Source organism: Fringilla coelebs (genome assembly GCF_963513975.1).
Source record: "Fringilla coelebs genome assembly, chromosome: 4".
Taxonomy (NCBI): Eukaryota; Metazoa; Chordata; class Aves; order Passeriformes; family Fringillidae; genus Fringilla; species Fringilla coelebs.
Window position 1 is genome coordinate 43,408,780 of NC_140032.1, and position 144,179 is coordinate 43,552,958.

The following is a 144,179-nucleotide window of genomic DNA, read 5'->3' on the forward strand; positions in this document are numbered from 1 at the left end:
GCAATTGTGTCACCTCAATGAAACATTTATAGGCGCTTGCAATAGAAATATTGCAGATAGGATGAAGAAATTACCTCAGACAGGATCAAATATGCAAAGCTAACTGTAGATGTGGACTTCTCCCACAAGATAAACAAGTGGCTAAGGCCTCGAGGGAAATAGCAGGAAGGGGAATCCCAGCAAGCTATTCTTGTGCCAGGTATTTTTTTGCAGGGCTTTAGTAGGAACTGTGTCTGGGAGTCCCAGGATGGCATTGCCCCTGCCTGCCTGCAGGAGCCCTGCCTGAGGACAATGCTGCTGGATCCCCACTTCCCCAGAGCCCCTCTCCCCAAGCCCTGCACACCACAGGCAGAGCAGGATTGCACTTTGTGTCAGCAGTTGTTTGGAAACTGGACAGGATGCAAATATAGGCACAGGTTTTGAAAGGAGAAAGGGAATGTTTACAAGAGCCCAACACTTAGGATGACTTCCTCTTGCTCCTGAGATGCAAAGATGATTCCAGTATTCCATCCTCTCCAAGACAACCACAAGGAAGAAAGACAAAATGTGGGGCAGAGAAAAAGCTATGATTCAAAGCGCTATGCACACTTCTTTGCATCTCTTGGGATAACAACCCACCAACCACTTCTCCAGGCACTACAACTCCCAGGGGGCTGCAGTGGGCCAGCTCAGAGATTATCTTTGCATCTCTTGGCATTTTACTGGCTCAGTGTATAATCCATTTTTCTTTAAGTACTCTGTTTTTCTTAAACAGCGTTGCTATTCCCTTCAAAACATAACTCTGTTTATCCAAAACAAACAAGGGCTGGTATCACACCCTGCCAAATGGCAACCGTGTTGCTGCTGGGTGGCGCTTGACAGCACTGCGCTACAGGTGACAACTCCTTTTTCCACTCACTGAAACAGGCAAGGATATGCCCACAATGAACCACCACTTATCTGTTGAGGCAGAGATTTTTTTCCTCTGGTTGCCAACTTGGATTACAGTCCGAATCTTCCTTTTCTTTATCAAAAAGCATTTACAGACATTTTCACCATTCCTTCTCTGAAGTTATTCTGCAAAAGATGAGCAAAACAATTAAATCGTTGGCTTAACAGGAGAGAGACAGCTCTTCTTTTAAACAGGGGATTTTGATTGCACCCTGTTACTTCATCTCTTTAGAATATTCACTAGACAGAGTAATTTTCCTGTCTCTGAACAGTGCTAAGCTGTCAGACTCCTTTTCTCTGAGCAAAAGGTAGTGCAGCTTCTTCTCCCCACATGAGTGCTTTTTTTGGAGAACAGAAAAGAAAAGGAGAAAGAAAAACACCCCCACCTCCCCAGTGGTCACTTTGAGGCAAGAAGAAACCATGTCTGATCATGTAAATCCCCAGCATCCAGGAATCCCTCCTAGCAGAATTGCCACCCCAAGAGAGTCAGCCCCACCTGCGAGCATCATATCGGGAGGCTCATTTAGCAGCTAAGATAACCCACCCCACAAACATTCTTCCATTTAGTTTTAAACAGCAGTGGGGGCTGAAATTCAGCCTCAAACAGGATGGGGGCATGTGCAGGGTGAGGGATTGGAGCAGGGCAAAAAGAGATTACCCAGAGACCTCCCTTGCAACCAGCACAGACACTGCCCATGTTGTTTGGTTATTTGGGGAAACAATGTCCTCTTTCAGGGGCTGCAGGTGGCTTGGGGCATTGCAGAAAAGGGACATTATAGCTTTCTATCATAGCGTGGTTGAAAGGTTTGGAGCCTATGTACAAAAAAGCCTTTGCTGAGGGTATTGCTGCTGCATCAAGTATCAATGAAAGCTGCATCTCTGCTGTTATGAATCCAATGACCACAGCAAATGAATGGGAAGCATTACAAGTAGCAAAATAGTATTTCAAGCTGCAATGAACAGCACCCAATTCATCAGTGAATAGCAAGCTTGGGTCAGTGAAAGAATAGCTCTGATTGAAAGAAATATGGAAGAGCCTTGAGCGGTCTGCAGGAGCAGATGTGTGAAAGAAGTACTAAAACTGCAGACGCTTCTGAGGTCTCATGTATAGCCAGCTCCAAGCCAGGCAGTCTGGTTGGGCGTAGGGTCTGCAGCTCCCCACGTGAACCAGTTTACAGGGCCTTTAACATCACCACTCCCTTGTCTTTGGAAATAAGCTTCTCTAGAGAAGAAAAACAACCTGCATGTGCAACAGCATTTTATCCCATGCAGTTTACCTCCAAATGCCAATCTTTCAGAAGCCAAACTGGCGTGAAAAACATGAAGGCATTATGAACATTTTCACAGTTAGGCAAAGTAAGGGCATGTAGTAAAGCCAGAAGGAGAACTTGGATGTCCCAATTTCCCATCCCTAATCCTGACCATGCTGCTCCACCAGCCCTTGCTCATTTCTAGGATGCTGCAGTGATGAGGGCTCCAAAACCCAAATGCAACCCCTGCTTTTTTCCCACCACTGCAGCAAGAGAGCCCAGCCTCAGGCTGTTATTGGTGGGTGCCAGGGACTTGTAGGACTGAACATCTGCTTGCCAGCAGCCTCAGCCCAACTTTCCCCCTTGCCAGGGCTCAGCAGGCCCTGTGCAGTCTTTTCCTAGGTGAGTGGCATAAACCTGATGCTGGTGAGACCCTGCTGAGGGTATCCTGCCTACATCTACTGCAAACTAAAGGGAGGCCTGAAAGGCCATGTTCTTGGCAGGGAGTTAACAGGGACTTGGGCTCCTGGCCCAATGGCTGCTAGTCCCTGACCTGCTGGGATGCCATGGGGCTAAACTAATGCCAGGGCATGTCCCTCCAGTTTTGTATTGCTTTGGTGTGCACGCTGGACTTTTACCCAGAGATTGCTCTGGCTGACCTCTCTGTGGCAGATGCTGTCTTCAAAGAGCAGTGACACAGGCATAGCAAGACAGCTGATAAGGTTTGATGGCTCTTTATTTAGGGGAAATCCTCCTAATGGTTGCCCAGGGCAAATAAGGCTCAGAGGCTTGAATTCCCAGAGGAGGCATTGATGCACCAGATCAAAGCCTACTTCCCAGCTGTCACCACAGAGGCATCACCTCCAGCCATAACAGGAGGTTATAAAAACAAGGTCTCTCCCTGACACATCCCAGGCTGCTCAAAGAAACCACCTCCAAAGAGAGGAAGGTGAGAGAGACCCATCTGCAAGTGCTCTGTGGACTTTGAGAGCAAGGGGCAGGCTCCCAGAAATGCTGTGATGGGGTTTCCAGCCCCAGGGATGCGCCAGGGCCATGCAGGAGCTGGGGCAGGGCAGTGTGTGTTGCTGGGCTCTGCCTGTTTCTTGCCTTACCTCCTGTAGGTAGTCTGTTTGCTTTCATTGGTGCACTCTCATATAAGGGAACTTAAATCCAGAGCACTGGGAGAGTCTTTTTGAGTTTTCCGGGAGATAGTTTTTAAACCCATGGGGGCATGGATGATTTCTCTCAGGTGGAGGCTTTCTAAAAAGCCTTGTCACTGCTGATACCTCATAAGGAGCCTGACTCCAAGCGGGCACAGGCTACATCATCCCACTTGTTGTAACAGACTTCCAGGGCACTGTGTGTTCTCACAATGGTGGCTGCCTCTTGGGGATGGGCTGCCGGTGCTGCTGGCACAAATCATGCCAGCCTGGTGTCAGGAACAGCTGGCAGCCCCGTGGAAAACTTGCCTAGTGCAGAAAAGACCAAAGAGTTGTGTTAGTTGACATTGCTTTAACAATTTATATCACGTTTTATAGCTGTTGAAGTTACAACTCCTTCAAGGTACTTCAACATGAAAGACAGCAAGGTCCCTGCCTGGGAGACCTTACAGTCTAGTACAGACAGGTAAACATAACAAGTAGAAACATTAAACTCGAGGTAGGGAGTGGGGACAGGTTGAGGGAGTATGTACAGAAATTATCTTTGGCACATCAAAGAGCTGGAAGAAGTCCATCAGAGGAACCTTTAGGCTATTTATGTATTTCAGGTAGCAAGATAAAATCATGAATAATTAGTTCCTGCAACCTCTTTGCAGAACCAGGACTGTAGCAAGGCTTACAGAGACACTTCCCTGCAAGTGTATGGCTTATGGAAGGGGAACGCTGAATCTTCCCCAGTTTTATTTTACCTTGCTCTCTTTTAACCAGTAACGAGAAAAGAAGTAACAGGCAGCACAAGCACACCAGCATCCTTCCAGGTGTTGGTCTCTGTCTGTGGCTATATGGTCACATTGTTTATTAGCCCAGCAACATTCTTAGCATCTTTCATTTTTTCTTTCTTTTCACCACAAACTGCATTTTCTGAACTTCCAAGGTACCTACCTCTCCAAAACACCCTATTTTGAAGCCAAAGTTCCCGCTCTTTAATCCTGCCCTCCCTCACCATACCCAACCCACACTGTCTTCACTGAATCATTGCTGAAAGAAGGAAGTTACACATTAAAGAGTGGAACAAATAGACCCAGCTTCAGCAGAGCTCACTGTCACCTCAGCTCCTGCAGCCTGACAGTCAACATAGGGACCATCCCACCTGTGCCTCCCTGCTCAACTTCTCTGGACAGGGCAAAGGACTCAGATCCTTCCCTTACAGGCTTTCAAAATTCAAAAATATTTCAGAAACCAGGTTTTCCTGTCTGGAACACAAAGGCAAATAACCCATTCATTCTACACTGTCAGGCAGTGGGAGACTCAGGCCTCCAAGCCCCAGAGACAGCTTGAGCATAGACCAGGAGGTGTTTCTAGATTTATTCTCACTTGTGTGGGCTCCCTTGAGCAGACACAGGACATGAACTCTTTCAGCGCAAAAATGTATCACCCAAAAACCTACAAACATGTCTAGCAGCACTGTAGCTGTCCCACTGCCAAACAGATCCAGCCAAAACATTTGTTCAAATCAGAGAGGAAACCTGTGGGTCCAGAGCTGGAGACCCTTGTCATCAGGCTGATGCAGGTCTGCCAGCCAAAGCCCTATAGCCATGGTGTGGAGTGCAGGAACAGAAAAAAAACAGCTCCTGCCCACCCTGCAGGTCCCAATTCCTGCGCTGTCTCTCTCTCCCTGCCAGCACCAGCACCACAGCAAAGAGCTAAGTGAAAAAAGTGTTCACTGTTCCTTTTAGAAGTGTTTTTTAAAAAAGTGTTAAAAAAGAGAGTGTTTTTAAAAAGTGTTAATCAACTGAAAAACGACCTGGTGAAAAGCATTGTTTCTTAGACAGATAAATCCAGTTCATCCCATAGCAACTCCTGTGAGCAACTTGTCAGGTTCCATTCTTAATCAGCCCCTGGACAGCTAAGTTAGGACTCTTCTACTTGGTGGCAAATAATTGCAAGTGATTGCCACTGTTTGGGTTTTTTTCTCTTCTTGTTTGTTTTCTCTTGCCCAGTTTATTTATAGCCATCCCAGTTGTGGTCACCATGAGTCAAGGAGCTTGGTGGCATTATGGTATTTTTGGCTGGAGAAGGCTCTTCCCAGATAACTCTGCTTCCCCACAGCCTGACCTCAGGGCACACAGAGACACGTAGGCAGAGCCATGCAAGCCAACAGAATCCAGCCACAACAAGGCTGGGGTGGTGAAGGGCCAGACAGGGCATTTGCCTTTGCCTGGCTGGGGGCACAAAGGGCTATTGGGAAGCTGCCTCTGCTTTAGCTGCCTGATAAACTCTGAGATAACAATCAAATTTCTTTTTCCCTCCTTTCTCTGCTTGTGCTCCCTCCAGTCAGGACTGTCAGAGACCTGCTCTCCTGAACCAGCTAGGTAGCACCTCCCTGTCCTTGCAGCTGTCCTGACACCTCTCCCCACCGTGGTACCACCCTCTGGTTACACAAGCCAGGATACCTCTCCCCCACCATTCCTTCCCTTCACCTACAGCAAACACCCCCCTGTTTCCCTTCTGTTGTGATGACTTATCAAACTGCTGTGGCAAAGCAGAGGCAGATCTCCAACACCTCCTCCTCAGGCATGTGGATAACAGAGACAGCAGCAGGGACAGGGCACAGCCTCCTCAGCCCCTGCAAGCAGCTGCTGCTGTCTACAGAGGGCATACAGATTACCAGACACAAAGTACTCCACAGTATATCTCACAAGGAGTTACAAAAGGCTTTTAAGTTACCAAATGTTCTCTTTCCCACTTATTGGGCAGTGGACACTATAAATCCGTGGTACACTGTAGACTGAAGCTCTCTGAGGGTGGGGTCATCTACTTGCCCTGCTGGGCACAGAGCCCAGTGCTTTACGCACAGCCATCCCCATCCCTTCCAGGCTCCTCTGATAATTAAAAAAAGAATTAAAAAGCACCATGTAAGTGAGAGGAATCACCAGCCTCTTAAAGGCAAAGTAAACAATCAGAGAGAGAAAAAGGTTTGTAAGTGGGTTGGCCAAGAGAAAAGGGTGTTTGCTGCACAAATAAAGTGAGTGGGAGCAAGACTTTCCAGCCTGACTGGTGAAGAGATCTGTAAATCAAGACTGGAGCTCCTAGCCATGTGTATGAATCAATTAAAGCACTCAATGAATCATTTCTTTTCGACATAGGCAATCAGAAACAATGGTTTGAGGTTCAATTGATTTCTCATTTGTCTTGCTCCCCTGAGTAATGATGAACAACTCACCACTTACACGGTGCATGCCTCAACCCGACTGCTCCTGGAGCAGCTTCTTCTTCAAGGAATCACACTGGGCACCTGCTCCTACCTGCTGACATTTCACACCTCTTGGTCACTACCTGCAGATGCCTTTGGCTCCGCTTGTCTCTCTCATCTCATCCCCTATGCTCTTCCCACCATGTTCCTCCTTCTTTTTCTCTTAAAAAAAAAAAAATTAGCAAAGCTTTGTTTCCAAAATGTGGCAGTAGAGCCAGATTCTTCACTGGAAGCATCAGGATTCTACTTCTCAAAAGCCCAGAATATCAAAAACTGCCAGAGAAGCAGCATAGGTCTGTGATGTAAAAAACAGTCTAAAGAAAGGAGGGAGTCTTGAGTGTATTTTCTATTACATGCCATATCCATACACACTTCCTTCATCCAAAGTGCCTTTAGATAAAGTACTTTGTATAGACCTCTGCCTTGTATTCTGGATGCCTCGTGGTACATTTCACTAGTTAGGTGCAGCTGCATGCCAAAAGGAAGCCCTCAGTTCCCAATCTGGGCTATGCTGCAATCTCAAGCAATTAAGACATCATCTGGCAGTGAGGAGTCCTGCAGTCACACAGTTGACTGTAGGGTGTGCCATTCACACAGCCCCAGCTGGCCATCCTGAAACAAGACAGCTTGGCTGTGGCTGCTGCCTACTGCTAGCGGATGCAAGGCACCTCTGGGACTGGGCCAAGAGGAATACAAGCATAATCCTATTATGACGAATAAACTGATAAAAGACAGGGGAGAAAAGAAATATTTGGGGCACACCAAGCTCTCATCCATGAAAACAAGGTGCCTGCATCCAGCTTGCAGAGCTGAGCACAAGGATTGATTTGGGGGCACTGGGAATAAGTTTCCTGGAGTTCCAAGGCCCCCACTGTGCTCACCCATGTGCTTCTCTGTGGGGAGCGTGGAAGGCAGAGGTGGGAGCTACACTCCTCCCTACAACTGGCAGGACTGTGGCCTTGACATGGTCACTGCTGAGTATCAGGGCTATACACAGTGTGCTTCACCTCTGTCTGCCTACACTCATCCTGGAGCATCCCCTCCCCAAGGGATTTGCTCCCTGGCATGAGGCTCTGGGGCTCCTTTTCCCCTCCAGCAATCCAGGCAACCAACCAAGAGATCTTGCTTCTTTGTCTTTCCCCAGCCCTGTGTAGCTCTTCAAAAATCATTTTTGGCCATATTTGTGCATAAAGCAGGCCTGAGAGAGCTGCGGGATCATAAACAATTTGTTTCCTCTGTACTCAGAACATTTCCAAACACTTCAGCTTTTCAGCCACTTCAGTGGAGAACATCTCAAACCAACCCCCCAGCCATTTATAGCCACAATTCAAAGATTTTAGCTCCTTTGCCCACCTCCTCATCTCTAAAGCTTTCAGAGAGCAGGGGCCACCTCGGGGAGCCAGCTGCCAGTGTCGCCCTTCCAGCCCCCATAGGGATGAGATGTGGAAGGCAGCAACTACCCTACACCTCTTCTCATGCACACACACTCTGACTTTTTAAAGAAAAATATGAGCATTTTCAAGATTACCCAACATGCTGCAGGGAAAGCTGTTGAGACACCTCTTCCAAAGTGTGAGCCTCGTGTCATTTGCTGCACTTGGGCAGCACCACGCACGCTGCGGTTATGACTCAAAAGAGCGAGCACAGCAGCTAAGGAAAGCCCTTTCAAAAGGCTCCAGATGCACCTCCATGGAGCAGGCACGTTCAGAGTTCACCAAGCCTGAATTTGATCTTAGCTGCCTGATGTCATCACAATTGCAGCTCACTTCCTTAAAACCCTGCAAGCCAGAACAGAGAGCTGGTATTCAAAGAGGCTGTGCAAATCGTGCCCTTGGTGCTCCAGCTCTGGCTTGGGCCATGCTCACTTGCACCCTTCCCCAGCAAAGTAGCTCTCCAGGGAAAGGTAAAGACCCTTTTACTTAGTAGCTTCCATCTTGCCTACAAAATCATTAGAGAGCTTCCCAGGTCATGCAGTGCATCCCCCGGGCTTCTTTGTTCTCATATAGCAGCTCATCCCTTTTACCAGCTAAGCAATCAGGCTGCTGTGAGGTCAACAAATGTTGAAACCAGAAGCTGAACAGAAGAGGAAAACATAGCAGGCCAATTTTCACAAGTATTTCAGCTGTGGTGCTTGATACCATTGGACCAACCTGCTGCTGAGAACCACCACATTTATCCTCAGTTGAGATTTTCACAAAGCTTTTCCGTGACATAAGACAACATCAGGCCTGGGGAAGGGAAAATTAATGGAAGTGAGCTGGGTGGTGCTGTTTGATGGTCGACACCGAGGGAGTCCCTTCTGGGATCATTTTCTTCAGTCCTATCAGTGCTTACCCCAATGATTTCATTATCTAACCCATGCTCTTACATGTGGTTAGCCACCAACATACACCTAACAGAGTCAAGGAATGGAAAGCAGCTGCCAAAATATTACTTTGGGGATTGTCAGCACTATCCAATTAGCACCAACACGTGGGCATGCCTTGCCCAGGAAGAGGGATGATGGCCAACACTCACAGTTCAAGGAGCAAATATGCGCAGGAGTTGAGCCCTTCTGACTGCTCCTTGCTGGCTTCCCATGCATGCTTTGGAGCCGGCAGATGTGGCACCTTGAAACCCCAGGGATCTCTGGGAATAAATTTCCTCCACTTTCTCCTGAAATCTGAACTCCAGCTGACAGCAACAGAGGCAAGAAGCAGCTTTGAGCTGCCTCATTGTCATAGATGCAAATTGCAACTTCATCAAATCCACCCCCCCAACCTTTCTTAACCAAAAAAAAGAGTTGATTTTAAATTTTTGTAAAATTATCAGCCTTTTACAATTTCAAGATGATTTTAAAAAGCTTACCAATTTTCTGCATTGGTTTTGATTTTAGAAGTCCGTGCATTTAAAATAACTAGCACTTTTCATAGCATTTAAAGATTTGCAAATCCTTTCCCTTTGCAAGGAGGAGCAAAGGGTTATTATCATTTATATTTGAAATCAGTAAAGATCACTTGATTCCTGCTCAGAAATCAGCAATTTCTAAGAAATAAGTCAAATTGAAATGGAAAACTGCCACAAATTAATTTTTTAGAAGAGGCAAAAGCACTTATTTCAGCAAGAAAAAAGCTTGACTAAATCCTTCTGGGTTTGGCAAGTGAGTTTGAAGCAGTAACTCAGTTTCATGGGCTGGACACAGTATGCAAACATTACATCATCAGACTTCACGTTGTGATCACTCAGAATAGTCAATACCACTTGGAGAATCAAAAAAGGTGACAAAAACAGTCAATGCAAAGAGAATTGCTTAAAGTCAAGTCCTCTGTAGACCCTGTGCCATATCATTCCTTCTTGCCTTATAAGTTTTGTTATGAAAGTCACCTCAAATGAATTCTTTGTATATTGCAGTACCTTCCTTCCTTCCTTCCCTATGAGAGGGATCTTTGCCCTGTTTGGTCCTGTAACACTGAATCACATGCCCGATTAGGTCACCTGAAAGCTCTTTGCTGGGATGCCATGTTCCTGGCTCCGGGAGCAGAGTTCCACGTGACTTTATCCTTATTCCACTCAGCAGGCAATGAGATCATCCTTCTGGTGGCCCAGGAATTGTTGCAAGTCCTCTCAGGCTGCAGTGATTCATGGGGAGGCTGCTGGAGGTGGCTTTGGTGGAGCATGGCACCCGTGACTCACCGCAGTGCTGGATAAACACCCGCTCTGGCAGGGCGCCGGCTGCAGCAGGGCTGGTCCCTAACAGCAGCCGCAGAGTCCTTTGTCCCTCCGCCCTACTCCAGCTCCAGAGGGTGCAACTCCTTTGGTTGCCATAGCACAGGATTCTGCAATAACATCAATAAAGGAGAACGACCCGAGAACAGGCCACCTGTTTTACAGTCACCTTGAGGCACACCGCAAATGTGATGTGCTCAACCGAGAGACGTTTCATTTCCATAGCACGGGGAACAGGAGCGATCAGGGAGCAGCACAGCACAGGTCTGCTCAAAAAAAAATGGTAAAAAGACTGGGGGGAAAAGGAAAAAAAAGGGGCAAAAGAGTCCTCTCTTCTTAAATTCACCCTTAAAATAAAGAAAATAGTCAACGTTCAAAAAATGGTCAGTTGAGAAGGAAGTGGCATAGCTGCCATTTAATCTGTAGGATAGTTCAAGGTTTCTCATCAACTTTAGTGGAAGGGAAGGAGAGAAGGAAACCCAGGAGAAGAGGGGACAGAGTCAGAGTTCCCTTTTTAAAGGATGTCAGTAAATGAGTCATTAGACGTTATCACTGTCGCCTTAATTACAGAATGCTCAACACAGTCTCAAGGGGAAGGGAGAGAGGTTTACTGAAAAATACTTATTCCTCACTTAGGGACAGGAGAATCAGGCCAAAGAGCTGCAGGCCAGCTGCAGAAGACAACAGAGGGGAAAGTCATAGGGTTTATCGGCATCCACATTGTCCCCATCACGGAGAAAGGAAATGCAAGTACAGCAGGGCCAGCCAAAGACAGCCCTGGTGATTTCCAGAAGCATGAGGACTCTAACTGGCCAGATAGTGGATGCCTGGTTAAATAACCTTTTAAACACAACCATCATGTATTTCTGAAACAAGTCCCTTTTGCTAGGCACATTTGTAGTGTAACAGAGACTGAGCTTGGGTTACCTAGAGTGGTTTTGGGAAACCACTGCAGGAAACACAAATCCAACCTCCCAGAGCTTCCACTTTGCTGTCGAACTTAACTCTGCTAGACAGGTTTCTAAGTTGTTCCTGTGGGTCTCCTCGAGGCCAGCAGGCAGGCAGCACCCTGGCAGCCAGAGCCGCTATCCCATGGCAGCCTCTGTGGAGCTGAGGGGGACCAGCCAAGGCCAAGAGCCAGCAGCAATGCCCCCAGTGCCAAAAGCCACCACAGCCTGCTGAGAACAAGGCTCCCCCATCCCAGCTTGGCAGCAGAAGCACACTGGGACTCCATCTCCCAAGTGTTTCCACAACCCACACTGTCCCTAGAGCACGGGCTGGCCCCAGAGCTGCTGTGGACCCTCAGTGGGGAAAATCACAAGTCCTTTCCTGCAAAGGCTTAATCAAGCAGAAATATGATAATAAGAGCTTGCCAGTTTGGCACACAACATTGTAACAGATCCAGTTACCAGCAATTAGACACTCCACCCCGATTAATTTGTGCTAGAAATTCTATGACAGTTTTAAACAGAGAGCGTGATTATGTGTTCAAACTATTTACCAAAGGTTGGGGTGATTTCTCTGTCATTTAAAATGTTGTATATTAAGGCTGGACATTTTATTCAGAGATATTTACTGTACTTTCAATGAGACTTATTCAGAGAAGTACTTTCATTAAACAAGAATTTAAACTCAATCATACAATGGACCTCTGTGATTAGTCACGGACCCCACTGCCAATTCATGCTGAATTTTTAAGCTACACATTCTTGCAAATCTCTGCTTCATGGTCTTTTTTAATATTGTTGGTTGCCTCTACAATTAGAAAATGTCTCCTGCTCTATTTCCATATACCCTTCACCCATGGGTTGCTTATGCCACGTTTCACATTATTTCAGACACTGTCTTTGTGCAGGGTTGGGGACACCACAAACTCTGGGAACACAGGGCTGTGTCCAGGGGCCTTGCTTCTCTGCTTGTTGCACAGATGAGGAACAGAGCAAGATTTCATGGGTATTCCTCACAACTGTTTAAAGAGTGCCCCTTTTAACACCCCACCCACAACCTCTGTGCCATCTGTGCCTCTTCAGTTGACAACTCACCTGTAAATTGTCTTGCAGGGTCTGATATTGTTTAGCAGATCCAAGTAGTCAGTGAAAATTGGTTACATTCCTACTGCAAGGTACACACAGAGAGGGCAGGGGTCAAGATTTGGCTTGTGTGATTCATATTCTCCCTACTGCCATTTCATTTGCTGCCTAACTCAGTATGAGGTCCTTCAGAGCGTGAATTCTGATCTGGGACCATCTCCACTGGGGTATGAACCAGTCTCTTATTTTGCAGAGGCCACTAAAAGCAGGAGCTGCTAGATGATCCAGCCCATGCTCCATCCAGTTGAGTTTCAAGTCTCTGTAACAGATTGCACCAAATCCCTCACAGTAATTCGGGCAGTACTATAAAAATACTTCCTAGATTTCTAGGCTTCCTGGTTAGCTGCTGTTTTGCACACTCCATATGAGTATTTGTACTACTTGGGATGACCACAGCAGCTCTACTATAAGTGTGAGGGTGCTGGTTTCCTTCATAAAGACACACTGCAAGAAAAAATAAGCACTAGAAGCATCATGTTTGTCAGGAACCTTGCTGCTTAACAGTGCATGCATAAAGAGGAATCCCATCCTACAGGACACAAGTTAGTGGTTGGGAACACTTACTGTAACTTACTATTCTATTTGGTCCTTAATTCCTTTAAGAAGAGGGTAAGCAAACCTCTGCCAGGAAAGGTTGAGCTGTTCAGCTCACAAGGGTCATTCCTCAGTTTCCCACAGATTGATTTTGGAGCTGCCAGCACCTGTCCACATTCATCTGTGCTCAGGTTAACACTGCTGGACCAATCCTCAGCCTGGCTAGTGAGCATCTCTCACCTCTCCTGCTCTTTCTTCATCCAAACTGCAAATGTCCACTGTTCCCACAAGCCTTTGCAATTTCCAGTGTTCTTTTTTTACCTCTGGTGTCCCTTAAGCCACAAACTTCTTTCTTTCTTGCATTCAGTAGATTGTCTGCTGCCTTTGAGTTTTCTCTCGCATTTCTTGCCAAGCTCCCGTCTTTTACTTGCTTTACTGACTTCACATCACCATCAGCCACCTCAGACTGGCTGGCATAAAAAATTGTAATCTATTCCTAGCTTTCAAGCCATAGCCTACAGAAGACCAGCATTTTTCTTAGGGTTTTCCCATCTTCAGAACCCTTTTTCCGTAGCAAAATCCTATTCCTCCCTCTTACAGCTACTTTGTGCTAAGAACAATGCCCTGTGGCCCTCAGGAGAGTGATCTATGTGTGAAGTTAGCTCTTCTTGGAGCAGAAGGCTGGGCTGGGTGACCTCTGCAGATGCCTTCTCAGCTCAATTATTCAATTGCTTAGGCTATAACCTCCTGGGAGGAAAGACTATCTAAACAGGATTCTGTTCTTTTTAGAAAGAACACATGTGAGCACCAAGTACTTGCAGCAATAAGCAGTGCTTATGGTATGAATATATTGTGTATGTGTTCCAAGTGCTCTCCCTTTCCTGTAGTGATTACTTACTTTCAGCAGAAGGAAAATTGAGTATACGTTCTTCAAGAGCTATCTTTGGCCTTTCATGTGCTCTTATGAAAAGGTTGTTACCCTTACCCTATCAGAGAAACTCAAAATATCCTGGAGCCTCAGTCCATACCATGAAAAGCTACGTGCAAATTTAAGAAACAGTAATGCAATTATTTTGCTCTGGTGCACAGGGAAGCAGCACCAAACTGACAGCACAAATGTATTTGCTTTTGGTACCAAGACTATGGGTGGGGTTGGAAATCACTTCACCAAATGGCTTTTGAAGCTGTCGTCGACAGTCTTTCATTAGGGCTTTTTAGACACCGCAGAGCTAAATTAGTCACACCTTTATTTGAACAGACTTTCCTCACCCACCTCTGCAAAATCAGCCCATGTGCTCAGATTCTCAGCTCCCTCATAAGCTGCTCGGCGTAGGGGGTGAGCCACGTTCGCACGGAAAAGAGGCAAAGATGCACTTCTCAGTAATGGCCACCCCCGGCCACTCGCTTGCAGTAACAAGGCAAAGCTGCAAAATACAGACATGCAAGCCTTAAAAGCCTGAGTTCATTTTGTTCCTCTATTCCCACACCTTACTGGAAGCTGGCAGCAAAAGGTCTCAGTTTGCAGATTTTTCAGACAGACGTTTGAGAAGGACTCACATTGGCAGAAAGAAGAAAGGGATGGAGCAAAACAGCCACTGGAATCAAGAAATGGAGAAAAGCAGGATGAAGCAAATGGAAGAGTACAGAAAGCCTGCCACGTGAAAATAAGATTAAGAGAGGGATGAGTTATTAACGATGATGGAAAATTTAAGAAGAAGATGGAAGATTATAACAGAGGAAACAGAAGTGGGAGGAAGCAGTCATGGGACATATAGGGGTAAATACAGCTGTAAAAGGGTGGGGAAAAAATCAAAACCACATTTACACCCATTTTTCTTCCTAACAACAGGGATTAAAGATTAGCATAGGGAATACGTCTGAATCAGTTTAAAATGCTGCGTGAGAAACACCAGAAACCAAAACATAAAGTGAGCAACGTGTCCTATTTTCAGCCCCAGAACTCAAGTGACTCCAGCAGTTCTCAGACAATTACTTTCTGCAGCAATTCAGTGGAGTCAGGCACAGGGAAGTCCTGGTTTCTCCTGGACACTGTGGCTTAAACCTAGAGTTGCCAGAAACAGCAGACAGAAAGGGACCTGTAAGGGTTCTGAACACTTGTCTCCACTTGTGCCTATCTGTTGTTGTCACTTTCTTCCTTGTGCACTTTTCCCTACAAAGCATACCACTTACTGGGCTTCAGTGATTCCTTACACCAACTGAGCACATATCCACCTTAGATATCTATTTAGTTCCTTCCCACAACTTGTGCTAGCCCACCTGAAAGATGAAAAATCTTACTCTTTTGAAGAAACTACCAAAACTGCACACAGAGAGTCAATGAATCTGTTTCCCCAAACCTACAGAAAAGGACCATGAGGAGCAAGCACCAGAGAAGTGAAGGTGATAGTAGCTGTGTATCCCTCAGCCCTGCTTTACTGCTCTCTCTTGAAGGTCACCTTTTTACTTCTAATGACAAAGAAATAGAAAAATAAAGGGAAATAAAATTAATTGTAAACAATTCTTTAGAAGTGGAATCAAGTATTTTCTAGCCAGCTCCTCTTAGGTACCCAAATGAACATTGTCTGGGTTCAGTTGCTAGGGTTTGTTTTCAGAGAAGAGGAAGAATCACTGGGATGTACTCTGGAGATAAACAGAGTTCTTGCTTTTATATTCATTTTGCTGCTGGATCACTGCACCCACTGAAAATATCTGCTGCCCCTGTGCAGCAGAGAGTTATTTGAAACCAACAGCTCTATTTATGAGTCAAAGTCCTATTGTCTAAAAAAGACAAAAACCAAAGTAGGTAGAGTTTATATCTTTGCTCCAGTTGACCCAGGAGGAGGCATCAAAGTTTCTTGCTTTTTTCCGCTCCTCTTCCCAACAAGTAAGGATAGAATAGGACAAACAAGGAGCTATTGTTCAGACCTGATCAAAAGCAGAAGAGGCACATCTCTGTTCAAAGGGAGTCTGTCTGCTTCAGATGGTGAGAACAGTCTCAGAAACTCATGTAACTCTCTCCCCTCCACGCACACAAGGCCACCCTTGCTGAGCATTCGGTCAGCCACTGCCAACCTCACCCTGAATAACACTACTAAAGTCAACCTGCTCGGATCTCCAGTGCTTCCATGCTGAAAGTCAGGACATCAGCAGCTGCAGATTGAGAATTTTTGTTTTCATTTTTTTAAATCAGAGCAAGCTGCCAGCTGAGGCAACCAATGCCTATCCTGCAACTTCAACCTTCAGGATGAAAAGGCATGGAAACCAATTATATGGCAAGGAACAACCACTGGCTTGAAACAATTTTCTCTGAGTGGAAGTATTTGATGCTGATCACACACCCTGCAGCAAGTACCTTCACATGTCCTTCGCCCCAGTGTCACCTTCTTTTAGGCTTGCACAGATACTTCTTCAGCTGCCAGCTTTAAGAGCAGACAAGATTTCCAGAATGCATCTTTCAGCCAGGGGAACACAACAGAGTTTTTAATATCAGCTTGCAAGTAATAAAAAAGTAACGTATTTTTGGCTATTTAGATAGTGACGTGGCTAGAACAAACTCCTTTGTTTCCAGCAGCTGTTAACAATACCTGTAGGGAGCTGTTCCCAAGGTAGTTATCTCTGGCACTAGCAGCAGGAGGATGTAAACAGCATGTATCAAGTTAATGGAAAACATTGTGCAGCCAAATCTGAAAGGAGCAGTGTTTAGCTGGGCCTCTCTCACAGGGATTACGTTCTCACATGCAGCAGCAGGCAGGCCTTGCCGGGGCCGGGCAGCCGGGGCTCTGGGCTGGCCGAGCTGGAGGCGCTGAGCTGGGAGGATGGGCAGCGACAGCCCCGGGCTGGGAGCTCGGGGTCAGCGCCCAGGGAACACCTCCAGCACGGAGCTGGCTCGGAAAGGGTTAGGCAGGAGCCAGAGTGTGGCTGTCTGCATCCATCCACACAGACGGACCCTAAGATTAGAAAGATACTGACGGGTTATTTTGAATGACATAGTCCAGGCTTGTACACTGTGGGAGGTGTGATGGGAACCCTTTCTGTCTTTCTTGATAATTTAATGAGCTGTTGTAATGAGGGATCCACTGAGCCCCTCATTTGTATGCAGTTCCCACATGAGATGTGAATATTAAATTCCTCCAAGTATGAATCAGCACCTCTTACTCCCACAGCTTCCCTCTATCTCTCAATCTTCACCAGCTCCACAGCTCCAGATTACCCTCATGGTCCCCTGGGCTCTCTCCCTTCACTGCCACCTCAGTAGGGACCAGAGGAGATTGATGGACCCAGGTCACAGTCAGAAGCATCAGCCACTCAGCAGAACCAAGTAGGAGACAAGGTCTCGGTCCTCTCCTGAAAGCCAACTGCAACCAGGCGAGTGCCGTGCCCTGCTAGCCTTTGGGAAAATTGTATGGCATGGGAAATACAACCTACAGGGCACCGCTGTCTCTGACACCTGGTAGTTTAAATAATGAATTGGTAATTATAAACCCTTTTGACATAAAAATGAAGTTTAAAAAAACAAACTTTTGAGACACACCTTTTGATGGTAAAGGGCTTTCCCACCAGCAGCCGTCACTCAGCACTGGCAGACAGCAGGTGCTTGCCACTCCAAACGGGGAGAGACACTCACCAAACTAGAAAAGTCAGGGGCTAAACAAGTTTGCAAAAAGCAGCAATTCCAGTCCAGAAATGATTTCCATAGCAGAGAAGAGGAAGTGTTCCCTGAGGACAAGGAGGCTGGCTGGATTTAGCTTTTTTTCTGCTGAATAGATGTTCTTTCGTATGCAATAAAGAAGGAAAAATAATGGGAGAATGGGACAAAACTGAAAAATTCACAATTGCAGTGCAAAAGTCACCACATGCTCCTGCAAAACAGGCTGTTCTGTATTTCCACAGTCCTGGGAGTTGTAGACCAGAATTTCTCAATAAAGTGTGCTAAGCTCAAAGGCATGAAGATAGCGACAGATCCAGACTTGTCAGTGCCATGAACATTTGTCTTGGCCACAACATACAGCGTGTACACTAAGTGCTGCATCTACCATCTAATGCCTTCTATGTTATACCCAAACCTGCGCAGAAAGTCCCAGCCCAGAAATGTTCAGAAACTGCAGTTCAACTGCATGTCTCAATACAAAACCCAGGATTTCAAACACCACGATTTCTGCTGTAGAGTCCTTCCCACAGTCACCCACCCAGACTCAGTTGCTTGAGATGAGTTGCCTGGACCGAAGCCAAGAGTATAATAGGAAGGAGAAAGTACAAACCTCATACCCAGTAAATGGGAACTTTATTAAACTACCGAGTTACTCCGAAATGTATAAATGTTCCATTAAATACAGTTGGTTTTCTTTTACATAGATTTATAGAAATTTATTTACATGTTCCAAACACATTTAAATTATTTTTCAAGCTTGCTACCAATAAAATTTGTTGCTTTCTTTAAAAAAAAAAGGAGAAACGTCAATCATCTGCTCTTGCAGATGTGCATACATCCACACAGATACAAATAAGAAGGGAGATGCTTTTGTATCTAACCCACAATGGAGGCAGTATCCAAAAAGCTTATCCAAAAAGCAAAATATTTGCCCTTGCAGAAAAGTGGGCTCTATAAATTCTCCCTGTGGGACAGACTCAAACAAGAGGCCCTGTGCAATACTTTATGGTGTTTGGGTATGATGTCTGCATCAAGATTGGCTGGTATGTGGGAGGAGCCAAAGGCCCCTTGCCAGATTCAAACCTCCAGAGTTAGCTGTCCCTGATACCAGCCCGTGAGAAGCATGTGACCTCATTCTCATTGAATTACACTCTCCCAGCACGAAGGGATAGAGCAGACAAACAGATCTAGCACTACTATGTCAATGCCACTTGTCCAAAGAGATTTCCCTTTTGGTTTTTATTTTATTCTTAAATGAGGCTTCATTTGTAAGTGAATAAAAGGCAATTCTTTAAATAAAATGCCTAGGAGAACAGTACTTTCCCCACCTAAATACATTTCTCTTGGGAAGATGCACAGCATGCTGAATGAGTTTTCCCCCATTCTCTGTATCTTAGTCTGACAGAAGTTAAAATTTGTATCTGCAGGTAAAAAGGGGTATTTTTACTTTGCAAAAAGCTTATCAAATGCTAGTTGAATTCCTTTAGAGTCTTTAAACATTAAAAACCACATTTGAAGCAACCAAAGAACTCTACAAAAACATTGTCATGCGTAAGCTCTGTGTTTCATGCTAAATATTCTTGTTGACAAGGAGAAGGAGTGGAGGAGGAGGAGGCAGGGAAACTAATGGCTCAATCAGAACCATTGCAACATTCAAGTAGTTTGGTAGCATACAAACCAGTGGAAACATGGAATGGTAAGAAAGTGCTCGGCACTACATTGCAGCCTCCAAGAGCTGAACTGCAAACATCCTGATATGTATCATAAATATATGGCACTTCTGTATGACCAAAAGCTGGCAAGTTTGCTTGTGATCAAAACAAGTCAGGAGTAGTCGTCATGCCAAGGGCCCTTCCAACAGGCACAGCCTCCAGCTGTGCTATCCAATGCAGCACCAGCCATACCCACTTGTGCATGCAAGACAATGCTGCCACATTCTTGGAGAACCAGCCTCCTGCCCAGCAGAAAGCCTTCCCCAGACACACATACACATTCATAAAACATGCTATAAATTCTTCAGGGAGGTTAAAGACAGCCATAAACAGCAAACATCTTGTTTTACAGTTTTTTGGCCAGCAGCTCCCAGTCTGTCCAATTGCCAGCAATGGACTTTGCAACAGGCAAAAAGAGCTCCCGAATCCAAGGAATTGAAAGCAATTGAAAGCACAATCACCTACGTTCATTTCAGTACTGTTCCACAGGATTCATTTTGACATCAAATAAGAAACCAACAAGCACAAAGGCTTGAGTCCTAGGAAGAAACCTATATACACAAAAAAACTGGCCTTAATCCACGTTTTCTGTCACAAAGTGTTTCATCTCATAGTTAAAACTTCTTAAAACTTTTTGGCTTTTGGTAACTTTTTTTATCACAAATGCGAAGATTTGCTGTTCTGCTCACATTCCATCACAGTAGCTTTAAATACATTCAAATTCATAAAAAAGGATTTAGACCAGAACACAGCTACTTGCCCTTTTCCAACAGTGCGCCGTACTTCAATAAGCACATGATGCCATGTATTGGCAAGGTTAGTGTTTTAAGGAATTTCACTACACAGACTTCCAGTGCTTGGACAAGAGTTCACATTCCAAGGTTATAAAACCCCTCTTCCTTATTTCAATAATGGCTTCAGGATTTTACCAATTGTGGTTCGGTTTGCATCTTTCAGTTTAAGAGATGCCTTTTCCACTGTTCCCTGTTCCTTTGGTGCAGGCTCTGCTTTCGTGCTGACAGCTTCTCCCTGCAGGATGCTTCTGCCAACCACTCTGGCACTACTTGCTCTCTTTAAAGTACTCACACTGTTCTCCTTTGGATTTGGATCATCAGAGGTCGCTGCTGGCTTCACTTTAGGCAGCCTTTGGGACACAGACCTTGTGATGGGTGGAGGTCTGGATGAGCTGGATAGATCCACTTTTGCACGCTTTGAAGAAGAGGCCACTGTATTCCTTGCAAAGTTTGGGACAGCAGGCGGTGCTTTGGGAATACTGACTGTGGCAACCTTGGCGTCATCTGCAGGGGTCTGGGGTTTTACACTGGAGCGACACATCTTTGTTTCATCTGTCTTTGATTTGACATTACTCCTAACGGGTTTAGAGACCGGCTTCTTGAGAGCAACCCTGTCCCTCTCGAAATGAGCACTGCTTGAGGTGACAGTGCCCCTTCGTAACTTTGGCTCTTCTAGTGACATGCTGTGCCTGTAGGGACTTCTCGGCAGTGTGTCTGTTGTGCCTCGGACAGAGCTGCGGTGAGACAGCCGACTCTCCACAGTGCTGCTTTCACGAAGGGCTGGCTTGGCTTCTGGCTTTTTCACACTGCTGGGTGCCCTGTTTGACCGAGAAATAGGCACCACTTTCCTCATACTTTCATTCTCAGAGGCATTCAAAGTTCTGACAGGTCTGGAAGGAGCTGTGTGGCTAGGGCGAGTACCACTGGATTTTGTGGAGCTTGGAGATCGATCTTTTAGAGAGTTTGTCTTTGGTCCAACTAGATCTTTATTTTTTATGGGTTTTTCTTTAGGAAGGGTGTGCTTGCTATCAGCATCATCCTTATTGGCAGAAGTGTGAAGAGACAGGTCCTTGTCAGAGGTGGAATTCAGGTTTGAGAAGAAAGATCTAGCCTTGTGTTGAGCATCATTGCCAGAAGAGCCTGCTTTGCCAGCCTCACTCCTTATTTCGTTGCCTGGTGATTTAAAATCGTTTCCTTCTTCAGAGTCCAGTGTCAAAGAACAATCGGTGGTGGTATCTGACATGTAGCACACTGGCCCATCTTCCCTACTTCCTGAAACACTTGTATCCATAGACATAGGGCTGCTGCTGCTGGGCTCTAAAGCTTCATTCTTGCAACCCACTGCCTTGGCTTGATGGTCACGGGCCTCTCTGGAACTCCTGCAAGCTGGAGGCAGCTCATCATCGGCAGTGCTCAGGGAATGGAAACTCAGATCATCCAGAGTCTCCAGGTCTGTCCCACCAGCATCCTCTAAATATATTAAAGGTGCATCTTCTGCAGGCTTTGCTCCTTGAATATCGAACTTTCGTAACCCTTTAACAAGTTCACGCTCCTCAATTGCAAGGGCCAGAGCATTTATATCTGTGGACTCCTCGCAGGACACGTTGGAAGTGTGCAAGTTGTAGTCGGTGCTCCTCTGGGAGTAATGGGCACCAGGACTGGCTGAGCCGCTGGGGTGACTGGGCTGAGCTGGAGGCACCTGCACAGGGCCACCACTTTTCACTTCCATTTCAGACTGTTGGTGTAAGTGCAAGGTATTTAAGTTGAGATCTTTTGTTTCTTTGGATTCCGTCCAGGCTACGTTAGGTTTTGTTTGTCGGGTGTTTGCACGGGGAAGGCTGTTAAACTTGTTTGGATCCTCGTCTTTGGAGATTTCCAGGAAACTCTGCAACTCCCTGTCTGCAGTCACCCCCAAAGAAAGTCGAGAGCGTCTGGAATTTGTGTTTCTGTACAAAGGGCTTTGAGGCCTCTGCTGCAAGAAGGGAAGAAATTCTCCAAGTCCATTTTTAGCCAACATCTCTACATCATTTTCACTGCTGCTCCGCCCAAAGCTCCCAAGCTCTCCAGCTGCCCAGGATCGACGCTTCTCCTCCAGCTCCTTTCGCCTTTGCAGACTATGGAGCTCCTGGATCTCTCGTTCCCTATTCTCCTGAAGGAGGAAAATCACAAATACACGTCTCAGAGGACAGCGTCCTATGCATAAGAACAAGACACACTCCTTCCTCTCTCCCTTTGTTTCTTCCCATCGGAGTTAGCTCCTACTGCTATCACTCACTCCCAACCTCCAATACATACACACACATCAAATCACCGTGGCAACCACAGCCTGCAACCATTAACCCTAAGGAGAGCAGCTCCCTGCACAACTAATGGGATGACACATCCATCTGGTCAGCATGTGCAAAAAAAATGCACCAGATTTTGCAAAGACCAACAAATTGACCCATCAAACCCAAGCAGGTATCTTAGAATTATAGAATATGCTGAGCTGGAAGGGACCACAGGGATCACTGAATTCAACCCCTGACCCTGGACAGGACCATCTCCAAGAGTCACACCATGTGCCTGAGAGCATTGTCCAAACACTTGAATTCTGTCAGGCTTGGCATCATGACCTCTTCCCTGGGCAGCCTGTTCCAGTGCCCAACCACTCTTTGGTTGAGCCAAAGAGCTCCAGATAAAAGATGGAGCACACCAAGTCCTCACTAAGTTTAAAGGTGGCAGTCTTACCAGGTGAGTAAACCTCTATCTAATCTTTACATCCCTATTTTAAGACAAAGTTGTCTGACCAGCACACAACCAACACTGTTTTTCCAACCTACCTTGCTAAAACTGCAATTGTTCCTCAGCAAGTCCAATTTCTGCACAGTGATACTTTCCTCTACCATTACAGACTGAAAATTTTGTGAAAAGGCATTGCTTAATTGCATATGAAAGCAAATAGAAAAGTTAACACAATGCCTCACAATAGTTAGACATCAACTGACACCACTCAAGGACCATCAATCAATGCCTCACTTCAATTTTGGATCTCATAATCACTGTTCGTTTCAAAAACTGCCAACTGTAATATAGAGATTGCCCACTGTAGGATGGAGATTTTGGCAGCAAAACTGAGGGATTTTGGTTCAGGAAGCCATAGAAGAGGTAGTTTGAATTTGAAAGACAACACAGTAAACATCTTTTTACTAAAATAATTAGCAGTGATTTGCTGTGAATATCAGCATTTTAACTGTTACCTCTAGGCTTCAGATTTAATCTAACTGCACCTTTGGTTGAACTTTCTGGGTTACTTTCTGATGAAGAACTTGGCTTGCTGCAGCCAGCACAGCTGTAGCAAAAGAAAGAAGGAAGAGGCTAGTCTTGACAGAGGATTCAAAAATTACATGATTTTCCAGCATGTTGTTAAATCTGTTCTAATCAATGACACACTGTTTAAAAAAATCACACCTTTATTTGTCTAACGCTTTGTGTAGTTTAATCTTCCCATTGTTGTGACAACAGAAGAGCTGCACCACTAGGAAAAGTCACCTGAAAGCTTTCAGTAAACAAAACCTTAATGCTTTGGGATGAATGGATTAATCTACACCTCTTAAAGTGGATTTGAGACTACATTGGGCTCTGAAAGATAGGATGCATTAGAGACCTAAGAAACCTGAACATCTAAGAAAGGAAAAAGAAAAAACTCGCATTTCAGGAAAAATGTTTGGCAGGAAGCTTTCTTTCACAGGTATGGAATTACAGAATGAATTCTTGCCAAATGCTAAAGTTCAACTTTAAATACACCATTGTCACGAGAAATGGTTAAAAATAGCTGCAGATACTAATACTATATTCCATATTAGAAAAAGAATATTTTAACCTCACCCAGAACATGTTTTAGGAGATTTTATTCAGATGAAAAACCTATTTTAAGCAGATAGTTAGACATGCCAAAAAATTGCAAAAAATGTTTAAGCATCTGAAATATGTGCACATGGCCATGGTGGTACAAGCCATCTTTTTAGACTGTTGGACGTGCTGTCTACACATCACATTCTTTTGTCACAACTGCCATTTTTATTCTAAATTTTTCTGGAAATGTTGTAGGAACAATGGTCAATCCACAGTTAGCAAGCAAATCTTCTCAAAATTTGCAAGCAAGAGTCTAATTTGTCATTTTTAAGAGTGTAGCTGCTTACTACAAAGAGGGGACCTCAAAAGTCATAGCTATCCATCCACCACTTGTAATATGTGACTATGAATGAAATCCTCAATCCCCAATAATTGAACACATCTGGATGAAGTCACCTCTTACTAAACTGACTGCAACAGCTCTCACCGTTTGGTTTTAGACATTTGTGCAATGTTCACCCTCCTGTAACCACATGCTGTCTTGGGTGGTAAAGGTTAGGTAAACTAATGGTACAATAGGCATATTAGCTGAACATCCTGTCAGCTCGCTCCGAGTCGACACTGTTCTCTTCTTTCTGAACCAAAGCTTTTATCTAAAGTGCTGCCAACTGCAGATTGCAAAAGGGCACTGATCCAACTAATTAATTCTATTTATAAAGACTTAAGAAATATCTGTAACAATAGACAGACTTTGCTGAACCAAAACTAACTAACGCCAATTCTGCTCCTCCATCTTAGTACATTTCCTGAATTATTTAGGACCAATTCGGGGTTCTCAGTGAATAAATGCTCACACTGGGGATAAGGTATCTTGCCACCATAGGCTTGTTTCAAGTTTTCACCCACAAAAATCCTTTGAAAGGACAAAGTAGAATACACAGCCCTTACTTTACTTGGTGAAGTGCCTCCAGCCATGTAAAGGAAGGCAGTGGAGAGCCCAAGCTAGTGTGGATTCAGGCAGGTACATCCAAGGAATGGCATGCCACTCCTCAAGGCCCTTCCAACGATCCAACACTACCAGGCCAACACTTGAACAGTGACCCATGGTCAGGAAATCTGTGTTATCTGTCTCACGGCTCAGTTTAGCAGTCACCAGCCTCCTCAGCAAAGCAGAAGGGAGATGCCCACTTACAAGTAGGCCAATGAAAAACCCTGACATATCATCCCAGTGGTCCTGCCTGCCTGAAACAGAAGATGCAAAGCAGCAGGGCTGCTCACAATGGCCATTTCCCACTGGCTTCTGGCAAGGAATGCTTCCAGGAGCGCAGTTTTCTGCAGCTATTTGAGCAAATAGATCAAATACTACAAGATACAAAATGCCCCTTAAGCAGAAAAACCAACTTTATTCATGTGAGCCAATGCCCATTTCAAAAGTGTGAGAATCTCGTTCAGCACTCTTACCTTAACAGATGTGTTGAATCTTATACAGAAGTCCCTAAATATCTGGAAACATTCATCCAACTTCATAGTTTCTTTGTCTTCACAGAAAAAGTCAATGAGAGCATTTCCCTCCTTTTGCAGTTCTCGTTTCTGGTGTTCAAGCTCCTTTAGATGCCTCACAGCAAACTGTAGCAAAAACCATACACACATGAACCAGACAGAAAAATTAAAGTCACAACAGGTCATGCATATATTAGGAACTTATGAAATTCATGTTCCAAGCTAGAAGCTGTTACAGAGCCCAGGAAATTAAAATTTTGATGGAGATCTTGTACTAACAGAAGGACACATGCCATTTCAGCAAACTGAGTAAAGAAGGTCAGAAAAACTGGATCAATCAAAATGTACATTCTAGTGACTAGGATGGAAACCAGGAAAAAGCTCAAAAGCCCTTGAACAAACTTACTGCTTTAAGTTTTAGATGAGTAAAATCAGACTGTACTAGAACACTGACAGACCTCTTGGAAGCTCCTTAAAAGCTCCTCATTCCTTATTTTCCCATTTCCCCTTCAACCTTCAACTAAGCATGAAGGATTAATTCCTCTTCCCCACTTTTCCAAAAACACACATTAACTGATTCATGGATATATACCACAAAATCAATTCCTTCCTAAGGTGACCCTAGACCACAATAAAAAAGGTTTTCATACTTGAAAGATAAGGAGCCACTGAAAATACATATATTTTAAGACATCCAGAAAATGTTCCCCTAAAGCAGCACTTTGAATCATAAGTATAGAGCAATACAGACAGGATGGGAGCAGTTTAGTGGAAGAAGATTCAGGAGGAAAAGAATAAGGCTGTGATTAGACTTTGAGCAGCAGAACTCCTTAAAATACTTTGATCAGGTGCCCTGTCTCCTCTATCTGCATCACTAGCTATCCACTTCTATGCTTGCACAATCCCTCATCTGACACCACCTGTAGCTCAAAGTAACCTGAGAAGAAAAAGCTAATTTTTCAGACAAATCTCTTCTCTAACTCATAGCCACCTAAATATTTTTCATAATGCAGCACTGGGGTGGGAAAATGCAGCTGGAGGCACCAATGACCACTTAATCCAAACCCGCTTTCAGGAATTCCTTGGAAAATTATACCACGAGGATAGGAACAAATATGACTTGCTAGTCTTAAGAAAAAAAAGAAAAAAGAGGGAAAAAAAGCCCACAATAAAACCTGAAGATAAACTGGACAACTGATAAAAGCATACATCAAAAAACAGTTCCTCCCACATATTTCAGGAATCTATTCACAAGGGTGAAATAATCAAAGCTGACTTTTAGATCAGCTTGGTTATCACCTGTAATTTAGAAACAAAATCCGGAAGTGTTTATGCAAGGTATGCATTTGTAAAATTATTTTTTCCCCAACATTTCTTTTGGAATGTGGCCTAAACAAGGTTGCAGTGTTACATAAAACCACCTATTAAATTTTTAAAAATCCCAAACATGTTAAAACATAACATTAAAGAGTCTGGGTGCAATGGATAAAAGCCAACAATTCAGAGTGAATGAGGACAGGTATTTCAATCTTAACCTGCCCCTTTCTTCATCAGCTTTTCATCTCCTGAAAAACTACAGGGACGATTCACTACATTTGCAAGTTGAAAACCAGGGCGGGTTAAGTTCCAGATCAACACCTGCCTTCTTACTTTTAGTAATTACCTGTAGTGTGAAACAGAAAAAATCATTTAATTGAAGTATAATATGTATTTCTTGAGGCATCACCACATACTCAGAAAATACCAAGAACTCTGCTTCCAAGGTAAGGGCTATATCCATCCAGGCCTGTAAAGTCACTGCAGTACTCAATAAAATAAAAAAAAGGAGAACCCACATGGACATAATGGTATGGCTCTGAATAAGAGACTCTGTGTTAAAGGTAAATTAGTAGAGAAAAGAGTCCCTTAAGCTTCCAGCAATGCCTCTTCAGTCACCCAGCCATCAAGGTTTGTCCCTCAGCTAAAACTGATGTGGTCCAGAATAACATAACATGCAGACATGTCTTTTGGGCAGCTGCAAAGTACAAAACTGGAGACCACCCCAAATAGCCTTATATTTTAACTACTGATCTTCATCAGTAACTTTGCACACACTAAACACGCTTGCCTAACAAGCCTTGGGCAATGTACACTCAATATCCCTCCCTGTAAAAACACAGCCCTTCCAACAATCTTACTTGACAAACAGCATGAGGCTGGAACACCTTTGTACAACTGACAGGCTAGGCATATTAAAACAGTGCTTCTGTTTATTGACAGGTCCACACAAATTAACATTCAGCTGAGGAATGCTGCAGTATTCAGGCAACAGTAACACATTAACACAGATATCCTACAAACCTGGAGAAAGCTTTCCATCTGGTGAAAGAGTTTTGGGTCTCGTCGGATGCTGTCTTTAACAGATCTTGTCTTGACAGACAGCGAGTGCAGCTCTGCTTCTACACTATCAATGGATAACCTAAAAATAGCACGTACAGAGAACATTTACCAAGAGAGAAGGAGTGGCCCACAGGTTAGCCACAACTGCAAAAGTGGATGCTTTACATGAGGTGCAAACAGGCTATCAAACAAGACCTGCCTGTTCAGGAAATCTCTCCAGAGTAGACACTGAAAATTAGGAGAGAGATAAGCACATTTCTTCTTATTTGCAACCTGAAAAGATTCCCATGGGGTGTGGTTTCATGATTAACTCCAGCCAGTCCTACCCACCTAACCTTAAAAAGGTTACTGCTGCCCTGCCCCTGTCCAGGTGTTTCTTTTCTCTCCCGGTGCCTAGCACTCATTTTCAAGATGGCCAGCCATCTCTGTGGACTGAAAATTAACCTAGGAAAAGGAAAAACCTGGATGGATCCTTTGCTTGGTCCAACTGACTACATGACTGTTTGAGTGCAGGAGCTACCACAAAAAGGGGGCCACAAGAGACCATCAGCCAGGACTCTGATTTTGGCAGCAGCATCTGGCACCATGAAATTGCACATCACACTCTTCTAAGCAGCTACAGCAATGCAACCCACACAGCCTCAATCCCACAGTTAGAATATTTCATCCTTCTCCAAAACACCAGCAGTAAAGCTGCTGCTGTGAAAAGGGAACTCAGAAGCTGAAGCCCACAGGAAAGACCTCTGATCTGGTGTAATCTAAGTGTTCTCCTGGGAGACCCACAGTCCATACAACAGGAGCTCCCACCTAAACCTCCCAGTCACTTCCAAGGGTAAATGCTTCTAAACCTATGGCATCTCCTTCACAAGAGAACTAACTTTTGCCTAGGAATTGAAGCAGTATAGTTAGCCAAGTGAAAAGAAAAACAACTGTACACATGCTCCTCCTAAGGCTGTCTCACCAGCAGCGTGACTTTCAAACACTAAAACTGAAGAACCTGTGGCAGCCTGACTGAAATGCACACAGCAGCAGATGCTGACACGTGTAAGTTTGTCAGTACACACACAAATTAATATCATGTACGTTGGTTTTTCTCTGTGTATCTCATCTGCAAAGTTTAGTTCCCTGTTTTGGGAAAACACGGTGGTTTTGCAACTAAGAAAAGCTGTAGAAAATACAGGCTACATTTTTCTGCCCGTGGAAGAGGAAGAGGATGGCCTACAAGTAAAGAAGGAAAGACAACAAAAAAAAAATAACATAATGGTAGCTGTTTTAACATGCTCTAGCTGGGTGGATTTATGAGCAACTTGTACATGACAATTCTCTCTAAAGACCTTCCTCATGCCCAGTGGTGAGGTACATATTTAATTTTGTTTCATTTTCATGTACAAAGTGCACTCCCTGAATAGACTTCAGCATGAGTTACAACAGAAGATTTTCAGTGTTAACAAATATGATCAAAGAACAAAGTGGTTAGAAAATAAATATCACCAAATTTGGGACTCTGCCTGTTTCTCTCCTGTTTGCCAGGGGGCTTGGATGCTGAGGAAAGCTACATTCCCCAGCAGGCCACATGGCACACTGCCAAAAAGGTGTGTGGGTTGGATGGCAGAGAGCCACACAGGTGGTCCCTCAAAAATTTTCTGATTAACTCCGTGGCCACTCCTTTCCTCAGAAGATTTCAGTATTCTGCAGACATTACTTAACCCTCCATCAGATCTAAGAAACTGGATCTATTTTGCAGCTGGGAAAAGAATGTAAATAGATTGCCCTAAGCTCAAGAGTAAGGAAGTAGCAAAACTGGGAACAGCATTGCTAGCTTCCAGGTTTCAGATTCAGATCACACTGTCTCACTAAAGTAAGCACAGTTACTGAGGTACGAATCAGCTTCGGTTTAAAATTATGCAGCTTCAGACTTTAAGCTGAAAAAATGCAGAGCCACAAACCCTTCAGATTTTCCAACCAAGAAAGCAAATGAAACCTCAAAAAGCATCTAAGTGAAGCCAGGGCCAGCACTTGCCCCTGGTACCAGATTTGCAAAAGTATTGTAGCCTGCTCAGAAACTGATGGAAATTGGTTTAAGGAAAAAGAATATCGTGCTTTTAGCTCAATCCTTGAAAGTAATGAACAGGCACACGTATTTGACAGAGACAGAATTACCAAAAACCTATGGAGATCATGTAATAAAAAAACCTCATACCTAAAGGCACATTGCAGGCATACTTCTGCTAGTAAATGGAAATGAAGACCTCAAAGCTACAGTAAACATTTGTAAAGATCTGTTTTTGTGCCAAGACTTTCCTGAATAAGCCTCATTGCTTCACAAATGAGAAAATTCCCATTTCACCCTAACCATAAGTTTTCAGTTTTCTTTTAACTCACCTGGCGGCATCATGAACACTCCTAATTTTTTCTGAAAAGTTGAGAAGAGCAGCATCTTTCTTTTGGGCTTCCTGAAACAAACAGAACAAAACCAAAACACACACAATCCATTAACATTCCACCACCATGCCAAAATCCCTACGTCTGGCAGTTCTAAAGCTTCTGGGAGGGCACTTAAAGGTTTCTCTCCTGCGCTGTTTTTCTTCCCATTCAATCCCAAGACAACTGAGTGGAGGACATCCCTTAAAGAAAGGCAGGGATCAGAACTGGAGAGTTTAAACAACAGCTTTCATTTTGCAATGTAAAAGAATAGCTGCTTCTGCCAGTGAACACAAGGCAGATGTATTAATAAGGAATGTCAGGGAAAGAACAATTTACTGATGCCATTGTTGGAGCAGATACGATGCTTCCTGCACAAACATCAATTTATACCCTATTAAATCTCTTAAGCCAGTTTGTACACAGATAACCAAAATCAAATAGATGCATTTAAATTCTCTCCCTTTTAAAATCAAAAAGTTTGAAAGGAAGGAAAAATAGCTCGAAAGTGTCTGCAGCAGCTTTAAAAAACACACATCAGTCATTGAGGGAGGAAGAAAAAGCTATCAAGAAGGCTGCTCAAAAGATTCAATGGGAAGATTGAGAGAATTTTTATCAAAATAAACCACTTCCACAGTGTAAGAATTTGGAACAATAAGACAAAGTCTACAGTGAAGAAGTTTGATGAAGGCAAGTTTCTACATGATATAAAAACTTAAGCTGTCCATGGGATTCCCAACAGGATGACCGGGTAGAGGTAATTTTTGGTGAATTTTATGGCAGGAGAAAAAAGGTGAATGTTAGATCAAAGCTGTGAGACAGTTGCTTTTTTTGGAGGCACATGGCCCCTTATATTGTGTATCAATTAATAGACCTATATTGGTAGAATTTGCTTATACCAGCAAAACAGATTTTCTATACCAGAGCAACAAAATGCAGCAGACTCATCCCAGGTTTGTTTGCTTTCGTGTCTGCCAGCTTGAGCAGCGACGACAGCTTGAATCCAACAGCATTGCCAGCATAACCTCCCTAAAAAGAAACAATTTGCAGAAGGGCAAGTGAGAAGCTGAGGCATGACATCAGAGCACTGCAGCGCTAACAAGGAAGCACAGCCCACCAGCCATCTCCCTTGGGAATGTCACTTACCGCATTCATAATATTGCCAGCCTGAAGGACCAAGTGCAATATGGAATGCAGCTCCTCACAAGTCATTAACTCTGTAAAGAACAAGGAAATTGCTGTCTAACAAGCGTTTGTTTAGAAATATAGTCAGTCACCAGGCTCCTCTTCATCTCAAGCTTTTTTTTTAAATTCAACAAGAAACTCCAATAAACTGAAGAGGTCATGGGAAAGATAATGGTACTATATAATTCCAATTCACAAGCACAACTGACAAACCTCAAGTGTATTTTCAGACTTTAACTTAGCAAGTGTAGTATTTCCAAGGCAACCTCCAGCAGCTAAGGAAACATTTGGGGCCTAATCCTGCAATGTGCAAAGTGTCTCATGCAAGTGGTTAAGTATCCTCACCACCTACTAATTATTCCAGTGTGAGGCAAGTGTTCTGCACCCTGCAGGATCCATTTGCCATCTGCCAGGATTGGGCTTTTGAACAACTACTCTTATTTTAGGAGACTTGGCCATAAGGCCTGAAAAGATAACTGGCAATGTTTAAATTATCCTTGCTTATCCCACTCCCAATATGAATCATCATTTTATTTCTGTATGATCACCAACTCAGAGCAGGATTTGTTTTACTTGTCATATCAAAGATGATTTAGCACAAAGTTATATTCAGTGTGACAAGGAGCCACATGGAATAACACAGCCTTTTAAAGTTTTCTGATCACACAAGCCTGGTTTGTATGTATGTATGTTCATTTCTTTGCAAAATGCACAGTAATGTTCTATCTGAATTCATACTCACTCAGCCACATACAAGCAAAAAACAACATATGTACAAAAAACAATATATGTGCACCAGAGGGATTGCCTTAAAAATAAGATGTGGAAATTCAAAACTGTAAAGAGTTAATAAATGTGGCACAGCAAACCAAGCAACTCCAAATTTGCAATTACCCATACGGCAAGAAAATCACTATGAGCTGGTTGTAATGTGAGGTACTATATTTTATACTAATGAAGAAAATAAAAGGTGGAATCCTTTTGATTGTAGTGTAAATACTTTTAAAAACTACTTTGATTCCAAGTCCACATTCTATAATTTATCCTGCATTCAGCTGCTCAACACAATACAGTAATGAATCATTTTGGAAGCCTATAGACCTTACACGTTTGTATTTCAATACTGGCAACCTAAAAACATAGGAATAGTTAAATAACATGTGATCTAACAAGATAGATCCAAGGTGAGGACACAAGGAGGAAGAAAGAGGAGAGAATAAATATGAGAATAGCAAATTTCACAAGGCCAAGAGGAAAAGGCAACTCCTAAAGACTTCACACAGTAAGAGCCTGCTGTGTGTCACTGTGACATGCATCCATCTGCAGGCTAGACGAGAATCCACCAGGCTGTTTAGCCCATCCTAACCCTTAGTGATTATCAGCATTAAAACTGAAGTAGATATTCTCTCCATTTAATTACAGGAAAGAAACCTAGGAGACAGCAATAGAAAAGGAGACGTAATTCCTAAACAACTGCAGGCTATCAACAAACCCTGAAGTGAGAAGACCAAAAGGAGAAGAGCACATGACAAAGTGGACTGAACACAGGGAAGGCCCAGTCAGTGATTTGCATGACTGGCCTGATGCAGGAGCTGGAGACCAAAGTGTCTCCTCTCTGGAGGGAATTAATTCATCAGTTTACATATGTCTTGGGTGAAGGACACAAAGGACATTAAAGCGTGGCTACTTTTACACATAACATATTCCCTCACATATGTCTGTTGCTCAAAACACAAGGAACAATGATTTAAAAGAGATCCTAATAAAAGGCCAAACTCAGACCTAATCCTAAGTACTGTACACTTTCCTGAGCCAACGAGAAGTTTAATCCCCACTGGTGGGAAAATGCTTTTTTTCCCTTTGCTTTCACTTGAAAGGACTATTCTAATCAAAAGTGCTCATAATTGAATATTTTAATTAGTGCACCATTTTATACCACTACAAGCAGACTAAGCAATCATCTAGTAGCCTGTGAAAAAATTTCCAACATGAAATACAAATTTCATATTGAGGAACAGGACAAAGAAGCACTCAAGATACTGTAAAGGGTCAGCCTTAATGTTTACCTGGAACCAGGAAATCAACTGTTTTCCTGCAGAGTAGAAGACACTACATTACCCAACGAATAGCCATCTGCAGCAGTTCAAAACTTGAGAAATGTAAAGAGCAGAACAGGTATGTAGAGGAACAGAGAAAAAAACAGAAAACCAAGGAATAGCAAAGGTATTCTTTACAATAAAGATTTTAACCTATCAATACTGCCACCTCAAAAGGAAGCAGCCTATAGAGAAATTTAGAAAATAGTAATTTCTTTCTATGGATCTCTGAAAGAATAAGCAGGGAGGTGTAACAATCACATTCCATCAGAGGGAGAGCAGTGCAGGAATGAGCAAACTGTACTCAAAAGATGACATCCTAATTTGGTCAAAGACACTTTTGCTTCTGTCAGTTTAGGATATATTACTTTGAGGCTTTGAACATGAATTTGTTGCTAGTGTACCCAAAGTCTCCAGATTTTTGATTTTGGAAGCAAAGATCCACCAGGCACGCCCTGATGGCATTTGTCAGAGGGGAGTTAGCCTCCTTTTAATAGCCAAGGTACCTGAAATTCAAGCTCTGGTCTTCGTAATGCAGACTAATTAACATGCTAACAAAAACAAGAGTATTAGGCATGTCCCAACATATTTAATTACCTTTTGTTGCCCGTCTTATAATTTTCATGTCATCCTGTAGAGAAGCACAGGAGGGTGAGAACTCCCTCTCCAACACCATGGCTTCAATCCTAAGAGCATAGCTGGAGTACACGAACAGGTTTAGAACTGACAGCCAAAAAAGAACACTTATCATAAACAGAACAAACCAACTATCTCCTTACTTTGGCACCTGGATTAGTAAGTACATGAAGGAATCAGCTTGAGACAGTTTTGATACATCTCCATCAAAGGCTTTTAATTTCTTTACCTAGAAAAGAGAAAAAAACACTAGCAAAGAATTTCATGAAAGATCAAGACTACCCTGACTTCGGAAGGCAACACCTTGAAAAGCAGTAAATTTAATGAAGGCATTGGAAAATCCACCCAGCAACTGAACGGCTTCACTGTCCCAAGATCCTGTAATTTGCACACACCCCAACCAGAAAAAAAATTTAAAAAATAGCATCACTCTTCTCCCAGAAAACTAGCTACACAGTCCAGCAGCAGAAACCATGCTGATGGCTCTGACTGCTGATTTTGATTTCTGATGGCTGATTTTGATTTCTGATCAATGACTGCTTTCATCACTATGTTTAGGATACTGATGATGACCTGAAAAATGACCCTCAACTCTTCAACAACTGTGATGTACACTTGGGCATAGCATAACTGTGTTCAGAATATCCAGCATAGGACTGCCAAGATCTTATTGGCACAATGCAACTAAACTTTAAGTTACAGGGTTTTTTCAAGATACTTGCTTCAACTATTTCCCCTAAATTGCTCTTGAGGGGTAAACTTCATGATCATGAGTTTGTATTTTTTTCGTTAATATGAAATATTTTAAAGATAAATGCAATCTTGCATTTTAAGTAATTTGTTGTCAGTACTCTCAGTACTCTGAGGACACCATTTACATGCAAAGGAAATACCACTGCATTAATTCTGTCGATCTTCCTTCCCAGCTCCACCAAAATCCATATATTTGCATGATCTGGAAGCCACTGATCCACCCACATACTCACTATTTGTTTATATAGAAGAACTGAAAAATACATGCACATATGTTTAAGCGTAACTGGAATTTCTTCCACATCTTCCAACACAGCAACTGTGTCCAAAAGCAGAGCTCACCTCAGTTACACTATTTCTTTATCCAACCAACAAGTTCTCACCCAGCAGCAGCTGCATGTTTCCAATGATTTACACACCAGCCCATCATCCTTCCTTTGTGTAACATCACACTTAAAGCCCATTCACAACCACATTTACATAGATGGTCTTGAGTTTTAGAAAGCATATTAAGCTTTTGGAGAGAAGGACACTACATCAGGGCCTCAACAGTTACCCCACTGCCATGATTTAGCAAGATATCCACAGGTTTTGTTAAAGAATCAGCCTATAAATTATTTATTTCAGTTACTTTTCTGCTTTGACAGTAAAAAAGTAGCTGATCTGTAGTGGAAGACAAATATGCTATGCTAAATCAGTGTTCTGAACTAACTGAAGGAAAGGATTCTTTGAACAGTTTTTTTTCTGCTTTATTCCCATTTTTTTCCAACCAGAAAAAATAGAAATGTTGTGAACACATTAAGAAAGATAAAAATAAAAGTTAAACACAGAATGGAAAATAATTTATTTTCAAATTGAAAACCCCATAAACACACAAATGAACAGGGAAAAAACTTAACAAAAACTTATGACCAAGAAAGAGACCTCTAATCAGAGAGCAATTTTTATTCAGGCTATCTAGCTTCATTTCCTAACACCACCCCCACCCCCCATTTAACTCAAGACACTCAGACAACAGCTCCCCTTCTAAAGATAAACAGCAAACCCATTTTTTTAGGCCTGAGAAAACTCCTAATTTACTGAGTAATTTAAGAAGTCTGCCAACAAAAAAACAGGAAAGACCAGACTTGACATTCCTGATAATTCTAAGGTGTTAAATGAGCAAGAAACAAACCCAAAATAAACATTTTTTCTACATCATTAAGTGGGGAGGGAGAGATAGTATACTATCTCAGTCTTTAAAGGTGTTCTTTAACCTAGCTTCCCAAAACCAGTGGACTGCAACCTTAAAAAAAGATCTGCAGATTCTCCAACCTCATTTTAGTATCTTGCAAATATCAGTGTTTGCCTGAAAAAGATACAGGCATTCAGATATGGGAGAGAGGGAGGAAAGCCCACCAAAAAACCCCACACCACCTCACCAAAATCAGATCATATAAGCCACAGGTTAATTATAGGAAGATGTGATTTGAAGACTTAAAAAATGCACAAAAAGTGAACAACAAGAGATCCTGAGACAAGAATATTAACTTATTCATGCTACTAGTACTATATTTAAATACACTTTCAACAGTAAGTAGAAATCAATGTTTTTTATGTGGAATTTTAGTTTTACATGCACTGGATGAAATCCTCTTCTATCCTACTAGGAAAAATGCCTGGAGTCATATGAGTGAGTATTAAATCCCAGAATTAATTCAGAGGAGGAACACTCCTAAACATGCACAACAGAAGATATTGACATGTCTGATGGGTAGGATGGGGTGTGAATGCCACCATGCAAAAAGCTTTGGGCAATGGTCAGCCCAGAAGAAAGTCTGTGAAATCAGACTTGAAACAAAGGTGTGCTCATTACCCCACTTTTCCCAGACTACATCAATCACCTTAACCTCCACTGCCTTCTCCTTAGATATCCCAAGCCACCTTTGTAAGAAGCATCAAGGCAGCTCACCCAAGAAACCCAAAACCCAAATATGGTGGAGAACAGTGACCCATTCCACAAACAGACAAAACAGGAACACGACAGAGTTATAAGGTCCTTTTCACCCCAGAATTCAGCAAACACAGCCTGGTCCCCCATACATGTCTGAATTTGTTTACAGAGAAGACTAAATCATCTGTTAACTTGGCCTTAAAATAGTAAATAGTCTGGGAAATAGCTAGGGTAAAAATAGGACAGCAATTATTCTGTGTTCCCTTTTTTATTAATAATTTCATAATTTAAAAATAATTCTCACCATGAAGGAAAAAAAAAGTTATCTGACTTTATCAACACTACCAATAAACCAAAAAAAACAGATTCTGAATGCCAAAGCTAAAAAATTACTGGAACACATTTTGGATGTCTGTCATTACACATTCCAAGGGAGACTATTCAAAATCCCATGGAACTGCCTCTACTCTCTGCTGCCATATTGTCCAAGTATTCTGAAAGAAAACTGAGATTCTGTGATGGCTCCCAGAAGTGGGGGTAAAATTCAAATACCAACTGCAGCCAGGAGCTGCCAAGAAACCATGGGGCTTGACAACAATGTTCACTATTAATCATGTTAACAGATATAGTAGATGGTTTCAGAACACAAGAGAGCTAAAAATGTAGCTTATTATAAAGTCATGATGAATAACCCTATCAGTTCTGGCCTTGACCTCCTCTCTTGAAGCACAACAAAACTTTTCCACAAGATAGGCAGCCATGTACTGAGATATGTCAGTGTAATGTGCACATGCCAGAGAGCCTAATTACACTGTATGCTCACTTCTGTATTACTCAAATTGGGTGCCGAGCTACTAATTTAATTTTTCATTATATTTGTATATGGAATATGCATTTGCACTGTCCATGCATGCCCATGCACACTCCATCTGATTTTAGATACACAAGGTTCTCACATACATAATTTGCTTCATTTTAAGAACAGTATGAAACATAGAAAGCCTGATCTTTGATTTGATTTGTGAACAACTGCAGTAGAGATGCCCATTGCAAGTATGCCATTATACCTGGCAGACACGAAAGCTACTGTATTTAAGTTCTTGGTAATTTTTAAGCTACCAGCAGCACTTCTAGAGGGATTTTATTTTATGGCATAAAACAGGCACCCTGCAGGATCTTATAGTTATGCAGGATCTTTGAAGAAGAGGAATAAACATTTTCTTGTGCAGTGAGGCACGATGTGGCACAAGCTGGGGCAGTGGCAAACCACTACCAGCAGATGATAAAGGGAGAAAAACCTGCAGGTAACCATAAAGGGCAAAAAAGGAAAAGGAGATGTATGCTCTGAAGGATGGTCAACCCTATAAAGCACTGGCTGAGGAAAGGAGGGGGAATTTAACTACAGACATGGTTTGAAAAGGGTAGAGCTGACAGAAACAGTTCCAATAAAGCAGGTGACGGATGGCCAGGGTTTGAAATCAGAGTACACGAGCAAAGGACAGGCTTGAGACATTATAAAGGAAGCTAAGACACTGTGTTGATAACCTGGGAGTGCATGTGTGTGGGTGAGCTGATTACCAGTGTGATATGCTCTCTTCTGTATGTATTTAAAGTACAAATTCTGGCTATTCTAGCTCGTTAAACACTGGACTCTCTCAACGTTTGCCAGTCTGGGCCTGTTGAAGAGTGCAATAATATGCACATAAAAGCAGCTAAAAGCTTCTTCTCTGCTCTAGTCAGGATGCCAGTAAATAAAAGCTGTCAGCCATTTCAACAGGGTATCATTCAGAAACAACTAGGAATCTTTTCAGAAGAGATATAGCAGAGAAGACCACTGCTTCAGTCAAGGCTCCCTTGGAAAAAAAAACTGAAGGGATGAATCAGAGGAGATTCCAAATTGGTGTTTCTGTCTCCTTACAAAACTGCTTAGCACACTATGGTACAAACAGCAGGACTTCTAAGAAGGCTTAAACAAAATCAGTGATCTTATCCTAGTTGTTAATGTACTGACAATTTTTGTAAATTTGCTTGGCCTTTTTTCTAACCACTGTACAGTGGCCAGGCCACACACCCAGACCAGCCCTGGACAAAACACTGAGTGGAGCCTTGCAGCAAGCTCCACCATGGCCAGCTTCAAATATTTGTCAAGTTTTTCAAATTAAACATTTGAAAATACCCAAACATTTTATGTTGTAGAAAAGACTTCATAGCAGTGCTAATAGTTCAAGAATAGTCTTATTAGTAAATAGCCTTAATAGTTTGAGAAAAACATTCAGTAAGGAGCCTGTATTTGTCATTTACATGCAAAAATCTCCACAACTTTGATAGCTGTTGGGATGTTTCATAGAAAACAGCTAGAAAATTAGTAGTACTGGCACCTATTTCTGCATGCAAATAGAGTTGCCACATTACAACAGTACAAATAGAATAATTTTAAAGACAACTGATGTTAAATGTATTTGTTAGCCCAAGGACCTAGCCTCCATTGTCAAAAAGCTGGAACACCATCAGGTGCTTAAGATACAATGAACTGAAACGATCTGAAATATGTCACAAAAGTCAAACAAGAGACATGGAGCACATTCAGGCAATGTGACTGGATATCACAACACTTCTAGATAAGATACAACTGGAGTACAAAGCTGGTGCTTATTTACACCAGGTAAACTGTAAACTTAAACTTCTTGGTAAAAAAGAAGAAACAAAATAGGCCAGAGCTGCCCTTTCTACAGCTATGAGGAGGAAAGGCACTCCCCTCCCTCCTTTCACTTTTACAGACTAAGGATTTATGGCAAAATAGAAAAGAAAAAGCAGAAGGCATCTCAAAGCACAGTGAGCAGTGCAGAGCCTACAGAAGGCACCTGGCCCTCACTGCAGCTTGCAAGAAACCTGTGCATGGAGGGAAATGGGTCTGCAAATACCTGAGCTGCTGGGAAGAGCACACAAAGAGGAAGTGCAGAAGCCCACCCATGGTTGCAGCAAGAGTCTGCCCTGGTGACTGAATAGCTGCTAACCTTTCAGGACCTGAGCGCTCAAATCTCTGCTCAGAGCAATTCTCAACCCTTACAATAACAAAGCAGGTCCTTAGGAGAACAGGAAGTATGGAAAGGGCAATCCCAGGGAATCCCTGCTGAGGATGGGTGCAACACTGTGCAAGAACAGGACAGTTTGCTAAAGCTATCTCATGTGATATGACAAAGAAGGAATTAGGGAGTATTAAACAGAAGAGGCAACAGCAGAACAAATAACACCACTTCACCTGGTATCTCTAGTGGTTCTGGATTATTTGGATGTGGGGCTGTAAGCTTCTGATGCCTTTCCCTTAGCAAATGGTGAATCACTGCTCTAGGAGACAGGTATTCAGTCTAGGAGGCAAAACTAAGAAAAACTAAACTAAACTATAAACTAAGAAAAAGTAAGAGGATATAGCAGAAGAATAATGAACATACATTTAGAGAAAAAAATGGTGAAAAATAAAAAGCTCTGAGGCTCCTAAAAAGAACCAATTTTTAAACTGCCTACACTAAAATTTTAGAAGCATCTGTAGTAAATGAGTTACTGGACCTATCTATTCTTAGACCACACCAGGCATGATGACATGATGGCATGGAAACATTTTTCCATACCAGCAGAAGCATCAGGCCCTTACACTCAGGATTTTCTCCCTGTCTTGCTTGCCACCATCCATCCAGCTCTCAAGGGGAAAAACCCAAAACAGTTTGACAATTATGAGAAGAGTAACAGAGAGTCTTTCCTGTTTCTGATACATGCAATTAATTAAATACATACAAACACCTGCACACTGGAAAGCAGCCTCTTTCCAGCCTTCCCTTGGGAATAGCAACAAATCTCATGTCTAATGCCCCTTTATTTCTAATACCCTCCTGTATCACAGAATATCTTCTATTAAATTCTCAAGTGACTCCTTAAAAGCACTTCTTAAATCCTCTGGCCCCACTATCTTGAGTGACAGGCCTGTTGTCAAGTCTGTTGTCAACAAAATAAACATATTTTTTTCACTCTTAGCAGTACCTACTGGATACCTAATGCATCTAGTTGAACACTGCAGACAAAACTGATAAAATTCAACAACTTACAATTCTAGCTGAATGACAACACTTACATTACATAAACTACACTAGCTTATTTTCTACTTGTCATAAAATAACAAGCAAGATCTAAGCCAGAAAGAGGAAAAGAAGAAAAAGTACTTTCTTTCAGTTTAATTTTCTGACTATACACAAAGTTAACTAGGAGTCACTCTCTTTCAAGTTAGTACTCCACTGTTCTCCTCTGTCTGACTTTCAGAGGAAGGAGATAAATTCTGTTTATATAATGGAATATGTACTAAAATGCAAACAAAGAGGGAAGAGGGAATGGTTTTGAGGTCCCAGAACTACTGTCACCTAATTTTTTTTTTGATTGATTACATTTCAACTTGTTGATATCCTCACACCTCTAAGAGATATATTAATCAAGTATACTAACATAACACAATAACAATTTTTACAATTTTTAACATAACAATTTTTACAAGATTGTAGGCAAAGGCAGCTCAATTTAGGGTCATAAATTTGAGAGCAAAAGACTGTAACATGTTCTACTGATGACTGGATCCGATTTGCTGCTGCACAAAGGAAACAAAGTGCTTTGACAGTATGACCTTGAAGTGGTAAAGCATGTGAGTTGAGGTTGATCTGTACGTGGACCTTAACTTAGCAATTTCCCAAGTTTCAGCCACTCCCTTTGATGTCAAGCACCCAAGCAATTCTAATGCTAATTTTGTCAGGTTTGTGGTTTACATTTCTCTCAAGTACATACAAATGGGTCAGTGCCAACAGTGAGCAGGCAAGGAACTGTACATCATTAAGCAGGGCTCCCAGGTCAGTTGATTGAGCTTCACCTCTTTAATCATGTGAACAGACTTGAAGTTTGGGACTAGGAGGGGAGAAGGCTGCGCTTGGATGTTGGGCATATGGTGATCACAGGAACGTGGAGAAGGAACTGCTGGCAATGCTGTGCCTTCTAACACGTCTCCTTTGAGCACTAAGCCATGTTAGCAAATTCCATGTGTTCTGAACACTGGAGCTGCCTTTCTGCCCTATTGAAACCCAGTGACAGGCCCAGGAACAGACCCAGGTGAACCAAGCAGGCAGTGAACCAGAAGGCAAAAAGGCAGCAAGCAGCACAGGGCTACCCATATTCATCTCACAGACACTGCAACGGGAAGGCATGAAGCAGGTGCCAAACAAGTGAAATCTGAACTTCAATTCTGAATTTTCTAACTCCCTAGAGCAGTTATCTACACACAGGAAGGCTCCAGGTCTTGCTGCTTATGGGACAAAAGGGACATCACAAAAACAAAAGATGTCATATCGACTCCTTACAAGCAGGTGAAATTACTTGAAGGGAATGACTATCCTGTAACCTCAATACCACAAGTCAAATGAAGATTAAACTTTTGCACTCAGTGGTTCCCTGTTCCCTCTTCCCTAACCTCAGGAAGGTGTTGAGAATCCTCTTTTACAGAACTTAATGTTGGAATCCCAGTCAGCACAACTCTACAAAAAATAAGTTCCACGTAAAACCATTATTTACCTCCTCTGCTTCTGGTAATAATTTAAGAAATTCATGTAGCAGTTCAGAACCATAGGGCTGACTTCTTCCATGATAAATATCTTCAATGATGGATTCGGCAGACCTTGAAAAAACAATTAAGCACACATATTTCCAACACTTGCAGGGCAAACAGTTACACAGATTGAAAAAACCATGCCTGGGCTACTCAACAGAGTTATAAAGAGGCTGTGGGTGCATCAGTGTTCACAGCAGCACTGCTCTGACACCATTTTCAGTGATGCCTTTACCAAAGGGCAGTGTTGTCAGTGAATACAGACAGCAATGGAACAGCTCGCTCTTGAAAACGTTGCCTCCTATTGCCCCTTTCTAATTGTTTGCAAAGAGAGGAAAGCAGCAAAAGGCATCTCACAGGCACTGTTACATGAGGTAAAACCATCAACCATACCTAAAAACTCACCTCACTGCTTAACATCAGCAAACTCTGATGCTAAGTCATAAATGCACTCACAACTGAACATATTAAAAAAAAAATTATGCCAAATTACTTTTGAGAAAACTGCATAAAAATGCAACTCCACAAGGAACAGGGCACAATATATATATTTTATGAGAACTACAAAGAATTCTTACTTTTTGAATTGTTTGAGAAATATCCCAATGTTCATACTTCGTTTTGCATCCAAAATGGAAACCTGAGAGAGAAAGCAAGAGATTAATCCAACAATACCTAAGAAAATAGCATATAATGCAGATATAATTTCTTAAATTGCTACAGATAACTGTTTGCACCAAATCCCAGGCCAAATAAATAGAGTCACTTCTTATCAACAAAGCTCATATACTACAGAACTAGTTTTTACCAGGGAAATATAGAGCACACTCACATCACCTTTCTCCAAGTGAAGCAAAAAATTCCATAGCAATATATTATGAAGGAAAGAATCAATATTTCTATTTCATTACAAAGTAAAAACAATCTTCTTGCTTGTAACATAACCCTGCATCTGCAAAATGTTGCTTATTGGGTAATACACTATATTGCATTTGAAGGCCCCAAGGGTAGCGCACAGCACGCTTCAAAACCCATGTAAATTCAGAGGTTTTGTGACAAATGTGAGGATGGGATTTCTAAGCAGAGGTCAGGTGCATTACTGATTTAATTCATGCCAACTAACAGCCACACTGACTCAGGAGAAGATAAGTAAGCCGATCTTGAATCAAACCCTGAAACACGCAATGCTCAAATCTGTTTGCTTACCTAGAAGCAACAGAAACAGAAAGCAACAGAAATCCATAATAAAATAAGCTCTCACAGCTTTGTATTTCAAAGTTGGTTTGCTGTATTATCTTACATATATAATTCTGAAGATCAGGCAGGCAGAAAAAAAAAACCAAACCCACCCCACAATATTTCCCCTAATTTTGTAAAAAATTTTGAAATCAAAGTGCCTCTTTTATGTTTCTTCCTGTAACAGCATACAAGTTTAAACCTGAGAGGTTTGCCCTGTTTTAGCAAATTGTGTCCTTAAGGTTAAAATTTTACCACAGCTATTTTGGTGATAACAGCTACAGAAGTCATGAGATTTACAAGGACAAGAGAATTGTTTCACCTTAACAGTTCCACCTGACGGCTACAATAAAAGAGCTCAGTACACATAGATGTTCAAGACTACTGTTGGACTTGTGTGTGTTTGTGGTTTTGACAACTGGAAAGGCATTTTGACCTTTGTGACAGTGCTCAGATTAGAAGCAGATATATAAATGCAACATTGGCATTATAACGAAATTGAATTAGCCTGCAGTCAGCTGGTGACAGTGAAAACACAGGGATGATTAATGGGCTATCCTCAACATACACCCAGGAGACAGCCTCCTCGTCTGCTGAAAATAGTGAGTCATATTGAAAAGTTTTCTGAAATTCTGGAATTTCCTCTCTTCTGAAAACAGTGAAGACTAGGGAACACAGGAAATATCAGCATATTAGTTTTAATTAGATGATTGGTAGCCCAAAGCCCTTCAGTTTTAGCATATGCAGTGATAAGGGGACAGATTGTGGTTTATTCTCCTGTTATCTTAAGAGTTGAGAGGCCTCCAACAGATCATTAAGGAAAAGCCCCTTAACGCAGGACAGGTTCAACTATCTCTCCCCCTGCAGTATCTAATCTTTTTCAAATGTTTTACTGCAGGGACCTCTCACTGACCTCTCTAACTGCAGCTCCAGTCTCCAATTGCTCCGGTCACCCCTAGTTCTCTGGTTTCTCTGTACTAGTTTAAGCCTATAAGCTTTACCATCATTTGGCTTTTGGTTTGTTTGGGGTTTTTAAAGCATATTCAGAGTTAATCTTGTGTACATTTTTTAAATCACAGTCAGTAACTGTTACAAGGAGACTGATCATCAGATGAGTAAACCTTTGTTTTCCATGGCACAACTCAGATTTACACTACAACCGCAAACAAATTACATAATTTTTAAAAAATATTTTCCCTCGAAGAAAAACAACAAAGGGGAACATATACAGCTGCATTTGTCTTATCAGCACAACAAAAAAAGTCACAGCTGTTCTTAAGCACCAGGACTTTACATACACTTCTTGCTCTGTGTATGGCTGTACTCTGTTTTTTCTCTGATTTCTTGTTTAACCACACAATCAGAACAAGTGTCACTTTGCTTGGTGTCTACTCCACGCTTATCAAAAGTGTTTGAAACTGCTGTCATTATGTAACTACCTTCAAGGAGTTTCCAGATGAAAGCACAAGGAAGAGAAAAGGGGAACCTGGCAGATATTCCATAAATACAAGTTCCCACTCCTAGCACACAAATGCACTATCTTCCATCCCACATTCAGTTGCATATTAGATTCATAACCTTAGCCTGAACATCTGTTCACAATGTCTACTCTTCTCCACTGAGATTTCACTCCATTTTGCTCATGCAGAGCACTGTCTGCTGTTGCTCTTTACCCTTTGAACATTACCACAGCTTTTTCTAATTTCTGCTCAGTCTGCTCCTGTCTTCTGCTCACACACACCATCAGTGCTGCTGCCGGCACAGCATGTTTCAGGTCTTGCCACCCAAAGAGGTTCTGAAGCGCTGTCCACCAGCAATACCCCTGGGCTTCTTGACTCAAAAAGTTACACTGGACTGTAATTGAGAATTGGCAACAGGCATTCCTAGTCCCACTGGGATTCTCCATAGCAAAAAAAACCACCTCTCATATGGTTTCTTATGATCTAATTTGGATAAATTCAGGAGAGGTCTCTCCATTCTCATCCTCTACTCTCTGAAACTGGAAATACTACAATTCTCTCAGGTGCTTTCCACCATCTCCACACCTGCACTTTGCAAGCCCATGTAAAGCATCACAGGTCACTTGCCACACTTGCCACATCTAGTTTATAAACAGTGCAATCTCTGAACCAAGGACAGCAATTCACTCACTACTCTTACTTTTCATCTCCAGATTATTCAACCCAGCATATTTCCAAAATCTGAAGCAGGCACAGATCACACAGTAACAGGTCTCAGTTTGACAAATGTTAATCCACCACAGAAATACTCAGTTATCAAGGTACTGTGAGAAGGGGAAAATTAGCCTGAGTACCACAGTGAAGCTGTGTTGATGGTAAGAGGATATCTACTCCAGGACCCCAACACAAATTTGCAATCAATACGAAAGATTCAGAGGAGTGTTCTGGGATACACAAAAAGACCCACATCAAACCTGACTTTGTAGTGACTGGAGAGATGCAACAGGAGTTTCTTGCCATGAAATCATCAATGAGGAAGAGAAACACAACAAAGTGGATTTATAACAGATCAGTAAAACAAAACATGGTAGGTTTTCTTATTCTAAGAATAATGCGGTTTCACATGGTAGGACACAGTTTACAAATCAGAGCAAGCATGGAACAGCCTGGTGGCTCAGGCTGGGTGCTGAAGGTTAGGAAGGATATAAATAACTTCCTGTTGCAGCTTCTACTTCTCATTACAACACAGTAACCATCACTCCATGCCTCCGGTCACGGTGCAGCAGAGTGAACCCAGCAGCTTACTAAAGGGCTGTCCCCACTCTGTGTCATCCTCCCATGTCACGTTCCTAGCCTGCTTTTTCCCTTAGGCAGGCACTGGTACTCATCTCATTTGGTTCTTGCTGATAGCTCTTCCCTGGATTAACAGGTTGAATCAGCTCTCAAGAAGGTGGAATAAGCATCAGAGCCAGCACAGGGAAAACAGAGAAGACACGTCTAGGAGAGGGGGCAAGAGACATCCTGTTCACTCCTTCCATTTTCCTTCTCTCTCCTCCTCTCACTGTCCCTTTGCAGGGAATTCACTGCATCCTTCCTCAAAGCCATCAAACCTCACTCAAACAGCAGAAACTGCTCCAGGAGAAAACAAACAAAGAGCCCCACAGCACCCTGCAGAGCTGCTTACTTAAACATGTTTACAGAGGGTGTAATATGTGTATTACATGATCCAATATCTGTCCAGAGGCAGCGGACAGCTGGGGTGAGGTGAGAGACAGGAGCAGAGGCGCGGTTTGAAGGAGAAAGCCAGACCAGTTCCTCCTCTGCCTGCCAAGAAGCTGTTCTGCCCACTCCGCTGCCAGGCTAACTACAGCCTGGCTGAGTGCCTGCTGCGCCACACTGGGACACCACTGAAGGATGGGGAAAGTAAATTGGCGTGTAAACTTCACCTTGCACCCCCTATTTTTCAGAGCCTCAAATTACATGGAACCATAGGGCAAATTAAGCCTTTAGTCAAGGAAACATGTTAATTAATCTCCTAAGGGTTTGGTGAGGGCTTGTTTACAAAAAGGAAAGCATTTGCTGTAGGAGTTTGACTCAAGCCTCAAAAGGGACTTCTGTTATAATGATGATGCTACATATAAATTCTCTGTATAAATCACTGTCGAGTGAGGAATTCAAAGGACATGCAGCGTTGTAAGCTCCTACACACGTACAACTTTTACCAAAATTGCTCATCATTTCATAATCAACAGTGATCTCCAGCAAAGGTATGAAACCCCAAATCTCCTCCACAGTCTGTAGGGCAGTGCCCTCAACACTGGCTGAAGAGTAACTCTTCACTGCTTCCACTGAAGCTACACCACTGTACCGAGAGGGAGGCCATAGGACAGCACAGCACTCTCCGGCCCTGCCCTTCTCTACAGCACTTTGGACACGTGCTGCTTTCTTCAGATTAGGATCGAAGCAAAAGTTGAGTTTATGCACTTGAAGTTGTCTTGAAAATCCACTGCTGATATACGATGCCAACTAGGCTAATTCCACTACGTAAACTTCTAAGAACATTTTCTTTGCTGGACCATAAAGCGCTGTCTAAAATCAACCGTGCTGTACACAAAAGGAACAGAGGTACTGAAACACAAAATGTCTGGTCCACTTGGCCTTGCTGGTTTATGAAACAGCCACAAGCAGAACTAGAGCCCTCTCAGCCCTCTCTCCACCAGGTCACACAGACTCTGCACACCTCAGCCTGCCCCCAGCTCCTGTCAGCCTCCGCAGGTTTTACCGGAGCGAGCTGAGGGTAGCCATGCACACTGAAAGGATGGATGGCAGCTGACAATCGATGGAGTCACAAGCCAGACCTGTGCTCCCATCTCCGGCCTGCAGCAGGGTGAAGCACGTGAGCTGCTGCCCATCTGTACTCCCAATAACACACGGCTCCTCAGGATTATCTCCTTCCCTCCTTGCTAAGCAGATAGGACCGCAAAGTCCATTAACACATGAGGAATTGCTCACCACTGACACACTGCCACAGCATGCTTGACAAAGCTTAGCGAGCGAGGGGAACATTTTGTCACTTAAGTGGCATCACTCAGAGGCCAGTCCTGCTGCCTCACCACCTGCCACGTGCAAAGTCACCACGGGAGCCCTGAAGCAGGGTGCACAGGCACCAAGCAGCGCAAATGCACCGCGCCACCGTATCGGCTTCAGACAGACGCGCGAAAACCATAACTTTCAGCAAGGCAGGGTTTTGTTTCCAAGGCATTGCATCTTGGAGAATCCCTGGTTTTGCAGGCCTCTGATTTTAATCTCTACCACTGCATAAGTTCTAGAGCACACCGGGCCTTTCTCTGACCTACCTATTGCGCACTATGGGCCACATTCAGTTTATGAAACTTATTGTAATATTTACTAGAACTAGATCTTTATCACACAGCAGTCCTGAAAGGGGGAGCCTCTGAGGAAACACAGGCGGCCAGAGCCCTGTACATCCTTTCTCAGCACAGGAAGTGCACTCACTACACTCCTGATTCAAAGATGAACATAGCCCGAAAACAGCACACAGGTTAATGACTGCCTCTGAGGACGGCCCCAATTACTACCTCCCGACGTCAGGGTTCCAGAGCCTGCGATACACATGCCCTCTCACACCTTAAATTTCAATATGTACAACATGCATACTATCAGTGCATTGGTTTCTCATCTTGTCCCTTCTGATCTCTTTTTGACATGTCCTGAATCCTGCAAGGTATCAGCAACTTCATGTCCCTGGTTTTTCACTAAAAATGATGCATTGTAACATCTCTTAACCCCATGCCCTCTGTATTTTGTTTACAAGCTAACATGCATGTAGACACACACTAGTGATTAAATCTGCATTTCAGCCCTTCAATTACTTCAGAGAAAGATCACTTGAGACAATTCAGTTCAGGCTTCACAAAGAGGCTGTCTATAAATGAGGACTTAAGAACTAGAAAAGCTACTTATCACTTCCCTGGAGACTGTCTGAACCTGAGAGTACTCGGTAGAGAGTACTCCTCGCCACCAGAACAGAAATCAGCTGCAATCTTGGGACCTTCTTGGAAGGTTATCTTCATGTCCAGAAAAAGCAGGGAAGATGAAGTAAAGTTTTTCGTAGCAGGAAAATCACATTTATGAAAGTGGAAACTTTAAATTTATCAAATAACAAATACCCTTAATCACTATATTATGTTCTATATGCTTGCTGCCATACTGGCACTTCCCTTCCTGATGTCTCTGGGATACTGTGGGCAAATAAGCATTAACCCTTGCAAATAGGACCCTCTTCTCTCCTGCCCAGTACATGTTTGCATGTGCAACACCTTGCTTGCATCACAGACACAGAGCAGGAGCTGAAGAGACAATACAACTGTGTTCCACACTGGAAACTCAAGGGCTATCCAACATGAGTAAATAGAGATGCTTTCAGCTCCCTCCACTTATTCATATTTATTTTAACAGGTGATCAAATCACAGCACTTAGCAAGTAAAAATAATAAAACACAGTTAGCTCTTTGAAAAACAAATATGTGCCACTAAGAACAAAGAGTTTATGTTTCCCATCATTCCCCTCTCCTTTGAATCAGGACAAATTTGCCGTAAGGACGAAACATGACAGAGAAAGAGAAAAAGGCGAGGCAGAATTCACATCAACTCCTACAGCATTATGTAAAAAAAGAGGTTTTACTTTAATTCTTACCTCCTCTTTAGTCTCTTTAAACGAAGACTTTAAAGATCGGCTCCGGGAGTCCTGGGGTTTGGCTTCCTCCTGCTGCCCAAAAAGTTCCTCAATTGTCTTCGTATCAATTTGATACTGTGGTCTCGCCGCAATTGTCCAGATATTGTTTTTACCACGGACTTGTTCTTCGGGGATGGTTTTCCAGAAAAAGCTCCGCATTCGTTTTTTTTTGCCGTGGCTGTCGTGCCCGTTTACCAGCTGTGGAGGCAGAGGTATGTTGGGGCCAGGCAGCGGAGGAGGGGGTGGCGGTGGGGGCGGCATTCCCGGGGGGAGCGGAGGGGCTGGGGGAGCCCCGGTGAGGGGACATGGCGCGGGGGGCGGCGATGCTGCAGGCTGAGAAAGGTGAGGCGCCGTGGCTGTATCCTCGCTCATTAATCCCGTCGCAACTGGAATTGCCCCATTTTCTTTATCATTGACCAAGGAGAGACAATTCATAACATGCATTTTACAGCCTCCCCGAAGGGGAGAGTGTTACTTCCTTGGATGGGTTTGGAACATTGAACAGTCAGCGCGGCAGCCGCTGGGATCACGCCCTCTCAGACCCTATCTGCCAGCAGCGGCAGCACGAGAGGGGACTGCACCATCTCCACAACCTGTGACAAAGGACAACAGGGACACTCAGATCACAGACATTGGACACTGTCCCTCGCACTGAAAAGACACCAAAACCAAGGCACAACAGTTATCAAGTTTTCAACCCAGAAGGGAAATTTAGCGAATCAAAAGCCTTTCACAGGGCAATTGTTTAACATTTATCCACACCAAGATTTCAAACAGCTCCAGGTGCCTAGATTTCAGGAACATATATAAACACAAGAATACCTCTAAACAACCCACAGTGGGTATCGAAACTACCTATTAATCTCCATTCAGTGCAATTTTGTAAAAGAATATAGTTATCTCAAATTATTAAAACAAATATTATTCCCCTGCTAATTTCAGGTATGCTTTTGAAGCTGACTGCACACAGTACTAACTATGGTACTGGATTAACTGCATCAAACAGACCCCGTTTGAATCTTCTAAACTCATGGTTCAAACCCAAACTGCGAAAAAATAGCTAAAAATTTGCTGATGATTTAACAGTCTAGCCTAGTGTACTACTTTCTCTTGCCTTTGTATTTTTCACACAAATGTCAATAAGGGCAAAAATAGTGTACAGCCCCTAAAGTCTCTGTGTTCACTGAGCATGAACTTAAAAGTGTGACTGGTCTGGCTGCACTACCTCCCAAAATACACTCACAGAAGAAAGACCACCGTTTGATCAAGCTGTCCTTGATAATTTGCTTCAGCATCCAGGTTAACAGTGCCAGCTCAATAACACAGAGAAAGAAAGGACAGAGAAGCTGGCAGGTGGAACAGGACCCAACACATCCTAAGCATTGCACATATGCAAAGCTTTAAATACTTTAGGAAGTTTTAACCTCTGGATTATCTCATAAAACAACAGGAATCACAATGGGTTTTAGCACTTTTCTTATACTGTTACCTTCTAAATAAAAATGCTGCTATTAGCAGCAAACCTTCAGGTAAGAGCATGACTTCCACAAACCCCACACTTTTAATAAGCCAAATCTATTGAAACAGATTTAATTCATAAGTCTCAGAGAAAATTTAAAGTGTTTCAAATACATACCAATGAGGAATCTCATGATTTTATGGAAATTTGGAAGCTATCTCAAAAAAAAAAAAGATTTGGGAATTTAAGGAAAAAAATTTAAAAATTCAAAGATGCCACACAATACAAACTTAGGTAGGAGACAGAGAGCCTCTGAGGAAAACTCAGTCTCAGCAAAACTCACCAGAAAAAGCTCAAGTAATGCACTGGCACAAGAACAACATCAAATCAGAAATTTGGCACTGACTTAGTGGTATGCCTCCTCAGCAGGGTTCACACGGAGCTAATAGCAACCCAGAGCCATTTGACATTGTATAATAGTGATGAAAAAACTTCACTATTTTTGCCAGAGATCCATCACTACACCGTACATGAACAAACAGACCCAAGTCACAGAAACAAGCCTTAGGGCAAATTCTCTCTTGGTCTGCAAGGACTCAGCCACTCACAGCTTCACTGAAATCAATGGAAAACAACACAAAATCATCCACTGTACCTTTTCTTCTCAAAACCTTGCTCAGGGAGCAATGAACTCCTCTCTCCTGCTTCAGATTTTCCGATCTCATACCTTACGTTATCCGGGCGTTTGCAAGAATAGAAAACATATATAAAAAACCTGTATGAGGCTTAAATCACAGGCATGGTGGAAAATATTTTAATGGCATGGTAAAAAGGAGAGAAGCTACAAAGAAAGTGGATCAGGATAGAGTGTTTCAAATTTAAGTCAGCATTAATACCAGCTGCTATTACAGGGCTCTGCATGTTCACGCCTCTCCTCCTAAATTCACGATCATAGAAGCAGAGAGGCATAAAAAAGCAGGTGCAAGGTGGTGGAAGGAGATTAACCACTCAAAGCAATTAAGTGTTGCATTAATTTAAAGAAATACTCAACTAGGAAAAACACTTTTCCTCCCTACTACTTATTTAAAAATGAAAAATGTATTAGCTAGTTTTCCACCATCATACAAAGCAGTATTCAACATTATTATTTTCTAACTTGGGTTCCCACACATTCACCAAAAAAAAAATTTAAAAAAGACATAGACAGACTGACCAACCATGCCCCAGGCAACATTCAAGAACCTCATTTTGAGACTTTCAATAAATCCATATGCTTTAGGAAAAACAGGATCAAATCCTAATGGAACAGAGTTGTAGGAGATGAATCATCAGAGTCCCAGCACTAACACACAGGAGTGGAAAACGACTGATCCCAGACCTGAGCGCTCCTGCGCCAGACAAGGGACACTCCTAGTGAAAGGAGTGGAGAAGGCACGGGGAAGAAAACATCCCAACCTAGATGTAAAGATAGATAGAACAGGAAAAACTGTTTTCAATCCAACGAGCCCTGTACTGCTTTAGATGAGGTAACAGCCAGAACCAGGAAAGGGAAGGAATCAGCAATTGGAAGGAAGGCACGAAAGGAAAGGCACAGCATAAAGGCTGGCATTCAGCTTTGTTTTCTGACAGATAAGCACGATCCAGGTGACAGAGGTCACCTGCTTGTAAGAGGATGGCGGTCTCGAGTTACCAGATACCAGGAGACTGGTCAAAATTCCCTTCTCATGCTGCCTCTCCGGAGGAGCAGCTCAAAGCTCTTCCCAGAGGAGGCTCCCACCACTACCGTGGGTGGGAGAGGAGAGAAGCTGGCAGCCAGGACAGGTTCTGGGCTGCTTGCTGGTATCAGCAGGTGCCTCTGAGCAGGAAGTACACCAAGAGGAGGTGGGGAACAGCGCAGCCGTTCCAACTGTGAGCTACAGATTACCAAGACACGCTGGGACCGGGATGCGTAATAGAAGCCAAGCAAAATTTTAACTCCTAAGGAGCCTCTCCACACTTCTCAAAGGATTAAAGGGGGAAAAAAAAATGAACCAAAGAACAAACGTTTAAGACGTTGCAATTATACCTCATTGTTGCGTGTTTGTTATCCAAAACAGCCGGAGAAGCGCCAAAGCTCTAAAGTAACATCTTTACTGCACGTTTTAATTGTGTCCATATTTGGCATAAAAGAAATATTTTGTTTCTTTGTCTCATTCATTGTTTTAGCCAAGCTAATCTAACTGGGAAATGTAATTTAAAAGTTAGAGGGTGTGGACAACTTTCTCTCCAGGTAGGAGAAGCACTCTAAAGTAATTTGTTTCTTGCAAAAAAGGCAGTTGCCACTGAGAAGGACACAGATTGTGTTTGCATACACAAATTAACAGGTGAGGTGTACGACGCACTGAAGGGCATTTCATAATTCATACTGCAAGACGTGACTGACTCCCTTTAACTCACACCTTATGCTCTCCCCTGCCCACGTTTCTGTATCAGGCGCCCTCCAAGTTCTCATGAGAACAACACCGAGCCCAACCACAGCATTTGGGTGTCTGTGTCTCAACAACAACCCTACAAAAGGCAAAGCGAGCAACTAGTTGCTGACTGCAGACAGAGAAGCTGCAAACGCCAATAACCATCCCCCGATCCTGCCAAAATCTGCGGGTTACAAAGAACACGCAGCTCACGCTATTCAGCGACTTCGCACTTCCCCGCTCAGCGCATCCCACAAAACCGCCGTGCGCACCCTGTCCCTGCCAGCCGGCCCGGGACCTGGCGGGGCTTGGCCGGGGGGCTCGACTCCGGCTATTTTTTGTTCGGGCTCCCAGGTGCCGCGCTCGCCCCGCCGCAGGGAAAGGGCTCCCACGGGAGGAGCCCCAGCCCCACCGCTGCGCTCTCTCCGCCCGGACCAGGTGCCAGGCTGAGCGCCCTGTGGGGGCCCTGCCGCCGGGACCACCCGAGGGGCAGCGACAGAGCCTTACTCCGTAATTCCCTTCCACCGACGCCGCAGGCCACGGGGCACCGCGGAGGGCGCTGGCGGCTCGGCTGCACCCGGGGTAACACCGCGCCCGCTGCCCTCCGGCTCCGCCGGACCCTGGCGCCCGAGACGCGCCCTGGCCCGGCGGGAGCGCCCCGACCCCGCTGTTCCCCGCAGGACGTGGCGGGGGCAGCGCTCGCCCCGCCGGAGAAAGCCGGGGCGCCCGGGACAGCGCCCGGGACAGCGCCCGCCCCGCCGTGCGAGCGGAGCGGCGGCAGCGGCTCTCCCGCCGGGCCAGGGCCGGCCGGGCCCGGGGTCCCGCGGGAAGGGGGGTCCGTCTGCCCGGGAGCGCTCCCTCCTCCTACGCCTCGGGAAGGGGGCGAAGGACCCACGCAGGAGGACGGCGACCTCCCTGCACTGCCCGGCCGCGCCCCCGGCAGCGCGGAGCCCCCGCCCGGCCCGGGGGTCCCCGCGCCCCGCTCACCTCGGTGCCCGCGGGAGCACGCGGCGCAGCCCGGTCCGGTGCCGCCGCCGCCGCTTCCTCCCATCGCGCCCGGCCCGGCCGCGCCGCCGGAGCGCGGGGCGGGGCAGCGCAGGCGCGCCCGGGCGGGGCCGCGGCAGGTGACGGTGGCGGTGGCGGTCCCGGGAGCGGCCCGGCCGCGGGGCCTCGATCCCCCTGCCGGCCCGTGCCGCCGAAAAGCCCGTGCGGGAGGAGAGCGACCCGCGATGCAGCGCTGTGCCGCCGCCGCCGCGGCGAACGGAGATGCGCAGTGGCGCCTCCGGGGGCACTGGGTCTAAGCCAGCTCCGGCTGAGCTACTCCATCGACACATCCATCCATCACTGCCCGCACGCTATCACCGCACTCACAGCAACTATTTCTATAGGAACAGGACAGCGGTGCTACCGGCAGCGCGCCCGGCTGGAAGGAACGGGCTCCTCTCCGCGGCTGAAGCCTTCCGCCCTCTGCCCACGGTCCCGAGCAAGCGCATCCCTCGGTCTATCCCGCATCCCTCACCCCGACGCTCCCCGCCGGCTCAGCCCTGCAAGCTGGGAGGGAGCAGGCAAGACGGGCCCCTTGTGACTCCAGAGCGGACGGTGTGAGAGAAGTGCAGACGAATTTGAGATGTGATTACAGCGCTCCAGGCAGCAGCTCATGTGAGTTGTGGATGCCCGAAAGCCAAAGTACCATCGACTGATAAGACAGCAAACAAATACAAATGGTTCTAAAATGTTCTATCAAGAGATTGAATCCTATGTCTAAAATAAAACCATTTTCCCAGGAAGAGTAAAGGTGAAAAATCTCACTCAATTAACAGTCAGCCCACACACCCTGACACTACTTTTTACAGAAGGCAAATTCCAAAGGTGGAAACAGAAACCCTTTCCTGAGAAAGGAGGGAGGGAGGAAGAAGAAACCTCGCTTCCAATCCTGCCTAATAAGCCACCAGAGCTTCTGAGCTGAACACAGGAGAAAACACCTTGATTCAACCAGGAGTGGGAAGGCAAGAGCAGCAGGACAAAATCATGTCTTGCAAAATCATGAGTGTGTAGTGCCTCACCTGTGCTATTTACTCTGCTCAGGTGTTGGGAGGGAGGAACCAGAGGAAGAGTGGGAGACCAGGTGTGGAGCCTGGGTCCATGGTTGCAGAGGTTACACCATTCCTACTCACAGTTCTGCAGTCAGAGATCTGACTTACTGGTCTGGCAGGACAGCCTGCTTTAGTCACCTCAATTTAAAAAAGTAATATTAGAGCAAAAGGAAAATTTAAGGAATGTAATGCCAGAACCCAGTCATTTAAGCTGAAAATTCACTGAATGAAAAGAGTTCAACTGCAGTAAAAGGCAATTCCCATCAGAGCATACATCTCTGCTTGGCAGGGTTAGCAGCAGCTGGAGAGGACACGCTCAGCTCTGAGCCAGCGTGGACATTCCTCGAGAGTGTCAGGTCAGCCCTGAGGTCATCGGCGAGGAAGCGCTTTGCGCTTGGACTGTAACCGCTTGTGCCGGAGCCAAAGGGACTTGTTTTCATTGCTGCCAGTCATGAGCACAAATGTTCTCTGGAAAAGACGGAAAGAGCAAGCCAAACAAGAGACTTGCATAATGGCATTGTATTTGAAAAGTCAGAACCCAAACAGGACAGCAGAGGACCTGGGAGCCAGTCCGGATGTGAAGTTAAACTCTTCACTTTTCCTCACCCTCTGGGTTTGTTCTCCCTGAACTTTTCCAAAACATGTTAGCAAATTAATTTTAAATTTTTAGCTGATTTTTTTTAAACATGTTAAACATGTAACACTCAACAGGCAAATATTTTGCCCACATGGCCAAAATGACTCTGAGTTATAAACAACTGAAAACTGGTCTTTACAGTAGGAAGTATTAGGCAACTTTAATAATAGGTAGATCAAGCAGCCCCACCTATAATAAACAACAAATGCACCTCCCTAGAACAGATAGCATTTAGATGAGTTGGTATACTACAAAACCAAATCATACTGTTAATTTTTTAAGATTTCTAAGTAATGAAATGCTCAAGACAGTTTTCAGGATGACTGCTTTTTTTAAGGCTTTTTTTTTTTTTTATGAGAAGTAAAAAAAAACACCTTGTCTTTTGTAAACTCTGCTTTTCTTCAGAGCACAGAGCTTCTAATTCTTTAGGCTGAACACAAATCTAATGACTGAACAGATCTAATGGAAATAAAGCAATTTACACCACCAGAAAAAAGGTGTCATCTTCATTACAATCCCTCAATTCTACAGAGTTTGGATCAAAGAAAGAGAAAAAGTTAATTGTAACACTCCTGTCGCATTAAAACCAAGTTATATTTGGCCTAAAAATTAAGCACTGTTAGTTAAGCTCTCAAAACAAAACCCTGCAATTAATTACCACCATCACATAAAACTAGCATGATGCATATGCATATGCAGGAAAGGCAAATCAAAACTGAACAGGCAACACTAGTTTTTAGCATTATTTATCACTTAAGTGCTTGAATTTACAGCCCTTAGTATTTTTTAAAAGGCAGCAAGATGTATAATTATTTAATTAGCACAGTAAGACACACTATTCATTATGTAATAGGAACACACTGCTGATAGCTGAACTGCTCCTGACTGAACCAATGGATTTATGCTGCCATGAACAGCAAGAACAGGGAAAACCTGAACTAAAAAGTTGTTTCAGGTTTACTCTGTTCTATATCTGATCTCTGCACTTAATTAAGAAATGTTATCAGACAGTCACACTGAGACCCATCTCAGTCCTACCAACCAGGAACCCTGCAAAGATTCTCCTGATCTCTCTTTCTGCTCCTCCTGGAATTTCAAATACTCTCTCTCCTCCAGTAGCTATTCTCTTTAAAACAGATTCTCATCAAGGGATGAGACTGAATGTATTTGCTCAGAAAGCAAAGTTCTGTTCACCTACAGCCATTATAAAATCTTGAATGCTCCCTTTATGCTGGGAGCAAGTACTTTACAGAAACACACCACCAACAGCAGACAGCACAGAACTGTTGCTGCTCCTGCTCCCTTCTTACACTTTTTTTTTTAGAAAAGCAGCTGAAGTGTAAAAGGCAATGCTTCTGTGCCAGCAGTCTCAGCCACAGGAAACAAAAGATTGGCAAACCACAGACTGAGCTTTTCTGTCCAAGGCCACTGCAGTGCAAGCTTCATACACTGCTGCTCTGTGCCTCAGAGAAGGGACCCTGCTGAAAACAGCAACACATCACTTTCCCTTTCCACTGCTTCTCCATCAATTTATGCCCTTCTTCTCCAAGGCAGGCACAAGCCATCCTACCTGCTACTCCTACACTACAGGGTAAGCTACTTCCTTCACTCCCTTCATGACAAAAACATGTGAACACTCCCCTTCTCCCTGGCCATTTGGTTTCCACACAAGACTCATGGAAATGAAAAGGAAAGATGTTGGTAAAACAGGTGCAGAGAGGTGAACAAGAGCACTGTCACAGACAGAGAACTCTGTTTTCTGTGTATCCCTGCCTTTAACACCAGAGCAACTGGAAAAAACATAAATATATCAAAGAGCAACAAACAGTAAGAAATGAGAGAAATATAAACCAAGCAGCAGTCAAATCCTCTGTCTAATAAAGATATTCTAATTAAAAACCCCTTTCATCTTGACACAGATTAGCAACAAGTAGTTTGGTTAATTTTAGGGTGGGAGCTACCATAAAATATGGTAAGATTCACAACTAATATAAACATTTTTGTGACTAGTACAACCCTTACACCAAGCATGCAACATGGAAAAGATAACCAGACTAAAAAAAAACCCCAAACCTAAAGATAATGGCAGACAAGGAATGCTAAATAATTACAATACCTTTCACTTGTTGTAACACCACAACAAGGAACAAGAGCAGATAAGCAAAGCATAAAAAGTGAATATGCCCCCCATTCAGTTCAAAACAGAGTCAAGGCGAATATTTAGCTCTCCTTTTACATTACTTTGATCATTTTTGAAAGGACAGACAGACTAGAGATAAGGTTTCTAGGAAAAGCAGTTGACTGAAGATTGAAAAAAAAAGCTGTTACTTTAATGATGTTGGTGTATTACTTTACTCTTGCCCGTATAGATCTCTTTCCAAATGAAAATACAGATACATTTTGTAACCAGAAACATTCTTTGTAAGAGGCTTGTAATAGCATGAAGTAGACCAAAGAGCATTTTTAGAGCAAAAAAGCTGTTTGCAGAATTCAGATGAACAAAATAACATGACCAACAAGTTTCAAACAAGTCAGGAGTACAGATAACATACAATACAGTCACCGAGAATCAAAAGAGCTCCTCAGGTCTCTGGTACAGCAGCTACAACAGCATATCTGAAAATGTTACTAATTGCTTTGAGTTCTTCATCCCAAGAAACCTCACAAAACACTGTAAGCATTAATGTAATAATTTGTTAACAGAGATGAAATCACAGACAAGTCTCTACAAGGTGGGTATGGCCTCCTCTACAAACAACAAAAACAGCCCATCCTGACAACTGTCTTCCTAGATAAAGGCCACATCACAACATTAAGATATTTATAATGCTTTTTTGTAAGGCTCAGATAGGCTCACAATCATAATTACTTCTCATTGGAAATGCTGAAGTGTCTTTTCTCCTACAATCTCTTGATACAAATTTCTAAATTTGTTTAGCTCTAAAAAGCTGATTTTAAATATAAGATATGAGCTTGAATTATTTCATAAGCACATGTAATTGAGCAGTGACAAAGAAAGCTACAGTACTACAGCAGGCTACTATCAGTTTCATAACTTATCGATCAGTTGAACAGAGAACCCTCCTCACTGAGGCTACCCATTAGAACAATTGCTTTGCTGAGCAAAATGGAAGTAATTCTTCCTTCCCCCAGTATTAAACAATACACAGGCAGGTTTTAACAAGTAATCTCTTTGGTCCCACCTTTTGTTCCAGGTGAAGAGACTCCAGCAGTTTCAAGCCATTGCAAAAGTTTGAGGATTACACAATGCCACATTGGTCAGTCTTTCTTAAGGCAACTGCAGATTCAAGTTCACTCTTACCATTTCCGACAGACGAGTTCCTTCTGAGCAGCAGTGATCCTAGGCAGGAGACATGTGAATCTCAGGGAGAAACCAAGGGCACATGTTCCTTATGTACCCTTTTCCTACAGTGTTCTGAAAGCCCAGAACTTCAGTTGTGGTCACTAGGTTTGCATTCTTCACCCCTGCAGTAATGCATTTCCCAGTTCAAGCCTACAGTCACTCAGCTCACTTTCCTTGCACCGTCATACCACCCATGTACCAGGATTCAGTGGAAGTCAATGGCTTCATAAGAATTGTACATAAAATTTAATTTCCTTTAGAAGTTCAAGTCAAAAACCACATATATTAAAATATTTGTTTCACTATGGATTTACTTTCCAGTTGAACTTGCCCACTGTTAAAACAGCATCATTACGTAGCACTGCTTTATGAGATGTTTTTGGGCAGGGGTGAACACTCACAAAACCAGGACTAAGGTTTCACTGCAGAAGCTCACTTCTACTTTTAACCATCACAAGTCAAGAAAGTTTGACTGCAAACATGTTTAATATGAATAGAAAATTCACATAGGATATACATTCTAGGGAACGTAATTGAGCTATTACAAGAGATTCTGACAGAACAAAAACATAAAGAAGGCTCTGTCAGACCAAGAATTTAATGAGGAATGATTAAAAAGTTTGATTTACAGTTACATTACAGTTGTGTTAAACACTGAAAACTTTAGAATGTCAGCTGAAAGGTGTTTGAACATACAGTACATAAATCATACAATCCACACCATTGTAAATAACATATTTGAAGTATTTCATTTTACTTAACATAACATAAAGCAACATAACATGTGCAAATGAGGACTCCAATATATTGAATTTATAATGTCTATGATAAAATTGACATATAATTTTACATATAAGGACTACAGAAATGATGAAGAAATTAAAAATGTGTCCTCCATTTTACTCCCATTACTGAAGTATGCTTTTCAATTAAACAGAAAAAACATACTGGCCCGATTTCCTCCCAAAATCATACCTGCCCATGAAGTTTAACTAAAGCTTTAACTTTCTCTAAGTGTACAATGACACAGCATTACACAGTCATCTTCCCCTTGCTGGGAACTGACAAACTATTACATGAAAGGGTTCTTAGACTATGTACACTGGTGGAAAATATTATCTTATAAAAAGGCACATACCTGTGATTTAAGGCTAGTACGGTATTTGTTTCATAGAGAAAGAAACATTTTAAATGAAATTAGTACATTTAATGGTTGGCCTCACTCAGCAAACCACTTGGTGCAAAGCAAAAACGGGTGCTCAGAAGCCTCAGACTGACAGTGATTCTTGCTTTAGTGTTTTTTGTTTGTTTTTTAACCCTTTGATGGAAAGGTACATTTGTAAAAAAGGCATTTGCTGCAATTCCACTTGTCAATGAGCCATCTGCTGCTGTTGCCTTATATGCAGATATCACATATAGACCTTATAGTATTCATCTGCAAAATAGTCTTTTAACTTTCTCATTTTTTAAAAAGTCATATGAAAATTACTAAAGATGTTTTCTCTATAGTCACCTATAAAATACCAGATGTTGGTACAAATCATGTAAACCTCCATTTGCAAATATTTTGACTAGCCACCAAAATACCAGAAATCACAAGCATCATTTGTCAGTGCAAATCTATAATAGTTGTGTTTCCCCTCCCTCTTTCCCTCCCCTATCCCAATTACAGAAATAGCCGCCAACCTTTACATACAAAAGGAGTGCTCTATATTTGAAATTACAGAAATTATGTTTGGTTACCTTAAAGTCACCCACTTTCCTATCAAATTCAGTTTTACAGTATTATAAAAAGGGGAAAAATTTAAAGCTGTCCGTTCAAGAATCACTACCAACAGTCCTTCAACCCTAAGCCTTAATTATTCTCAGATTTAAAGAATCTTAGGTTAACATTGGGTCCTCTTCTATGATCTGATTACTGTTCTTCAAGCCAGGATGGGGCATCTGCTCCAGGAGTTTTCAATTTGATGTGGAACTGTTTAAGTGTCTGTTCAAGCTGCTTTTGATTGCCAGCAAAGTACGCCGCAATGGCATTGTGGAACAGAACAAGCTGATTGTGCAATACCTTCACCTGCAGGCAAGGAGAGAGACATTAAGAGGAGGCTGATGTTAACATCAACACAGGTCAGCTATAAAGAAATAGGTGTATCTGAAATTCTCAGACTTCCTACAGATTTATTTAACAAGAGCTTAAAAATACAGATACGAAATGCAAACATTAATTTCTTTAACATTAAACTGATTCAGAGTTTTCATGAAGTGTGCTTAACAGTCAAAACCAACTCAGCATGCACAGAGCAAACACAATTCACTAAACAGCATAATGTTATCAAATATCAAACACTTGATTACAAATACTTGATGCCTTGAAATTAGATGCCAAACCTCTAAGATACGTGCCTGCAGGCCAAATGGACCTACCTCCCTGCAACAGTACATGGCAAGGGCATTATCTGAGTGTACAGTTCATGCATTGCCCCCCTTGCAGCGTTGCTGCTTTCCAGCTCATGGACACCTAAATCAAATTAAACTGCTGTTTTTCTCCCAGCAATATTTCTTGCTCATCTCCTGTAACACAAGATTATTTACAGCACTTTGCCAATATCTTGACTCTAACATTTGTGAAAAGTAGTCATGAAATACACCTGTCACAGCAGCAACCAAAACCTGGGGAGAAGAGCACAAGGGCAGCTGGAGGGCACCACTGTTCTTCTCTGTGATAACAAGCTAGAGCCCCACTGATGAAGTCAAAGTTAAGCAAATGTTACATTTCCATCCTACCACACCAGGAAACCTGAAGCTGTGAATGGACAGCAGTATGCTCAAAGGCATCTGTCTAGTTTCTCCTGCAGCCAAACCCTTTTTATTCCTGAGTATACTCTCAGCCCAGCAGCACCTTACTCTTGTGTCAGACCCCAAATCCCCACGGTGGTGGCCCTGTACCTGTTTCCAGCCTACAAGGCTGAGGCCAGCAGCAGGCAGTCAACACAGAGGGAACAGAGGAACAAGGTGGCTGGGTGAGCCCCAAGGGAAGATGTGGGAGGTAACAGATTAAGCTTTCCCTACTCAAATTTTAGATCACTGTCTCATTTCTCAGCACAGTCCACAATGGACAGTCTAATTCTGTCATGCTGGGAATCAAACCTGTCCTTGGGGCAGGTTTGGCCTGTGCCCACCAGTGGGCCATGCCTGTTTTAACAGGTTATTTGTTATTGGCTACTGGGCTTCTCTGAAATGCATGCAACTCAATACAGAAACACCTTATCTTCTTCCCTTAATGAAAGATCTCTAATTAAACCCCCACCATTATATTTGACATGCTACGACACCTGAAGAGTGGAACATTTACTCAGAAATGTAATAAATATATTTTAAAAATTCCTTGAGAATAAAGAGCTGTGTTTGTATATCCCTGTAGGAATACATAAAAATTCTGCACAAAGTTAAAATTTCTGATTATATAACTTTTTTTTTTTTTAACTGAATAGCAGACTCAATTCAAAAATTAAGTGATAACCTTTTCTTTGCTGGCCCAAATTTACATCTAAGTTGCTTTGACAATCTGAAAACTGGAACTCCTATGTCTTCTCCCTATGTTTCTCCTAATAATTTGGGTTAATTTATGCAAATACATGCCAAAGAATAGGCTTTCTGTCTCATTAACAGTGAAAAATGATACTTTATTCCACCAAAAGGCTCTCCAAGAAAATACATGAGAGGTGTGAATGGTTAGAAAGGAATTCCCCATCATACCTTTAGATGACATTTTTTCATTTACAAAAGAATTTACAGAATTTATCACATACAGACATTTTGACATCTAGGAGACACAGGATTCAGCTAGCTACACTTGTTCAAACAGAGTTCAAACTATTTTTTGAATCATAAAAGATGGCCTCTTCTTCAGTTTGTGTGGGCAGACAGGTATATAAACATATGGATTTTTCATCTATAAAAATGTTAATTATCAAAATATTACACTTTGTAAGTGGAAAATGTCACAACAACATGAAGGGTTTGCTTTTAAAAGTTTAGATAGAAAGCACAGTGCTTTTCTTGAGCAGTTTGTTTCCTCACTGACACGCAAGACTTCATGCAATCCAAGGCAGGAATTCTACAGAGAAGTACACTCACTGTTATAGCATATTATTAAAATGCTACAAGAGTTTTACTCATACAGTTTATAGGAACTCAAATAAAACAGGGGTAACAAACCTCCACTCCCAGCCCAAGTTCATCAGTCTGAGACTGCATTTGGTACTTTGTTAGGGTAGCTTTTAACATAAACCTTCTGTGAACTGCCCCAAAAATCTTCTGATAATTTTAAAAATTCAGTCAGGCCTAGGTTCAAGGATGCGCGCACACACACATACACACAGACACAGACACACAGGCTGGAATTGACAGTGTAGAGGCAGATAATTTGGACTGAAAAAATATGATTTGTTTTGGAGGTATTTTTTAACTACTAAAGCTACTTCATTGTATGACGTTCTATCCCCTAGATCCTTGTGGTATAAATTTCGTGATTGTTATCAAACTGGTTTCAGAGGTTTAAAGTGTTACAACTTCTGCTCTCCTCCTTCAGAAGCTGATTGCTAAGTGAATCCCAAAAGTGATGGTGGGATCTTCTTTTTCATATCTTCATTCAAGTAACTTTAAAACAAAGTTTTTCTAGAAAAAGACCACTTTAACTGTCTGACACTGTACAAAGAAGCTCTACTATGAAGCACCAGTCAGCAAAAAGGAAAAAGCTGTAACACCTCAAAACACCCAATGTCCACAGACCCTGACTATTCATTTAAAACCAAGTTCAAATTTACCCTCTTTTCCCATGAAAGAATCTTACTCCATCTTTGGGAATGGGTAAATATATTACCCACTCCCATATCCAGTCACTGATTGCAACTTCCATACTGTATTTCACCTTAGCCCTCTATTGGCAAAACATTCATGCAGATATGCAGTCAGTTGGATCAGAGAACAGATCTAGATTAAAATTAAGCAGACAACAATGTACCTGCTTTAACCTGGATCAGTTCCCCAATCTGATTCTCTACACAGCTGCAAAAACACTTTCACAAACACTGGAGAGAAGGCAATAGGGGAAAAGGGGGAGTGCATGTGTGTGTGTGTGTGTGTAGGGATCACATTTTTTTGCATCAAAGACTTTAAACAATTGTCAGATTGCAGCAGTAAAGGCCAACTCTTGATCATCAAGCTGTAGCACCGATTCCAGAAAAGGAGTGTTTGAAGATTTGCCTCAATCAAAGAATGCTAATGGTATGCTGCTAAATTACAGCTAAAATACAGGTTCCAATGTATGACTAACATAGCTGTCAAAAAGCCATTGTGCTTTACAGTTGAACAACAGTTAAAATCTTTGTTCCTTGTTAATTAACTACATATACCTATTTGTTCCTAATTATAAGCAGAGTAAGCACTCCATAATACAATTGGCACACATCTCAAAACAAAAAAGAAACATTGTGGATAAGCATAAAAACCTACATGTAAACACATCCTACACAGGAGACTTAAGTGTCACATACAGACGATCCTATAGGTTGGATTTGATCTTCCACATGGATGCTCTTAACATTTCACTTTCTAAATATTGTTCTTTTTGCCTACCTCCCTCTGAACACTGTCATTTCTGTGGCACAGTAAGTGCATATTTCTTTACACCCTCCTCATTCAGCCTCTTCCAGCCATCTCAATGACCAAAAATACAACACGCCTTCAAGTCTATCCATGCATCTGTACCTCCTCACAACTATCACAATCCCTTCTCCTAGCTATCTTAATTTGAAGGTATTTAGTCTAAACAGTTTCATCATCTGGGGCTCCACTAGACTACAGACCACATTCATTTGCAGAAGCAAGCATTCAAGAATCAAACTCCTGAAGTACATTTCACTGAAGTGCAGTCATTTTCTTTCTCTACATAGAATGGTATTTGACATTTCTCAAGTGCATCCAAGAGTAAAAGGGTTTTTTACTCAAAATGACAAAACCTTCTAAAACTGTTTTCAGAAATGACAAATCTTTGAGCTAAGAACAGGCTACCATCCTTATTTGAAAAAAATTAACCATTTGTAAGATGCAGATTTTGAATGCAACTATTATTATAGTCATCAGCAACTGCTACAAACTTCTACAGAACTCTGCCAGCTGGGGATCGCACCAATAAAACCTGAATAAGCATTAAGAAAAATGAGTTCTAACTTCAAGATCAAATGCTGTAATAAAAGTCAATAGAAATCTTGTGTATCTTGGTTTTATAGAAAGAAACTCTCAATTCCAGCTTTACTGTAAATGCAGCTCTTTAAGTCTTTGAGGGCTTTTAATTGAAATATTAGCATATGAACCAAGGAGAACAGGCACAAAGAGACTGCAACCATGTGATGCCTTTTCCCCATATAGGGAAAACCTAGATAAGACCTTCTAGATAATGGGTTCTTTGGTGACATTTGCAGCACCACAGACCAACCAGAGCCCACCAGCCAGTTAAACTGGCTTCAGAGGTTCTTTGCAGCACCATAGCTGAACTGACTGAACCAATGGATTTATGCTACCATGAACAGCAAGAACAGGGAAAACCTGAACTAAAAAGTTGTTTCAGGTTTACTCTGTTCTATATCTGATCTCTGCACTTAATTAAGAAATGTTATCAGACAGTCACACTGAGACCCATCTCAGTCCTACCAACCAGGAACCCTGCAAAGATTCTCCTGATCTCTCTTTCTGCTCCTCCTGGAATTTCAAATACTCTCTCTCCTCCAGTAGCTATTCTCTTTAAAACAGATTCTCATCAAGGGATGAGACTGAGTGTATTTGCTCAGAAAACAAAGTTCTGTTCACCTACAGCCATTAGAAAAACTTGAATGCTCCCTTTATGCTGGGAACAAGTACTTTACAGAAACACACCACCAGCAGCAGACAGCACAGAACTGTTGCTGCTCCTGCTCCCTTCTTACACTTTTTTTTTTAGAAAGGCAGCTGAAGTGTAAAAGGCAATGCTTCTGTGCCAGCAGTCTCAGCCACAGGAAACAAAAGATTGGCAAACCACAGACTGAGCTTTTCTGTCCAAGGCCACTGCAGTGCAAGCTTCATACACTGCTGCTCTGTGCCTCAGAGAAGGGACCCTGCTGAAAACAGCAACACATCACTTTCCCTTTCCACTGCTTCTCCATCAATTTATGCCCTTCTTCTCCAAGGCAGCCACAAGCCATCCTACCTGCTACTCCTACACTACAGGGTAAGCTACTTCCTTCACTCCCTTCAAACTATTGCCATGATGACATAATGTCATCTTACACAATAAATAGAAAAAAAATAAAGTAGAGCTTACATCAGAAAAGCTCTCAGCAGATAATTATATTTAAGCCAATATTTAAGTGTAAAGGAAGTCCTTTCTATAGCTCATTTGGGAACAAAATTACACACACCCTTTAGTAAATATTTTTACATCTCCAGTGTCAAAACTGAGAAATGTCAGCCACTGATAAAAAGGCTTAAGCATGTGAGATTCCCTACTGTATTAATCTAAAAGGCAGGAAGGAAAAAACAATCTCTTTCAGAAACAATTTGTGGGCTGTGACTGCTAACAGGATGCTTGGTCTAATTCAAGACTGTCACTAGGAAGACAACTTCTTCAGTGTTTCCTAAACTATCTAATTTAGTTTAAAGAATTATGGAAATGTGTTTTGTACAAGATGGAAATAAAATGCTTTTGCTCTGAAGCCTTCCTAGATATATAAACATAAATTGATAAGTGTGTTATATAGTTAATGGAAACCATGAGGAAGCAGGGTAAGTCCTATTTAAACTAGTTTGAACTTAAGCATCATAATTCCTGTACAGATATAAGCTGGAAGGATTAAACCATTTTAACAGAGGTACATTGTAGCAGTAGCAAGTAACTTACTAAAAGAAGAAAACAAAGTGGGGAGAGTAGGAAGACACCTTCAGCATACCGGTTTTCAATTTAGCATAGTTTTAAAACCCAGCTCTCAGGAACATTTTCTAATTTAAGAATCAGTATCAGCATTTAGCTTAGTCTTCAACTTCTTCAAGAAAATTAATTTCCATATGATTTTTTTCAATCTTTTTATTTTCCAATTTTTTCAGCAAGAACCAGAAATACAGTCAGGCCAGTTCAGTTCAGTTACCAGATGATGTGGTTCGTCACAAAGCCAACTTTTGATGGCTATATGACTCCAGACCAGGGAGTCCTAAGGCAGATGCTTGTATGAAGGAACAGTGCTCAGGAGCTATGTTTTAAGCATATACTATTTTGGAAACCAAAAAGTTTGCTTATTTTCTCAACCTTTTTCTTATCATCTGTTCATGGTTCATGCTTCCTCCCTGAGCCCCATCTTTATTCTAAGAAGCCGATGCAACTGAATATGTGATAATATATTCAAGAATACAAAATATTAATCTATTTTAATTGGTTTAACTTGTCCCTATGATTTTTCCTTTAAATTTTCCTCCTTCCAGGCAAGGAGCATGGTTTGCTATTGTAATCTGGGGCCAGTCATGTATGCTTTGATAGGCTGTTGTTGCCTGTGTTTAAATTTTTAAAATACATTAATCAACCCATACTGAAAATATTAACCCACCGATAATGTTAACCCTGGATAAACTGACAGCTATCTCCTATGTAAGTTTTAATCACCTTTTCTTTCCTCTGAAGACATGGGAAATATAAACACACATGATTATAACCATCTCATTTACCAGAGATCTGAAAAAAATCAGATCTTGAAAGACCATAATTTTCACATCTAATTAGAGACAATTTTAAATGACTTATTTATTGGAGAAAGGACAGTTTTAAAGTTTTGTATAGCAGTTTGATCTTTGCCTGGTAGAATAAGGAGGGTAAGAATCCCATCATTAAGAGGGTACAGATGAAATGGTAGGGTGGAAATAAACACTTAAAAAACCCCCACCCTTCAAACCAACAGTAGTTCAAGAGTCTTGTTTTAAATTAATAAACTACAAAGGCATTAATTATAGAAAGTAGTACTTCTCAATTCAAATTCTTAAAGAAAGCTTGATTTTGAAGAAGCCTTTTCATAGTTCTGTCGTCTTCTTTGTGCATAACCTCTGTGACAATGTTGCCAAATGCATGTATTACTTTGAATATTAAATCAGTAATTATGTGACTCATTTAACCATAAATGTGGTAAACTGGAAAAAGTAATGTTTTTGCAAACTTGAAACCTCCTGCATCAACAAGAAACTTATTGTCACAATGTTTGTCATTTGTAGCTGGAGCAGCTTGATTCTAAACCAGCTTGCTCTAAAAGTGTGTCCTCCAGTAATACAGCAAGAACTCCAAAAATTCAGCTTATTTTCCTTGCTAGCTCTACTTCTAAATGAATACATATTTCAAGATGTACCAACTTAAAATATGTCTAGAAAGCAGCAAATTGTAGAACAAAACTTCTAATCATAACATGAGGAGTAGCAGCTTACCTTATTTTCTTCCAAAAATTTCAATTTGATAGATACGTCGTTACGCATTTTGTCATATTTCTCTTTGTGCACTTGAAACAGTTGCTGTGATTGTTCAATCTTTGGCAGAGTGTTTGCATCACGAGGGCCCAGATTCAGCTCTTCCAGGTCTGTTCGATAAGCATCGTATTCAATCCTGAGAAGAAAGAGAAGGGGGAAAAAAGAACCATCTAAGGGCAGTGCCTCAAAACTGACCTCAGATGTAAATCTAAGTACAACAGAAGATGAACAAGAAGAGTTAAATACAGGGAAAAAAAACCCAAAATAAAAAAATAAAAACTGGGCAAATTTTTTCCTCCCTCCTCCTGTTTATCAAGCACATTGTATAAAACTGCCTCAACAAGCACCCTCCCTTTTCTCTTCCCGTCTCAGCCACATGCTCTCAGCCCCTCTGTTTCGTACAGGCTTCAGTAGTCAGAGCTTCTCCTGAGACACCTCAACCTACTGACCCAGAAAAAACTAGCAAATATTTTTCAGGTCATTGTTCTGCTGTTGAGTCAGTTCACTGTAGAGTTTTTGTTGAGAGTAAGAGGCCCACTAGGAGCATGACACCCCCTTTAAGCAGATGTTTGAGGAACAGCTCACTTACACCAAACTCTGACCTAAAGCATTTTCAGCATGCTCCAGGCATGCTCCATATGCATTAACTGGACAGTTTCATAGCTCTTCCACAAATACTTTTCTAAGAACTTGTCTGTCCTATGGAAAAACAGACTGCAAAAAGATGGTGCAGCCCCACCCAAAGCATCACTCTTCCTTCCATTCTCTTCTGTAGTTGTCAAATAATGAAACCTAGCATATCGACCTATTTTAATGGAACAGACCACACTATTTTTGGCCTTTTAAACATGCTTTCTTACACACATTTCTTTAACTGGAAACAAATCAGGATTAAAAACTGGTTATAAAACACAATTTTCAGTTGATGTAACTGCTCAAAAAAATTGCAACCTTTTCAGAGGTAAAAGGAGTAATATTCACAGGGCTCCTCCTCCTGATTCTCATTGCCACTATGAGTGAGGAGGAGTGAGGATTTATATGTAATTTATGGCTTAATCTCAAAAAGGAAACTATTAAACTTATAGAGAGCTGACAGAAGAAGGGAACAGATGAATGCTGAAGTGCAACCGGGAACAGGAAAGAAGAGGCACAGAAATAAATGCAACCTATTTTCACAGTGCAAAATGATGAACTGGCCATGTCAGTGAAGAACCTTCATAATTTATTTGACTTATTAAAATGGCAAAATATTTGATTTCTTTAGTGAACAGAAAGGGAAAGCAATGAAGGTATTTCAGGAGGGAAGAACCATATATTGAAAATGACTGACAAGAACAACCCCAGCAGATGTATTTTGCATAAATTTTCCAGGGGATAGCTGGATGTATGAACAAATTCTTTTTATTTTTTTGAACACGTGCCAAAAATAAAGCAATACCTTATCTACACATTAATTCTACCTTTCAAGACTTTGAAAGTTTACCTAAATATCAAAACAATAACTTAGTATTTTGTTCAAAAATAAGCATTAGAACAGAATTATTAAAAAAGAGGGGGAAATTCAAAATTCAAGCAGTTTGCAATTCCGGACCTAAAAAACTCCCAAATATCACAAAAAAAAAATTATATGTATAAATTACATCTTCAGTCAAATTTTTAAAAATGCACTTTATTCTGGTAAGTGAAAGAAAGTCAGAATGGAGCCACTCATCAGAAAGAGCTACAAGTGCCCAACAGAAAAAAGGAACCCAGCTTTAGAATACTACACCACATCTAAAAGTAGCCTTCTCCAGGATAAGAAAGCCATTATTCACTCGCTGAGAAACTTCTGGTTTATCTTCCCCTTTCTGACCAAGCCTGAAATGTCTGCATAAAAACCGAAGTGTGAATTGCAGGCATTGTTCATCAACAGAGGCAGAAGATGAAATGTCTTTCAGTCAAAGAGATTATTTTACCTATTGCAATGCAGCTGGTTAAAGTGTTCATTTTCCACTGTCACGCTACTTAGAAAGCCACCTTAATCTAGCACGTGGGAAAAACCAGCTATAATTACTCCTACAGCTAACAAGTAAAATTCGGTCTACAAGGAAATATGTACAAAACATGTGAAGATCTGTGCAATCATCTACAGTTAAACAGAAACTCTCTTTAGATGAGAGCTGTGTTATAAGGTTTTTATCTGACAGGTTAGTAACTCAAATACAAGACCTGGGCTGACAGAGAATCAATTCATAAGCAAAAGAGCTAGACACAGGATAGCTACCTGGCACTTTCATACTGTTTCACAGTCAACAAAGTATCCTCAATTGTTTTATTCACCAATGTATTCACACTGGCAATAAAAAAGTTAATAGCCCCAAGAAGTGTTTCTCCATTTTTAGCTAGAAGTTTCTGTGTATCTGCATTGTAGCCAAACTCCTCCTATAAACAAAGAACAGAGAAAACAAAGCTGTAGATCAATTGAAATCATAGCATTCATCAGCAACTATATAAAAAAATGCAAACACAGATGTGGCAGGTCTTTCACTTCTGTATGGGTATGATTATGATTAAACCAATATGATTTCAATACAGTATTTAGTTCACAGTACTTATGAAATCCCTCCAACACCAGTAAAACATAGTTTATGATTTTGTTACCACACATGATGTTAAATCCTATTTCATAATGTGATTTTTCTGCACTCTGATATCTTGAATGTTACTTAAAAGTAAGTGCTAATGCAATCTTCACATTGTCATTCAGCAGGGTTTTAATCCAGCATCTCTCATGGTTGTCTAGGTAATACTTTAATATGAACAGAGACACTGCTACATTAAATACAGTAATGTAACTAAATTCACAAGGGCACACAGCGTTAATTAGCTATTAAGTTTTATTCTTACATTGTGGAAAGGAGCACTGCAAAAAAACCCCAACATCTATCATGGTTTAATAGGCTGTAAATAATTGAATAGCAGAGCATTATAATGAATAGCAAATAAAAATTTTAATGTAGCTCATCCATAAATTTCAAAGAGACAAGGGCAAAATTATTTCCAAGGCATTTTAGTCACATTTAGACATATGTTTGTCCATGTCTCTTTGTTAACAGCAGAGTAAGCTGAGCAAGGCTGCAAAGATTTTCCTAATGCATGGATGCCAAATGAATCCAATTATTATATCTATGTCATCCATATAGCATCTCCATATTCTGCAGATGGGAGTTCTCAGAAAAGAGTACAATCCCTGGTTGTAATGACTATAAAACACACTAGGTTCATATTTGGATCTTCGGTCTTTTTAGGCTTGCACACTGCCAACAACTGACTCAGAAGTGCTCTATTCTCCCAGTTTCTTTTCATCTGTCTAGAAAATGAACACCAGAGCCAAATGATATTTCATGTTAACAAGTTCACAACAGTAAGGGTAATAGGTAATGGGCAATGGTAAAGGAAGAATCCTCTAGAAAAGAAGGTGCAGTGGAAGTGAGCAATTGAATGAGAAAAAAAAAGGAAGAGAAATCAGGGCAAGTTTTTATGAGCTAAGCCCTGTAAACACTGCTAAAGATCTGTCATCTTTGCTTTGTACAGCTGCTTGGGCAGCAAAAGCAGTTGGCTAAATTGCTACAGATTTTGCTGGGAGAAAAACCAAAACAAGTATTTTCCAGCTGGCTTTGCTCTAACATTGCCAGCTACACAGCTAACACGAGTGCTAGCACAGAGAAGAAATAGCAGCATGCTGGTAGAGACAACAGCAGCAGAACTGCCCCTTGCAGCAGCTTACTCCTATCTATTCTTCCTCCTGCAGGCAAGACTGCAATTAGTTTTCCAGCTGGTCCTCTCTCTCAGATCATCCCAGACCCAAATGAAAACACCATCAGTTCAAAGGGGGAGGTAAGAAGGATGGATCTGCAGTAGCCTGCAGTACACTAAGGAACATGCTAACCAACAACCATGTCCCCTCCAATGGCTCAGAGTTTCAAACAAACTTTTCAGCTTTGTCCATGACCTCTGCAGATACCTCTTACGAAACACACAGGAAATCCTTTCTACACCCGGAGTTTACATTCAGTTCATACTCTATGCTCAGGTCAATTAAAATTGGGCTTCATCTGCCTATATAATTAGAGGCACATGAGCCTGGAACCAGCAGTTATCTTTGTATCCAAAAGAGAAACAGCAACCCATTCACATTAAGTAATACCTCACCAGATACCACAATAAAAATTTGTTTTGTTTTCATGTATAAAACAAAAAGTATTACCTTGAGACTTGGAGGGTTTTTTAATTTTATTTAAGCTTATATACTGTTATCACATTAAACATTAAAGACTAACTGTTCAGAAATGTTACTTTTAGTCCTGCACAAGTTTTAGAGGCAAAACCCCAAATATCCAAAAGTAGGCCTGGCTACAGATGATAATACATTACAGATTAAACAGAGGGAAAACACAAAAAGGAAAGAGACAAACACCAGGCAAGTCTCCAAGAAGCAAAGTTTAGATAACTCTTATTACAGCAGCAGAAACCTTTATTTGATTTTCATCAACAACCCCATTCAAGAATCTATACAAGAGATAAATGACAGAAACAAAGTCCAGGACCAATACAAGACGCTGAAAGAACCTGGAAGATCAGTATTCCCATTAGAAGTTACAAGCTAATGATGGGAAAAACCCCAAGATTCATTAAATGAGCATGATGCCAGATTCCATCCAAGTTTTGGAAGAAACATCCAGTTTCAGCACATACTTCACGACAATCACTAAGATCTGCCACAAACCACATGCCCATATTTGTGTCAAGAATAAACTGATTATTAAAAGCTTCTTTTAACAGGTAATTTAATTTCTTAGCTGCTAGAAATGCTCTACATTCACAGATTTTCATCTGTCAGACTAATATTAAAAATTCCTACACATTAGTGTAGGAGTTTCACATTTTTTCAGCTAGCTATCACTTAAGGTTCCTCTGTGCAAGCATGAACTCCACCTACTCCCATAAAACTCAATGGGAAAAGACAGATGTTTTTAAAATCACAAAGATAATTTGAGCTGTTTCAGCGCTATGTTTCAGGGAATTATTAAACCATTTAATATTGGTTTTCCAAAGGATCAAATTATTTTAACTTTGCAAATGCAGAACAAGCAATATAAAAGCAAGCCAGCTACTATACTCTGTAAGCAGCATGCATCTCGTCTCTCTTTACAGCAAACGGCTTTACCACTGGCAAAAGAAAGTGCCAGTGTTACATAAACTTCTAAACCATGGAATCATAACAACCCAGATATCTGAAGATTGCCTCTCTTGCTCAGCAACTCCAGTCAACATAAGAATACAGATTAGTCTTATTAGTAGGAAAATTCTGATTAAAAAAGGACTTAGAGATCATATCTCAGTGCTTAAATACGCTACAGAAAAATAATTTACTCACATTCAATGTGCACAAGTGAAGTAATGTGCCCTAATCTACTTATTCCCAGGCACATTCCCCAAAGACATCTTGTAATTGAAATGACGTAACACTGTGGAACACTTTGATGACATTTCATTAGGTGCAAAATTAATACTAAAATGAATCTTCTCTACAAAGCAAAATTGTCAGTTCTTGAGTTCATTCATCAACTAGAGGCTAGCATTTAAGAAACAATAAAGAACTACAGTAATTTCAATAATTTCCTGAAGTTTTAAGTGAATCACAGAAGCTTTCAACACAAAGAGTATCTAATATATTGTAAACTACAATGTTTATAAAAGTAGCTGCTAGCTAGCAGACACCCTGCACGAGTAAATTAGGCTTTTCTTCATCTCTGTCACTGTATTTTTTTAACACTATAGAAGTCTTACATGAAGTTCCAGTGATTTCAAACTCAGGTCAGCAAATGCATCTCCAAGTTGCCTTTGGGTATGTACCATCTGGAAAAGCTGTGTGGACAGTGTCTGTGCCAGTCTCAAGATATTTTCATATTTTTTTTTGTTGTCTCTCAATATATCTATCTGAGCTTCTAGTTCCAGGTCTACTGTTCTTGAGCCACGACCCAGTTTTTCAGAGATGATCTGACGTGTACACTGCAGAAAAAGAATTAAATTATAAAGATTCAAGTATATTCAAGACAACATAGCATACACCCATTTTCAGCTTCAAGGGACATATAATTACACACAATTCTTTCACAACCACCCCTCCCAATATAAGTTTGCACAACAAACTGAAAAAACAACACAGTCTTTAGAAGTTTATCAGGACTCAGCAAGAACAGCTGGACAAGTCTCAACTCCTACTAAGATGAATATTCAAGTTAGCAAATCAAGAGCATAACTAATTGTTTCTCAAGTAAAAGAACACTTATCTTTTTATAGGTTTGGTGAATCTCATTAAGTTAAAAGAAGCATTTTAGCCCATTGCATTTAAGTCAGTTTATAGGACCATTACTATTCTGTATAAAAATGTCTAGTTAGTAATCTTTTGGACTTTGTCTACCAAGTATGACCAGAACACCCATGTTAAATTTTCCAAAAATGTTTATTTTGAGGGTTTTTTTAAGGGGGGCAAGTAAGAAGGTGGTGGTTTTCAGCATGTTTTTTTAAAGCTGATTAGGAAACTGGGAACTCCTACTGAGAAATAGGCAAAAGTATTAAAATGCACTTATTATTTACACATCTATAAAATGAAGATGATTTTCTCAGAAAGACTATTTCTTTTCTGTCATAAGTCAAACTCTTAGTAGGGTTGCAGTTCATTAACACACTGAGCAGGAAATGTGCTCTTATGCAGCTGTAGACACTCTCACCCAGCCTATGGCTGTGACAGAGCAGGCTGCTACCACATTCCATGGATCTGTGACACCTTCTCTGCCAGAGATTCGAACCCAGCTTGGCAGTGAGCCTCCCAAGATGCACACTGGGGTTTCCCTTGACTGAGACACAGGAGAAGCCATTTGCAAGGCAGATGTGCAGCAAAGCTATACAGTTTCTCTAAGGAAAGCAGAATTATTTACTGCTCTAGTAAGTTACTTGAAGTTAATCTGTGGTCCCAAGGTGCGAACAGATAAGCAACTTAGACGTATGAAAAATTACTGCTAGAAACAAAAGGTACAAGAAATTAAGTTAGTAGCCAAGGCCACAACTACTCTGAAAGGACTTAACCTAAGCACAAAGCTGCTATTTTTAATTTTACTTTTGTGAAACAATGCCCAAACTTGTCTTCTAACATACTCCCCAAATACTCTAGAGCATTGGATTTCCCAGGGTTTCCCAATTCAAGAATTTTAGTTTAATATCATCTTTACTTGTGTCCAAGGGAGATTCATGTTCAACCTGCTAGAACTTTCATGTCCCTTCTTAATGTAATAGAGGAACACAGGAGGGACTCAAGAATGACCAAGGAGATCAAGCTGGTCATGACCCATAAGGTTTAGGTCAGAAGATACAAAGTATTTGGGCTACTTTGTTAGATTCAAGTAATTGACAAGAAAAAGCACACCTAATCTAGGTGATGTTTGTCTGCTAAGCATCAGAGATTCAGGAGAGCATAACAAATCATAACAGAGAATACAACTTTACTACCAAGACTCCACAAGAAATTGCAAAATACTTAGCTCTGAGTGTGCTCAGAGCATAAATAAGCCTTTCATTAGGAACTATGGAAGTGATGGTCAAATTTTGGCTATTTTCCAAAAGAGCTGACACGCACACACACACAAACCCCCATGGAAATGCAAGAGAAAAATCTGAATCAGGGAAAGCAAAATTTTTGAAAGCAAGGATAAATTACAAATGAAGGGATTATTTTCAGCCAAGGGGTATTTGCTTCATAAATCACAGCAGAATAACTAAAAAAGCCCAGCAGTGACAAGTGAAGAAACACCTGTAATTGGAAAGACTTACACTGGATACTTTAACTCAGATGTAGCAAAAGACAAAGAAAATGACCCAATCTATTTTGATTTACTCCAGTTCTAAGTGGACTAGTACAAGCACACAAGTTGGTCTATATTCTCACTAGCAAAGAAAATTCCATGCATTAATTCCATTGTGCTTTGTTCTAAGAGTATTTATAAAGGAAACTGTCATAGAAAAGACATGCAACTCAAAAAGAAGTCACCCAATGCAAAGCTTAAGAAAAACAACTCAGAGTAAAAAAAGGTTACCAAAATACATTTCAGAGAAATATATTTTAACTTGTATATGTCAAAGATGAACAGAGGCATTACTGGACATGTCTCAGAAATAAATGTTCTACTAGTAGCCCAATTAGAGAGGTTTGCCTTTTTTTCCCCCCCTCAAAGTTTAAGTTGTACGAAAAACAAAAGACAAGCTTGTTGGAATTGCTGAAAGTCAAGAAGAATCTTGACTTTCTTGGGCCTAAATGTTTTTGCTAAAGTGAAAACCACTTTCTCATCCAAAGGGGAAGGCACGGGCAGAAAAAAAAAACAGAAAAAGGTCTTGTCACTAGACTATGGAAAGAAGGGCAATTTCTCTTCACACTAACTCATGATTATTAGGGAACATTTGAGTGGAGAATGTGAAGGGCAATGGTAGTTGCAAAGGCATTTACAGATGGGAATGACTTCAGAACATATCAATAATTTAGATTTCTCTACCCCTGATACTGACACCATGGTATAGGAACTACTTAAGTCAGATTCCTAAAGAACTTCCTAACAGCAAATTTCAGCACTAACTCCCCTTGTAGATTAATGTCTGGGTACATTGATACCAGGGACTTTAAATTCAGAGGGATTCAAGTGCTGATATTTACTCCTGTCCTTTATTTCTGCATCTTCAAACCTCTGAACAGTTAGCTATTATGAGAGAAGGAGGACACTTCTTCCCATGATCTTCCTGATGGGAACCAAAGCAAGCCAATATGTCAACAAATTTAAATACTGTCCTTAACCATATTAAATATGCTTTTTGTACGAAGCCTACATCACAAATGTATGGCATCTCCAAGTACAGTTGCACAATACTCTATCAACTCAAAATGAATTTGTAAGTTCTCTGAATGATCTTATACCTCAAAAAAAGAGTGAACAGCAAGTCAATATGGAACTCTAGAAAGATCATAACTGACTCATCTCCTTAGGCATGTTTGGGAATAGATAAAAGTAAACATGTTGTTTTCTAAAAATGCTAGTCTTTGTTTGCTAAATCATTACTGGTGTGATTCTGGATTTCAGCAAGGGGGAGGCTTAAGCCATAAAAGAAAACTAAAAATCTGAACTTTGCAGACACTACAACCAAAGAAATAATGTTCTCAACAAAGATCCAAGATCCCTTTTCCCAACATTTTGCACTAATCCTCTGGCTGTTGTTTCATGTCAGCAAGTTTGAGACATTGTGAGTTTTTGTGGGTTTGTTTTCTAAATCAAGGTACCAAAATACAGAATAAGGTCAAGTCCTGTCCTATTTAGTTGAGGTATAGGAGATTTGATCCCAAGAGTCAATGTTTTAAAGAGACAAAAGAATTTTAAAGAACAGCTTCAGCTGAATAGCATGTATTCTGATTGCACAACAGTGCACTCCAAAGTAGCTGACAGACAAAATCGCCCAATGGGTCAGGTTGGAAAGGACCACAGTGAGTGGGTCCCCTGGTTCAACATCTCTGCTCAAGAAAGTTCATCCCAGAGCACATTGCACAGGATTGTATCCAGAGGGTTTTTGAGTATCTCAAAAATACTGAGTGAGGGAGACTCCATAACCTCTCTGGGCAACCTGTTACAGTGCTCAGTCACCTGCACAGCAAAGTTCTTCCTCAAGTTCAGGTGGTACTTTCTATGCGTCAGGTTCTGCCCACTGCCTCTTGTCCTTTTGCTTGGCACCACTGGAAAGAATCCAGATCCATCCTCTTGGCACTCTCCCCTCAGATACTTTATAGGCATTCATGTCTCAGTTGTCTCTTGTCCAGGCTGAACATGCCCAGCTTCCTCAACCTTTCCTCATATGAAAGCTGCTCCAGTCCCTTCACCATCTTTGCTGCTCTCCACTGGACCAGCTCCAGGAGCTCCATGTCTCTCTTGTCCTGAGGAGCCCAGAACTGGACACAGCACTCCAGATGTGCCTCACCAGGGCTGAATACCAGGCTAGGATCACCAGGGCTGAATAGTGGGGCAGGGCGGGCAAGGGTCCTCCTAAGGCACCCCAGAATACCATTGGACTGCAACTTCTGCAGTTGCTACAATATTTAGATGACAAGAAAAGTAGCAAATCTAAAAGCCATTTAATTAGACTTAAAAAAAAAAAAAAAAGAAATTTCTGATTCTAGCAGAAAGACACCATTAGCATCTACAAGGGATAGAATGTCTCCATCCCTGCTTCTCATCCTCACTGAGCAGGATGTTCTTATCTGGACTTAAAGAACACCAGAGGGATTCAGACTTTTCTTGCCACAGAATGTTAATTTCTTCATGGTTTGATGTAGACCTCACTGATGCACCTGCCCACAGCTCTTATTATTTAAGCTGTAGGCATAACAAGAAGCTATTTTTCAAAACTGGTCTTTCTTTACACTTTTGACAGGAATGCATTCCCTGACAACTGCTCCTTACCTTATAGCTTTTTAATGAGCATCACTTCTAGCAAACTGGTGTGATTTAAGCATCTTTTTATTATTCTGACATTACACTTAATTTCATCAAATCTCAACTGATCATCAAGTAGAAGCATATAAAACACACAAAAATTGAAGCAACTGTTACCACGCTAAGAAAAAACAATCAGCCAAGATGAAACAAAGCCATCAGAATAGCAATTAACGAGTTTTAAACTTTTAGATACCCCTGATTTTTTCACATCAACTAAAATCTTATTGTATCAGTAGTCAACTCAAAAAGAGCAAAAAATATTTAATCCAAGCTTTAGTGCTGAAATCTCTACATTCGGAATGACGAAGGGAACATTAGAAATGGAACATTCTTTACCTTGCTACATCAGTAATACTTATTAAAGATTTTCCACATTGCACCAGGGATTTAACAAAGAATGTTACACTTAGAAGAAAACTAAGCCTTTCCTATACATTCTTGTTTATGCTCACTGCCGCAACAGCTTGCTTTCATACAGCTCTATTCCTATCTAGTAGCAAACTCACTTTTAGAATACATACATACACACATAGCTGCATACCTTGTAAGTGTTTAGGCTCCACTTCCTCACCAATTCCAGTTTCTCCATCGCTGGATTCTTTACTTCATCTGCTAACACAACAGGTCCACTCTTCTGCTGGGCTTTGCCCCCTGTGTCAGACACAAAGCAAATCTTCAAGGCCTTGGGTCGGGGCTTTTTGTTTGTTTGTTTTAAGGGATTAATAGCAGGTATGGAAGATTTGTGCAATTGCACATCCAAAAGCAGAGCAAGGTGACAGCAGGAACTTAAGACGAATAAAAGATTTTTAAATCAGTTCCAGAAAGAAAGACTTACTTTAAAACTGATATAAAATGTATATATATCTCACTATTTCATGAATAGACTGAATTAAGCATACTGAAAGCTGAAAACAGCTTTTGAGACATGTTTATTCTTATTATTTTTGAGACATTTATATGTTTAAAAACTCCAACACTCTTTGAACACTCTTTTGCATTTAATCAATCTGAAAGTCTGCTAACAACCTGAAGGCCATTAAACAACAATTACTGGCATAGTGTTTTCATGACGTACAGAGTTTTTTCATCTTCTCCAATGAAAGTCATTCTTTCCAGAAGACGCGTTCAGCCAATATTTAATTTATTTATTTCAGTTTTATTAGCTCATTGTATTAGGAACAATTAATTCTACAAATCAGCAAAGAAGAGGTTAAAAGCAACTAATTAAAATACCTAGAGCAAATCACCACACACAAACTGCCGTTACTCAGCATTTTCAAGCTAGTATGGGATATCATGTGGATTCCATGTTTCAATTTTGCAAAATTCCTAGTGTCCTAAATATTAAAAACTACTAAGCATCATCACTTTTTAAGCAACATTTTTATTTATCATGTCCATATTCATTTTAAATACTCGTGACTCTGATCCCTACTGCTACTCACAGTCACCTTAGTCTTGCCAAGTTATTTATGCAAGCAAGAGTTTGGAAAAAAGTCTATATAGATGCCTCAAGATATTCCTTTAGCATCAAGTTATACTGTGTTCTTTACATCTTCAACATGCTGTGCACACATTAAGTAATTAACCCTCTCAACACCCTTATGAGGTAACTGAGTTAAGTTTTCTCCTTTTATGCAGGAGGAAGCAGAACTAAGATGTTAAGTAATTTGCCCACAGGCACAAAATGAGTCAAGTGGCAAAGCTGAGTTGGGGTGTTGTGAATTCCTAATGGCTGCCACCATAGTCTATTGGAATAGATAATCATTTAGGCAAAAAATACTAAAAGTTTCACCTTTAAGCTAAAGAAAATATTTTGGTCACTCCTATTTTACCTACTGTTAGTTATCATTAGTTATAATTTTAATTTTACAGAGTATAAGCAGCTTAGAGAGAGGAAAGCAGAGGTTAATTTATAAACTGTTGAAGTCAGAAGTAAGAGCCACCAAAATCCCACAGAAATTTTATTACCAACTAATAGTACATCAAATAATTAGAAACATGGAAGGGTTAGTACAGTCTCAGCAGAGACAAGGGCGTTATCCATTCAGTGCTTTAATACCTGTGGGAATAATTAAATCACAACCTTGTCCAGCCAGTCTGCTAGCTGCTGCACTGCTAGGAGATATAACAGATGATTTGGGTGATGCTGAGGAACCTGAAAACGGGACATTTAACAATGAAAATACATCATCTTCTCTTTGAAGTGAATGTGAACTCTTACAGAGACACATTTTCAAAACAAAGAAACATTTGCTTCAGCAAGTATAGAAGTATTCACAGAAAAGTTGTTGGAAATGTTTTTTTAAGAGGTGCATCTCTCCATGTGAACTACTCCAAGTTTTCTTGATTTAATCTTTTTATCTAAGTCATGATGACCATTCTTGTTTTCTATAAGAACAATCAAAATACAACTGAAGGGCTCATCAGTGAAGTACACACCATAAACAGAAAATTCCATGGAAGATTGTCATATAACCATCCACAGCTGAAACACTCTTTTGCAAGTCTAGGTAGAATTCACTCTGCACTGTCACTGAATGGTACTTAAAGCATTAAAGGGTGAAGTAAGCCCTGAAATCTCTGCCAATTTCAGAAACACTTTATTGACATCGGCTCTTAAGTCTGTGTAAACATGCAGCAATAAGTTATCCTGAAGATCATACAAGTTATTAGCCATGAAAGTGTGTAAACTCATTCCCAAATGAAAGATTTTACAGCACTTGTTTTTTCTCTTTAAAAACAAACAAACAAAAAAACCCCAAACCAAAACAAAAAGCAACCAACTTTAAATGACCTGCACTGTGTGTGTTCTCTAAGCTGTTTTAGGATTATGCTCATTAGGCTTTTCAGAGCTTTGCCACTCTTTTGTAACAGATAAATATGAAGCAGCATCCTTATGGAATTTTCAGGATTTAAAAAAGTAGTAAGTAAGTTTTTCCTCTGTAATGATGAATGGCCACCATACTGGGGAGGAACTTTATTTGCTTTTGCTGAGAAATTCCAATATACTTCAGGGCTAACAGTGTGCTGAGGGGAAAGAAAATTAAACCTAAACTTTGCAGTTTTGACAAAATTTAGTTATCAGTAACATCAAAAACATCACTCAAAGTAACTGGATCAACAATCAGCTTTAAAACATTCCACAGAGCACTGCTAACATGGGGTAAATAAATGATTTGGATCCAACTGCAGAGAAAAGATGAGACAAAGACAGCTCACTTAGTGTGTCCTTCTCTAGATATACATTGCATAAGAGCTGCAACTGAATTCATCCAGGCATGGAAGTTTGACTGCAAGATCTTGCCTGAATCATTTCGGCAAGCGAGCCAAGACAAGCAGTTAAAAAAATCCTTATCATTTGACAGAGTATTAACACAGCCTAATGCATGCTTCATCATTCAACATCCCACAAATCCTAAAAGCCCTTCCCCTCCAGTACTGTCTACTTTGCATTCAAAAGTGAAGCCCTAATAAGGACATCCAAACAGAAGACAAAATTTTTAGAAATAGGGCAATCATTCAGCTTTTGTCCATGGTTTCAAAGGGAGCCCTAGCTTTTACCACTTCTCTCTCTCTGATCTTGTTAGAACACCCGGAAAAATCCCAAGAAAATACCCTTGGAGAAAATCTGTGATACCCAAAGTGTCCAAAGCTCATAATTTGTGTACAGAAATTTCCACAGAACATTTGCATTTCAAACACATTACTGTAGCTTGAAACATCTTCAGACACTTTTTCCTTACAGGCTAATACACTTAACAGCTGCAACAGTTATCCTGGTAATAGAATACAAAAAGGCAGGAATGGTGAGCAGTTTGCCATCTGCTCCAGTTTTTAGCTAGATATTTTGCTATTTTCAAAGGCTTAAAGAAACACAGCATTCACTTTGTAATATATGTAAAGTACAGCATGTAAATCAACTGTTTTCATAAGCAAAGAATTTTACCAAACAGGAAATGAAGCAAAATGTAAATTAAATTTATGACTACAAAGAGCTTATTTTCATAGCTGCACAACTGAGATAATTTCAAATCTTTCAAATTCAGAAACTGTCAAAGGTATATAATTCATTGAATACCATTTGCCCATACAATATCATGGTATTCTATTGCTTTTACACAGGAAATAGTGACATTGTTGGCTTGTCTATCACTTTGCATTTCTCATTGCTTAATATCACTGGGATTCTCTAAGGCATACATTAATACTCCAAGAAGAATCCCACTTTTTAACCTACTCTCAGTAAGTGAAGTGTGTATAACAAATAAATAACTCTCCAGTTACACTTCAAATCAGAACAGTAACCTGCAAAATCTGAAGAAAACTTCAACACAATGTAACAGTAAAATGCTTCAGCCTTACTCCTGTTCAAGGTGCCCAAGACCTTCCCTTCCCATAAGTGCAGGCCAACTTAATACTAAGTAGTTTCCTCCAGTCCCTTGACAAATAGTACAAGTGTAGCACGTACTCTCTTATTTTCACAACCCAGCTACAAGAGAAGATAAACTGGTTGTAACTAATGCCAGATCTCAAATGTGTACATTCATCCAAACTGCTCAAAGCAGCTACAGAACATTGTATTTCTGACAATGTAAGAATATGCCTAAAGACTTTAAATTGAGAAATACAAAAAAAAAGCACTTACCTTTATTTGGAAACTGCCCTGCCTCAACAACTCCCTCTTTGGTACCATCAAAGCCATGAGATGTTATTTTGGTTTCAGAAAGTCCAAGTCCAACTGGTAATGAACATTTCAAGTCCTGGAAAATATATGAAAAAAAGCAGAAAGTTAAAAACAAATAATAAAAAAAAAAAGGGATTTAAGTGACTCTAAAGTATTATAATACAGTTTCAGCAGCTTTCAGACAAGTAATTCTGCCTTTAGCCCATAAAGGCCTTGCTGGTGTAAATGCTTTCTAGTGGTATGCACAAATACAACATAAATGAATGAGAAACACTGTAAGTCTAGCCTGAGTATTTATTCTAGATATTTTTGTTATACTGATGACCAAGTGGAATGCCATGTCTTAGAGAAGCAGTTACCAAAAATGAGGCCACAAGCATCATGTTATGTGGTCTGAGGCTGGTCCAAGCAACCATGTCAGTTTAATAAAGTACCCAGTTAAAAACTGACAGGAGTGCAGAATGATATAAGATTATCAGGCAGAAAACACCTTACAAACCAAAAATATGGAATCAACTATCATAATGTTAAAATTAAAAAAAAAATCACTAAGCAAGGAATAGCCTTAAAATTCATAGCATCCTTATTTCTTACAAATAGCACATTAGATCTTTTCAATATTTTACATACAAGTGACATCCAGAAAAGCATCACTTAAACAGCTTCCTTCTGAGCACCTATTCTGCATCACAAGTGCTCAGAGCACAAAGCTGTCAGTTACTTTTGTTTGCGTTTGAAAGTCCTTCATTTAAAATTACCTGAGATCACCTTGTTTAACTTCTGAGGGTTTTGTCAACTATTCTAACCAGCTGTCAAGTAATCAAAGTCTTCACTGAAACCCAGCATAGGCCTAACAAAGACTCCACACACCACACCTCACACACCACCCTACTGCCTGCCCCTTTTTGCTGTCTTCCCTACCTCTGCAAAAAGCCCCCCACAGGTTTCCTGGACTATATTGCCAGTGAACTAATTGAAGTTTAAGCCTTTGTTGTTATGGAATTAGACATAGTACTTTTAAGAAGTTCAGGTTTTAAAGCAATTTAAAAAATTAATTCATGGAAGTAAAAAGTGAGTGAAAAAGTACTATGAAAGTGAAAGTAAAAAGGTAAAATACAGTTACAAAAAATAAAAGCATCAAGAAATCAGAAAACTGTCAGTGTCTGGAGTCAGGTACTATTTTGCATTTCCTCTGTTTCCATACAGAAGTAAAAAAGTGGGAAAATTTCGAGGACCACTAGAGAAAAGCTATACATAACTTTAAGACATCTGTGTCTAGACACAGGTAGTAACTATTTATGATCCATGCAATGCTTCTGATTACAAAGAAATCACAACCTTTAAAATCTAATCCATGTTTGACTTACAACTGCAGTCACTCAATCCACAAACCAGAAGCAAGGTAGTGCATAAGAATGATACTGATACTGCCTAGAGGCTCAGATTGTCAAGAAGTAGTTTTGGATCACATCCCCCCAGATTTATTTAGATGTCTTCAGTTTAGGACAAACCCCTGGGAAGAAGAAAAAAGGAAGAACTACAAACACATGAATTCCAGCAAATTAATTTTTCCATGTGAATTCCAGAAATTTTGCCAACATCAAAAACCCAGCATGTTACTGCAAAGAGTAACCAGTTCCTTATGTCAACCGGCTATAATAGATCAAGCCATATTTGTGTGTCTGAAGCATCATACAAAAAAAAAAAGAAAAAGAAAAAGAAACAGCATGAAAAACAAATAGTAGTCACATGCAGAACCTGATCTCCCAAATTAAGCATGTCAGAACTTCAGATACATATTGTTTGCAGTCTTCACAACTGACTTAACATTGGTGCTTCCATTTAAGCACTTGCAGTTGGTAATATGCTGGAAAGCCTTTGCTTCAACTTAGTTTAGCTAATAGAGGCCATTTAACTCAAAATGTAGCAATTCACTAGAAGCTGAAAAAGCAGAGAGACTTGAAAAAGGACAACTGGATTGCAGAGAAGATGCACTGATTTCAAAAAAAGGACATGGCATGAATTATTTTTTTCCTGAAGGCACCCTGGCGTGTTGCGTAGTTTTCAGAAATATCTAAACCTGAAGCCAAACAACTGTAGACAGCCAACCTGCTTAAGCACGTTCCAAATAGGAATCTAAGCAATCATCTATATTTAAGATTAAAATGCAGAACATCTGCTTTGTGAAGACAAAAGTTTGTATCTAAACCAAAAAGCTGCACTACTTCCATACACTCAATGTAATTCTAATCTGAAGTTAAACACAAGCCGAACAAACTACAGAATTAAATAAATCAAAATACTACAATGCATCCATCTCTTGAACAAAAATTTGGTATTTGGAATATGAAAATTTTCAAGGTCTACAATTGTGCATATATATACCAGACTTTTTTACATATATATATATACATATATATATGTATACAAACACATATTTGTTCAAAGAGATCTACTTTTTTCCCATTGTCAAATAGGCAAAGTTCAATTCAAACCCCTTTTTAAACACCTATAAACCGGTTCAAATATATCTTTATAAAGAATTATATCCTTACATACGAATTTAAAAGAAAACTTTACTATTTGTTGATTTACACATGACCAGAATTGAGAAAAAGTCAGTGATTATCAAAACAATACCTTTTTGTTGTTTACAAACATGGAAGTTACTGTTCAGGGGAGACACACTGTTGCATGTAAACTAGAAGTTTTAATGTCATTCACACTGTTGCACATAAACTAAAAGTTTATGTCATTCTTGCAACAGACAAAACAGTTTATCCCTTCAATAACTTACAAAAGGGATAATTTAGAAACACTGCACAAAATGTCACACTTAAGGGAAGGTATGAGTGTACTTAATGTTTAAACGTTAAGAAGGCAACATAAATAGCTTTTGTTTTTGTTCCCACTAAATGTAAGTTTGGCTCTTACAAGATAGGAAGCAAAGACAGATTCCCCTACCACCCTATGATGTTAATAGTTTGATAATGTATTGCTCTTTCAGCTAAGTTTAAGATTTCACCCCTTCTTTGTAAAAGGTAAATTCAAGTCTTTAGAATTGATCAAGATTTATTGATACATGGCAAGCCCACAAATCTATTACGGGATCACCATCACCAAAAGAGAAATATAAAAAAGCTTCATTAATAATTTTCATGTGTATGATGCTGAAACCATGTTTATGCAATTACCACCTAGCAGAAGCATTTTAATTTTCTAAGTTCACTGAGACCCAGAGCTAGAGGTATAAAAAAACCACAAATCAGAAGATTCCCAAGCTAAAAGGCTGCATTACCTATTCCATTCTCAGATATTTAGCAAGAAGCAAAAGCATGAAATATAGCTAAACAGAATAAGTGCACTAGCTTAATTAGGTCTAGTCAAGACAGTTCAAACCTATATGTCATAAAACATTTAAGCCACTTTAACCATTTGTTAAAATCCCATTTTAATGATTTCAAATCACTGTATTAAACTAAATATATTTTAGTCAGGTTAGCCTTATTTACACAACGCTATTATACAGATAATAGAGTTGTTTGATGAACCAGTATGGATTTTTGACGTAGCAGTCCTGTTGAGACAGCAGACACAGCAGTCATTCAGAATGCATGTTCATGAGGGATTGTTGGCTGAATTAACAGGCTTTTTCCAAAATGATACTTCCCAATCATGCTATCCATAATAATCTAAAATGCAGAGGGGAAAGACAAGAACTGTATTCCAACAGTAGAAACCAACCCAGCCAAAACTTAATTTACAGAAACTTACTTAGCTAAGGAGCAACTAAGGAAACAACACTGGATTAATTTTTTTAGTTATACTACTCCATAAGTAATGTATCACTAAGCATTAACTTCTGCTTAGTACCAACAGGAGGTTGGACAGATAGTTTTACTTGCCTTTAATACTTTGAATTATGGTGTTCTTAAAACCTCACACCAATGGCTAGTTCAACAGTGGAACAACTAATATCAGACCAATCACATGCTTGCTTGTTTTTAATGGTGGATGCCTTTTTAATTAACACTACTCAAGCTGACTTCAGGAAAAATTTACAACATATCTATCTGATTGTAAAGCTCACAGTTTAAAGTGTGATTACAAGCCCTATGGAACAAAAGGTTATGCAGATAGACATAATGTCTATCCAGTAAGATACATGGGCTCTGAACCTTAACTTCTTATCAAAATCACGTGCAAGTAGAGCTCCTTGTACACATTCAGCAGTTTCTTTTTCTCTTTGCCCCATTACATCACTCAGTTCCTATTTTCCATTAACTGAGACACTAGATCCTCACATCAGTATAAATTCAACATAAATAAATGGGAGAAGACCTGAAGGCTTTAATCTTTGATGAAGCAGCAAATAACAGACTAACACATTTCTTCTATTCTCCAATGCACTGCTCTTCAACAAGACCTTTTCTACTACATCCTTTTGATTTACCTGATGTCATACTACAATCCAGTTTTAGTTTCCCTCCCACTCTCATCATTAACACACATATTTTTGGTTTTTCAGACTGTATGAAGAACATGTAACTTTTTCATCTCCTCAAACCAGTTTTCTAGAACTGACACAGTCCTAGAAATATCTTTTAAATCAGTTCTACATTAATTAAACTAAAATGACCCTAAGTAAAAATCTAACCATGTTAGTCAACATAGCAAAACCTAAGACATTAACTCAGACATTGCAGGCAGAATGTGAGTAACAAGGCTAGCATTTTTTTCAGAAGGCAAAAAACAAAAGAAAATTTACCTTATCTGTTTTACAGCGTAGCAATAAAATTACAGAACAAGATCGTGAACACATGCAGATTCACAGATTCATCAAATCCCAGACCTTATTTCCTAATTCTAGTAAGACAAATTGAAGATTCACAACAAAGTTCATTATCTTTTTGCATCCTGAAGTTTATTACTGGTTTTATATGCATGTTTAACTATGGTTTTGTTCCCATGAAAGTACAATAAGAACCATGAGGAGAAGCAGTATCAAAAATTAAATGAAACAAATTCAGGCTCAAACTGATAAGAATATCATGTAGATTTTGTGCAATACTTTAAACATAACAAATCACTTATAGCTGCTCGAATATCTTTACAGGCAGATCAAACTGTTTTCTGAAAAATTTAGTTTATTCCTATGCAGCTCTCACACTACATGGCATGTTCTTGTTTATAGGAATTACAGCAATAGTATACTTCCCTCATTCCTTCCTGCTGTCCTCAGCTCCCAATACCCCCAGTCACACTAAAACACCACTATGCTAATCACATCATTCCAACAGCATGGGAGAAAAACTGGGCTCTGGAAGTCAGGGATAAGTGAAGTAAAACAAGTGAATAATATAAACTAGAAAGACTTTTTGTACATTGGGCTTTCTCATACAAAGTAATAAGAAAAACTTTTGATTAGGAAATACTGAAACGTTCTGTCTAACAAATACCCAAACATTAGCAAACAGTTCCATATATCAAGTTCTTAAAGCCCAAGTGAATCCAACAGAGTTTGGGGAGTTAAAAAGGACTATGTCAAGCTTTCTGTACTGAAAGAACGTTAGATATTCGATCCAGTGACGACTGAAGCTACAGCTTTTTTCAGTAAGAGTTTCCATCCTTCATATGGGCAGGACAAAACTTGTCTGAATTCCACAGGCATGTCTTATTAGAGAATTAGAATGTAGCAGCATATTTCTGACTGAGATTTTACAGTTAGGAAAACACTTAAGTTACCTTTTAAATATGCATTATACCAAGAAGATGCACCAATTAGTGCTATGTCACAGTCCCACAAAAATGGAACTAACATACTTCCTTCTGAAGTGACCTTATGACAATCTATGCTGTCTGATGTTCTGCAAAACTAATGGCATTTTTCTTTAAAGAAGGAGCAACCCTACTTGTCATTTCCAGGTAAATACATTTGCTCTGCACTGCCTCACAAAATGAAATACTTCTCATGCTTGAATGCATATTAATACTGCATTTGGTGAAACACAAATGTGCATTTTCATGCCTGAGCAGCTTATAGACGAGGTCTCATGGAAGTGCCAAACAGAACACAACTCTAGAGGAAAGTGCAGTTTTGTGATTAAAGAATTCTAAAGAAAAGATTGCACAAATACCTCTTCACTCAAAAACATGCAAAAAGCTGCTCAAGTCTTGGTGGCAAAATAGCTGCAGAAGACTAAAAAATACAGAACAAGTAGTATTTGGTTCCTTACATCTGAATTGTACAGCATCTAGGCGACTATTTCCCTGATCTACAAATAAGGAAGCAGGAAATTAAAACAACTTTGTTTCCCAACTTCCCAAGAAGGTGCAATCAAAATCAGCACACTGGAGTGCTCTAAACTCTACTGTGGTCACATACTCTTACTGAGCACTGTGGTACCAGTACAAATTAGAGTGGTCAGGATTTCTTGCCCCTTTCTTAAGTGACTTCATAAAAACCAGTACTTGGTTTATCATTTCCATAAGTTGTAGGAAAAAAGACCCCAAAATTTTTGCGGTGCAATGTATATTGCTTTAGGTTAAAGCAAAAAAATTACCTGGCAAGGAAAAAAAGAGAAAGCATGGCATTAAGCATTCGAAATAACAAACGTGAAGCAAGATGAATAGAAGCTAAACATTAGAATTTGAGACTAACAGATTAGTAAACAGACCTAGATGTTAATTCCAAGAAGTTTATTTTCTTTGTTTTGTTTATAAGAAGTCTTGATTATCACATATTCTGACTTCAGGTCACACATGCAGGTATGAACTTGTATAAGAGAGTTCAAAAAAATAATTGAAGTGCACTTCTTCATTGATCTCAGAATAAGCACTGCGAAAATAATTACAGCAAGTTCAAATATGCTTGCAGAGTACAGGTTATTCTGCAAATTGACAAAAATAGGTCAAATCTTTGGTCAAAGTAGAAGTTTGAAAATATAGTTGACTCCAAGCCAGCAAAACAATTAGCATGCAGGAAAAATCTACTCCAAATTTCACATATGGCCATAGACAAAAACCACCTTAAAATTCCAGCTTTACATTTTGCCTGAGTACGGGCCCTAACACAGTCACCAAGAATGCAAGTTCCATTTGCTGTACATAAGTGTTGTATGCACTTCAGAAGAACCACTATGTAAGGAAAAGGCAACTTAGACAGCAGTCAAGTCACAGCAACAGCAATATCATCAAGCTTCAAATTACTCAGTCTGTCTCCCTGCTTTGAGGTGAACCCAAAATCCTTACCACTTCAAGATGCATTTCCCAAGCTGGAAATGCATCTTCACAGAACGTGCAGTTTTCATACATCTTCATAGAAATGCATACATCTAAACATACATCTTCATAGAAATGCAGTTTTAACTTTATTTCATTAAACACTCTACTAATTTTTACATTATGTCACTGGTAGATCTTAGTTGAACAACAAACCTTATGAAGGTTCTCCCCTCTAATCAGCACTTTAGTAAAACAGAATAAAATGTTGAAGTTCTGCTGAGTATTTCGGCAGAATAATTCTGCACTGCAAGTCGATATGGAACTGTTAAAACTTAAGAGCTTTTCTTAAAACCTAAGCCTCAGCAGATATCAAATAAACGTGGACAATTCCAAACGAAAATCCAAATAAAAGGAGCCCGACCCCAAATTCCACAGGCTGTGCCCCAGCGCCCTCTGCTGGACGCCCGGGCACGAGCAAAACTGATCGTTCGCCTGCACCAAACAGAGGGGGAAGAACGCGGCTTCTGCCGCCACGAACGTGCCTTTACAGAAAAACTATCACTGCAACATGCAACCGCACCGTGTTAGGTCAACTCTTACAATTATCTATGTGCTTCAAAGACATTTTTTCAGTAAACTTCCAGAAAACTACGTCAACTGAAGACTGCTACACATTGAATTGTAACTTCAGCATTTCTGATAATGGTACCGTAATAGACAGCAAAGTAAATTCTGACCCTGTTAAAGCTGTGTTCATGAGAATCTTCCAGCTGTCCATTGCTAGTCACAGGAATTTCTGCCGCTGAATTTTTGGGAGATTCTTGAGCCATTGCACTTCCCTGTAAAAAGAAACAGGTTAGTGCTTGTCTTACATTTCCAATAAGTAATCCATATGAAAATATTTGATGTATGGGTTTCATAATAGTTGATTTTATTTCAAACTCCAACTGAAAATACTGTGATATACTCAGTCTGTATATGTTTATTTAATCACATCATTGAATCACAATAATACTCCAGCACAGCTCAGTCAGAAGTTATTTAAAGTTTCCAGATCTAAGAGAAAAGGAAAACAAAAACTTAACCCATTGGCATTGGGGGAGTAAGACACAAATTAGGCGTGGGCTCAGACAAATGTTTTACATGAACACTTGAGCCTTAGAGTAGTTTCTGTATCTCAAATTATAATGAGTTTGGCTAAAAAAAATTGCACTAGGAATTGATAAACAATAAATACTAGAGAGGAGCAATATGTTTAATCATGTGTTACAAGAAAAGCAATTATTCCAAACTTTAAAATAGTTTCAGCTGCTTCTTATTTTACCATAATATAGCGCCACCTTCTGACTAAACTGTTGGTATGCAACTCCCATGAAATCAACAACAGCAAAGGTGAAGTGAAATGCAGAAGAGCCGAAAGAGCTCAAAAGTACCAAGAGAATTCAGGACTCAAAGTTAGTTTCAAATGCAGCTGCGTCACGAACAGTAGCAGCAGCTGTGTTTCAAGTACACTGCTTTCAATTACAACCTAAGGTGCAGCCTTGAAGAGACATTCCCAGAAGAACTGCACATCATTTACAAGCATCTGAAGAGAGAATGGCAGCTTAACGCTCCAAAATTAAGAGGAAGTGAAAATTTCATCCCTTTCAAAAAGCTACTCCTAACTCTGCAAGGCAGCTTCATCAGTCATCTAAAGTGTAAACAGAAGAAAAATCAACACACAACCCAGGCAGTGTTTGTTCACTTACATAAAAGTTGTCTAAGTTCTCAAACCAGCCCGTACACCTGTGCTAGACTGGCAAGACAAGGTGTACCATCAACAGGTACTTGAGAATAGGTATCCTTATACCCTTAAAGCTCTTAAATCATCAAACTGAACCAGCTCTTTTCAGCCCAAGGGTCAGGAAGAGGCACAGCCTGAGATGAGGAATTGAAGTACCAGCTTCTCCAACCACACATGAAGCTTTACAGAGTACAAATATAACAGAAAGATTTTACTGGTACTTACTGAGCATCATCTGCATCATTCTTAACTGGAACATCTTCTGTCATACCCCATTACTAATATTTCTTCCACTTTCACATATCACCACTTCATTTACATTTGTGGGCCTGATTTCCTTTATTAGTCTTGAGGCTTCTCAAGACTTTTTCTAACTAGTCACTGTCTGTAGGCTCCATTAAATGTGCTTCTACTGAAGCACACCAAAAAGTCTAAGCTTACTTTATGAGTACTTTTAAAACAGTAATTTGTTTAATTTCATAGAATATAGACTATCTCAAGTTGTAAGGGACCCATAAGGATCATCAAGTCCAACTCCCTGCTCCTCACAGAGAGTTGCTGTACAACATCCTTAGACTAGACACCCTAGTTACCTGCCACATCACATTTCAATTTGGGAAATCCATCCAATAGCTCAAGTTTCTTAAGTTTGCTCTAAATCTTATATGTGCTTAATTAAGCTCTAAGACTGCTAGAAACTACACTTCTACTTGATATGGTCAAGTGAAATATTTTTCAAAATGCTTGGCCTGTCACAGCTACTTGCATAATACAGAAGCATTAGCATAGGCCACGTTCAGTTCACAGCTACTTTTGTTCTTCTTTCCGCAAATTATCAGATAACAGTGCAAAGGGAAAGTCCTCTTCTGTCAAGGGGCACTTTGCTAGGGATCACAAACAAAACTGCATCTCTAATAAAAGGAAAAACACCTTGACTTAGGTGCTTCTCAATGAGAATCTCAAATAATTTTGCAAATATTGACATTGATATATTTTTATGCTTTTATTCAGAGATATACATGCTCAAAGCATATGCAGAGATCTCTAATAAATACATATATTAGGAAACAAAAATTCATCAGCTTCTCTGGACAATATTAGAAGCAGTTCACCTATTTTTTGGCATTCCTACTTGAGTCAGACCTATGTATCTAGTTCAGAGAAAGCAAAAAATTACTTGCTAACGTCAGTTCCATGCTACATTTGAACTACAACAATTTCCCATTGCTGAAAAGGGGACATTTCACCACTCTACTTTCCAGTCTCTACTGTGAACCACACAGTGCCACTCCTCCCCAACACTCACCTGACTACAGTCAGCACACACAACTCACTAGCCTGAGTTAGTTTTCCAGCTTTAGTGAGTTGAATCAGTTTGCAATGAGGTCAGACAAGCACCAAAGCCTAGAAATGAGCAGCTGAAAGGGGGAGGTGGGATAAACTGCTAATTAACTCAGACATAACAAGAAACTATCATCTCCATTTTAGTTAACAGTTTAAGCTTGCACTGTTGTCAAGAACCAGTCCTTGCCCTTTTCCCCCCAACTCTTCCCCTCAGCAGCTTTCACCAACCCTTCACCTCCTTCCTGAGCCAGAACATGTATTTGCACAGCAAACAAGATTCCGGAAACACTGCAGATCAAAAGTGATCTGTGCTCAAAACAAGGATGGGTAATTTTTCCACTCCCATCAAGTCTGCAAAGCAGGCACAACTCCAACACTTGCACCTATGAAACAGAGCAGGCAGTAATGCAGTGAAGAAGCCACTGAGAATAAAGGACTGCCCACAGCATCAGCAGTGCAGCATCTCAAAATACTTACTCTGACTGTAGGCTACTGTCAAATCCAAGAGCCATTTCTCTTTACCTCTGGATGTATGTTCCTGTAACTCCACACAACCAGGGTAAGGTTATTGATCTGAGAGAAAACTAAACCACCAAACCACAGCAGCATTTCTGTTGAAATAGGGAGTATGATTGCTGCATCCAGTGTCTCTTTGACAAGTGTAGTCCACAGCTGACTTAAACTAAACATAGAAATAAATTGATTCCTCAAAAGAAAATTGATCATATGTATTAACAACCTAAAATAAATCTAAATAAGTTCCTAAATTTGTATTGATGTATTAGACATGAATGACATAAGCACTAGAGGAAAATATTGCATTTCAGATGCATGTTTTATTTTGAAAAAATAGAATTGTCCTTCCGTAACAACCTATGTTTTCTTTGTACAGCTGTGTTTAAAAATATCAGATCTGGAAATATGCGAAAGAGAATCACTATTCTGTTTTTACTGAAAGTTTAAAAACAATTCACTGTCACTGAAATTCCAATAGTGATAAAGTCAGAATTACTTGTTTTCATTTTTACTCTAGAACAGTCAAATCTGTCACAGACTTCTCCATGGAGAAGGTGAAAACTGCATCTGCTCTCAGAGAAAAAAAGATTCAGTCCTTCTGCAGTAGATAAAATACCTTGTTATAGTGAGGTTACACAAAGACTGATGTCTTTGAATACCAACCCCTTCTTCCTGCAATACGCACATATTTCAGATTCTACCATGCCTAAATCTATTCAACTTACAAAACAAATACTGCAGCACAGCAACAGGCTATTGGCTGAACTAATCCTTTGCTATGAATTAACTGGACTGTTCTTAATGGTGTCTCAAAACCAACCCCACCCATTCAAGACGCTGTGCATGAACTCATACCCCCATTATTAACAACACTGCGCTATGTAAAGCAGAATTTTTGGGAATCTGAAACTTGTTAGGATTGGTTGATTTTACACTACTATAACTATCACTCAATCACCTCACAGCCAGACTGGATCTCTTCTGCAGATGGATGAGACTCATCAAGTGTTGTGGATTCACTGCTGTGCTCTGACATACCTGAAAACCAAACAGGTTTGGCATGCATTAATTGAAGTGAAAGGAGCTGGATGTTGCACCTCACAGAAACCAAAGCAGGCTTTCAGAAAACATTTCTTTTACAAGTTCTGCTAAAGCAAAGTGAAACCTCCTCCTTTTGATAGTGACCAGGCCTTCAGCTCTCCAAAAATCTAAGAGGGATTAGGAATACAGTCTAGTGTAAACTTCCACTGCCAAAGCAACCTTTCCCCATAGAGAACTAAGCTTGCAACATAAAACCCTGGAAGTCAAACAAGGTTCTTCAGGTGACATACATCCTGCCACTTACAACAGTACACTAACTGTACCCTACCATTGTAAAGATCACCATTTTGTTAAGGCATAAGATTTATCCAAACATTGCAAGATTACATTAATGCTAAACCACTGAAATTTATTTGCTAAGCCACTGAAACTTATTAAGCTGTTAAGTCTGTTGTGTTTACTAGAACAGAATCCCTTTCATTTTAGCCTCAAAAAGATCTCAGCTACAGAAGCCAAGAAAGTTAACACTAAGCACATGAGAAAGAAATCAACTCTGTGAATATAGTGATCATGAAAGATGAATTACATACACAATTTTATCTTAAGTAAGAAAAGTATCTAAATTTGATTCCAAATAGCTGGTACAGGTGACACCACAATTCACTCAGCTGTTTGAGAGGAGGAGACAACCAATCATTAAAAATTCATTAATCTGCCAGTATTGCATACAATCACACATGACTTCAGTTCATTAAGTCTTGCACCATTTCATACATGTTCAGACACATACCAGATAAAGAAAATTTATAAAGAGATTACAATTTGTGTTTATATTGTATTTCAAATTCCTGAACTATAAAACATTCTAACTAAAGCAAATAATTAATAAGGTAAGCAGCTCACATAGCATGGGAAATAAAATAAGGACACAAAGGCTGAGAAACTGAATCACCTAGATCATCTAGATCATATTACACTGGATAACCTATCACTTCATTTTGGAAAACCAAATACATAAAATAAGAGATTTTTTCCCAGAAAAACAGTTCATTCATGGCTACCACTGAATGAAGTTGGATTTTTCCAGGATCAGTATAAAACTCCCTTTGAAGTAATTAAGAGTTTAACATCCTTATATAGCTTTCTTAATTTTTTAAATTTCTTTTGAACATGGAAGACTGTACAGCACAGATGCTATTTGCCCTCATGGTTCTGTTCAAACTCTGCTTGTGGCTGAAAACAACCACTGTGCTTATTTCTGAATAGCTAAAACAGTTACTCAATAGAATAGGACAGTAAGTGTTATTTCCTTGCTCTACTTGTTAAACAAACAGCTAAATTCATCTTGTGGTAGAGGCTTCTTTAAGACAATCTGTTCTTCAGTTCTACCACATCAGAGTTCCTGGAGTCATATTTGTTCATCACATACAAGCCTACGTACCACGGTAACACTGTTCTAAACTATTGAATGCTACAGGCAAAAACATTTTGGATTGATTTAAGAACTTTGATAGATTTAAGAACCTAGGGACAAGAATCATCTCCCAAATCCATGTAGAAGACACTGCATAAAGGCAAATAATTTATTTTTTAAAACCCAAATGAATTCACCATTTATGTTAGAACACCCCTCCATGATCAATTTTTTGTAGCGTTCTTTTCCTACAAGTAGTGCTAACAGTTTCAACACAGCTCTGCAGGATCACAGTGATCAATTTTAACACATGAGAAGGTGAAAAAATGTAGATTAAAGGTGGCTTTCCTAAAAAGTTCAACTGCACATTCAAATTTAACTACAGAATTTCCTGATTACTGCTTCTACAGAAAAAAATGGGGATGTAAGCATCAAACACGGGATGCAAGGATGAAAACTTTCTACATCTTCACCAAGATTCACAAGTGAAGACACTCATGTGAAATTGTGGTAATCACAACATCTACACACATCTATCATTTAAAGTTCCACTACAGAAATGCTCACAGACTTTAGCCTCTCTGTAGTCCTTGCAGGTGCTATACAAAGGGCTGCTCTTTGTAAGAAGCTGCTAATCCCCGGAACAGCATAGACTGTGTTATCCAGGGCTTGGTTTGTTTCTTCACTAAAGCCGCCACAACTTTAGAACACATTAGGTGACTGGTGTACCAGGACATTTGCCACCATCTGCTGCAATAGAACAACTCAAAGAGATTCATTCGACTTGGAAAAAACATGGTTGATTCATATTTGGTTCCACAAGAACCAAAACTCTGACCACATCACTCCTGCCCTTCTAGGTTCTCTTTTACCCCACTATACCAATTCTGCAAATCCACACAAATACTGTACCACAGCAGAACAGAAGACACAGATCAGACTAAGAATCATTCCCCTTATAGTGCATCTTACATGCATATTGGATTACAGCCTCAGTAATTTCAAGGTTTGCTCATCATAAACAAAACCACATGATTTTTGAGTCCTGGGGATTTAAATATCACTTCTTCAACTGGCAAAATAAAAAGCAAAACAAAGCAATTATTTAAAAACAACATACTAAGCTTCCTCTAGGATGGAGACATAAAGAGACATTTAACCATTTATAATTAATGGTTATAAGAGCATACTTACGTACTTTTCCTTAAAAAGGCAAATTCATATTTGCTTATTCATGAAAATATGAAGTAAATATCATCAACAATAAATTACTTCTGAATAAGAAGTATATTCCTCACATACTTACATCACTTAGGTAAATAATTGATGGTCTCAGAAGTGAGAACCATGGGATTCTCAACAATCAGATTGGCTTTTCTAAACAAGATGCACTGGTTCCTTCACTTACTTTTCTCCTAAATTAATTGCCAATAAGGCAACAGCAAGACATCTTCTGTCTAAAATGAAGTTTATTACACACTTTTATTGTTGTCTTACTATTTTTGTAACACTGGAGAAAATCCCAGTGCTGGTAGAAAAATGACCATTTTAATGACTATTTCAATTTCTAACTAAGAACACTTTCACAAATTCTTATAAAGAACTGTATTAAACACTTCCTGCCACAATCACACCATAGTTTCTTTTTAATGCTCTTGAGCTCCCTGGCTGCTCCACTTGCAAGATCTAATTATGCTTGGGAGTTAGAAGACATGATGGAGAAGACGACTGGAGAACAGGGCTGCTGCTGACTTTCACACTCTCCATGCTACGTTAACCTGGCCCTAAACAATTTAATGCTCTGCTTGTCTCCAGATTAGCTAAACCACGGGCTGCCATCATGGTTTCAACTTCTACCAAATCAAAAAAAAGCAGCTGATCAAGCTACTGCCTCAGCTTCCAGTTTTTCCAATCTAACACTCTTCTGTGTTTCTTATTCCTGACATTTTAACCGTGTGCGTACACAGGCACACACATACATACATAAACATACATACGATTCAGAAAGTTTTGGAGTTGCACTGATCAAATGACATCCTTCTCCAGCCCTGCAAAAAGAACCCTTCTGTTATCTTCTCTAGAGAATCAACTCTTAAGTAACAGAGCCACCGACTGCAAAGTGATAACTCCTTGCTACCTTTTCCACCAAGCATGAAAACCACACGTGAGAAATGGAAACTACATCCTGGGCTGGATGTTCAGAATGATCCCCTCCAAAGACTTTCATGCAATTAAAGGCGATTAGTGAGTTTTGGTTAAAAATAACCTATTAGAGAGGTACTATAAGAAATTCTGGAAGAACTGCCTCTCCTTTGGAGACAATTACACATGCAACACCTGCTTGTCACACAACACCAAAGCGCTTCCACGCTTTAAGAACAGTAAGCAAAACACAAATTGGCACACTTAAAACAGTAATTGCCAGGGTGTGGAATAACTCCCAGGGGCACAAAATTTACACAACATCTACAGCTTTCTTCCTCCACCAACACACAGCTTCCCTTTCGTGGAACCCGCCTGCTGCCGAGCAGGGCGCTGCCCTCCGTGCCCTGCCGCCCAGCACCCCCGCAGCGGGCCGTACGAGCCGGGCCGACGCCGACCCGCTGGGCACTGCCGGTGCCGCCGCGGAGCCCGGCGAAGGGCGGCCGCCCCCGCGGGGTGACACGTCGGACGGGACGGAGCGGGAGGCGCGGCCCGGCCCTCCCCGAACCCGGGCCCAGCGCCTGCCCCGGCCCGGCCCGTCCCTCACCTGCCGGCGGCGCCGCTGCGGCCCCGGGGGCGTCGTGCTGCGGGGGACGGGAGGGCAGGACGGAAGGAGGGAAGGGGGGACGGAGGAGACCGGGAGGGGCGGCGCCGGCGGCCCCTCTCAAGCTTTATTTTCTTCCTTCTCCGGCGGCAGCAGGAGCCGGAAGCGCCGGGCCGGAAAGGGATGACGGCGGCGGCCTCTCTAGGCCGTCGTGTCTATGGTCGCAGCCATGGCAACCAGCGCCGGCACCGCCCGGGAGGCCGCTCCAGCCCCGCCGGGTGCCGTGCCCGGGAGGTCGGGCCGCCGGCTGGAAAGCGGCCGGAGCGGCAGGGAAGGAGGCTGGCCGGCTGTGGGCGCGGATGAGCGCGCCTGGGAGACGCTGCTCGGTGCCATGGCAGAGGCTTTGCCCGAACCCACAGTGAGGAGGAAAAAAAGCATAACTATCGAGGAGAAAGTCGACATCATAAGCGCTGTGGAGAGCGGCAAGAAAAAGGCGGACATTGCAGCCAAGTATGGCATCAAGAGGAACTCCCTGTCTTCGATTATGAAGAATAAGGAAAAAGTTTTGGAAGCCTTTGAGACCTTGCGGTTTGATCCTAAAAGGAAAAGGCTGAGGACTGCTTTTTATGCCGACCTGGAGGAAGCATTGATGAAGTGGTACAGAATTGCACAGTGCTTGAATGTGCCGGTCAATGGCCCTATGTTGCGCCTCAAGGCGAATGATTTTGCCCAGAAGCTTGGACACAGTGATTTTAAATGCAGCAATGGCTGGCTCGATCGTTTCAAGTCGAGGTACGGTTTAGTTTTCAGAGCTCAGCCTGTAGAAGCAGCTGCTACTCCTGCAGTGGGTGCTCCAACTCTTTGGTACCAAACTGTGCTTCCTTGTTATTTAAATGATTATCAACCGAAAAATGTGTTTTACGTACAGGAGACTGGGTTGTTGTATCAGATGTTACCACATAACACGTTTAAAGTTAAAGGGGAAGCTTTTTCTGTAGGCAAAGAAAGCAAAGAGAGCATCACTGTAGTGGTGGGGACAAATATGGATGGCTCTGAGAAACTCCCACTGCTCATTATAGGAAAAAGCAAAAGTCCACGCTCTTTCAAAGATGTGAAATTGCTGCCAGTGGATTATGAAGCAAATGATAAGGCATGCATGACTTCAGGAATCTTTGAACAGTGGATGCACAAACTCGATCACAGATTTCAAGCACAGCAGCGTCGAGTGGTTATTCTTGTTGATTCTCTCCCAGCTCACACAGAAGTAAAGAACCTGAAGTCTGTCAAATTAGTGTTCTTTCCTCCAGACTCTTCTTCATGCATAGCTATGAAAGAAAGGATTATCAAAAGTCTGAAGGTAAAATACAGGCGCTGTCTTATCAAGAGATTTGTTGACTGTGTAGAAAGTAATGAAGAATTTATGCTGACCCTTCTTGATGCAGTTGAGATGCTGTACCTGTGCTGGAGGGAAGTAACACCAGAGACAATTGCAGAAAGTTGCAATGGAGCAACTTTCAAATTAGAAACTGAGACAAATGATAATGACAATGAAGTTGAAAGTGATTTGGATTTGATTGCACATGCACGGGCAGCTGGAGTAGAATTTCCAGAAGGCTTGTCTCTGGAAAAATATGCAGCTATAGATGATGGCTTGGTAACTTATGAAATGCCCACAAATAATGAAAGGATGTGTGCCAAAGAAAGTGCTTCAGATAAAGCTGAGACATTTGTTGGTGATGAAGATAAGGATGAAGGTGATCAACTTCAGGGAGCTGAACAGCTTTTACCATCCAAAAATGAGGCTTTGAGTGCTTTAAGTACCCTTCGAAATTTTCTCAGAAGTCAAGACACAGATGATTCTCTTTATGATTCCCTAGCTGACTTGGAGAATTTTATTCAACATGTAGCATGTGAATAAATATTTTAGCAAAGGTGGAAAGCACATAATTGGAAAAAAAAGGAATTATATAATCAAAGATAGTTTAAAAACAAGCATTGCTGAAATGTTCTCAGGTATGTTTTGCTCAGGTACCTGGATGAACATAACAATACTATGAAAAAAGGGCTATGAACTGAAATTTGCCTCAAAATCAGGAGCAAATAACATGTATTTGAGGTGAAGAGAGGGAGTAAGTTGAACCCTTAAAATGCTAACTGTAGTAAGTACAGTGGATGTAAAAGAAATTCTTTGAGCAGTTTGGTGCACTCAGGATAAACTCTTGACCACTTGGAATTCTTTCTTCAAGAAGAGACTAGCACTTCTACACATCAAAAATTTCACTGGTATTTTTGGAGTTTTGACAGTGGAGTAGTAAATATTTATCAACTTGGTGCTTTTGATACATAAACACAAAATCAAATAACACAGAAAATACATGTTTAAATTCTGAGAAGTAAGGCATTTAAAAAAATATATTTTTTGCCCTTTATCAAGAATTCTGGCCACCTTTACTCTTGCAGTAGATGATGAAGAGCAGAAAGTGACCACAGCTTTGAATGTGTTGTTTTGTTTTCTTAAAACTGCTCATGTGTGCATACACTCAAATGGCATAATCATTTATCCAAGAGTCAAAAGACAAAGCTTTACTTCAAAAAGGAAGGTCATTCTCTCCTTTTCAGCCTTTTTGGTGCATAGATTTGATGTAGGAGTTTTTGTTCAACTCCATGAATTTCTACCGGAAATTCAGAAAAAAACCCAGTATCTGGAGTAAAAATCTCACTGAGCTCTTGTTTTATTTCAATACTTGGAGGCTTTGCTGTAGGATTCAGCACTAATGTGTTTTATCACTACAAGTCACATTAACAAGAGTGCTGTTTGCATGATTGCAGTGTGAAGTTGTGTAAATCACAGTACATTTACATGTCTTTGAGTGTGCATTTCAAACAGTGTAATCATACCAGAGCCAAAACCCCCAGTGTATATGACCTTCTGGCTCTTCTCAAAATCTGTTTTAAATCTTTTCCATATCTATCAATTAAATTTTTTTTTCAAAAGTTGGAGATAATAATTTTTCTAATTTGGAGGAATCATTTTTCTAATTTAGAGGCCCTTTAGGAAGCCTGCATAATAAAAAATCTATTATGCTGCCTAAAATTAAACCATGAGAAAAAACCTCATGCATGTGTGAATCTTCAGTTTTAAATAAATGGTTTGGCTATAGCTTTGTTTACTGGTTTTTTTTCTGAGGTAGGACAGTTTATCCATTTTCATTATTGTGAAATCATTTCAGAAAATGTATCAGATTGTTGGAAGACAGTGAAAATATTAAGGTTGGTGAGAAAAACCTTTTGGCTGTATGAACGTTTTGCTAGAACCCCTTCCAAAAAAACCCCACAAACTTCTGGTTTCTTGTTGTGAAATATATTCTGGCAATTCTATCCAAAGGATATTCTGATTAATTAAGAAATTTCTGTTGAAATCCCAATAAATAAAGTTCTGCATGGAGATTTATAGAATCTGTGAAAAAGGTACTCCACTGGATTATCTATTATACGTATTTATTATTTTAAAATATAGATGGAAAAGCTTTTAAGATAGCAATCTGTGTCGCATTCTTCTTGCTTAAGTACTTTAGAACGAGCTTATGAAAAGTACTTTCAATTCTGACTAAGCTTATTTGAAGTTCACCTGAATCCCACAGACATCTGTAGATAATTGTCCTATAGTAACCTTTTGATTTTAAATCTATTTCTTTGCAACAGCTTCTTCTGCTAAAGGCAAGTTTAGGGAAAAGTTCTTTTATCTGTATAGAAAATACGTAATTTGTTATGATTTGACTCCATGTGGCCCTCACTGGCCTGGGTTCCAGATAAAGGAACTCTGTTTCCTTCTGAGAGAATTCAGAGTGTGAAAGTGTTGGATCTGAATGAGAAAGACTCATGTATGTAAGCAGCAAATCTTGGTTAAACAAGGGTGCACTCTACAAGAAGTGTAACTTTTGCAAGAAGAGGCTTGTAAAATCAGGAGATGGGAAATAACATTGTTAGCTGGAAAGGAAGGAAGTGAATTACTGAGGGTTTTCATACTCCCTCATGAAAGCAACAGGAAGGATTTACTAATTTGGCCTGGACTTTGAAGGTGAATTGTGAAACATGCTTTAAAAAAAGCATACAGCTTGTCAAAATCCTGTATCTTTCGAGAATTTATGACTTCTTCCTAGCCTCCTAGTTTATTCTGAGAAACCAAACTAAAATGCGCTCACTGAAACTGGTTCTGTAAGTCAGACATTTTAAATTATAACACTATAGCTTTCAAAGTTATTTAGAAGCCCAAATATTTCTCCTCACTTGGATTTTGGCCACATTTATAGTGAGTGAAAATGAAATGCATTCTGAAGTTGTTACTTTTTCAGGTGCTTGTCATGGGGAGATTCAGACTCCCAGATCCAAAATACAAACAGTGGAAAAGGAAGCAGTGTGTTGTGTAAATGTTTGTCAGTTCAGCCTGTGCACACAGTTTGAGCTGGAGATTTCTTTACATTGTCTGGGTAAACCACCAGGACCCTGGTTTTTTACATCTTGGGGTGGTATCTTTTGGAGAGAGAGGAAGAATATAGCTTAAGATTACATCATATTTAAAATGAAGAACCTTTTCTACAAAAGGCAGGTAACTAAGGCTGTTGTTTGCTTTAATACTTTAATATTATTATGGATAATAAGGTGCTTTTTCTCTATAGCTTTTCTGTTTCATGTTATGGTTAGATGGTGATTATGTTCTTCAGCATCAAGACAGTGAGGTTGCTTTCAGTAACTCAAGTGACTTCTAGAAGTGGGAACTGAAAATATGAAGTTTTAAAAATATAACTGATGTCTAGACAAGGTCAAAATAGAAAAAAGTATTTGGAAAGTACGTTTGCTATAATAAAAAACATACTCAGATTCATTATTGAGATAAGTAATATGTAAAATAAGTATGCTCTTCAAAAATGTGTGAAAACTGTAAGAAATATTACACTGTGATTTTGTTTGCTTGTTATTGTGTATGCAGTTCTGGATACCTTTCAGATCTATAAAACTACATCTTCTTTTAAAACTGTTACCAAAAGAAAGATTGCTCTCCTTTGGTAAAAGGAAATAACAACTTTTTTCACCCTTAGGCAAAAATGGAAGAGAGGAGGCAATCAGGGATTTATAAGAGAGCCATGCTTGTGTGCCTATATATCTAAGATTTGTGACATTTTGATAGCTAAGCAATCATGGGAGTAAATGAGTTGATGGTTTCACATTATTACACAAATCTTGAGAATAATACCCTCAAACACACAGAGTCTTAGATGATTTTTAATATTATGTGCAATATTTTTGTAAACTTAATTTAAATTGTAACATGAGAATATTAGTAAAATATCTCCAAGTTTTTTTTGGTGGCTGTGTTTGTTGAAGTGTAGTAGAGTAGTGAAGTGGAGTAATATTGGCCTACTCAAGACTTACCTGGATGTGTGGTGACTGGGCAACCATGGAATGTAATGGCAGTGGTTCGTGTTATTTTATTCCTTTAATATCAATAAAAGCTGGTGCTTCCTATTTTTGGGAGGCATTTGTTAAATGAAGGGTTTGCAAAGATCTCATTGAGAATTGAATGCTGCTGTGGCCAGAGCAGAGTTTTTATATTTATCCAAGGAAGTCAACATTTGTATCTAAATGTTTTAATATGTCTGTTTTGGGGGACCCTTCCTTGAAAATCAGAACAAAGCCTAGTCAATTAATAAGCAAACAAATCTAACTGAAATTTTTGCAGCAGGATCAGTGACAGCATATTTCTGTCAATACATGCTTTAACAACAGAAAAAAAATCTTTGCAACAGATGAAAATATAAAAAGTGGGTGTCTGAAGCCAGATTTTATACACAGCCTTTAGGCTGGTAAAGCATTGTGGTATAGACATGTGATTCCCTTTTCCTGAGACAACTGCACATCACTGGTTTATAGAAACAGGAATTCAGGTGTAGCTCATTTCCTTTCTTGGTGGCTCAGTTACTTTATTTGAGCTGAATTTTCTCCTTTCAAATGTAGATGTTTAACTGCATTGGTCTAGTTAAAACCGTACAATCTCTGGGTTAAGGCAGACTGGGGAAGCCAGTAGTGTCTTGTCAACTTATTCATAGTTGTGTCACCTCTGTCCTTTGAGCAGAATGGAAAAGTGTAAACTGCAAATTAGTGCTATCAGTAAAGTGAACAAATAGCACACTGAATTACCAAATCTGTTGAGTAAGAATGTGCCGTGTTTTTGACAATTTTTAAAATGGCTTTCTGTGTTTTACAATATTTCAGCTGAAAGTCATGGTCTTCCTAAGCTTTCATGTCATGCTAACTCTGCCATAACATTCCAGCCTTGTGCATGAATAGCACCAAGGGGAACAGGTCACTCCCATCAACACATAGGTAGCTACAATCCATGTGAGTTGTCAGCCTGCCCACAGATAGTGGCTGTGTCACTGGGGAGGTGAGTTCCAGAGCTGGTTTGCCCTTCCACGCTTGTGTTGCTCTATATGCTGTGCCATCACTTGGCTGTAATCACCAATGTAGTGACTCATCTGGCTGAGAAAGTTGTGGTCTGATGGGATAGTGCAACCTCACCCCAAATGCCAAATGAAATAATTCATGTTTTATTGTTTGAAGACTGTGGGACCCAGGATTGCTGAGGAGGACATCAGTAGCAAGGCTGAAAGAGAAGTTCTTGCTCTGGAGAAGTTCTTACAAAACACTTGCTATTCAAGAACTGCTTCAGCATGTGGTAACTAGTTGTTGGATTTCTCATCTGAAGTCAGCCACTTCTCTTGAGAGATGTGCTCTGTATCATGCATACAAGGAAACAACTTAATGAAAGCCCTGCTTTTCTTTTAGCGGCGTTGGTGCCTCCTATTTCTAACCTGTACAAATGATGCAATATGATACTTTGCTATTCAAAATTCTATTTCTTTCCCCTTCTACCTTTTATTCATCTGTTGCCCCTATCATTTTATATTCATTGATATCCTGACAATTCTAATGTTAATGTTAGGATTGTTGGCCCAACCTTCTGGCAAACTGCTTTCCTCCTTACACACCCTATTTCTAATATTATCTTTTGCAGATCATATTTTTGAACTGTCTCATGTATCAACTAGTATCACCCTCCTGCTACACATCCTCGTGATCGTAGGCCCTAATTTCTCCATTGCTGTATTTAGTGGCTTTCCCAAATCCTTGCTTCATTTAGCTGAAAACATTTAGTATGTCATTATTTCTTTTTGTCTTTTCCTTTTGTAGCAGAGGGTGAGCAGTGCTTTTTCCAGCAGTTCCCCAGAATGTCCAAGAGAACTGCTAACAAAGCACATAATCTCTCTCTCCTTTCAGGTGTCTCCATTTTCTCTTTCTGTCAGTGGTCCCTTCTGACCTGTTCTTTTGGGATTCTCAATTTGACATTTAGTATCTTTGTTTAAACTGCTCCTATTTCTCTTTCATCTCTTATCCCTACCTGCCTGTATACTATCCTTCCCATAGTCCACTTTTACCTTTCCAGTTCTAAATATCATATCGCTACTCTTAGCTCTTTGGCTCTTTCTTCCCTCCTCTTTTTCTGTCCCTGTCTAATATTTAAACTGCATTTCAAACTCCCTTGTCCTCCTTTCTATGATTTCATGTCCAGTACTCTCCTCCAAAAACAAATACTTAACTCTTTCTGGAGACAGCCAGGTTTTTTACTTTCTATCTTACTTGGCATGTCTCCATGATATTTGTACATCAAATATTATGTAATGATTAAAAGTATGTCATCTTCCCTAACTTTACGTCTTTGCATTTTTCCCCCATCCTTTATGCTTAGTCATTTCAAGTCTTGCCTTTGTTTGAAACTTTCTTTTGCACTCCTGATCACCAGCATGAATTTTATTCTTTTTTTTAACCTTTTAAAAAATAAACCCACAAACAAAACCTGCACAAAGACAGAGTTTAGGACTGTTTGTTGACATAGCTAACTGTGTTACAATATTGCATTAAAAAGTCAGATTGAAAGCCAGCTCAAACATTAGCTAATATCTTCCAAGGTTTTTTATTTGACCCTACATGTTTTGTTGTTTATTTTTGCTTTTTGCTATTTCAATAGCTGTTTGTGAGACTTCAGATATTTGTGCCATGTGTAGCGAGCCCATATGGCCTGAGATCATAGAGAAAGGCAGGTAGAACATAAAAAAGGAGGAGTTGAAAGGCAGGGTCCTGGTCTATTGAGATTCCCCTGCAGGAACTCAAGAAGAATTTATCAGTCAGGTTAAGCAGAACTTTTTATTAAAAATCAACATCGAGAGTCCTCTGTAAGTCCATATCCATATATAATTAAGCTCACAGAAATTATTATGAGAGGTAACACCACAAGTTCTCTAAATTCTGGATAGCAAGAAATGGCCACCCACAATTCAGCTCCACTTCAAAACTGACACAAATTTGTGTTTGAGTTTTCTTCCCCAGAGCTAATGACACACGATCTGTGTAAACTGTCACTGCTCTGCCCAGGGCTCATCAATGTTCAGTAAGCAAATAGACATTTGCCTAGAGACAAAGCAAGGCTGAAACAGCATTTCTGTGTAAGAAGAGTTTCCTGCAGTCTAGACGTTTCAGAAAGAGTCAGATGAGCTTGAAAATTGGCATGGCTTTTTAGAAGTTAACCAAGAGACACTTGGTAATATGAACTTGGGATCCGAATTAGAGATACTTATTATGTGCTGTTACTAACAACTGCTAAACTGTTTTTGAAAAGCTGGCACAATGGATATCAGTTTTACTGCTCTGAGAAAAAGTGGCTCTGAGTGTTACATGTGTACAAAACACATGGCAAAGGCAAACAATTCAAATTGGAATTACGATTCTAGTTCTAGTAGACAAACCCTTGATTCCCTGTGAGAGCTGAGGGCGACCAGACTCAGTGCATTATACACTGAGCATACTGAAGCAGGAGCAGATGTGGCAAATGCTATAGACATGCAACAGCAGGACAGAAATACAAGTACAGGCAGACAGAGCTACAGGCACTTGGCTCTGCTTGTTGAATGAATACAAACAGCCCTCCAATCCCCATCAGGAGGCTTCCCCTACATGTCCTGTTACCAACCCAATCTTTTCAAAAAGCAACAGAAATTCTCTTAGGAACAAAAAGAAATTTAGAATTTGATAATTTATTGCCAAATTAGCAATATTTTTCTTTATACCCTTTCACCATGTAAAGTTGGCAACAGAAGTTCAAAAAGAAAAAGTAAAGCTGAAGTAAACATGTAATAAAACTTGTAGTTTTTTGTGTCCCATCCTTAACTGGCCTTTACTCATCCCATGTAGATTTAGGTGCCCTAAATCATACAACACCTGCGGAGCTTTATCAAAGTGTAATCTGGTGCCAACCACTTGCCTGCCAGAGCTAACAGGAGAGCATTCAGCAAACAAAATGCTTGGGTGGCTAGAAATCATCTTGCAATTTAATCTTAAATATTTGTGGTTAAATAGCTGTAGTAAAATTACTTGATCATTCCCTAACAATATCTACAGCATTATTCATACCCAGCCATAATGCACATGCGCAACTCCAAACCTGTATTCCTTGTGAAATGCCTGCATTTGCAGTGATGATCTGTTGAGGACTAATTCTGGGATGGCAGAGAGCATCCTGGACAATGAGATTATATAAAATTTATATGAATGAAAGCTTCCTAAGGAATTATTTGGAATGGGGATTAGGTAGCTTTATGAATTTAAAACTTCCTACAGATTTCTTTATCCTCTTACCTCATCTCACAGGGGTTGAACCCAGTAGCTTGCACTGGTGCAGCCTCACAAAGGAGATAATTTTGAAAAGTGTTCTTTGGGGGGAGCTCTGCTAGTGTTCAGAGGCATATTGACCTGCAAGGATTAGGAAGAAATTTTGCAACGTGTGGAAAACAGCCCATGGGATCCAGCCAGCAGGAGGTTTAACTGCTGCTCTGCCTCCCAAGTGGGCTGAGCCAGCTTCTTATTAGGATGCTGACACCTCAGGCAAGACACATATTTGTGAGATTACATCCTCCAAAAGCAGTAATGCAGGTACTGGTTTGCTTTTAATCATTCATCCTCCTCTCTTCTTCCTGTCTGCCATTCCAGGTCCTCAGAGATTAAAAATTCCCTGTCAGCTGTCTGCCTGATCCAACCAGTCCCCCGGTTTGGAAACCTAGGATGGCTCTGTGCAATCCACCCTCCTGATTTACAGCTTTAAATATTGCACCTATATTTGGCGGGCTTTTGTTTTGTTTTGTTTTGCTTTGGTTTTGTTTTTTTGTTGAGTATCAGATACTTGCATTCCCTAAAAGCATTTCCAGCTCTAATGGGAAAAGAATAAGTTGTGAACCTCAAATGAACTCCACATTTCTCTCTGTGTGGAGATAATGATAAGAATTTAAACCATGCTGAGATCTTACATTTGAGAAGGGTGTAGACTCAGGTCAGGTGTGGATTGACCTTTGTAGACATGGTAGAAGGCATAAAGCTTCACAATTAAGTACTCAGAACCAAAATGGTTTACAAGAGGAATTATATGTTCACTTCCAGGAAGCTTCTATTTCCTGTAGGTTCATATCTACAGTTCTTTCCATCAAGGTTTTCATTAGCAGCCATTAGTTAGGACTGACCTCTTTCACTCTCGCTGCATCTGTCTGTGAATGGCTGTGTGCCAGGTCTCACAGAACTTTAGTATTGCTTGCCTCATACTTAGGATACACCTAAGTATAAAACCTGTACCTTCTGGCAGAAGATCAAGCCTCAGAGAGCAGGATGTAGGCAAGGTAGCAGCCTGTCAGAGCCATGATCTTCTCACTTCAGACCACACTTGGTGCACCTACACTTTGGCACAGGGGTGTGACTGTGGCATGGACAGATGCATAGAGGAGGAATCACAGGAGTTAAGGGGTATCAGTCTGTGTACTGCTATTAGGTTGTGTAATTGAGCTGCTAGTATATATACTGAAGTATATTTCACTGTTACAAGTTAGCAATATATGGGTTTAGTATAATCACCCTGACAAAGGGATGTATCACATATTAGCATCTGTGATGGTCAAACCAGTATTAACAATGTAATGCCCTAGAAAGTACTTTAACTGAATATTTAAAAAAATGTGTTTCAAAAATATGTATATTTTCTAATAATCAGCTGTCTGTCATTGCTTCAGTCCTAGTTTCCACTTGCATAGAGAAGCAGACAAAGTGCCTTCAGGACCACTAACATTTTGATTCAGGGGCCTGAAATTAACCAGGCACAGGCTCAAAACACAGGCTGAGAGGCTTCCAAACAGCCTTAATTTAGCCTCTCACTTGAATACCCATTATAAATACAGTCTCTCTGCAGACTATCACACTTTTTTTCCTTTAATATCTGTCTGGTTTAAAGCTGGTTGCTGTTTCTTTATTTCTACTGGGACTATTTATATGCTTAAATATGTCCTCAAATTCTGCAGAGCTGGACTATGACAGAACTGGAGGCTGCTTCCATGATTTTAAATGTTGGTTCATAACACTATGCTAGAACTGAGCACTTGGGTTAGGTCCTTTAAAGGTATTTAAATTACAAACTATGGAAAAGAAATTTTTCAAATAATCTAGGAACAAAATTTGCCCCAGATCAGATATCCACACTCTTAAATGTAGTTAGAGGTTATTTGCATTTTTAGGTATCTGAGAAGCTTTAAAAAGGCTTGTCTTTAATGTTTCTTTAGAGTCTGGACTCTATATAGACTATTTGTGAAGTAAAGTTCAGTAATCACAGTGAAAATATGCAAAGGAAAAACTCGACAACATTTAATTGAAGAGCAGAAAAAGTGACCTAGATGGGAGGATCAAATGGGAGCTGCCACAGCCTAAAAAAGTATCAAGCAACATTTAAGCAGCATTATTTTAGGACATCAAAGATTATCTTCAGATGCTTTAGGTGTGGCTGGAAAAATCTTAGTACTCACATTACAATTTGGATATGCTGGTGTGTTTTTTTATGGTCTAGAATTCCTGAAGGAATGTGTTTTTCAGATTTTATTCTCTTCTTATGAATTGCTCACAACTGAGAAAATACCTTCAGACATCCAGCTGAAGCACCCTAAAAATGAAAGTAAGGAGGATTTTCAAATATCTACTTCACCTTCCCTCAAGTACCTTGTCTCTCTACTCGTCATTTTACTAAATCCCCAGTGATTGCACCCAGGACAGATTTCTGTTTGATTTTCAATCCTTTACTTCATCAATCTCACATCTTGTTATCTCTTTAAGAGAAATATTTCAATTTCTACAGAGCACTGTGGGTTTTTTCAAGCCAGATCTTAAGCCAGCATTGTCTTGGAAGTGACAACTACTGAGCAGGCACCTCCGTGTAAGATGCGCAGCGCTGATGTTTCATGTGAAGATAATTCACAGGCTGACAGCTTTTTCACTATTTAAATTGCTGACCATGCATCTATCAAGTGAGCTGGCACATGAAAGCCTGTGACCAGACAAGGCTCTGATCCTTGCATGGGACACTCGGGATGTGTTTCTTCTCTCACTCCCAGGAGCAGCCACAGAGAATTTCCATTCTCTGAATTTTTTTTTTCTAAATTGCACGGGTACTCCTTTTAGCATGGCAGTTGTATTGTCTGCCATGTGTCTGTCTGTGCTGGGGGGTCTGCTGCTCTCCTGTGCCTGCACAGCCTTTTCTGTACAAAACAGCTTTATTCCCAGTACCAGAGAGCCAGGAGTCAGCTCCTGTTCTAAACAGGCTTTTGAACACACTCCCATCCCTCTGTGAGGCCTCTCAAGCAAATTAATCCTTCCTAGCTTATTACATGGCTCATCTTTTGGTGTCCACTTCTGGTCAGATGTGTTCATCAACCCCTGACTGAGAGTGGAAGAGATCCCCTCCTGACAGCTGAGTTGCAGTGCCCAATGACCCATCTATTCCTTTAACTAGGACTTGGATTGTTTACATCAGCTGTACACTTCATACAGGTTTGGGATACTGCAACCCTACTATTTATTTTTATTTATTTATTATTTCCATTTATTTAATTTCAGTCTCTAATTCCAGCGTAAACCCTAATACAACATGTGCATATTATTTTCAAAGAATGAAACAAACCTTTAAGAAATAAATCCCTATGCTGTTCCAAAAAGAAGTGAAAGCCTGATTTACTCATAAATAAAAGGACAGGAAGGTGACCCCAGCCTTTTTAAAAGCTTAAGCTTTTTATTTCAGTTTCATTCCAGCACTGGTCTCAGAAGAACAAAATATAAAAGATTAATAAATTGTAAATTTCTCTCACAATAGTGGTGTGTTACAATGAACAAAAGTGCCTGAAAATTCGATTCTCAGAATTGCATTGCTCAGGCCTTGGCTTCTTGTCTGAGATGCTCATGGCTTTATGTCTCATGAGGATGCTCTGCACAGTTTTGGAAATAAGTGGGGCACAGCATCCTGGCCCAAAAACCTGGGTTTTGCCTGTTAAAACAGATAGTTTTGGGGGCAGAAAAGAGTACAACCCCTGTTGGTGCCCAGGAGCACTCTGAAGTTACAAAGTTAGGAGAAAGCACAAATTATTTAGCTACGAAAAGGAATATGAAGCCGGTAGTGTTGAGGTAAGTGCAGGCTTTAAAACAAACAAACCCTAAAGTCATACTTTGGAGTGTTCATCCCAGCTTCATCCAGCCTGCATTGAGACAAAGATAGACCCGTGGAGTCCCACCTAGACTTCAAGGATAGGAGTCTAGGAAAGTTGTTGTGTGAAGGATTTTATGGGTGGCTACAGGAAAGCTCTGCTGGGGACTACCTACATCAGCTAGTAATTGTGTCTCTCCTGTGGTCAAATAACGAGATGACCTTGCTGACCAAACATTGTCCTTTTGGAAGTACAGTTTCAGCTGTGGATTTTGCCTGCGGGAAAGCTGAGCTTCCAGGAGGACACATCTTTCAAAACACAGTCAGTACTAGAAGAGAATGGAGGCATCATCTATTTTAGGAATTTACAAAAGTCACAAGTAATTTAGCAATCTTTTGGCAAGTGCAAAATGTGTGATCCATGTACTGCTTTCCCAAAAATTAGTAGAAATGAAGTGAGCAGCTACACTTCAATAGAAATCTGCCAGTGCTCTCAATGTACCTTGAGGCCTCTTCCATTTCAGAGATTTTCAATTTTAGAAGTCTCTATTTGAACCAAGTTATAATTTTGTTAAAGGAAACTTAGATGCAAACATCTGAATATTTTCAAGTATAATTTTGTAGATGAAAACATCTGGATATTTTCAATTTTAGTTTTTGTATTTTATTTCTGTTCCTATTGAAGTATCCAAAATATTGTCAGCATGAAATAACAGCCTGTGTTATGTATGTGAAAAAAAAAAGAAAAAGAAAATAAAAGAAAATTACAAGTCCAGTTAAGCAATGAGATTCTTAAAACTGGCAGATACTTGTTTTCATGCTTTTATTGTCATTCTCATTTTAGTGATATTACATTGTCCCAGAGGTTAGGGATAACATCTCATTTTTCTAAGCTTTGTTCTAATTTATACTGGTGGCATTGGTTTCAGAAAGATTGAAAACTTTTCCAGAAGCACCTCTGTGTCTGAAATAAAATGTAACTTCTCCTTTCATTTAATCTAGACTTCAATTTGTTGGAAAGAGAGCTTTGTCGTCTGCAACTTGGTCAGGCATTGCTTGCTCTGAAACAAGTGCAACTGTGGATGCAGTTCCAGATCCCCATGAGATTTCTACACAAGGGTGGATTTTAGCCTTGAATCTGCAAGTCTGGCTTAGCTCAGCAGCCCGCAGAAGTGCCATTGCAGCTGACACTCTGGCTGACTCAAGGAGATCCCTGTGGGCTTTGCACAAACTCTTTTGCTTTGATGTTTGTTTCTTTTTAAAATGTTGCAGTGAATTGCAATACACTGCTATTTTCCATTCTTTCACAGCAACTTGTGGGAAAATTTTATCCGTCCTTTCTCAACATAGGCCAGAGACAGAAACAAGTCATTAAGGGACTAGCAGAACTTGGCTGGCTCTAGCCCCTGCCTGCACTTCAGAGCAGGTGGATTAGCTGCTCAGGACTGCAGCAGACAAGCTCTACTAGCAGGTTTGTAATAAAAGTCCTGTAACTAACATCAGCTTGCCACATCACTTGAAGAAGTTTAGCTGTTGTTCTCACAGGAAAAAGGAACTAGAAGAGTGTCAGCCAAGCAGCTGCAGTGTTGCAATATATTTCAGTTTTTCTGAAAATGTTGCACTGATGTCATCCTGTAATCTCAGTGATGCAAATCCTTCTCTATTAGGGAGCAACATCAGCAAGCAGCCTAACTTTGCGCTCAGAAATGCCCTTTACACTCTAAAACCCGATGAAACAGTAACATTGAACACGCACAAATGTTTCCAGATGGGTAACATACATTGTAAGCACCCTGAAGATTTAGTGGTTTTACCCGTGAAAAGATGCTTCTTTTTGCTAAGGTGCATTATGGATCCTAGTAAATGCACTAAGGTCTATGAAATTACCAGATAAAATCCACCACTCTTACAAAACCATCAATCACTGAAGCTACATGGGTTTCCAAATGCACAAGTTTGTTTTGCAGCAAAGTTATCACTACAGATTTTGGTTTCTGTATTTTAGCCATGAAGAGGGATGCATGAGGCTGAAGACAAAACCAAGGCAAAGGTACCAGCCTTGCTTCCCAGGCAGGACAAAGGGAGCCTGCTGGGAGTACTTCAGGGGAGCACCATCCCAGTGCTGCTGGGCATGGACTGAGGTAACTGCCCTTGCCTGAGAGTCTGACTTGTCAGCATCCAAAATACCTCATCCCTTCTTCTCTACAATTAAAAAAAAAAAAAAAATTAGGATAGTCAAATGCATGCCAAACCACCTTTGTATGCCTCTAAAATCTTAATTAAAAGGTACTGTGGCCAAGAGTCACATTTTCTGCGCTTTTATTTGCCTTAGAAATCATACTTGTGTACACAGCAGTAGATGGCTATCTTGCTTTCAAGAGGCAGTGATGAGTTGTAAGTCAAATATTTGTCAATAACAGTTGATGGGAACTTGAGGAGAAATGCTACAACCTATGTAGAAAGACTTAAAGGGGAAAGAGAAAAGTATATAGTTCTTTACATTAGAAATATGATGTAAAAATGCTGCAAAGTTACAAAACAAACACAAATCCTTTCCTGTTTTCTCTTTCAGTTTCTCTCTCTAGGCTTATGCTTTTGTAATGGATGAGTGAGCTGGGCTGAGTCTACACAATGGGGCAAAACCACAAATATGCAGGGCAGGATAAATCAGAAGAACATGTCTGCAGCCCATGTGGGATTGGAGTGACAAAGCTGGGAAGGAAATGGGAAAGAAACAGGAAGGAGTATAGCATATCTATTCTGTATGTTAAAGCAGCAAAAATGCTGTTAAATAGTAAGATGTTGCCTACTGTTGACTAAAGTTCAAGGAAAGCTGAGGATGGACAATAGTGCCAGCCTTGGGATTGAGACTCTGCTCCTGAAAACACAGACAGGCTTTGCCTTTGCTGGCCACCAGCCCATTATCACTTTTCCTATTGCCAGACAAGACAAAATCACCTCTGAGCACAGATGGGTTGCCTCAGTTTCTGAACTTCCATCATTCAAACAGTCTATGTCAATTGGACACTATTACTGATCCTTGGAGTTTATGTAATTTTTTAATGGAAAAATCTTAAAAGTATTGGCAAGTTTCACCTCTGACTCTTGTGTCTGATAGGTGTTATTGTGTATGACTATGACATCATATTAAAGAATATCTCCTAGAAATACTTGATTTGTTGGTCAGTGTACTGGCTTCAAAAGTCAGAGCTCCTCTTTATCGACTTGTAGGTGCAAATGTGTCAACTTTGCTTTTCCCCCCACTATTTTATGATATACATACATTGCCAATACTAAGCAACCAGTTCAGATTTTTAGTTAACTGTATCATTCAAGGGGCTTAAATCTATCAACAAGCTGGTCATTAAATGAATCACTGACCTATTTCTCAGCTACTCAAGCTAAATAACTTAAAACTGATGACCTATAAAAGCATCAGTGTGTTAAGAAAAATTATCATCTGGAGAAGAAGAGCAGCAATGGATCACTCCCCACCAATATGAAGAGAAAGATTCACCAGCATCAACAAATTCCAGAACTCAACAAATTCTGACCAGAAATCAGATTTTGACAGACTGATGTCTAGGGGAAGTACTATTAAGCTCCTACACATTCAACCCTACTTCCTCAGATAATTACTGGAAAACTTTATGCAATATTTAAAATGGCTCTTACCTGGGATACTCCAGAGCAAAATCTGGAGTGCAGATTCTCCTCAGCTCAGAGAGATTAATCTTAGACCTAGCACTTATTTTTACAGTGGAACAACCCAATTCTGTGGTCCAACCACTCTCCCTGCTTGGGTACATGTATGGTTTAGATCCAGATCCAAATCCTGAGCCCTGGCTAGGCCCAGCCTGTATAGCAAGAGGACTGAAAATGTTTGGTTTAATTTTTAAGTTCTCCATTGCTCTTACTCACAGAGCACCACCCAACAGGAAGTGTGTGGAAGCCCCTGGCCAGCTCTCACATGTTTCTGAGTGCGTGGACAGTGATGGGGTGGTGGGAACAGAGGACAGGGCAGTGTTGGGGGGGCAACAGCCAAGGTCTGCACACCCAGACAGACTGCCAAGGCGGAGCAAAAATAAAGAGGTGTCAGGAAGGGAGGCAGGATTACCTTCCCCTTGTCACCTCGCACAACTGTGGCACTGTGGGCCTCCAGCCCTGCATCCTGGTGGGGACTGAAACTTTCTGTCCCCTGTCATCTGCAGCCATCATCACTCTGGTGTCTCATCACTTTCTCACTAAACCACCTGCTCATAACAAAAAAATGATGTGGTTTTCTGTTTCTTCCTCTTCCTCTGCACAAAGCAGCCCAGAATACTCAGTTATAGGCTCCTGAGAGAGCCAGCCATTCATCCCATTTGCTGAAGACTGCCCACTTGGGGGCTGCCTTTTGGGACTGTAAATGCATGCAGTCTCCCACCCTGATGTGGGGAGAATTACAGCTTAAAAACCAAGGCAGAAGGGGAGGCGCTATTAAAATTTTCTCTCTTAATCACCCTGAAAAGTGACAAAAAAACCTTCCTGCTAACATACATATATGAAGTTTTGTGTCTTTGTGTTTGTATGATCTGTGGCACTGTGTGTAGATGAAGACAGAAGGTAGTAAAGGAATGAAAGGAGAGGAAGAGAGCGGGAGCTCTCTCACCTACAGCATAAAGGTGCCTCAGTCAAGTGTGTGCCCGAAGAGCAACTTCTGGCTTTTTTTTTCTTCTTTCTTTTGCAATCATTGCTCGCTTGACAGGCCCAGACGGAATTACATCACTTCCTAAAACCCATCAAAGAGAGTCCATCTCCTGAAGAAATGCAGCTCAGATGCTCCCCGGCAGGAAGCAGGAAATGTAGATGTTCGGGTGCAGCAGGGAGGCTGCCGGAGCGCCCCTCAGGTGGGAGCGCCGCCGGGGCAGCATGCGGAGCCCCGGGCTCGTCACTCTGCTCTCGGCCCTGGCGCTGGCTGCGGGATCTGCCGGCACCGGTGAGTAAGAAAGCGCCTTTCGCCTGCCGAGGTGGGACCGCGTGTCTCGCCCGCAGCAATGGGACCAAGTTGGAGGGCAACACCCTCCAAACTGAGCGCAGGGAGGAGATCTGTGGGGACTTGCTCTCTGCTGCTTTTTGCTGTGTTTACCCTCTCTGTTTTCGGTTTCCTCTTTTTTTCCAAAGCTTTGAATTTTTTTCCTCCTTAGACCTATCCCCAAACAGCAGCAAACAAATCCTACAATTGCAAACTTTTCCTAAATTGCAGGTGTGTAGAGAACCGGAGTTTCCATGTTGACCTATCAGGCATTTTGCTCCTAATTTTAGTTATTTTTTGAATTTTTTTAAACCCCCACACCCATACCATCAGTGTTTAATTGCAAAGTTAAAGGCAAAGCACTGCTTCCATTCAAAAGGTGACTGCCGATTTCCGCAGTCCCGCTGCACTGAAACTGGTTTAACAAAGGAACAGCCGGTTCCGGAGACAAATATTTTGAACTCTCAGCGGCTGAACAAAGTGGCCAGCACCATGGACTTAGGTTCTGTCCCTCTGAAGAGAAGAACCATGAGTAGAAAAGCAGCCTGTGACAAAATGCTGAGGTGCTGTGCTGTCGTTGCAGAGACTCTCGCCTGTTTGCAGGGGTCATTGGTTCCACCGGCGTTTTGGCAGCCAGCGGCTGAACATGACAGGCAGCTCTTATAGTGGAACCTTGCCAAGGTAGTGCTTGTAAGCCTTTTGGGGTCAAACAAATCCCTGCCAAAGCGCCTTGGTATGGACTAGAAGTGTTTGCTGCCGCTGTGCTGCTGTAGTGAGTGGGAGCTCTACAGAAAGCTGGGAAAGAATGGTCACTCTCAGGTACCACTGGCCTTCTCTTAATGTCCTAAAATGCACTGTTGAATCGGTGTTTTGGTGTGAGTGCTTTTTCTCTGAAAAACAGTACTCTAAGCAGGGTGTAGAGCTGGGCTGCAGGCTCCTGGTGTGCTGCTGAGCTGCTTGCACTTAGGAGACTTGCTTAGCTGTACGAGCGAGCTAAGTGAGGTATAAAATAGTTTGGGTTTGGCTGTGTTACTACAGCCCTGCTGCATTGCAGACATGTTAGGAAAATATGCTGCAAGCACTGAGTGTAGCTCAGAATCAAAGCAGTCAGAGGAACAAAAATCCTGCCATGGGCAGAGCTAAACAGAGGTCCCAAGGAAATGGAGGAGTACAATGAAGGCATGAAGGCAATGCAGAGTGATCAGGCTCCTGCTTCTCTAGCTCATGTGCAGGGTACTGAGAGCTACTATTTCATCACCATGTGCCCATGGAGTGGGGGGGACATCTTAGCCCAGGGTCCCTCAGCTCATGACTGGGTGCACTCTGCCCTTCTCTGCAATGGGCATTAGGGGACTGCAGGAAGTGCCAGACAGATGTCACACACCAGGTGTGTGACACTCCTCACTTCCTACCAGTAGGTCCACCTTTAAATTTTGGTTGATTTTGAAACAGTTCCTCTTTGGGAATGAGTCAGTCCTGCCAGAGCCCTCCCCAAGCCCTGTCAGCTCTGACTCTACAGAGCCAATCCACAGTCCTAGGGGAAGGGGAGGAGAGCACCCACTTTGCTCCCCATACAAAGGCGGGTTTTGCTTATTTAACCAGCTTCAAGATGTACCTGAGGGCTTACTCTGACTGTGGGTGGGACAGGGAAGTTGTGAACCTGAGCCTTGGGGGTGAAATGAAACTGGTGGGGGGAAAGTTTATGTAGTGCTTATGTAACCCACAGGTACTGGTGGGTCAGGAACCCCTCTGCTGAGGGCAGCCTCTCAGGGAGATCCTTTGCTCTCACCCTTCCTCACTCACAGATCAACAGGACAGGACCTTTAAGGGAGCTTTTTCACCTTTTGCCAGACACAGTCTTCACCTTTTAAGCAGTGTACTGTCTAGAGACCATTCAGAAAACAGGCAAACAGAGTATGATTAAATCTTGCAGCACAGACAGATTAAAGTCTTTATAAGTCCTGTTCCCATACCATGCCAGAGCCTCGTAAAAGCCAGCCTTGCCATTTGGATTATGATTTATGGATGGTTTTCTCCCTGTGATGCTACAATCACTCTAATCCAGGAGCTCTAAGAGCATTCCTGAGGTCTCAGCTCTGGGTGCTGGCCTTCTCCCAGCTCCATACTGAGAGGACATTGGGGTTAGCACCAGTTCCCTTCCCCTTGCTTTAATGCAGTCTGGAAGCCCTACAGGTAACAGTGCAGGGCATAATCTCTACTGCAGGGGATTGTACTCACTGCTCAGCCTTGCAGCAGCCCTGAAGTCCTACCAAGGTGTGTGTGCTGACCTAGTAATAAGCATTAAGACCCTTACTATAGCTTATAGGAACATGCTCTGACTCTTGAGTCATTTCCCAGGCTAGGCCATCTCCCACTGTGTTCAGTGAAACAGGTGGGAAATTGCAGCATAAGTGACCTGACATGGGGAGCAAGAAAATGTGTGAGGGAGAGGAAACAGTAAAACATGTAATATCACTAAATGGAAGATCTGGGGTGCTTGCAGGTAGTGCTGTGTTTTGTCTGTGTCTTGTGCTACTGTTTTGAATTGTCATTCAAAGAAACACTGCTATCAAAATCCAGATATTCAGCAGCTTGTACCATGAGCGCAGGCAGCGACTCTCTCTTGGTAGAGAAGTGTCTTTTAGGCTGCCTCCCCTGCAAAGCCTGGTCTCTAATGGAGTAATAATTTTGACCTATTTCCCCCTCGAGTAATGAACTGAGAATGGGTTTGAACCTGCTACAATCGCCTGTTAAAATTTTCTAGCAAAGCAAAGTAACAATGTAAGAAATGAGTGTTTGCTACATTTTCTCTTTCCAAAGTGCGGTGCCCTAAAAAGCAGATGAAAAATCCTTTCTACTGAACACATCAATTCCTCCTATGTATTTACTACCATTCCTCCATTTTAGCCACACACACAAATATTCACTGTTTTATTCAACTGCTTCAGGGACATTTCAGAAAATCTCTCATTTACATCAGCAATATTGTATACTAATTTCCAGTCAGTGACACTAGTCTCTTTTCCCTCCAGAGATTTTATGATAGCTGGAAAGCCTCCAGAGCTTTGAATCTTTAATTTCAGTGTCCTCCTGAGAGCAAGGAGCACTGAGAGGTTGCAGGAGTATCACAGATGCAGAGCTAGAAGGCCATCAGATTAAGGAGAAGCAACTAAATGCATAAATTGGTCTGGAAAGCCCAAAGTACTCTGGATGAGCAATGAGACTACAGGTTCACAGTTCGACTCTAACATGTGTGACTGAATTTGCAACACGGCCAGTTAATGCAGCACTTCAGCTGGATAGAAAAACAGTGAGGAAAAGCAGTTTCCATCTTGTATAAATGAGCTTAAACAGTTGTTTCCTCTTTCAGGTTATACCTAGATAACGCTTTCTAAGCACCTCGTTTTAATAGGATCTTGTCTACAGATTAGCCACTCTGAAATGCTTGTGCTCCCTCATCAGAAGAGTGTATGCTCCCAACAGCTAGCCTGCAGGCTTTTAAGGATTCCTCTTCTAGCCAGACTGACAGGCAAGACCTGCCACAACACGCAGCTGGGCAAGCCCTGGCCAAGGCAAGGAACAGCCCTTCTTACATCAACCTGAAATGCAGAGGGATGAACAGTGCAGGGATGAGCCAAGCAATACACCAGAGGATCATACAGACCGTGTGGAGTGGTATGACTACACCACCAAAGGAATGTGTGCATGGAGCAGAGTGATATAGGATATGGCAACTTTATTCCAGCTTTATAGCCTTTTCTTGTTCTGTCACCTTCTCGTGAGCCTTCCTTTCGCTGCATTTTTATAGCTTATGGGAAAGTTTGGAGATATAAAAGTTTTCCTTTCAGACCAATAAGCCTAGCTATCCCACTGACATAGCTCTTGCTTTTTCTCTAGCTCATTGCTTTTTCTTCTGTCAGTAGGCATTCTGGTGTAATTTGAAAAATTCCCTTGAGAGAACCCAGTCCTTGAGTCTGACGGCAAGGCAGCAGAGAGACTGATGGTTCTACAACAAAACTGAATGTGCTGACTGCCAGCTGTTTTCCTTTGCTATTTTCCTTTGCCTCACATCCAAGTGAATTCAGAAACCTGTTTGCCTGCTTACTTCATCAGGAAGCCTATATCAACACCTCTGAGTGCTGCGGCACAGAGGCAGAAATGCTGCAACAACAGAAATGTTTGTTTGTTTGATTGAGACATAATTTTTTGGACTCCAATCTGTAAAACTGCTTGGTATATTTGATTACCTCTGTCTCCCATGAAAAGCGTATTTGGGAGCACCTCCAAAACTCAAGCAAAGTGACCCAAGCCTATTTTTAAAGTAAAAAATGTTGAGTAATACCTTATAACATAGTATCTGTGTACAGGGCCATAGCTTTCTCATAATTTGTAGGAACTATTAATTGGATCTTTTTTGAGATGCTGCTAGTGCTTGCTCAAGTATTTTGGTCCCTTGAGTTCGAGATTCTCTAATACCTCAATTGTGGAACTCTGAGAACTTTCTGACTTCCAGCTCCTGCTTCTTAGTTTCCAGTTCCAGCTGTGCCCACCTTCCCTCAGGGTGGATTGCAGCTGCATGCCAGCTCTCTCCCTTCTTCTCTTGAAAGCATGGGAAGTGGTGATACAGGCTGGGCTGAAGCTGTGGTATGTTCCCGTCCACTTCCCTTAACACAGGAAGAAGTCACCAGCATTCATGCCCCAGGTGGTCCAAAGGTGAAGCCCATGTGGTTGTTGTATGAGCATTTGCTCCTTGGACAAGATGTGCAGAGGGATGAGTATATGGATGCTGGAATGTAGCCAACAGCATGAGGCTGAGCTCAATAAGAGGAAGGGCACAGGCTTTGCAAAGTCAAGGAGATATCCATATGGTCACATGTGACTTGCTCTTTGTTACGCTCCACTGGCTTTGCTTTTCCATCCTGAATGTCATGCTGTATTGTTGTAAGATTCCTATTTGCAGGGAGCTAGTAGATGTCTGCAAGATGAAACCACAGCTGACAAGATGGTTCATTGTATGAATTATCACTGTAAATCTGGCATGGAGAAAATGTTTGAACAGCACCTCACAAAATCTCCAAATTTCAGATGTTCTTCTGCCCTGCTCCAAACCTTCTAATGCCCAACTTTAACCCACCCCACCAAACACCACCCAGGCCAGCTGCAGCACAGCCCACTTGCTATTTTGAGCACTTTAAATTGAAACACTATGACAAATAGCAACTTGAGGTCTTGAGGTCAACCACCTGGGTCTCACTGGGCGGGTGGCTGTGGCAGGCACTGCAGCTGCACCGCGGGGCCGGAGCCTGACTGTCCCCGCCGGGCTGGAGGCACAGATCCTTCCCTGATGCAAACCACTGGGCCAACCCAGGTGCAGGTTGTGCTTTCCTGCTGTGTAAAAAGGGGGATGTGTGGGTGGCCTGAGAGTGAGAGCAACTGCTGGGTGACAGGTGAGGCATCCCTTGAGGCTGAGCTCTGCTCCTCAGAGGTGACGGGGGAGCAGGATGTGTTGAGGCAGCAGGTAAAATGCAGGAAATAAGTGCAATAGCATTGCAAGAACATTGTGCAATTGGCTGCCCTTCTGCTGAAAGATGTAGTTAATTCGCTCAGAGAAAAGATCTCTGTAAGAGGAAATGGTGTTCCCAGAGAGATGCTGTTTTGTCCCTGGAATTATGCAAAGTGAAAAAAATACATGGCAGCAAGGTCACTCCCTGTGATTTGCCATTTTCTTTGCCTAGAGACTAGAAAAGGTAATTCTATTTCACTCAGAGACAAATGATTTGAAGTCTGCTTCATAGTTCAAAACCAGGCAAAGTGGCAGAGATACTGGAAAAATCTCTCTCAGAAATCAAGCACAGCATAGTCTGCGGCTGAAAGTTTATCACTGCAGTTAATGAGGTGTGACTGTTTGCTTTACTTTAAAGCCACACCATGCTTTAGACATTTGAAAAATCCATTTTAGCTCTACAAATAAATGAAAAGTAAGGTATTTTCTCCACACCCTTTCCCTATTTTAAGCAACAGGCTCGTCCCTCTCAATATATCAAATGTGGCAGGCGATGGGTTTCAAGGGCAATGGCTGGAGGAGGAAAATGAAGCAAGGTCACGGGAGAGGTTCAGCGAGGCTGCGGCGGGCCATCAGCGCTGCCCGTGGCACAGTCCATCACGCCGCAGCCTGCAGCACAGACATCTCTCGTGCTGCCTCGCCGCTCCGCACAGCTGCAATTGAAATGGACAGGCTGCAGGCGCTGGGAACTACAAACTACCTTGGGAAAGAAAAGCCAAATGGCTCCTAAGGGAGAGGAGCTCTCCCTCCTGTCCTCTGCGATAAGATTAAGGACAGGCAGCAGATCACGGGAAGGGGTGGAGCAGCACACACCGAAGGGGGTCGTTACCTGCAAGGGAGGCAGAGATAGGGTTTTGCTCTTGAGTGAAATACTAAATACAGAAGAGACAGACACTATTGATACAAAGTGCTTTGCCACAGAAGAGCCATCATTCTCATTGTCCTATTGTGCTGCAGGAGTCTGGTGACCTTCACAGTATTACATTAAGTATTCAAATTCTTTCCTAGTTTTTAGGAAAGGATGAAACAATCAGATGCCTGTGTGATACGTGCAGCATAAAAATCTAGATGAAACACTGCTGTCACACTCAAATAATTTTATTCATCTGAAATTGGGTTTCCTTGAATACAGTCTCATGAAATACTCATCTTTGAGACAAATCTGGTGGGAGATGCTGCAGAGTGGATTAAGCAAGAGATAGCGCTCTAATCCCAGTTTTTCTCTCTCACTTGGCATCCCTGGGAAGGACAGCATCCCTGTCCTTCTGATTCCTCATTTGTAAAATGGAGATGATAACTGCTCATCTCTCAGGGCCATTATGAAGATTAATGTGTTTACAAAAGCATTTAAAATGCTAAGTACTTTTGGTTCCAGTCCTGTGAGATTGGAAATGCCAGCACTGAGGTGCTGAAAACCTTAAGCTCTTGCTAACTCTTGTGGAAACTCTGGCTGCCCAGCACTTTACAAGAACAAGGAGAAACATATAATTGCAAAAGTCAAAAATTCCATCCTGCTTTATTGTATAAAATGAGACGTGCACCATGCTGGCATTGTATCCGAAAGGGCAGATAACACCAAAAAACACATCATTTCATTTCATTTCATTTCATTTCATTTCATTTCATGCCAAGAAAATTCTTGAAGGTTTTTCTGCTGTAATTTAGATAAAGGCTGATTCTTGCACCTTTGGCTACAACAGGATTTTTGGCATCCATATAGAATACAGTATCAACCCAGAATTTGCAGTACTTCTTTAAAGCTTTTAAAGTCTGTGACAGTCAATAGACTCTAATGTAAACACACAAAAAAGGACTTGTTTCACTATTATCGACACAGCCAATTTTAGCCACTTTTCTTGCAAAATGCGTGATAATTGAAACCAGAACTGAGATCAAAGTTCAAAGTGCCCAGCTTAGCACTCATGGGGAATATCCAGCACCGATGCTTTGCCACACACTCCTTCAGCCAGCGTGTAGAATCAGTCAGAGGTACAGTTCATTGGACATGTGAGGTCCCCATGTTACTACCACCTCTTCTAGTCCACACAGATGGGGAAGTCAGCAGCTTTTGCACCCTTCAGACTTCCTTTCACCAGCTCTGTTTTTCACAGTGAGACAAATTTAACAAATTTGAGAAAGGTACAGAAACAGGGAGATGAGTGAACCAAAGGAACTGGTGAACAAGGGACAATGGTCTCCCTGAAGGCAGTACCTAACTCCTTGGGTAAGGGGAGGGACATATGTGCTGAGACTGAGAAGCAAAACAGGCTGGTGTGGTTTACTGAGAAGCAGAATGATTTCTCGTGAAAGCAAGACCGGATGCCAACCTGCAGCAGAAGAAGTCTGTTTGTGCAAGGCAGCTGTGTGCAGACAGATGACACATGCTGACGTGTCCCAGGAAAAGTCAGCTGAAGAACGTGGTCATGACTGGTATGATTTTGTGATAAAGTTGCGATCTAATTTTACATCCAAACCCAAGACTTCCAATCTGTGTGTATGGGGCATCTGTTGGGTTTTTTTAATACATCAAATGGGAAGTAAACACTAAAGTTGTACACTGTGGCTCACTGATAATACTAATGAGACTCTTAAAATGTTAAGCTGTCCTCATCTATTTGACAGACCCTGGAAATGATGGATCAGGAGATGGATCGATGATATTACCCACATTCACAGCAACACATCTTCCTGCTACGGCTCCTTCGACCGTGGATGACCACGAGCCAGTACTTGTAACTGCAAGCACTGCTGAAAGCAGCTTTGATACACAGAGTTCTCCAAGTACTGAACTGAATGCTGTGAATGATGAGGAGAGCCTAGAAGCAGCAGAACAGTCTATCTTGATATATGTTGTCCCTGTGGCGCTGCTGGTCCTGCTGATTTTGTTGATCACATTTTTTGTAATGCATCATAAAAGGAAAAAGTCCAAGCAAGGTAAATTTGTCTTCTTGTGCATCAAAAGGCTGTTTCTAGGATGTGTTCAACATTAACAGAGCATTAAGGGGTGCCACATTTAGGATGCCCTTCTCTGACTGTAGTTGCACGTTTGAAAAGTAAGAGAGGGATCCTCCCCAGCAGTACCTGGTCACGCACCTCTCCTTGGGCGGGAGCTACTTCTGCTTCTTAGCACCTCCTGTTCATGCTGCCAAACCCATGGGTGCCCTGGCACCAATCTCTGGCTCCTGGAAATGCTGAGAATGCCCAGGGATATAACTGTGGCTGCAAATGCTTGTTCTGTCTTTATGCTCAACAACTTTAGGCAAGGTGAAATGAATGCTTCTATTGCTCTTGGTGCCCACAAGGTAAAGCTGCTTGGAGCTTCAATAAAATAAGAACAAGAAAAATCATTATAAGGAACATTTTTAAGGAATCCTGATTGCATAGGGTGGAGGCTGCTATGAAGACATCACAGCAAATGAGCTAGGTCAGACTGCCTGGGTCCTGCATTAGGGTGAGCAACGCTTCCGGAAGGTGCCGTGATCTGTTAACAAAGGAATCGGTAACTTGGAGTGTCAAATCACAGGAGAACAAATTGAGGTGTCAAAATAAACCACATAGTTGATAAGGGAAATTCTGAGATGATCATACCAGTGTATCTACGTAATCAGAGTGCAGCTGTCAGCTCATTAGCCTGCAGACAGTGCAACACATTCAACACAGATTTAAAGTCAAGTTTTCAGAGTATTTTTAGGTTGTATTTGCCCAATCACTGGGTTTCCCTCTAACAAACTCTGAATTTGCAACCAGGCACCCAGTTGCCTACGTGTTTCTGGATGATTGAAATGCAGGTACACTCTTAAGAGGGTTAGAAAATGTGGTACCTTTCAGGAACACAATCTTAGGATCTCATGCCCTGTGCCAGCCTAGGATTTTGAGCATCCTCAAGGATGGGGCAGATGGCTCTGTGGTTCTGGGATGGCTCTGCAGTCTGGGAATGTGCTGGAACAACTGGGAGGTATCATCCGCTGGCAACAATGAATTTAAAATAAGGTGATTTAAGACAGGTTTTTCAGTCCCTTGATTCCTGGAGGTGAAGATATTTATCAGAATTATGTCTGTGACACCATTTCCCCCCTCCATTTTTACTTTGTCTTGGAGTCATAAGTAGATTGGATCTCTTTTTGACATCTGGCTAGTTCAGCTTCATTTGCCTAACCGAGATCTAATCTGCCATGCAGTCCAACTCCCTTCTCCTCATGAGCAGGTCCCAGAGTCTCCAGACAGAGCTGAATTGCCCAAGTGTAATCTGTAGCAAAATGTCCCAATGCTTCTAGTAAACAATTTTTTTTGCAGAAGTGGTTCCTTTTCAGGACACCATTTCCCTCAGCACATCTGTTTTTCTGAAGGAAGTGTGCATCTGCCCTGTCCTGCCCACTGCAACACCAACACTGGGCTTCCTCCCAGAATGGCTGAGCTAATAATGAGATGCTTTTAGATTCAAAAGAATGGGTTCCTCTGAAAATTGCAAACAGGATGTTTTGTCTTTCATCTGCAATTTAGTTTTTATGTCTTTTGAAAATGCAACCTGTTTTACTTGACCCTATTCAAGGCTTGCACATAGTCTGGACCCTGTAAATACAATGGGTAAATATCACGCAGAACTATGAACACCAATTTTCTTCTTTTCCAGATGAGCTGGGAAGTGAAAATGTAAAAAGGTAAATTTTATGAATATCATTATTTTTAAAAACATTTCTTTTACTCTAACCTTTGTCTCCCTCACTGCCTCTTCTAATTTAGCTGTACACTAAACACCGTTGCTTTTTGCCATCAATTGAACCAGCAATCTCAACAGGTGGATAAAGTGTGACTTCAGTATGTGGCTGAAGTGTGAGACTAGAGCAGGAGAACAAGAGTGAGTGGTGGCTGAGGCAAGGGCTGCCCCACAGACACCCACAGCCCACAGGTCTCACTGAGCCTGCTCCTAAACACCACAAGAGGTACAAAGTGCCCCATGAGCAAAGGGGATCAGTTCCCAGGCTCATCACAGGTTTTTGCTATTCAGAATAAGCTCTGTGTCTTGCTCCCCTGTTTTTCAAGTTTATCTTCTTACTCAGAGGTGAGGCAGAAAGGCTTGCCTGGCTGCCACAGGAGCAATGCCTTAGATGCTTGGAAAACAAGACAAGAAGCTGTGTGGCTCTTCTCAGTGTCATAATTTTTATTGTTGCTTTTTATTGACCTCTATCTTGCTAATTAATGCTGAAAGTTCACAAATTGGCTCTATGAGGAAAAATTTTTTTTTTTTCCTGAAAACATGTTTTCTATCATATGACTGCAGGAATGATGAGCAAAAGGAAGCTAAGCAGAGGCATTTAAATAAACACAGCTCTCATGACCTTTCCTTTTGAAGTCACTGCAAATGTCAGTCACAGCTATGATGAAACTTTAGGCCTTCAGCTTTTAGCACTGGAGAAATGGCACTTCTGTCATGTGTTCCAGGAGGGCAGGGACAAACTATCTTATTTTTTTTTTAGTTTTCTATTTACAGCAGGGACAGTTTTCAAGAAGCTGCAATGATCCTCTGCTCTGGCATGTCTCTGGCTGCACTGAGTCCTTCTGTGTTATGTCTCAGCTGGCCCTACCTCTGCCCAGCACTGGCATCTCAGAGCCACTCCCTCGCATCTGTTTGCGGCCCCTTGGGTCACACCCACTGGGCTGACACCTCCTCAGATTACTGGGCTGGGATGGCTTTCCAAAGTGTGTCTGGAATTATAGACAGTCATACAAAATCACTACATTGTAAGTCGTTTGAATGAAGCACTCTGTGTAATGCCTTTTTCCTCCTCTCTTCTCTCAAGTCCTATTTTTGAAGAAGACACACCCTCTGTTATGGAGATAGAAATGGAAGAGCTTGATAAATGGATGAACAGCATGAACAAAAATGGTACATGGTAACCCCTCCACTCCATCCTCCCTCTCTTGCCTGCTGACATAGATCCCATGCACAGGAAATCAATGGAAGGTGTTTTGTATGCCTATCACTGCTTTCCCTACCACATTTTTAGTTGTGCTCTTGACTCCCTCCTACTAAAATAACTGAACAAATGTCAGGGGTAGATTTTTTCTGAGGAGTATTTTAGTTTGTGTGGGAGTTTATTTTTAATATGTGATAGAATCTCATAAATGTTTTCAGTTTCCAGTAGACATTTCTATTAAACACACTTATAGTTGTGAATGTTATTTATATTTTTAAATACACATTTTAATCCTAAATACTGGCTTCTCTGAAGAATCTAATCCTTTCAGTCCCCAGAATTTCTACACTTTTGTGCTCCACACTGAGGTATTCTAGAAAAAATGTGCATTTGTTCATAGTTCAGACCACCATTTATTTAAAATTGCTTTTGGGAGCCTATGAGCTCCTCTTCCAGGAGCCCTTCCCCTCCCTTCAAGGCTATAACACATGGAGCAATAAGAACATGTGGTAACTACCAGCAGCAGCACCTTCAGCTGCCTTCTCAGTTACTTCTGAGTACCTTGCCTTTCCCCCCCACCCCCCATTTTTCTTCCAGGTGAATTCCCCAGTCAGAATCTCTAAGGGGTCTGCATTGTCCCTCCAGGGTCTCCTCAAAAAATGCAGGTCTTCAGTAAGCCATGAGTTAACCAAGGCCTGATTTTGAACCATGAACAGTTTTTCACTGGCTAGGAAATGCTGAAACACTGATATTTTTTGCATTCCTGCTCCCTTGCCTTCTGTCCAAACGGCTCATTTGCCTGACCTGCTAGGCATGCTTTGTTTTTCAGGACATAAAGCTCTTTGGAGCATTTCTTTGCATTAGCACAGTGCTCCACATGATGGGGTTTTGACCTTCGTGGTCTGAAAGCTTTTATAGAAAACGTGCTAAGTGGCAGCAGTGAAAGAGAGGCATTAACTGTACTACCCGGGAAAAAAGTGGTGTAAAATATATTTTAAAATTTTGTGGAGAGAAGGAAGCAAGTATTTTACATACTTTCATGCATGTGTGTGTGTGTTAGTGTTCCCTAAACTCCAGCCCCAAATTCCCAGCTGGACTATAAAGCACAGGTGCAACTGTCAGCAGTGGAAGATTAACAAACAACTTTCCTTGTGGCAGGGTGTAGGAGACAGTGCTCAAAAGTAGCTCATTTGTATAGGTGCACATAAAGAACTGGAACATAGAAAATAAATAAACTGTGGCAACACCTATCAAAGGGAAGGAGGTGTAAGATTCATGCTATGGGGACCCTGCAGATTAAAGGGTGCAGAGTGCATCTGCAGGTCTGTATTCTAGAGTGACTGCATGATAAAAGTTCATGCATTTTTGCAATAAATGTAGAACAACTGCCAGAGCAGAGTAACTATTCATCCTTTTCCAGGTGACTGTGAATGCTTACCTACTGTAAGAGAAGAAGAAAAAGAATCAATCGCCAACCCAAGGTACTTTAATTCATTCTATTATTTGAAGAAATAAGGTCAGTGTCACTCTAAAAATAAATTTTTTTGTATGTAATTACAGAATTATTCTTTGGTCCATTTAAGTTTTAAAATTTTTATACATAGAAACTTTGACTTCAACTAAAGGCTTGACACTCTTGTTTCTAAACAGGTCTCTTCCTGTAAACTGCACTGCTAAATAATCTTACAGTTGTAAAGTGGTGCAAGACAGACAACCAGATGGCACAGATGGAGTTTCACTCACTGATCAGACTTTAATCACAGTTTCCCAAGGTGTTAATACAAGCATTCAGCGTAGCTTCCTTGGCACCCTTCAGCAAAGGCACCCAGCTCCCCTCTGCCACCTGCTTCCTATAGGTTCATGGGAATCACTGCCAGATGTTTTGGCTGGAGCTGTGACCTGACAGACAGGGACTTGTCTGACTCCAAGGTAAAAATGGAAATGAGAAACATGAAGGATCTTCCTGGTGCCCCCTTGCAGCACTCTCCCAGAGCTGGCACTAGTTGATAGTCCAAGCAGAGATCCCAGGGGGATGCAAAACCTGACAGCTTGTGAACTTAAAATCGCTTTCCTCAGGATTTTGGCCCAAACTCTTAAACCCCTCATAATTTCCCTAACTAAAAATTCTGGTTCTTGTTTCCAGCTGGAAACAAGAGGCTGTACATTGCCCTTGCCTGCACCCTTGTGTTGCAGCTGCATTTTGAGGAATGGGCAGAGCAGCTTCTCTGTGCCAGGTTATGATAACAAACAAGGCACCCTGTGTGCCAAGAAATCCCTGGTGCAGTGGAAGCAGTGATGCAATCAGGCAAGGTCAGGAGCAGGGAGAGGACCTAGGTCTTCTGCTTCCCATGGCATCAGATAATTCCACTGACCATGCCTCTCTAGCAGAATTGCATCTACTGCAGTAGACTGTCAGAATATTCCAATCCTCTCTTCTGAATTTCCTTGCTCAGGAGTGAAATAGGGATGTTAAATCACCACTGCTGCAGAGTTTGCAGCTCAGTTGCTCCAAAGCTGCAGTTTCACAGAAACCTTTGAATAGGGATTGTCCACTACAGCCACTTGTATACAAAAGGTTTCTTTTTACACCTATTGCAAGTGAAATCAATGTTGTTGTTTTAGTTCAGTTGTGCTTGAAAAAAAAAGGCTTAGATCCTAGATTCCAGATGCAGGCAAGCACATTAATTTTACCCTTAGCAACTGGAAAAGATCCTGGATTTGTTAGCCATCTGGGTCTTCCCTTCCTGCTGCTGAATGATAACTCAGAGGGGGGAGAATTGATAAGGGGAGGCAGCTGCACAGCAGTTCTCTAAAAGCAGATTTACTGACTATAGCAGGGAATACAGCACAAAGGATGCTTCAGCCATAGGCTAACACTGGCAGAAGTCATACTGTAAAAGGCTTTTTAGGCACAACACCACCCTTAGCATCAAGTTTACTTTCCAAATTGTTAACAATTCATTTTAAGGGGGAAAAAAACCCCATCAGGGCCTACCAGCTTGAGCTGACATTTTACCATCCTTGCTAAAGGAGTGGTTTTGTACTGGATTTGCATTAACCCCAGCAGAAGAAGGGGGTTTTGCTCCTGGCTATCAAAAAGCAGCTTTGAGCTACACCCTACCTCAAGCTCTCCACCTGTAAAACAGAGTTATTTTAGAACACTACAGTGAGGCTTAATCCTTGATACAAAAGAGCAACCCTGTTCAGATAAGTATGCTCCTGTCAGAGCAAAGGCACACACATTATTTAAGCAAATTTTCTTGTGAATGGTATGCTAGAATCAGACTAAGTTAGAGAAATTTATGCCTCTAAATTGTAGAAAGGCAAACAAATGCAAATAAAAATAGGAGATTTATCTCTAAAACATTCTGAACTTCTCAGACAAGGGATATTAGTTGAATACAAAGGGCAAGAATATTAGATTCAATTTAAGATTCTGAAAGGTTACTTTGTTTGGGAAAAATTCTTCTAAAATTAGGGTAATTTATTTTTTAGATTTTATTGATATTTTAGTATGGGAAATATCTCAGGCCACACTGAACAGAGATGGTGTTTACTTGCTTCACAAAGATGCTGAGGAGGAGTTTATTAAGACTCAAATGTCTTAAACTATGAATTATTTTGATATAATTTTGAAAACATATGAGACAAAATATTTAAATAATAACACTTTGACATTTTCAGAAGGAAGGTTGTTCCAAAATTATTCTTCAAAATGTATTTTAGTATAAAAATTTTTGAAAGTTTGACGAGCAGAACTGTGTGGCAGTAAAGTATTTCTATGTTGAGTGTTTACCTTACCCCAAGGCTACTTCTTCAAATTTCATTTCACATTAAATTTTGAAATACCCCTAATTGCAATGTGAAAAGTTATTTGAAGTGGTGAGATTTATGGGAAACAAACAAAAAATCCTGTTTATTTGCAATTGAACCTTATCAGTCCAAGATCTGCTGCTTTTCCCAACCAAATTCTTAGATGAATAAATAATATCAGAAAGAGAATCACATACAGATAAACAGATGTTTTCAGCAGCTCTTTTGAGCAAGGAAAGTGAAAGTGGAAGAATAAGAAATAAAACGAAACAAAACTATAATTATGGCAAAATTTGTACTCATGAGCATCAAGGCTGCGCATTTGTGCAAAGGAGGTAAGATATGACAACCTGGGCTCCCTGATAGGTGGAGGTCACCTCCCCTGGCCTTGTAGGCTAAGTTGCAAACATATGTATATACACATTTTCAAAATATATATATACTGTTCAATATATATATATATTTTAATCAAAACCTCTTGCATTTGAAAGCTGCTGCTAGAATTCTGATTGTGCCTGAGCATGGAATTGTAACCCACCTCCCCACTCCCAGCTGCCTGGGGCCAGGGCTCCCATGCTGTGCATGCAGGAGGGAGCAGGCAGGGTGTGCAGGGGCAGCAGCCAAGGGCTGATGATCTGTGGGGCACAACGGGGTAGAGACCAATCTCTGCTCCAGGGACCTTTACTGTTCCAGAAAAATAAGTGCAGCCTGTCCCCTTCACAGCAGGGGTCATTGTAGGGGGTGGAGTACAAGCAATCCCCCTATGCTTTATCACCTGAGAGGTTTGGTTTGTCTTGGGTGCTGCTGGGCACCCTTCTTGTCTTTCTGTCTGAAAAAGGATGACTCCTTCCTATGAGGAAATGTTTTGGGTGGATGGTAGGTCAGTACAGAAAGAAAAACTGCATTCCCAGGATGTGCCTCAGTTTGGCAAGAGACTTAAGAAAACATGTAAAATATTCAGATTATGAGTGGCCCTTTTAGCTTCAGAGGTGGTTTAAAACCCTGCTGTTATCCCTGCTGACTGAATTCAAATCAGACAATATATGTCACATTTTTTGAGCCAAACATTATTAAGAGAGTGCTAGGGAGCGAGCCACTTGGGCAAAAAACAGAGGGACAAAGAGAAAATGCACTTGTTATGAGGTCAGCTGTAAACCAAAAATTCCAAAGTTATCCTGAGCTGAGGAAAGAGAGCCAGCAGCAGGAGAAAGGCTGTGCTGGGCACCCATGAACCAACAGACAGGAATCAGAGCAGCCCTCGCTGCCAGCAACAGTCCATCCATACCATGAGTGACAGATTTATTTTCTGGTAACACCTTCTCATGAACTCTAGAGATACTCTTGCATGTTATTTCCTGCTGAGACAACTAACCCAAGAGTGTGACACTGGTGTTTTTTTCTTTTCCACGTATATGCAGTGATGGTGAATCGTGAAGTCCTCAGGACAGCAAAGAGCTGGCTAAAGGGATGCAGCACACAAGCTCATCATCCCCCAGATACTGGAAGAACTGGATTTAAATATAATTCATCTCAAAAGGCCAGAGAAGCAAATGCTTTTGTTGTCTTCTGCTTCATATGGTTTTCAGAAAGGAAACATCACCAAGGGAAAAGAAGAAGAGAAAAATAAGTGAAAAAAAGAAAAGAAAAAGGAAAAGCACTCTAGCAAGATTAATGACTCATTTAAATTATTTTTGCAATGAGATTCACCCCAAATCAAGAGAAACCCCCTTTTTACCCCTGCTGAAAGTTCTCAAAGTAGTCCATATTTCTGTCTAGTTCCGCAGTTGTGTATTGTGCACCACTTAAAACCAATTCTCTTCCAGGTTTGGTGTGTTTCTTTGTTTTGGTTTGGTGTTGTGGGTGTTTGTTTCAGTGTCCATAATCTGGACTGCCCTGGTTTGGTGGATGTGAAGCTCATGCCTATGCAATGTTTATTTCTCAACAGTGAATGTTTATTTCTCAACAGTTTATTTTCTGAACAGTGCACTGATTTGCACAGGACTGCTGTTGGGGAGGTACCAGGCTAGGACTGACAGACCAGCTCTGAGGACAGACAGCAGCTAAAAGCCTCTCAAAGGGACAGCCAGAAGTGACTGCAGCCCAGCCAGGGCACAGACTCTGTAGAGTGCTTTTTGGTTTTCAGATTAAAGGCCCTGTAGAAGTGACAAGTATTACTTTGAGACTGCCTTTCAGTTTGTTATCTCCACAGATGAGTGCCCTGGGCTAGCTCTCCCTGTGTAACTCTTCTCCCTGCCCAGGGCTGTCCTCTAACCACCTACTTCAGGTATATTCAACTTAAAACCATTTCTTTTTTCTTTTTGTTTTTTTTTTTTTTTTATGAGTGAGGTTGAAAAATGGAGCAATTCAGTATTCACATTAAATACAGATTAAGATAAGCATGGTCAAGGTTTTCAGATACAGGAGGTTTTCTGCTGCTTCTGTTTTTAGACACTGAGCCTGCAATATCAGAAAGACAATGACTTCTAAGTGTGCCTGGTCACTTTTAGTTACCATGAAAAAAAAATCAAACTCCTGGCATACCTCAGGGTGGAAATATGAATGTTGTAATTGTGTCTATTGATTTTAGATAGCATGTCTCTTAGAGATGTAGCTTAAATATGTAACACACATAAAAATGGATCTTCGTCTGGGCAAAGTTTCTCTTGCCTTATTTAAAATAGCAGTTTCATATCCTACCATATCTTATATCCTACCTATCCTCAAATTCTATTTAAATATATAACGCCTTCCTACTCAATACATGTTTAATATGATCAGGGGTTTTTTGGCAAATAATTCACTAATAAGTTACCATGCATAGCTTGATTAAAGAGAGAAAATTAATGCCCCTGTGATGGGATCTAAGTATCACTAACAGCTGACAAATACAGAGGATGGTTCAGCTTTGTGAATAGTTAGACATGTCAAAATACAGAAGGAAAAATTGTATAGAGCTAACGATTTTGATTCGTTATTGAATTTGAACTGATTAGTAATTTCCTCAAAGAATAAAAATTTTTCCCTGTTTGGATGATTTTTAACTTTGAAAAAAGTGTTTTAAGTTCATCTTTCACATCTTTTTTTAAACATTTCCACTATTTCCTGACAGTAAACCCATCATGTAGAATATTGGTTTAAAAGAATGCAGTCACAAGGTGAAGAAAGAGTGAAAGATTGAAATTTAGAATTTTTTTTTAAATTGAAGTAGATACTTTCCAGTAGTAGTTTTGTTAGCTACTTCTTTCCAACAGACAAAGATGTTTTGCTTAGGTGTCCTACAATTTGCAAAGCAGTAGCCTGAAGATGCCCAAAACAGAGAGACTGGGGCTTTTTTTTAATGGTACGAGATAAAAGGCTATATTTTAAGATCATTACCAGCTGTGTGGTTGGAGGCAGCCAGTGGGACCCAGCAGTTCACAACAGCAGTGACTCTCACCACACCATGCTCCAGTCCACACAGCCCTGTGTCCAACAGCTGCTGCCTTCTCCCTGAAGTACAACTGGACATGAAGAATAGGAGTCCTTGCCTTTTTTTTTTCTTCTTTTGAAAATGAACCAACTCCCAGAGGTGGCATTGCATCATTGTATGGCTTAACTCGGTTCTGGTACACTGATGACCCATTTGATATTAGTGCAATGCACCAACTCAGATTGCTGTGGCATTTGCAAAGAGCCTGTGTAGTGGATGTTGATGGTTTGGGGTTAATGTTAACTCTACATGGTCCCAGATAAAAGGCTCTAGAGTTCCAAATTAGTTTCTCAGAGATTAAGTTTCACTTATATATTTTATTTTTCAAGTTTACCTTGAAAGAATGTATTTTCTGTAAACTTATGCCACTAAGCATTTATTCTTATTCCAGCGTTCATTACTGATCAATCTCTATATAAAGCTTTAAAATCAATTTTGTCCAGAACTAATGTCTAGGTTAGAGGTTTATAATTATTCATGTCACTTACTCTCTCTAAAGTCTGGCATGCTAGAGAATTTATTTGCTTCTTCAAGAACTTTTCTTGTCATTTAAAAATGCAAAACAATGCTTTGGGCACTTCCTTGGCCAATTCTGACACAAATTTTCTCTATCTGCTGGTTTTTAAAAGTGAGAACTTAATATATGCTGCGTTATTATTGAAAAATGTGCCATTCCATCAAATCTCACCTGTCATTAGGTCCTGTCCTCCTTGTGTGAAACAGACCGAGGGTGAAGTTATGGATATTTCTAATAGATTCCCTCAGCACTAGACAAATGCAATTTTTAGTATTTCTCTTTTTCCTGAACATTTATACATCACTTTAATTCTTTCCCTAGCCCTAAACTATGGAGGGCATCGCTCATTCATCTCACTGCTCCATGTCACCCCACTGGTGTCTCCCTTTGATCACAACTTTCACACTGAGGTCTGCACTTGCCACAACCACTGTCCAACACCTGCTCCCTCACTTACAGCCCAGCCTTTCTGTGGACACCAGGTTCAGGGGTGCAGCTGCACCGTGGGTGCAGCTTTGGCCCCTCTGCTCCCTCACCCCATTTGGTATTCCCCTCTTCTGCTCGCCCGTGTGCCCCTTGCTCCTGTTTGTTTTATACTTTTCATCAGTTCCTGGTCGTTTCCTTTTGCACAGTTTTGCCTCAGTACTTTAATTTTGTGGGTGGATTGAATTACAGGGGATTTAGTCCATTTCATGCCTACATTAATACAGCCAAAACATTATAATATTCCAGTTCACTAGTATTAACTTTACACCTTCCATTGATGCATCTTTATTCTTCCTAAATCAATCACAGAGTCAGGTCCTCTAACCCACAAAATAAAAAGGAGAGGAACCAGACAGCAGATAAGACAGCAGCAAACTCCCAAAATTATTTTATCACTATGCACTACAGAGTATTTAAGGCTCTGGGGTAATATCCTCATTGTTAACCTGAGCCAACCCATCTCACCATCACCCTGCAACATCTACCAGCAACTGAAAAGTTATCATCCCTCAGCAGAAAATGAGAAAAAGCACAGAAACAGGAAGTCTCTCCCACTACACACTGTTCTAAAATGTTTCACAAATGTGATGATCCCAAAGGAACTGCTACCTCTTCTTCCATTTTCTTCAATAATTTCAGCATTATCCAGTGCTTCAAGACAATTTGACATCTCATTTACAGAGTGAGGCCTTTTTGTCCTGCAGAAAGGCTACAGATCCAAAGGAGGATTTGTCTGAGAAATACATAAATAATAAGAAGGGTAATTAAAAACCAACACCTCTCCTAGATATGCTAAAAATCAGTACCTTAACAAAATAGAAATAATTCCTCCATAAAGTTACAAACATAAGGTTGCTGATATTACCAGCAGCTAATTAATTCAATAAGAATCCTGCACTTGTAAAGCACACAGCCCTAACATTAACCTCAGCAAAAAGGAACATTCTTTTAGTTTCCAGATAATCATAAGTTATAGATTCGTAGATAACTCTTGGTCTGAGATTAAAAATATTTTTTTTGTAATTCCAAACTCATTGGGGGACCCTAAATCAAACTTTTGTTACCTTTCTGATGTGAGACTGCTGTATATTCAACTGTTTTATCAAATAGCTCTTTCAAGTTATTTTGTAACGTAAATATTTGAAAGACACAATATTACTTAATTGTATATAAGAGTTTGAGATTTTAAACAGCTGTTCTAATAAAGGTTTTAGTGTCTACAGGTTCTGTTTTTTCCATAGTCCTGCTAATCCACTCAAGTCTATTGCTGCTAATTACTTGTTATTCATGCCACAAATACTCAGGCCTCAGAAGATGTGCACAGCTGTATATGGTACATAGATATCTTACTCTCTCTCTAAAATTCAGGCAAAGGAAAAAAAAGAGCTGCTTTATATTTCATTATATTTTTGTTGGGATATTTCAGATTGTTTGTATCAATAGATCAATTCTGACTCCAGAGAAAGTAGTGAATTACTCCCATGATTTGTCCTTGGGTGACTGGTGCCATCTTTCTTTAATGATCAATCATTTCTCAGGTCATTTCAGTTAAAACACTCAAATGGGAGTCTCCAAGGTGATAGACCTGCTAAAGTAATTTTCAGTGGATTTAAGGGAAAAGAAAGAAAAAGATGAAAAAGATTCATGTATTTCCAGCTAGAGAATTAGAAAATGTTAATAAAGTAAAGCATTACTTTCATCTATTTTTGCAACAGACAATTTCATTAGAGAGGTGTTTAATGGCCTGGGAGTATCCAGAAAGCTTGAGACAGTGTTTATTCTATTTAATGCTCTTAATGTTCAAACAACCTCAGTATGAGAGCATCATAGCTACGAGCAGGCAGAAACCAGTCACCTCTTTCTCCCTCTCTTTCCTAGACAGCACATCAGCAAGACACTTGTCTAAGGTACAGCCTTAGAAATCTGCATTTTGGGGCAATGCTTGTCTAGTTCTCAAGGGAGGTGCAAAAGAGGACTTGAGTACAAAGTCCCAGAAAGTGTTGTGACACCTTAGGGAGTAACACAGTCCCTCTCCTGTCCCCAGGCACTTGCTCTTGCCCCACTCTGCCCCTCCTAGTACCATCATGCTGACCCACAGCCCAGGGGCTCCTCAAATGTTCACTAAAAGAAGGCTAGAAGGGGTCGTGGGAGATCTGGCTTAGCAGGGAACCACCTGTTAAGGGGAGAGCAAAGGACACATCCTGCACCAACATTATCAGCATCAAACGTGGTAACACATCCCAAGCACTTACTCTCTTGTTTTGGCTTTAAGAATGGCCAAAGTTCTACTTTCTGTGAATACTGGTGACAAGAAAATAGTAGCAGCATGGTCTGACACCCCAGCACCGACTGCAGACTCCCATTCCCTTCCAATGAGGCTGCTCCAGGACCGGTTTTGTACTGGACCAGTTCTCTGGCCTCATTTTAAGTAGGATCTCGCAAGTCCAGTGAACTACTATAAACAGGTGAATTATGCACCAAAGCAGCGTCTTTCCAGACAGTGGCTGGAATCTCGCCCAGCTCTCGGAAAAGGAGCTATTTTGGGCGCCCAGCTCTCAGAAAATGAGCATTTTTGGTTTGCTGGGATCTCTCCCAGCCCTACCCGGGCTCAGGGCGCCCACTTTGCTCTGCCTAGATGCATCCAGCTCCGGTCCGAACGGGGCTGTGACTGCCACCCCCAGGAGGCAGTCCTGCCCTGCAGCTGCAGCAGTGCATCTCCTGCGCGGAGCCCTGGCTCTCTGACCGACAGAAGGAGCCCGGGGCTGGGGCAGTTTGCCCTGGCGGCGGTGCCTGCAGCACAGAGACAGGAGAGGGGGGTGTTCTTCCCCCACTGGATCACCCGCTCTGCTCCCCTCTTTGGCCCGGGGTCGGAGGAACGGAGAGAAGCGAAGGGGTACCCCAGACTTTGCGGGGAGCAGCGCTGCCCTGCGCTCCGGGGCTCGCTGCCCTGGGCGGCTGCTGGAAGGGCGATCACCCCGGGGCTTGAGGCTGCTCAGTGCCACAGCCGGAGGAAAACTTCCCACGAGGGGATCACCCACAGACCAGATTACGTGGGAACATGTGGCTTTGACTCCCACAGCACGTGAGGGCTGGGCAATCTTCAGCCTGACCTGTTCAGACTGACGAGTCACGCAGACCAGCACAAACTAAACAAGGATATTCTTGGGAAAGCATTGAAAATTATACATGCAGTTTGTATTTTGACCACTTTCCTCAGGCAGGACTTCTTCCCAGTACAGACTGCAAGGCTGGGCCTGATTCTTCAACTGCAGCACTCACTTTCCCAATAGACTAACTTAAATAATTCCTAATAAGATTTTGTAGCAAAACAGGGGCAGTCTAAGAAAGAACAAAAAGATACAAACTTTTTGCTGCCTGGAATAAATACAAGCATTTTCTTTGGGAAAAATAAATACTTCTTATCCACTAGGCTGTGTGGTGTTCGTGTAGGCAGTTAAAGCAGAACAACCACAGAGCAACTTCCATGAGCAGGTTTATTTCAAAAGTCTTGTTTCTTTTAGTCACTATACAGACCTATCAAAGGTCTGTCTTTATTCAGAGGGAAATAGGAGTCATGGAATACTAAAGTGTAAATCCTTCTGAAGGTGGCTCATCCAGAGTTTGGATGACAATGCTACAGGGGTACAATAGCATTGTACAATTGCTACAGGGGCACAGTAGCAATGGTATAGGTGCCATGAGCTTCCCTGCCTGGGGAGCTGTGACCACTAGAGTATGCAGATAAAAGGGGTAATGAAGGAGAAATAATTAAGTGGATGTATAATAAGGAGTTTATAACCCTAGAGGAAAACCAAGGATTTGTACAGCCATGCATTAGGCGGATTCACAGAAGAGATTTATTTTTAGAAAACACATGAACAATGAAAGGCCTCTTTGCAGAAATTAAAATACTAAGGTTAACTATACTGCTAACACTCAATTTAACCATAGATAATTCTTTACAGTTTTCCAGTTTTGTGAACAGCTTTGTAGGACAACTTGAAAATATAAGAGCAGAACTTGTCCACTCATAAAAGGCCATAGTCTAAAAAGGCCAGATCCTTGTGTTACCTCACTTGAGCCAAATCACTGAACTGAAAGCACAAACCAGAAGGAGGCATGAATCGAAGTATTATCCTTGTGCATTCCAGGAGCACAGGAAGAGCTGAGGTCTGGGGGAGGACTCAAAGGTCCAGGCAGGCGGCACAATAACTGGCTCCTCTCTGTTTTATTTATTTATGCACAGAGTGCATCTATTCTGTGAACACAAGATTAGTCACAGGATCCTCAAGTTATTACTATTTATGGATATACATGTTAGCATAAATTACTACCAGCCCCAAACTCCTCCCTCAGTTTTTGATGAAGAGGTATTTATCTATTAATAATTGTGTTTAATGCTCCCATATACTAGACTTCAGAACTTGTTTACACCGCTTCATGCCAAAGCTTCATATGTATTAAAGGGGAAGTTCATTATTTTTGATTTATAATTATCTATGACAAGAGAGATCTTAGACAAGAGCAGAAGAGAGCGGGAAATTATCTACTCATCCTCTGTTTATGCAACTACTACAAAGAGGCATGTGATGGCTTTGGCCTCAATCCAGCTACCATTCATCTCTACAGGACTCTTTCTGTGACTATCATACAAGAATCATGGAGCCCTTTTTTATTTTCTACTACCTCAGGTATAGACCTGAGCTCTCAGTCTACAGAGATCCCAAGATGGTGCCTCAGGGTAAATGAGCTACCAAGTGACAGAACAAAACTTCTTGTTGATATATGGCATTATTGTTCTCCTGAAAATAAATTTTCCTGTAGCCTTGGTGATTCATTTTCCTCCCATCCCCGTGTCATTAACTATCAGCTGGGAAAGTCAACTATACTAGTTCAGCTCTAGGAAACCTAAGCCAAAAAAAAAAACCCAAACCAAAAAAACCCAGTCAAAAATAACTAAATCAACCAAAACTTGTTTAAAACCAGTGACACTTGACAATTCAGTCATGCCAGCTCTGGAGCCAGTTTGTTCCCTGATGCAA

At 41.1% G+C, this 144,179-nt stretch overlaps 4 protein-coding genes across 8 annotated transcripts; 2 read left to right on the forward strand and 2 right to left on the reverse strand.

Moving 5' to 3' along the window:
* Positions 1–20,182: 20,182 nt before the first annotated feature.
* Positions 20,183–50,341, reverse strand: FHDC1 (FH2 domain containing 1; the record flags this gene model as incomplete). The annotated part of the gene is made up of 11 exons (XM_084204778.1): positions 20,183–22,225; positions 25,372–25,536; positions 27,751–27,868; positions 30,172–30,242; positions 31,132–31,239; positions 31,357–31,427; positions 34,089–34,189; positions 34,271–34,356; positions 42,412–42,514; positions 43,024–43,085; positions 49,859–50,341. The coding sequence occupies 11 exons, from the start codon at positions 50,339–50,341 to the stop codon at positions 20,183–20,185; spliced, it is 3,411 nt and encodes a 1,136-aa protein (XP_084060904.1).
* A 10,037-nt stretch (positions 50,342–60,378) lies between these two features.
* ARFIP1 (ARF interacting protein 1) lies at positions 60,379–100,894 on the reverse strand (the record flags this gene model as incomplete). Of its 5 annotated transcripts, none has more annotated exons than XM_084204421.1 (10): positions 60,379–61,971; positions 69,390–69,564; positions 71,692–71,849; positions 75,258–75,479; positions 80,538–80,647; positions 82,083–82,154; positions 84,645–84,759; positions 92,645–92,746; positions 96,509–96,588; positions 100,755–100,894. In XM_084204421.1, 9 exons carry the CDS (start codon positions 96,584–96,586, stop codon positions 61,816–61,818), a joined length of 1,188 nt encoding a protein of 395 aa, XP_084060547.1. In that variant the 3' UTR covers positions 60,379–61,815. The 5 variants fall into 5 exon arrangements, with proteins under 5 accessions (XP_084060547.1, XP_084060546.1, XP_084060548.1 ...); XM_084204420.1 differs by having other exon boundaries at positions 82,059–82,154; XM_084204422.1 differs by lacking the exon at positions 96,509–96,588 and having other exon boundaries at positions 82,059–82,154.
* Positions 100,895–100,980: 86 nt separating this feature from the next.
* Positions 100,981–102,669, forward strand: TIGD4 (tigger transposable element derived 4; the record flags this gene model as incomplete). The annotated part of the gene is made up of 1 exon (XM_084204010.1): positions 100,981–102,669. One exon carries the CDS (start codon positions 100,981–100,983, stop codon positions 102,667–102,669), a length of 1,689 nt encoding a protein of 562 aa, XP_084060136.1.
* A 16,539-nt stretch (positions 102,670–119,208) lies between these two features.
* On the forward strand, positions 119,209–136,313 carry TMEM154 (transmembrane protein 154; the record flags this gene model as incomplete). The annotated part of the gene is made up of 6 exons (XM_084204087.1): positions 119,209–119,338; positions 127,560–127,871; positions 129,568–129,595; positions 130,736–130,821; positions 132,273–132,333; positions 136,084–136,313. 6 exons carry the CDS (start codon positions 119,209–119,211, stop codon positions 136,097–136,099), a joined length of 633 nt encoding a protein of 210 aa, XP_084060213.1. The 3' UTR covers positions 136,100–136,313.
* Positions 136,314–144,179: the final 7,866 nt, after the last annotated feature.